At 44.2% G+C, this 123,590-nt stretch overlaps 1 protein-coding gene across 2 annotated transcripts; it reads right to left on the reverse strand.

Moving 5' to 3' along the window:
- Positions 1–3,375: 3,375 nt before the first annotated feature.
- Positions 3,376–91,091, reverse strand: BAALC (BAALC binder of MAP3K1 and KLF4; the record flags this gene model as incomplete). Of its 2 annotated transcripts, XM_082675234.1 has the most annotated exons (3): positions 3,388–3,498; positions 17,917–18,083; positions 90,932–91,091. In XM_082675234.1, 3 exons carry the CDS (start codon positions 91,089–91,091, stop codon positions 3,388–3,390), a joined length of 438 nt encoding a protein of 145 aa, XP_082531360.1. The 2 variants fall into 2 exon arrangements, with proteins under 2 accessions (XP_082531361.1, XP_082531360.1); XM_082675235.1 differs by lacking the exon at positions 17,917–18,083 and having other exon boundaries at positions 3,376–3,498.
- Between the last annotated feature and the right edge of the window lie 32,499 nt (positions 91,092–123,590).

Raw genomic sequence — 123,590 nt, forward strand, 5'->3', positions numbered from 1 at the left:
CATGATCCTGGGGACTGCTGTGACTCCAGCCATTACCTCCTCATTCCAGGAAGCAGGAGGGAAAAAAGGGAAGAAAGGGCCTGATCATTCTTTTATAAGGAGACTTCCTGGAATCTTCCAAGCATCACTCATTTCATTGGCCAGAACTTAATAATGTAGCCACTCCTAACTTTAAAGGAAGCTAGAAAGTATAATCTTTATTCTAAATGGGCAGGAGGAAGAGGAGAATGGATACTGGAGTTCTAAACCAGGCGTCTCTGCCAGAGCTGACTTTTCTGTGACATTCTCAAGCTTTAACACCATAACAGCCAAACAAAGCACGCCTGCCATCTGGTTCAGCAGAGCTGACAGTTTTGTGAACCCTATGTAGGGGAGCAAATAAGGATGGGATACATTTCTGTGGCATGTGGGGCAGCCAGTGAGCAGGGCTGGTGAGGGTCGTAAACAGCAGGGCTTAGACAGGGAGTGGAAGCAGCAGCGTGTTCAGGTGGCCTGGGAGGTGGGGGTCGGGTGGGATCACTGGGGTGGGGTGACAGCCGGGAAAGGATGAGGAGGTCCAGCCCTTCACCTGGGCACCCAGAGGGCTCGGGTGTTGGCAGAAGTGGCTGCCCTGGCTTCCATCTCTTAGCAGCTCTTCTGAGGGGGTCAATTTCAATCTCCTCTGAATCCTAATGTCTCTCCTCTTTCTGACCTTCACCGAAGATGCCTCTCACACCAGGTCAGGGTCACCCTCTCTGGAGGGAGAAGGGAGCCTGGCCAAACCCAAATGCCCCAGGAGCTCACCAGCCCTCTCTTGTCACTGTTGTCACCCTCTTAGATTTGTGCCCAGCTTAATCTCACCTCCATGGCAATTCCCCTCCAAATGAATCTCCCAGCCACGCCAGACCTTCCTGCTGGGAAAGGCCTCATATTGTACAGTAGAAAAAGCACTGGATGTGCCAGCAAACTTCCCTCACTTGAATCCCTCCTCCGCCCTTACTGGATGCGTGGACCATACATACTTTTTAAACTGTAAATGGGGGCTAATTGTGTTCCCCTTACCTATTTCACAAGGCTTTTTGGAGGATTCACAGGTATCACTTAACTTAAAAGCCCTTTATTTGAAAGAAACAAAAAATCTAACCAGCTCTACACACACATTTAACATTCCAGTAAAGATTCTCTGTAACTGTCCATGTGTTTGAAATGGATGACTTTACTGACACAAACTTTGCAATAGAAAGTGTTATGCTAATAGGACGGTAAGAATCAGTTCCTGTATCATACACACATGAAGAAGTTGCCAGATGAATTTCCAGTAACATGGTTTAACTTCTGGTCTTGGTGAAATTCAGATTGTTCTGGAGAGGGGAAGATCATGTATGCCCTTCATTCTCCTCTCCTCCAGAAGTGAGAAACTGTTTCTATGTAAGACAGAGACACCCTCTCAAGTTGATAAATTCCAAACAAGGAGCTGCAGTTAAGTGATGCAAAAACAAAGTTGCAAAGAGGAACGAGGTTAGCTAGTGACTGGTGAAGAAACACTGCACAAAAACACAGTGCAGGTGCCCTGGGACAGCAAGCCCTTGAACTTGCAGGATCAATGCCAAACTTTGGCAGTGGGTGGCTCCTGCTGAATCATACCAGAGGGGTCATGGAAGTCACAGGTTTTGCTTTATTATTATATTTAGAAGTTTCGGAACATGAAGTTCCCTAAAAGCCCTTTCTCAAAGAATCACAAAATGACAAAGGTTTGGGACAGTGTAGTTTTGTGCACAGTAAAGGCCTGGACAGTGATTAGGAGAATGCCCATATCTGGAGTTTAGGACAGAAACCTATGCTGGCTATAAAATTAAGATTACACTGCAGAGCAATTCACACCATACACTATACCCCAGCGTCTAAGCCAGGCCCCTAGTGATTAAGTTCACTGTCAAATTCAGGATATACAACCGTGACTGGCCAGACTCCAGATCTCTCAGCATCTGCACGGTGCCTGACACAGGGTTGGCATTTAATGTTTACTGAATAAATATACAATCCATGGAAGGAAGGAAGGAAGGAAGGAAGGAAGGAAGGAAGGGACGGACATTGCCCACTTGTGTTTGAGGAATAACAGAGTTGGCAGGTAAAGAGGCCAAGTATCTGAATTTTTAACCTTCTCCGGACTATGATAGATAAATACACACCATCGACTACCTATTTCTGCTAAACATGGAGTTTATTGGTATCATTCGGTACAACTTTAGTCCTACCTTTCCTAATTCCAGGCATGTTGACAGTCCTTTAAAAATCATGCTACATTACTTCGGAGGAAAATACTTCCACCTTAACATGTTTAAAGAAATGCTAGAAAATTTTATTCCTACAAATTTTGTTTTTTTTACTGCCTCAGCTACAGATTTCTAACACAGTGCATGTGGATCTAATGTCCATGTGAACGCACACCAACTAGTTACTGATTTTTTAAAGCAATTCCTTTGCAGATACCAAATGACACAGTCCTGGGCTGTGCAGAGAGGCCAAAGGGAAGCCAACATGTTCCAGATTTTCTCCCTCTTGTGAGCCTGGTCTTTGATTAACAACTGCAAATTGCCTTATTGGAGAGAAAAAACACTCAAGAACACAAGCAAAGGGAAGTGGAAAGCTGGAAAAATGCAATGTCTGCTGAACCCTGAGGGCTCCGAAGTGACCACTACCGTGATACTATGGTTCAGAGGCTGACGTGGACCCTGGCCCGGAGGGATGCTGAAAGCAGATGAGAGAGAAATGGGTGTGACTGTATCACAGAGGCCCTCCCTGGGGACATACCATGGGTGTTGGTGGGGTTAGTTTGTGTAAAATTGGATCTGAATCCACCTCATCCTGAGCTAAGGAAACAAGGGTAACAGAGAGTTTTCCTGTTTCTTGATTCCTCATACATGTGGGTTTAGAGTTGGGTGAAAGCCAACGTTTAAGTGAACACAGTAAGTTTTGAGATGGTGGTATTTCAAAAAGGAAGAATGAAAGAATAAGCTTGCCTGAAACAGTGCGCACGACCATGGCCAGGAGAGCTCAGAACCGACTGTGCCTCTTTCAGCCAGGAACCTACCCCTTCTACTTTTCTGTTTCCTAAACTGGCCCGTGCTTTTGCTCGCCACTTTTCCATCAGACCACACTGCAGCAGTTGCAAGGGGCAAACTGAACATACATTTGCAGTTTATTACCCTATGGGAGTACTCTGCCAATGCATTTACGAGATAAATAGGAGGCTGAGAACGTCCCAACAGGCTAAGACAGTCTCCCGAGGCACTCAGCAGCGTTCCCACACAGCAAGGGCTACCCACGTCTTCAAGGTTCCGTGATGGGGTCCAGGATGTGAAGGGCACCAGAGAAGTCCCTCTGCCCTTCAACTGGCTGAACACTCTGCTAGTTGACGCAGTTCTTTGTGATTCTTCGACTTCTGTCCACCTGTCGGATGCTGTCTGCGACGTTAATGGTGACTTCTTTTCCAGACGTCCGCTTAGTGTCTCTTTTAGCCTGTTAAAAAGTTTAAACACAGTGAATTGAGTTACTAGGAAATATCCAAAGGTCCTGACATTTGCATTAATCTCTTGAAGTTGTTACACACACACACACACACACACACACACACACACACACAGATGCAGGAAGAACGACCCACAAGGACACATGCACATATACTCCTTTTCATAGGCTGCTCTGTTGAATCTCTAATACCAACCTAGAGCAGAGCTTGGCATAGAAATGCTCGGTAAAGCACCGTTGAATGAATGGATGAATGAATTGGCAAAGGTCCATCAAAGGGCAATGTGATTCCATATATATGAGTCAGCATACGGTATTTGTTTTTCTCTTTCTGACGTACTTAACTCTGTATGACAGACTCTAGGTCCATCCACCTCACTACAAATAACTCAATTTCGTTTCTTTTTATGGCTGAGTAATATTCTATTGTATATATGTGCCACATCTTCTTTATCAGGAATAAAGAGGTAGACATAGAAAATGGACTTGAGGACATGGGGTGGGAGGGCGAAGCTGGGGTGAAGTGAGAGTAGCATCGACATATATACACTATGGAATGTAAAATAGATAGCTAGTGGGAAGTAGCAGCATAGCACAGGGAGATCAGCTCGGTGCTTTGTGACCACCTAGAGGAGTGGGAGAGGGAGGGTGGGAGGGAGGCTCAAGAGGGAGGGTATATGGGGACATGTGTATGCATACGGTTGGTTTGCTTTGTTGTGCAACAGAAACTAACACAGTATTGTGAAGCAATTATACTCCAATAAAAATCTATTTAAAAATAGGGCAATGTGAGAGGTTTCACAGATGGCTTTGGTAGAGCAGCTAAGGGTTTGAGCTTTGGAGTCAGACAGACTTTGGTTTGAACACTGACTATATAATTTCACTGTGGGCAAGTTTTTTCTAACCTCTCTAACCCTTAGATGAGTTTCCTCATCCGTAAGATGGAGGATAATAATAGTACCTAACGCATAATGTTATTATAAGGATTACCTAAGGTAATGAATGTAAGGTACTTAGCACAATGCCTGTCATTAAGGGGAAAAAAAGACTTGACAAGTATAATAAGTAAAAAGTAGGATATATTATCCATTTCTTTTTTCAATTTTTTTATTGAATGAAAGATTCTTTAAATTCCATGGTGCCTTGCAATTTTCAGAAGTTTCACATACATGATTTCATGTAATCCCATAATAACCCTTTTCTCCCCCGACCTTATATTGCCCCCCCCCTCCTTACCTCTCCCCACTGGTAACCGCTAGTTTGTTCTCTAAATCTGTAGATTATCCACTTATAAGTGAGGAAAGTCCAGGATCTATATTAAATACTAAAGCATTGACTAAATTGCAGGTTCTTCAAGCATTTGTGCACAATCCTCCCATTCCCCCTCAAGAGAAGACAGCTGGACCACTGGGGGGTCATTCTGTGCCCGTTCCATTCAGTGATATGTGCTCCAAGTGAGCCCGAGACTGGCCTCACGAGTTGTCTCCGTCGGGGATGGACAGAGATGTGTGCCCCCAACCCCACTCCAGGAAGGCCCTCTGCCCAGCTGCAGGGGGTGCAGCAGGCAAATAGCCTCCAGCTGTCCCTTCAGGGCAGCCTCAGCTGCAGAAAAACCCCTCACCCAGGGCCTTCCCTTCCTAGGTGGCCCAATGCAGGGGTATAAACGCCTGGCCATCTGACCCAAAGCAGGACAGCTCTGACCTGCCATTTAGCTTCAGAGCTTCCCATGGGGTGGAGTCAGCCGCGGCTGTGGGCGGGCCTGCATTGTGGCTCCACTTCTCCCTCTGCCCGCTCCTGCTTCCGGCCCTCCCTCCCGCAGTGTTGACAGGGCACTTCCCAAAGAACATCTCATATAATGACATCTCAGAGTCAGCCTCCTGGAAAGCAGTCAGTCTCAGATCTGTGGGAGCATCTCCCACAGTGTGAGCATCTCCTCATTCTGGATATGAGTCTAGTGCTGATAGATGCAGATTTTTCATACAACATGGTCCCTGCACATAAGCCGAGTATCGATACTTCATCTGCAGTGCATCCCAAGAAATGGTGGTCTATCACACCACTGGAGAAAAATAAATAAATTGCGCTGTTGTATTTATTAGCAAATGATAACAGGGCACATGTATCCTGTGTAGTAGCCGCTGCTGATGCCCCTTTCAGATTCCGTTTTCTTGGCTGGTGCATCCAACCCTCAGCTGCTTTATGTTTTGGCCGCTAATCACTCAGAGCTGCACCCTTCTTTTGAGACTTGCCCTCATCTGATCAGAGTCACCTCATCCAGAAATACCAAAGAGGTTATACCCTAATTTCCAGAGACAGCCTAAAGCCAATGCCTGACTATTGGGAATATAAAAGCTGGTCCTTTGGCCTCAAGGGGGTATAAATCTATGATGCCATTCGTGCTCTGGAGTTCCCTTTGGGATCAGGCTGAGGCTACACTACAGCTGTTCAGTTGAGCTCACATATTTGCTGAACTCTGCCCTACCCTGTTTCCCACTACCTTAAGGGTTTCTTTCACCTGAGACTATGCTTTCACTCACTTACTTGCACAAGAATCCTCATCTCAGGCTCTGCTTCCAGGGACCCTGACCTAAGATAATACTCTATGGGTCATTTGAGGGATGTTTAAGGATCATTTTGACTATATGCAACTTTAGCCTTATCCATTGATTTCATGAGATAGGATTTCATTGCTTTCCTCTTCAAGTTCCCAGTGCCTAGAACAGTCTGAGACCTAAGAGGCCCTCCATTTAACTTTGGTTGAATAAATGGGTGAATGAACGAATAAACATCATGCATTTCCTTTTTTCTTTTTTTTTTTTTTTTGCGGTACGCGGGCCTCTCACTGTTGTGGCCTCTCCCGTTGCAGAGCACAGGCTCCGGACGCGCAGGCTCGGCGGCCATGGCTCATGGGCCCAGCCGTTCCGCAGCATGCGGGATCTTCCCTGACCGGGGCATGAACCCGCGTCCCCTGCATCAGCAGGTGGACCCCCAACCGCTGCGCCACCAGGGAAGCCCTAGGGACTCTTTTTAAGAGAAGGTCAGATTTCAAATGTAAAATTAAATGGAGCTCTGAGGCTTGAGCGTCATTAGCTTCATGGTAAATCTGCCTCTACCTTCCAGTGAAAACACACAAGGCCTATTGTTTTAAACTATCCTGTTTCCCAGTCCACATACCATGTCTGGAACACCAAATCTCTCAAAAATTTTACATTCCATTGCTTCCGAAAGCCCACCTCCTCTATAAAATCTTTTCTACTGAACAGCAGAAACAGTGATATTTCTTTAATTCCAGTTTCTCTAAAATTTAATTCCATATTTTCCTCCACTTATCACCCTACAACACATGCTTACCCCATTTGTTTTAAGTCCATTTTAGAAAATGACATATAGTCCTGAGCAGCCCATGATGCACAATTAGGTATAAAGTTGGCTTTGCATATCAAAGGACATTAGTTATTATCTGTATCATTACATTTGAGGCAGAAGCCCTTTTCTAGGTGCAAAAAGATTTAGGGAAATACAGTTTCTAGTATTTGACTTAATATAGCTGATTGGCTAGAAAAAGGGACAAAATATTAAATATTAAAGATGACCAGATGGAAGGTAGTGAAGCCACTAAAAACAAAGCCAGGGCTTCCCTGGTGGCGCAGTGGTTGAGAGTCCGCCTGCCGATGCAGGGGACATGGGTTCGTGCCCTGGTCTGGGAAGACCCCACATGCCGCGGAGCGGCTGGGCCTGTAAGCCATGGCCGCTGACCCTGCGCGTCCGGAGCCTGTGCTCCGCAACGGGAGAGGCCACAACAGTGAGAGGCCCGCGTACTGAAAAAAAAAAAAAAATCAGAAGTCAATGCTGTCTAAGGACTTAGTCTTAACGCTCAGCTCCTCCAGGCCTGAACCGGCACTAGGGCCTAGCAGTGACTTTTATGGGTTTATTTCCTCCTAAAAGCAGAGAATTCACAAAGTCCCACAACCAATTTTGTTTCCGAAAGAAAACGGTGGCAATTATGAGGCTAATTCCACCTGATTTCCATTTCGGGCGTTATTGCATAAAAGCTTTGAGGACTGGGACATGGAATAGAGACACAGAGGCCTTATTTGAAATGAGCCAAGTTGAGGGCAGCATTCCCCTCAAACCAGTGGGCAGTAAGAGAGCTTTCCAGAATGGAAATGTAAACTTTCTGAACTGCATAACTGCTTTTCTTTAGAGTTATTGGCAAGATTTCACAAAAAGTTATTAAAGATTCTACACAGAAAGTGCTCTGCTCTAAGTTTCAGTCTGCCTTCATAAGCTTAAGAATTCAAGCAAACATTCAATAGTTGGATGATTCTTAATTTTTCAGCCTGTTTAAGAATCAGAGGCTACAAAATAGCCATTCCCAGAAGAGCCACAGAATATGTATGGTTTGCATCTCAAGTATAGTGGGGCAATCTCTTAAATCTGTGTAGCAAAAGCCTGACAATGGAGATGTTCAGAGGACAAGCTTCGGGGCCAGGCAGACCCGGATTTGGCACGAGGCTTTGCCATTAGTTAGCTGCACGAGACATTGCTTTAACCTCTGAATCTCAGTTTCCTTATCCAAAAGCGGGGATAATGCCTACTTCTTAGTGGGTTTTTTTGTTTGTTTGTTTTTGCGGGGGGGGGGGGAGAAAATTAAGCATGTCACTTAGCATTAATAGGGTGATCAACTTCTTCTGGCTTGCCCAAGACTGTCCCGTTTTCAAACGGGAAGTCCCACATTCCAGGAACCACCTCAGGCCCCTGCAAACCAGGACAGTTAGTTGCCCCAATTATATAGCTTTTGACATTAATTCTGTTCGCAAAATAAGGTCAGTCAAACATACCAAATTTAAATCAAAAACTTGCTTGTTCTACTGAAACCATGACTATTGCTACGACTACTTCTAAATCCCAATAATAGTAATAACTCTACAAGATCCACATTTGGATAAAGAACAAACTGGAGTTCTGTATTCTAATGATGGGCACAGAAGGTTCCAAGCCATAAACAAATCCACTTTCAAATAATTACACTGTACTTATTTGGCAAATTAAACAATCAGAACAACAATGCACTGACTTGAAAGTGTTTTATAAAAGAGAAACTTCCGAGTCTGAGACCTCAGAGAGGCGCCCACCCTTTTTAAAGCAGCATGATCATCTAGGAGGTTGGTAGTTGCTGAAATCTAGTCACAGCTTGGAAACCTCAGATTTGAAGCCCAAATGAGAGGGACAAAGATGAATGAGAAAGAGAACCACAATGCCAGAGAGTTTCTCTAGAAGTTCCAAGAGAGAAGTTGCTTTGCCCTCCTCTGAGAAAAGAGGTATATAGATACGCGGAACAATTACACCATTTGTACCTCTGGGACTATGACATTTTGTATGACATAGATATTTTCCCCTCTGATGTGGTTTTTAGCCAGCCAAACCTTTTAATTTAACAGCCAACCCTCTTTATTCAATGACAGGAAAAGAAAACGTGTCCCTATTGCAATTACTGGCTTAAAAAAAAATCTTATACTTCCCAACTCAATGCTGAGAGAAGCCTATTTGGTACCTTTTCTTTTTGCAGCTGTCTGCTAATGTCACTTCTAAAATTCTTGTTTTATCACCATTGATTTTTGTTAATGCGCCACACTCTTGTTTCTCACCTGGTTTTACAGTTTTCTATTCTTCCCTTGCCTCATTTTAACTTCCGCAGGTTTAGAATCATAGATTTTAGTCCTCTTGATACTGCCTCTTTAATTAAAAGTCATTTATTAGCTGCCATTTCTCAAAGGTAACCAGATTGACTGTGATAACTTCCTGGCAGATGGACGTGTTTCTCTTGGGGTTTAGAAGTCAACGACCCAGCTCATTCTTGTGGAAGGAGGGCCGGACCCAAGAGGGCAGCTAAGTCAGCTCACCTTTTCTCATTTTCTCCCAAATGGAAAGAGCGATGTTCTCTGCTGTAATTTGACTGCACAAATATACCTAACACAGGGCTGCACCAACCTTTTCACAGTTCCTTTTAGACAATGAAGAAAGAAGGCTTACTGAGTTCATGATTTATCAGACACCAATTTTCTGCATAACTAGTATTTTTTAATTATAGAAATGATACATAATTATGGTAAAAGAAATCCAAAGAGTAGAGAAAAAGCACAGTGAGAAGTAACACTTGTTCCCATGCTCTGGCCACGCTGTGTTTTCACCAGAGGTAATCACGGCCAGTCATTTCCTAGGGAGTGTTGCAGGGATTTTCTAAGCAGACACAGTACGGGGCCGCCTTATTCTCTGTCCCAGTATTCTGTACTTTCTTCTTGGCCTTTAACCAGACTTTGGATTATATATTTATTTGCTTGTTTACTTGCTTATTTCTATATCTTCATCAGATTAAAACTTCAAGGAGGGAGGGACCCAGTCTGTTGCGTTCACCACAGTGTTCTCAGCATCTAACTTAGTGCTCATCACATAATAGATCGCTGACAAATAATTTGATGAAAAACATGTGTGTGAAGATTCATCTTCAGAAAGAAAGAGAAAAAAATCCTGGGGAACAGAACCTGTCTGCATTGCCCTGCCTAAACATTCTAGAACTTTCCTAGGATTTCAATCATGCTCGTGATTGATTGTTCCTTGCACCATCCCTGAGACACGGCCAGGAATGTAGTTGTGTTCACTTTTCCCGAGGAGGCAACTGAAGTCACTCAGACTAAAGCAATTTGCTTGAGGCCAATGTCAACAGAGGTGGTGAGTTGAACTAAAGATGGTGGGAGGCTGGACGTGGGCTGTGGGCCTCACACCCAGCCTCCCACAACTGCCAGTGCTCACACTACATTCTCCACCATTTTGCTTCAGGAAATGAGAAGGAAGATCATGAGGTTTAGAGGCAGACAGACCTGGGTTTGAACTCCAGCACAGCCAAGTCACTACTCCCTCTGCCACGCTGGCCAAATACTTAACCTTCCTGAGCCGGCTGTCCCAGCTGGGGAATGATGCTACTTACCACTCAGAGCTGTGAGGGTTAAAGAGGATGCCATCTATATAGGGTGTCTGGCTCACAGCAGACACTCTGACAATGTGAGTTCCTTCCTCTCTGCCTTCCTAAAAGATTAAAGCCTGAGCCTTGTCAGCTGCAACTCAAGACATTTTTCTTCTTTTCAGTCAAGTCCCATTAAAAGGAGACACACAATAACAGACTTCGAGCTGTTCCCAAATTCCATGAATTTATTTGCTGCTGCTTTATTGGCATTAATGAGAGGTCATTCAGGAAACATTTGATCTTAGCAACTCCACCAAGGGCCAGGATGCTAGCCTCCAGAGGCAGGGATCAGACTATGTCTCAGGCAAAACTCTCAAGAACTCCCCATACCTCAAGCAAATCCTGTGCAGACCGCAGCCACTTGTACTAATTCAGGCTAACTCAGTCTAGGGGTTTTTATTTATCAGGTATCGGATGCCAAAGGGAGTTGTTGCTTTCCAACTTAAACCTCAGATAGATCAAACACTAGGAGGGCAGTAGAACCTGCTTTAGAAGAGCAGTTGGGCTCCAACAGAACAGTCATCAATCTGCATTGCCCTGCCTAAACATTCTAGAACTTTCCTAGGATTTCAATCATGCTCGTGATTGATTGTTCCTTGCACCATCCCTGAGACATGGCCAGGAATGTAGCTGTGTTCACTTTTCCCGAGGAGGCAACTGAAGTCACTCAGGCTAAAGCAATTTGCTTGAGGCCAATGTCAACAGAGGTACTGAGTTGAACTAAAGATGGTGGGAGGCTGGACGTGGGAAGGGGGTGAGTGGGGAGTGGAGCCGTGGGAAATTTTTCTAATCCTTTTTTTTTGGCTGCGTCCAGTCTTAGTTGTGGCACGCAGGAATCTTCGTTGAGGCCTGTAGGATCTTTCGCTGCGACACATGGACTCTTCGCTGCAGCGCGCGGGCTTCTCTCTAGTTGTGGCGCCCGGGCTCCAGGGTGCGTGGGCTCCATAGTTTGTGGCACTCAGGCACTCTAGTTGAGGTGCGAGCTCAGTAGTTGTGGCGTGCGGGCTTAGTTGCCCCGGGGCATGTGGGATCTTAGTTCCCTGACCAGGGATCGAACCCGCAGGTGGATTCTTAACCACTGGACCACCAGGGAAGTCCCAATTTTTCTAATCTTAATGAAGTCCTAGGCCGACCTCATTCAAGCAACAATCAGTGAGTACATACTAGGTACATACCCCTAAAGCAGGCTCAGGGGGCAAGGGAAGAATACAAAGGAGAAGGTCTCTGCCCTGAGAGTCTTCTAATCGAATCGGTTTTTCTGCAGACCCTCAGGTGAACCCTGAGTTTTGCAATTCTTTGTCTACATAAGGTAACAGCTGATATACAGATGCATTGTGGAAATCACCCCCCCACACACACACGCACACACACATCCCTATGCTGCTACATTGCTTCCTTTTCCCAGGCTTAAACTAGAATATGCACCAAAGTGTCCTTCTAAGAGGTTTCCCTCTCTGGTTGTCCTCAATGGTTTCTTTTTTTCGCTCTCCTTTTAATGTCATGTTTTTGTTTCTCTAGGAGAGACTCATATTTACTTTCCAAACTCCCCTCACGGATCTCGTATTACCACCAACCAGGAGAAATTCTGGGCTGGTCCCATCCTCCTTTCTGGATTAGGCCTCCCTCTTTGGTCACATCCACGTCTCTGAGGCTTCACCTACCTTTCCTGGACCGCACCAAGCCTTGCTGACAGTCAGACACTGGAGGGGGGGCGGAGGAGGGGTGGGCAGGAAGCGCAGAAGGATGAGGCTACTTAGCTGAGAATCAGTCCAGGCATCAGCTAATTTCTTTGGCAAGGTCCGGCCACTTTGCCAAGAATAATAAAGCAACTAAAAGAGATGCAACTTCTGAAGACGTGAAGGCTCACTGGGAGGCCAGCCACAGACTCAGAGCTTCGTCTGCCCCGAGCTACATCCACCAGCCACTTTTCTACCTTAGCTGAACACTTGAGGCTATACCTCTGGAGGAGAAATACAAGAGTCCTAAGCCTGAAGAAACGGCACATTCACGTTGGAGAGTAAATGTCTGGAGGCAGCCCAGAGTTCCTGAGTAATTAATTAGCAGCAGAGAACAAGCAGCTACAGAGCTTCCCCTTGCTTGTTTGTTGAGCTCAGGGAAGGCCTGGGGAGGAGACAGTCGATGATTTATCAGATGCTGCACAGTCAGAAAGGTCCCAAGTGACTGGAGCAAATCAAGGTTTACTAGAGAAAGAGCGCCCCACTGAGACAGTTCCAATTTGTGGGACATCATTTTTGCCACAATCTTTCTGCCAGTTAGCACCTATTAACGCTGGGCATGAGACAGGGGCCAGAGGGAATTGAAAGAAGATGTGGTTTGTTTGATGAGACAGAGAGTGGAGAAGGGCTCCGAACGCTGCTGCTCCCAGCTGCTCCCAGGCATCAGCAAAGCCAGCCGCCCCTCGTGGCCCTTTGGAAAGTGCTCTGAACTGTGGACCACATCTATGTTAAATCGAGTAGTTGCTCTCCCCTTCCAGGGGCCTTCTCTTTCCTTCGCAGCACCATTTCAAATCTGTCTTCATTTATTCTGTATTATCTGCCTCCCCAGGCTCAGCGCCATTAAAATGGGCAGCTGCTGGCTTTGCAGGAGCAAAGGGTGTGTACTGAGAAGACTGCAGAAAACAGGGAGACTAAGCACTAAGCAGATGACAGACAGCATCAAAAAGGACAGACAGAGACATCTGGATTCCGAGGAAGTAGCACCACATTGCTCAACTCCAAAGGCAGCACCTGCATTGCAGGCTGTGACTGCCCTGTGCACACAGTGCAAGGGAGTGGTAGAAGCTGCTTCCTGAAGTTGCACAACAGAGGCCTGAATAGAAGACCCTACAGGGTCCCCGTGGTTTCACTGAGCACCTACTGTGCACAATATCCTGAGCTGGGCACATGTTCCAGAACCTGGGAGAGTTCAAGGCACATTCCGCTGCTATATCACGTGCCCCTTCGTCCCAACCCTAGTCCACCACTTTCACCTGGCTAGCCCTCCCCCTTCCTTCTCCTGCTCTCAGATATGGCTTCTCTTCCCCCAGAAAGCTTTCTCTGACATCCAGGTTGGGTTTATTCATTCAATCCCTTGACAGGCTTTTGTTGCTCCCCTGCTAAGTGCCAGGCGCTGTACTGAGCACACAAGAGGTGCCCCTCCTGGGGGCTCCCTCAGCATCACATGACCCCCTGTATAATAGCACTTACCACACTGTGTTATAATAGTGTATTCACTGCTATGTCTCTTCTACTAGACTGTGAACTCCTTGAGACCAAGGACTCTATTTTATTAAATCGTGCCTTTCTAGAACATCAAAAAAGAAAAAAGAAATTGGCAACTGCTTCAGAGCAAAGGGCATGTGTGCCTGTTCCCCTCTTGGATCCTTGGCGTCAGAACAGTGCCTGGCACCCAGATGGCACTCAGTGGACGAACATTAGATGAAGGAATCCGAAGAGTGCTTATAGGACCTGATGAGGAAATCTTCCATGCCCAGTGACTGGACAAACTTGGTCTATAAATCTGAACGGGGGCTTCCCTGGTGGCGCAGTGGTTGAGAGTCCGCCTGCCGATGCAGGGGACACGGGTTTGTGACCCGGTCCGGGAGGATCCCACATGCCGCGGAGCGGCTGGGCCCGTGAGCCATGGCCGCTGAGCCTGCGCGTCCGGAGCCTGTGCTCCGCAACAGGAGAGGCCACAACGGTGAGAGGCCCGCATACAGCAAAAAAAAAAAAAAAAAAAAAAAAAAAAAAAAACCGGAACGGGAACACTGTGTAGACACGTGCATGAGGATGCATGCTTTATGAACGGGTTCTTCTGGAGAAGGAAAGCTTTTAAAAAAGTGCCCAAGAACCATCAGCCGGTGGCCCGATAACGTCCAGGGGAACGCGGTGAGGTGCTAATAGTTCATCCTGGGGGGAGCAAAGGCGGACCAGAAGAGGTGAGCCAGACACTGCCTGAGCCAGGCACAGAAAACGCAGGAACCTCTAGCCTGGAGTATGAAACAAGCTAGGAAGAGACAGTATGTCAAAGGCCCTGGACGGAATAGGAAGAAAATTATTTTCCTTAGGCAGATTCTAGGCAGCTGAGATCTGTGTTGGTACGAGATAGCTCTGCTGACAGAAGCTTCAATCAGAGGTTGGCTTGTCTTGTAAGCTGACACCTTAAATAGAAACCTTTGCCTTTGAGGAAGTCAGGATGCCTGGTGGCTGGTGAGGTCTCAGGACAGGAAGACCCCTGATGCATTTCAGCAATTGTCTGAATGCTTAAAACTGAAGCTATCTGCTCCCTGATCTTATTTTGGAAATACTTACAACACAGCATTGTTCACTGAATCGTGACAACAAAATCTCACATTTGGTTTTGTGACCAGCTTATCAGTGTGTGGCATCTGCCCCCTGGTGCTGTGTTGGTGAGGTGCGTGGTCCTCACTCCCCTGCGACACAGTTTTCACTGTGGCTGGAGTCCGAGGCGGGCTGGCTCCACACGGCCCCATTTTAACTACCACGCAAGCTCCCAGAGTGCACGCCTGTGTGGTGTGCGGAGAGCTTTCCTGAGCCGCCTGAGTCTCCATTCTTGTCTGTGAACTGGAGACAACAATATCACACTGTAGAGTCACTGTGAGGATCAAGTGAGATAACACAAGGAAGTGCTCAGCACCCCAGGCGGCACCTAGAAGGCTGCTCTCACGGGCCTAAGAAAGACAGGACTAAGCACGACTTACTGGCCTTAAGTTCTTATGGTCCGTAACTGGAACTTATCTGCTGCCGGTCAGCATGTAAAGTGGTATAACCACTTTGGAAAACTGTGTCAGTATCTATTAAAGTCAAATATATCCCCATCCTATGAGCCAGGAATTCTACTCCTGGGTATATCTATATACCCCAGAGAAGTGAATGTCCACCTAAGGGTACAAGAAAGTTAACAGCTATATTGTTCACAATAGCCCCAAACTGGAAACAACCCAAATGTCCTTCAAGTAGAAGGGTTAAATTGTGGTATATTCATTTAATGAAATATACATAGCAATGAAAATGAGGAAATTTTTGCAACTCACAACAACATAGATGATTCTCACTAGCATAATGTTGAACAAAAGAAGCCAGACACAAAAGAGCAAATACTGTATGATGCCATCTATAAAAGTCAAAAATAAACAAAAGTGGTCTATGATGCTAGATGTCAGAACAGTGGTTATATTGTTGGGGTGTGGACAGTGACTGGCATATCCCAGTCACCGTGGTGAGGGGCACACAGGGGATTTTTGGAGTAGTGATACTGTTCTGTGTCTCCACATGGAAGATGGTTACACGGGTGTGTCACCTTATTAAAATTCATTGCACTTATGACAGACTTGTACATTTTTCTATATATATGTTATATGTGGTAGATTGCACTATTGCCCCTAATCCTTTGCTGTCTCTCTACGGGGGACAGAGTACACTGCCTTGTCCTACTGATGTTGGGTTTGGCCAATAGGAGGTTAGATGGTATGGTGTGAGCAGAGACATGAAATGCGTTTGCCCTCTTGGGTTTCTGCCATAGCCATGATAATATACCTCAGAGAGCTGCTGCTCTTTTAGCCTGATTCACAGAATAAAATACACAGAACAGACTGAGCTAGACCTGGAGCCTGGAGCCTGAAGTCAGGCCTAGCCATTCAAATTGTGGCTGATTGTGAGGAGAAAAAGATGGTTGTTTTAAGCCACTGAATGTTGATTTGCTTTGTCATGCAGCATTATTGTGGCATTAGCTGACTGATACATTATTCTTTGACAAAAAAGTACTTTAAGATCTCTACGCTCCACTTTTCTAATAGTCACCTGTTTCAATTTAAAGTTACCAACACCCATCTCTAGCACTTATATGACCTATTCATGTCATCAATCAAGTGCATCTCAGTTTCCTTGTCTCTGAAGTGGGATGACGCTTACTTTACATGCTCTTGGGAGGATTCAATGAGCCAGTAGAACTAAAAGCACTTTGTAAATTGCAGAACACAACTTGAAAGTGATGGATGACGGAAGTGAGGTTGGAAAGCAAGCATGTGACAGGCAAAGCCACTTCCTCCCATTCATGGAACATCTTGGCTCAAAAGGTGAGGGCACAGTGTGGGGAGGAGGTTAGGGTACAAAAGTCAGGGCCTGCCCTAGAGCAATGACCAAGCTTCTGAGCATAGTTCTGTGGGGCCCAGACTGCCTTGGGAGATGGTGATGTTGCTGGGGCCTCTAGAAGGCCAGCTTATACACAGACAAAGCAGGCAATACAGGACACCAGGAAGGCCACTGCTGCCCTCAGATCTACCCCCCACCCATGACCTTCTACATGTCTGAAGAGCCACCATCAGTGTTTCCTTTAATTGGCCTGTGGTGCTGGGTGCCTTACTGCCTTTCTCACAGCACCTCTCAGTTCACAAAGAACAGGCCCATCTGTTCTCTCATCTTGGTACTATTTCCATTGTGTGGATAAAGAACCTGAGACTGTGGGAGACTGAGTGATTCCTGCAAAGCTACTTACTTAATTGGATTTGCAACAGGTTTTCTGACCAAAGATTAGAAAGGGAACTCACTGATGTGGGCAAGAATTCCATCGTTAGATAACCCAGTTGGATCCTCAGAAAACAGACGGCGCTGGCCTGAGGGACAGGACCAGTAAGTTTTGACAGGGGAGAGGGGAAAAATGGATTTGGAGTATTGGGTAAGTAGTGGACTTTGAAGGTGGGAGCTAGAGGGGATGGGGAAGATGAGGGAGGAATGGCAGACGGCTGCGCTGGTCTGCTAAGGAGCGGTCAGGGCAGCAGGAGAGAAAAGAATCAGACAGGATGCCAGGTAGGTCCAGGGACTCCGCAGCCCTGCCTCATCTCCAACAGCAACAGTGTGGGGTGATGCTGTCACCACATTCTGCAACAAGAACCCCCCTTGCAGACTCTCCCACTGCCCACCTGGTTGGAGGGTGTGAGGTAGAACACCAGGCTTGTCTCCCACCACGCTGGTCTTCTTCCCTGCCAGCCCCTGCGATGGCCGACTGCCTGGCCTGAGACTAGTTCCCGTAGCCAGTACAGACCTCACTATCAAGATGCTGAGAGCTGCGACAGCAAAGGAGGTCCTTGAACAAAGCTGTATTTAAACAAACACACACTTCCTTTAGAGCGCTAATATCAAGGACCCATTTCCGCTGATTCAACAAAACACAGCAACCCTCAAGGCAGGGGGTGGGAGGGGGAGCCTTGCTATTTTCTTTGCAACAGTTTTCACACGGGTGGGTGGAGAATTTCCTTTGGCAAGGTGAGCTGTCACTGCTCTTCCCTGGGTGCTGTCTCAGCTTGGCTCTGCCCTGAAGCAACCTTCTCCCCCTGTCTCCGGTCCCAAGTCTGTTCTGTGGCTGCGACCTACCTCTGTGGTCCGGAGGCCATTCTGTTTCTGGGTCAGGGGGCCTGAGCTGAGGCCCTGGGGATTTGGGCACTGGGTCCCACAGCTCATCTTCTTCTCTGGGTTGGATATTCCACTTGGGGCTGTCGATCGGGGCACACTGTTGGAGGACATGCCATCTTCCAGCCCACCTGGGGGAGGGAAGCAGAGGATGCGACTAGAGTCTTGCACATAGCAGTTACTGAAAACAATCTCCAAGAGTGTGGAAAAAAAGACAGCCAAAAACAAGAAAAAAAAGTCAAGCCGAAATCCCACCATGCAGAGCTACCATTTTCTATAAGAACATGTGTCGTTTTTTTTTTTTTTACAAAAATGAGACTTTAAAATAATTTTGTAACCTGAAATTTCTACTTAATAATACATCAATGACATTTTTCTATACCCTTAAATGTTCTGCCATATTATTTTTCACATACTTCCTCTGTCATTGTATGGATGTGTCACATTTAACTAAACCCCTCTAATTGGATATCTGTTTTCACTTTTTCATATCAAATGTTACTATGATGAAACTCCTTGGGGTTAAAGCTTTATTCTTAATTACTTCCTTAGGATAAATTCCTAGAAGTGGGTTACTGGTTTGAAGTTTATATATCGTTTTTTACATAATTCCACCTCAAGGTATTGGACTGAGCATGTGTTCCTTCCATGAAATGCCAAGAAATGATAGAATGAAGTTTAAATATAGCCTAATTGAAAAGCAAGAGGAGGGAATTCCCTGGCAGTCCAGTGGTTAGGACTCTGCATTTACAATGCCAAGGGCATGGGTTCAACCCCTGGTCTGATCAAGGAACTGAGATCCCACAAGCCACGTGGCATGGCCAAAAAAAAAAAAAACAAGCAAGAGGAGGACTACAGAGAGAAATTCATGGATAAAGAGTATCTGATTGAAAAGATAAAATGCAGTCCAGGGAGCGTGAGGGCGAGTGCCAAGTGGGAGACGAGAAGCCAGCAGAGGCTCTGTCATGGCCACAGGGAGGCCAAGGGCAGCCAGGTAGGTCAGTCATTCTATTCCTCCACCAGCTGAGGCCAGATGGCAATGACGGAGCAGTCTGTGAGGGTAAGACATTGTGATATAAAAAGAAATATATATTTGGTCTTTGTCCCCAGTTCCTGGCATAGAGTTCCTAAAACTCTTGCCATTTCCTGAGTTAACAGGGGTGATAGCAGCATCTTTTGTTACAACATTTGGTATTTGCTCGCACTTCATGACACAGAGCTCCCAAATTCCTTGGAATTCCATGAGTGATAGGACACAGAGGAGCCCTATTTGTTATAACAAGGCAGCTCCTGGTGGCCCCTAGATAGCTTCAGATGGGGGCTGGTTGCCAGGAAGACCTAACCTTGATTAGGAGCTTGGAACTTTCAGCCCCACCTTCTAACCTCTGGGGAGGGGAGAGGGGCTGGAGATTGAGTTAGTAATTGATGATGCCTCATGATGAAACCTCCATAAAAATCCCTAAGTGACAACGTTTGGGGGAGCTTCCAGGTTAGTGAAAGCATATATGTGCTGGGAGGGTGGCACACGCCAACTCCACAAAGTCAGAAGCTTGTCAGAAGCTCCTGCACTTGGAACTCTTTTGGAGTTCTTGTACCTCTTTATCTGGCTGTTCATTTGTTTCATTTATAATATCTTTTACAATAATCTGGTATACATAAGTAAAGTGTTCCTGAGTTCTGTGAGTCATTCTAGCATATTACTGAACCTGAGGAGGGGGTATGAGAACCCTGATTTATAGCCAGCTAGTCAGAAGTACAGGTGGCAGCCTGGGACTTGCAACTGGTGTCTGAAGTGGGGGAGAGACAGTCTTGGGGGACTGGGCCCTTAACCTGTGGGTCTGTGCTAACCCCAGACAGTTAGTGTCAGAATTGAATTGAGTAGTAGGACACCCAGTTGGTGTCTGGAGAGTTGGAGAATTGGTTGATTTAGGGGATAAAAACCCACACATTTAGTGTCAGAAGTATAGTTGAGTAGAAACAGCACAGAGAGGGCCTTGGCTCAGAGAGAAGGGCAGTGCTCTCAGGGGCTAGTGACACCTGAGAGAAAGAGAAAAGTCATGCCAAGAAGTCTTGCTATCTGAAAACAGTACCAGTAGAGTAAGCCAATAGTTGTTTCCATCCTTGCCTTCCAAGCTGGCTTCTTAAAGAGATGTAGCTGATGTTGTAACAGGAAATTTCAGTGACAGAAATTAGTACAAAAATAAGAATATACAAACAGTTGGAGAAGGTTAACACCAAAAAAGAGAGACAACAGACTCTATAATGGAGACCTCAAAGGAAATGGAATTAATACAGGATGTAGCACAGAATTTTAAATAAGTGTATTTAATCTGCTCAGAAAAGTAAGGGAAGATAATATGAGGACAAGAGTGACCAAAAAGGTTCAATTAGAAATATTTGGAATAATAGTTTCAGCTTTTTAAAAATTTATTTATTTTTGGCTGTGTTGGGTCTTCATTGCTGCGCGTGGGCTTTCTCTAGCTGCGGGGAGTGGGGGCTACTCTTCATTGCGGTGTGTGGGCTTCATTGCGGTGGCTTCTCTTGTTGCAGAGCACGGGCTCTAGGTGCGCAGGCTTCAGTAGTTGTGGCTCGCGGGCTCTAGAGCACAGGCTCAGTAGTTGTGGTGCACGGGCTTAGTTGCTCCGCAGCATGTGGGATCTTCCTGGACCAGGGATTGAACCCGTGTCCCCTGCATCGGCAGGCGGATTCTTAACCACTGCGCCACCAGGGAAGCCCCTGAAATAATAGTTTTAACTGTTGAAATGAAGTTTAAAAACTCAATAGAGAAGCTGAATAGCAGGACAGGCACAGTTAAAGAGCAATTTGGTGAACTGGAAGAGCAAGCCAAGGAACTCTCCTGGAAGGGGTAAGTGAACGTATGAAAAACACATTAAGAAACACAGAATAGGGCTTCCCTGGTGGCACAGTGGTTGAGAGTCTGCCTGCCGATGCAGGGGACACGGGTTCGTGCCCCGGTCTGGGAGGATCCCACATGCCGCAGAGTGGCTGGGCTCGTGAGCCATGGCCTCTGAGCCTGCACGTCCAGAGCCTGTGCTCCGCGACAGGAAAGGCCACAACAGTGAGAGGCCTGCGTACCTCAAAAAAAAAAAAAAAAAGAAAAGAAAGAGACACAGAATAGAAATCCAGAAATTACAACCTTAATCTAAGAGGAGTTCCAGAAAGAAGGAACAGAAAAAAATTGAGCAGAAGCAATACTCACAGAAATAATACTAAGTATTTCTCAGAACTGACAAAAGACATGAAAGCCCAAATTGAAATAGCCTACCAAGGGAATGTAAATTGGTGCGGCCATTATGAAAAATCGTATGGCGGTTCCTCAAAAAACTAAAAATAGAGTTGCCATGTGATCCAGCAATCCCAATCTTGGGCATATACCCAGACAAAACTATAATTCAAAAAGATACATGCACTCTTATGTTCACAGTGGCACTATTTATAATAGCCAAGACATGGAAACAACCTAAACGTCCATCGACAGATGAATAAAGAAGATGTGACATATATATAGACAGTGGGATGTCACTCAGCCATAAAAAAAGAATGAAATAATGGCAACATGGATGGACCTAGAGATTATCATACTTAGTGAAGTCAGAAAGAGAAAGACAAATATCGTACGATATCACTTATATGTGGAATCTAAAATACCCCACAAGTGAACATATCTATGAAACAGAAACCGACTCACAGACATAGAGAACAGTCGTGTGGTTGCCAAAGGGGAGGAGAGGTGGGGGAGGGAAGGATTGGGAGTTTGGGATTAGCAGATGCAAACTAGTATATATAGAATGGATAAACAACAAGGTCCTACTCTATAGCACAGGGAACTATATTAAACATCCTGTGATAAGCCATAATGGAAAAGAATATGAAAAAGAATATATATGTATAACTGAGTCATTTTGCTGTACAGCAGAAATTAACACAACATTGTAAATCAACTATACCTCAATAAAATTTTTAAAATGTATATGAAATAGCCTACCACGCACTTGGCAGGACAAATAAAAAGAAAAATGCAACCCAGAGAGATCTTAGTGAAATTTCAGAATGTCATTGATAACAAAAGTTTCAGAAGAGGGAAAAAAGTCAAGAATGAGATTGACATCAGGCTTTTCATCAGCAACTAACAGATGTAAGGAAACTATGCAATGTCTTCAAGATTTCAAAAGATATACACATTTTAAAGTCTTTTGCAATTCATTGCCAGATTTATCTCTATAAGTCTTTCTCCAATCACCCTATTGCCCTTCTGCTAACAGTATATGAAATGGCAATGTTCCCAAAACCCTCACAAACACTGAACGTTTTCTTGCTTCTTATCTTCGCCAATTTAAGAGGCAAAATAAATTATCTCATCGCTTTGGTTTATATTTCTTTATTTACTAGAGATATTATTTATGTTCCTGTTGGCTAATTGAATGTATGTGTTTTTTAATTGTCAAGTCATTTGCCTATCTTACTTTTGGGGTGATAGCCTAGGTTTGCTTTCAATGAAACTTGAGGAAAACAAACAAAATCCTTTCCCAGAGTGTTGAGAAATTATTTGCCATGAGGCAGGCACAGTGTATCTGATATACTAAGGGAGGAAGGAGCAGAACTGATGAGGCTGCAGTCCCAATGCAGCTGAGGGGGTAATGATCCAAAGGACACACATGTCCACGTGTCACCCACCTGCTCTGCAAAGTGCAGGCTCTCGACCATGGCCATGGGAATGAAATCAGAATTCAGAGCATTGTAAGTCACAATAGAAGATGCCTGGTCCAAAGTTTCCTGACTGGCATGCACTGTGATTAAGTTCCAGACGTGCAGAGAAATGGATGCCTTCAGCTGGGCTCACCCCAAATCTTTGTGTCCCTCTTCCTCCACCAGCTGGCAGGCTGCCCCCCTTCTCTTCCCATCCTCCCACCATCCTGTATCAACAGTGCCTCAGATGCATGTGTATAGACGCCCCAGTACACATACTCAATCTCCATCCCCACTGCTCCTGCAAGCAGCTGTCCCTTGGCCTAGGGGAGTGCAAACCCAGAGAACGAATCAGGTGAAGAGGCCCATGAAGACCTTGGAAGCAGGTTTGGTGTGATTTGGGCTGGTAATTCCAGGGTCCTGGCACCCACAGAAGAGTCTAAAACAGAGCTTTGGGACTTCCCTAGTGGTCCAGTGGTTAGGACTCAGCGCTTTCACTGCTGTGGGCCCCGGTTCAGTCGCTGCTCTGGGAACTAAGACCCCGCAAGCCATGCAGCATGGCATGCATAGATAGATAGATAGATAGATAGATAGATAGATAGATAGATAGATAGATAGATAGATAAATATAAATAAAATAGAGCTTCTCATTTTGGTCCAGGCAAACTGTTGTTACTGGTCTGCTGTGGGATAAGTATAAAAACTGAACACAAGCATTTGGAAATATCTATGGCAATCTGACATTGCTGGAACACCCAAGATTGAACTTGTCTGATCGAAGAGGGTATAAGACCAGTACCAGTGCTGTCAAACTCACAAGGTGAGTCACGAGTGCTGTGAGCTGTGTATTAATCACGCACATAGGATCACATATTTGTCTGCGATGGACTGGGGGAAAAAAGGCAACTGGTCCTGAAGGAGGGATGGAGGCTTTTGTAGGTATGATCTCTTGGCCCCTGGATAACCTGCCCTGTATGGAAGGGGGTGGTGGGCAGAAAGGGGGGTCTCTAAAGCACAAGACCAAGGCAGATACCTTGCTTACCTAAGTGTAGGGTGCTTCCTGCCCTTGGGGCTGCTGAGTGGGATTCAACATTGGTCAGTATTGCCTTGACTGTTTACCACAAGGGGCCATATGGATGTTACCATTTTCTCTGTGGGTCATAACTTGGTACCTGGGTTGAGGGCAGGTAAGAGGCCCTCCTGAGCCATCCACTGAATGCACCATGGTGCTTCCAGTTTGCGTCCAGATGACCCCCACTTTGTCCCACCCTAAGACACTTCAAGATGCAAACCTGACCCCGGTCCTCCCCTTGCCCATGGCCAGGCCCCTAAGGGGGTTACAGGACATGGAACACAGATCCCTTCCCCCTTCCCCCACAAGGTAACCCAGTTGTTGACCCAGGAGGAAGGTGGCAAGGCAGGAAGGGGAGGCTGAGGGCACCAGGGGCCAAGAGCAGACAGTGGAGAACACATCGAGGGAAGCAGAGAGGCGAAAGGAAGTGGGACCAGGCATGATTTAGAGCTCCAAGCCCCTGGCACACGTGCCATCGTTCCATAGTATTTCACATACAAAACACAAATTCAAAGACAAAATTATTAAGAATTTCAAGATGGCGACTGCAGAGCATTAAACCCTAAGCACAGGCCCCTTCTGAGCCCGGCAGGCCCTGTGGGGCTGCACTGGTTGCACACCCACGAAGCCAGTCCTGACAACACTTAAAAGAGATCAAGGCAGAGCTGCTGCGGCTGAAGTACAAATAGGCAGTCCTTCCCTCTAAGCAGCCCAGTTATTCCCTGGGCATCTCTACTGAGCCCCAGGGTTTCTAGAAACACCGCTGGAAAGTCACTCATTTGGTCTAGTGTTTTCAGTTTTCATTGGTAACTGAACAAAAGTTAGAACTCTGTTTCATTTTGTTTTTAATATTAATTTTTATTGGAGTATAGCTGTTTAACAATGTTGTGTTAGTTTCTGCTGTACAGCAAAGTGAATCAACCACACGTATACATATATCCCCTTTTTTGGACTTCCTTCCCATTTAGGTCACCACAGAGCACTGAGTAGAGTTCCCTGTGCTGTGCAGTAGGTTCTCATTAGTTACCTGTTTTATACATAGTAGTGTATATATGTCAATCCCCATCTCCCAATTCATCCCACCCTCCCTCCCCACCTTGGTATCCATACATTTGTCCTTTACGCCTGTGTCTCTATTTCTGCTTGGCAAATAAAGAACTCTGGTTTCTTAATCCCCAATCTAGGGACTTTCCTCATTGATTAAATGGGAAGAACAATGCCTACTTCACGGGCTGTTTTAAGGATTAAACAAGACAATATATATTAAGGTTCTAACGTGTTTGGCACATACATTGTACTTATTATTACTTATGGTCCAACACCAGCTGCCTTGTCTCCTCATGGCATCTCGCTCCATTAGCCATATTAGTTCCATTCTTGATTTATGAGTCACACAATCAGGCCCTGTGAAGTGCTAAAAGACTGGCCCACTGAGGCTGCTACACAAGCAGGAAAGCTCTGACCATAAGCAGGGAGACAGGGCCAGGCTTGGGGCTGGCATTGCCAGCGAGCAGGCTCATCTGCTCAGTGTGGTCAAGGGTTTGCTGCAGGGGGTCAGGAATATGGGGTCATTTACTGTTACTTCTGCCTGCAATAAATCAGGTGGTTTTGCTGCATGGATTTAATTTGACTTGTATTTTCTAGTTCCAAAAATAATAAACTCAATATTAGAAAACCTGTAAACTACAAAAGCGCACAAAGGAAAAATAATTTTTACCTCACCATGCAGAGATAACAAGGAGGCGATGTCCTTCTGACAGATGCTACTGGCGCCCCCGCCAAGGTTCACTCACCCGACCCCTGCACGCATCCCCCGGCTGTGGTGGATGCTGGTGGCTGATAGCTCATGCCTGCCCTCTTCTCCTAAGGCTTGTCCTTGGCCAAAGGAGGCCCCCTCACGGGCAGAGGCTTGGCTGACTATGTCAGGTACAGCCCATGGCCGATAAGTGTCTAAAAGTGTGTAGGTGGGATAGGTGGGGGAGAGGTGTGTGTACAACAGCCCAGCCCCCTTGCCCCTGAGCAGGACAATTTCTACAAAGCAACTTTTCTCCAGAGAAACTCAGGGGATCAGGCCAGGGCTAGACTGATCCTGAAACTGCATCTTTGCCCAGCTCCCGCCCCTGGCCCATCCTGCTTCCCTTGTTCCCTCCCTCACACAGTTCTCCTCCAAGGAGCATCTCTAGGAGTCACTCACATAAAATCCCCATGTCGGGCTCTGCTTCTAGAGAACCAAACCTAAGACAGCATGTATACCCTGCGTGCTGGATACGTTCTGTCTGCCCCTCCACACTCACCCTCCCCTCCTCTTCACCCTGCTCCAGGTCCCAGAACACTGACTTGAAAGCACCATATTAACAGGCTCCCTTGCCCACTGGCTTCTAGTTGGGTTTGCCAATGGGCATCGCTAGCTACTGAGGTGGAGGCTCTTCAGCAGCATTCTGAGGTCGGGCCTTTATTTTTGTAGCTCCCTCCCGGCAGGGTTTCCACCGGTGCACCGTGTCCTCTATACACTCCTCCACCAGAAAAGGGCAGAGAACCAAGAAAATCCAGGGAGGTTGTGCCATTAGGAGGTTCCTGAAGACTTCAAGGAGAGCTCAGAGGAGTGGTGGGAAGAGAGAACAGATGGTAAGTTGCTGAGTAGGGGGGTACAGATGCTGTATCAGTCAGAGTGCGTAGCTGCAAGCAACAAAAGTTGACACCGGTGAAGTAAAGTAGAAAAGTGACTCATTTGAATGATCTGAGGTGCTCAGAGAACATCTGGAAGGGCTAGAGGTTGAGACACAGAGGCTATCAATCAAGGAAAAATGTCCCAAATCCTTCTGTGGACCTCGTCCCACCAACCCCTGGACCCTGGCAACTCACCTCAGCATTGCTGCCACACTTAATACTGAAACACTGTTGTTGCTTTTCTGAAATTCAAGTTTAATTGGGTGTCCTGAATTTTATCTGGCAACTCTACTGGGTGCCAAGTGCCCCAGACTGGGGGGACATTGTTGTGAAAGTTGCATTGTACTAGACACCGATCTCCATCTACATCTCTACTCCACGCCACCCCTCTCATGCCTAGTGCCTGGAGGAGCGACCCTTTTTTTATAGGAGAGAAAAACCGAAGTTTAACTCAGGTTACGTATATTTCCAAAGTTTGTGGTCTTAGTAAGTATTCACATTTCCTTTGAGGAGATACTCCCAAGCAGGCAGTTCTCAAATTTTAGTGTGCCTGAGAGCCACCTGAAGTGTCTTTTAAAATACAGATCCTTACATCTAATCCCCAGAACTCCTGATTCAGTAGGGGCCCAGGAACATGCATTTTAACAAGTTCTTCCCATTCTTCCTCACCTCCAGTGATTCTGAAGCAGGGAATTCTAAAGACTACACTTTTAGGCTCCTGACATAGAGATCAACCCTCCTACTGGTTTTGAAGGTTGCCTGAAAAATGTCCATCTCTATTTCTCTCCACAGTGGTAGTAAATTGAGGGACATTTGTGTGCCCCTAGGGTATGTCTTTTTTGGACACCCTTCACAAAATGTTCATTCCACCCAGAAGACAAGCCAAATCACTGACTTTGCCAAAAGATGGCAAACAGCTGTGTCCAAAGCTTGATGACAAATTGCAGCTAAGGACTTCTTGCCAGTTTCTTGCTATTTTGGAAATGGAGCTGGGAGAGGGGCAGAGCATAGAAGTTAAAGATGATAGCCAGAAGCCATGTGGGGAGCAGGACAAGGGGCAATTCCTCCTTAGCCCTCAGTGAAGGCGATCACAGATTTCAAAGTCACTGAAACCACCTGCAGGTCATTCCCTCAATGATCAAAATCCAAAGTATAAGTCATTAGCAGTCTGTTCGGGAAGAATCTCCTACTGTCACATCAGATAAAATTCTGGCTCATCAAACACTATCTGGGCTCAGGCTCAGAACACATAGGTGATGGTAATGCTGTGTGAACCGAGTTATAAATTAAATAAACTGCACCTACCCAGCCACTTACCGAGAATCCGTTTCCTCATTTTTCAAAATGAACTAGAATAGGAAGGTGCCTGTCATTTCTTCAATCTGATGGGTAATTTTTGAACATACATAATGTGTAAGAGGTTTATACGAAACTTTTTGTATGGCTAGTGTAAGAAAATCCTTAAAAATGGTGAGCAACCCTTACATTTACTGTCAATTGATTTGGGGCATGGGTGCCAAAGCAATTCAATGGAGAAAGAACTGTTTTTTTCAAGTGTGTAGGATAACTGAATATCTACACGCAAAAGATTGAAATTGGAACCCCACCTCGCAATATATACAAAAGTTAACCCAAAGTGGATCAAAGAATTGCCAAATGTAATTGCTTAAAAGAAAACATAGGCATAAATTTTCACGGCCTTGGATTAGACAATGGTTGCTTAAAAATGACCCCAAAAGCGCAAGCAACAAGAACAAAAAGTAGATAAATTGCAGATCTTCAAAATGTTAAACTTTTGTACTCCAGGGGACACCATGAGTAAAGTGAGGCGACAGTTCACAGAACAGAACAATTTTTGAAATTATGTATCTGGTAAGGGATTCTTACTCCCCAAAACCCATACAACTCAACAATAAAAAGACAAATAACCCAATTAAAACATAGGCAAAGGAGGTGAAGAGACATTTCTCCAAAAAAGATATGCAAATAGTTAATAAGCACATGAAAATATGTTCAACAGCACTAGCTATCAGGAAGATACAAATCAAAATCACAATGAGGTATCACTTCACAACCACTGGAATGGCTACAAAAAAGACAGACAATAAGTGTTCACGACGACGTGGAGAAGTTGGAACCCTCATCCACTGCTGGTGGGAATGTAAAATGGTGCAGTCCCTTTAGAAATCAGCCTGGCAGATCCTTCAAGGATTAGACATAGATACCATACGACCCTGAAATTCCACTCCTAAGTATATGCCCAATAGAAATGAAAACCTATGTCCACACAAAGACGTGCACATGAATGTTCATAGCAGCATTATTCATAATAGACAAAAAGTTGAAATACCCTAAATATCCACCAATTGATGGATGGATAAATAAAATAGGTATATACCTACAGTCGACTATTATCTGGCAGCAGACAAAATGAAATACTGATACATGCTGCAACATTGGTAAACCTTGAAAACATTATGCTAAGTGAAAGAAGCCAGTTACAGAAGGCCACATATGGTATGATTCCATTTACATGAAACGTTCAGAAAGAGGCAAATCTATAGACAGAAACGTAAATTAGTGGTTGCCTGGAGCTGGGGTGGTTGGGTGGGGGGGATGAGGAGTGACTGTTAATAGACACAGGATTTCTTTTTAAGGTGATGAAAATGTCCTAAAATTGTGGGGATGGTTTCAGAGCTCCGAGACTATAGGAAAAACCACATAATTGTACACTTGAAATAGGTCAATTGTATGGTATATGAATTACAGCTCAGTGAAGCTGTAATTTAAAAAATGGTGAGCAACACATCTTGGAATGTTATACTGTCTAGAGAGAATGAAGCACATTTGGATTTGAACAGCAATAGTCAGGGAGAGGGCTTCCCTGGTGGCGCAGTGGTTGAGAGTCCGCCTGCCGATGCAGGGGACACGGGTTCGTGCCCCGGTCCGGGAAGATCCCACATGCCGCGGAGCGGCTGGGTCCGTGGGCCATGGCCGCTGAGCCTGCGCGTCCGGAGCCTGTGCTCCGCAACGGGAGAGGCCACAACAGTGAGAGGCCCACATACCGCAAAAAAAAAAAGTCAGGGAGAGGGATTGACCAGTGATTTCAAGTCTATACTGACACCTGCAGCACTAGCCTCACAGTCCCCAAAGGTCATGGGGTCCTGACTAGGAGGGCACTGGAGATGAATCACCAGCCTGTCACATCTGCCCCTGGCCGTGGGGCTTGGTGGTGGAAATGGTTCCGCCACCGTGGTACCCAGCAGCGTGCAAGAAAGACACCTGCTGACAGCAACAGCTGGAACGGAAAGGACCACGAGAAGGAAGGAAAGTCCCATCTGTCCTTGGTGAAATCAGGCCTGAATTCTTCTCTCCCCAAAGAGACACCCAGGAGACAGCAAACAAGCTAGAGAACTGGGAGGCAGCCCAAAAGGAAAACTCAAAACCTCACTTTTCTTCTTCCTACTGATGCCCTTACAACCTGTCAGTCTTACCCTTCCCTCTCTCTTTGATCCCTCAGTGGCACCTCCCTTCCTTGCGGCTTCCACCTCTGCTCTGAGATCATTACAGAGCAGATTCTCCAGGGTGGGTGAGGGCCATATCTCTGCGTTAATTACCGTGCAGCTGTCTCAACTATGTAATGAAAATTCAGCTCTCCCGCCCATCAAAGATATTACTTTTCTCTTCTGACTTACTTCACTCTGTATGACAGACTCTAGGTCCGTGTATGTATAGCTGATTCACTTTGTTATAAAGCAGAAACTAACACACCATTGTAAAGCAATTATACTCCAATAAAGATGTTAAAAAAAAAAAGATCTTGTTTCTAAGGTAGGCAATACTGCTATGTCCATAACAATACCTTATGCTTTTCTGAAGCCTTCCTCCCAAATTGCTCAAAACATGTCTCTTATGTCCTTCCCTGTCCTCTTTGTCTTTCCTTGAATAATTCTTTTTTTTTTTTTTGGTGGCTATAAGTTTACAGGTTATTTTTGTTTGTATTAAAGAAATATTTTTTAATTGAAGTATAGTTGAGGTACAATATTATAAAAGTTACAGGTATATTGAATAATTATCTTAGACTTTAAAAATGTCTACCTTGTGTTTCAGTTTGCTAGGGCTGCCACAACAAAGTACCACAGGCTGGGTGGTTTAAACAACAGAAATTTATTTTCTCACAGCTCTGGAGGCTAGAAGTCCTAGATCAAGGTGTCAACAAGGCTGGTTTCTTCTTTTTTTTTTAACATCTTTATTGGAGTATATGCTTCTCAATGTTGTGTCAGTTTCTGCTTTATAACAAAGTGAATCAGCTATACATATACATATATACCCATATCCCCTCCCTCTTGTGTCTGCCTCCCACCCTTCCTATCCCACCCCTCTAGGTGGTCACAAAGCACTGAGCTGATCTCCCTGTGCTATGCGGCTGCTTCCCACTAGCTATCTATTTTACATTTGGTAGTGTATATATGTCCGTGCCACTCTCTCACTTTGTCCCAGCTTCCCCTTCCCCCCCTCACGTCCTCAATTCCATTTTCTACGTCTGCGTCTTTATTCCTATCCTGCCCCTAGGTTCTTCAGAACCTTTTTTTTTCTTTTTTTCAGATTCCATATATATGTGTTAGCATACGGTATTTGTTTTTCTTTTTCTGACTTACTCCGTATGACAGACGCTAGGTCCATCCACCTCACTACAAATAACTCAATTTCGTTCCTTTTTAAGGGCTGGCTTCTTCTTAGCTCTCTCTCCTCGGCTTGTAGATGGCTGTCTTCTCCCTGTGTCACCCCTTTGTCTATCTGTATCCTAATCACCTATTCTTAGAAGGACACCAGTCATACTGGATTAGGACCCATCCAAATGACCTAATTTTAACTTAATTACTTCTTTAAAGGGTCTATCTCCAAATCTAATCACATTCTGAGGGTACTGGTTGTTACATCAATATCCCAATTTTGAGGGGACACAGTTCAGCCTGTAACACCTTGCTTTTCCTTTTATAAAATAATGTTTCTATTTTGCTGATATAAGAAATAGATGTTTCATGTAGAAAACTTAACTATATTGGTAAGAAAAATATAAGAAAATGAAAATTATTCATAATCCCACCAACCAGGGATAGCTGTTAGTTGACGTTTTCCCTACTATGTCCTCAAACATTTTTCACTGCATTGACACACATCGTTTTTAAGAAATGAGATTATACCCTAAGCCTGTTCCATTTTCCCCCTTATCTATCACACCATTTCTACTCAGGCTCATTCCTCCTTCATCGGCTTCTTCCTCTTCACAGATCACTTATTCTTCTATCATCCATCTTTCAATTATCCCAACATTTGAAAAATATTTATTCAGTGCCTACTATGTGCCAGGTGCTATGCTGGGTGCTGGGCTTATACCTGCGACTGATAGTCCAGTAGGGCTGCAGTCTCTCCGCTCAATCCTCCCCCCACCCGCCTTCCTTTTCCTCCTGCCTCTCCCGGTCTCTTCTAAGTCCCCGAGTTCCACACCAGAAAGGATCCCGAGGATGGAGGGAAAGACTGAATTCTCATTGATGGGAGAAGGAAGACAAGAATTTGAACTGGTGTTGACACAATTCTCTGTGAGAGATGGAGGGCGAGGCAAGGCAGAGGACACTTAGAAGACAATAAATCAGATTCATCACGTATCTGACTCTGCCTTCCTCATCCACGTGGCCCAGTCTGGAGCCCACCTTCTTACTCAGGCTGAAACTGCCTCTCCAAGGAACTGATCACCTGAGCAACCGCAGGCACCTTGACAAGCGGTGTCCTTCCCATGGAACACTCTCTCAGGGAGATGCACCGATGCCTCAGGATAAGGTCCCACGACTCGGGTGGGAGGAGGACACTCCTCCAGTGGCTGGGGCAGTCCTTGGCCCCGGCCCTGCCCCTCCTGATCCCATTTCTTGGTAAGTAAGCTTGAATGGGGAGGCTTACTTTGATCTTTTTTTCTTAGCTCATTTCCTTATGTGTCCAGACAGGCATCCTGCTTGTGGCCTGGCTTCTTTCCACAAAGTCTGCAGATCTAATCAGTGAGGGATTTAAAAACACCTGGGGGGCTTACACCTCACACTGCTCCAAAAGTGGCTGGCTCCAGGCGAGTCTTCATGGCCTGCCCTAGACTCTTGCTTAGTCAGTGGAACTTGTCCTCAGGGAAAAAGTCTTCCAGTGCAATTCTCTTTTTGCCTTGGTTCAATCACTTTTGGGGTGGTTAGCCCTTTAAGGAAGTGGCAGCTGGTTTCCTGTTTTTTGTTTTAAACTCCTTGACATTTTCTAAGTTTAGTACAACCAGCTTCTTCAGCAGGCTCTTTCCAGGCCAGCTGTAGCTGGTACTAAATTGTTCTCTGAGGTGGACATTAGAAATTTCGTGGTAAAGCCTTATTAGATGTAAGAAGTATATTTGGGTCAATCAGAATTAGGAGATTTAGGTCAATTGAATTGAAATTTTAATCTTGAACATTTAAAATCATCCAAAGAAATCTATCAGTCCTCTAGCATCTCTGAGTGCCTCCCCTGTGCCTACTAGCACTGGGCTGTCCTTAGGGGATATAAAAGACTTGCCTGCCTGGATCCTTGCTGCTTCTGTAATTTAATTGGAAATTTAATAGCTTATTTAAGAATTACTGGAAAATAGAGCCATGCAAACTTTAAATAACAAGGTATCATTTCTTACCCATCAGAGTGGCAAAAGTTAAGAAGTCTGATAATATTAAATGTTGAAAGGGTGTCAGTGAATGAGTTCTCTCATATATTTATTACTGGTGGGAGGGCAAACAGAACTATATATGTTGGAGGACAACTGGTAGAATCTACGCAAGTGTAAAATGTGTGCACATCATGACTCAGCAATTTCAGTCGTCAGTACCTACTGTAGAAAACCACTTACCAGAGGCCTGTCAAGGATGTTCTTTACACCCCCATAACAGTGAAAAATGGAATCAACGTAGCCATTCATCAGTTGGATAATTACTAAATTAACTGTGTTTTATCTATACTGTGGAATTCTATACAATAATTTAAAAGTATACAGATTTATATAGATAGAAGTCCAGTATATAATGATGAATGGAATAAAGCAAGTAGAGGATAAATATGTACAAATGACAGCTTTTGCATAGGAAAGAAAAAACTATATTACATACTATGTTATTATTATTTTTTTGCATGATACATACACACATATAGATGTGTATAAATATATCTATCTATATGTGTGTATATATATATGTGTGTGTGTGTGTGCATGTGCATGTGTGTGTGTGGTGTGTATACACCCAACAAACTGATAACAATATTTGTCTCTAGGGAAAAGACAGGGGACCAAGATCAGAGGGTGGTTATGGGGACTTATCTATTACAGTTCTACTTTTTAAATATATTACTTGTGAAATAAAAATGATTTTTAAAAAAATAGAGCTAGGTCATATTCTGTCTTTTCTCCTTGGTAACGGCTTTGGACCCACCCAGAATATTTGGCTATTTGGCTATCTGTTTATTTATTGGCTGTGCTGCTCAGCTTGCAGGATCTCAGTTCCCCCACCAGGGCCTGAACCTGGGCCACGGCAGTGAAAGCACCGAATCCTAACCACTAGACCACCAGGGAGCTCCCAGAATATTTGGCTATTTAATTTTTAGTTGTTAGATTACATTTAATCATCAAATATGCTATCAAAAATGGTAATCAAATATAACGACGCCCAAGAACAAGGACAATACACAAGAATTACTGCATTGCTATTAGCCTATTCTATAAAGGCAGTTCAACCACTTTAAAATCAAGGGGTGAGGGACTTCCCTGGCGGTCCAGTGTTTAAGAATCCACCTTCCAATGCAGGGGATGCGGGTTCAGTCCCTGGTTGGGGAACTAAGATCCCACATGCTGCGGGGCAATTAAGCCCGCGCTCTAAAGCCGGCAAGCGGCAACAAAGTTCCCACGTGCCGCAACTAAGACCTGACGCAGCCAAATAAATAAGTTTTTAAAAATATTAAATAAATAAATAAATAAAATAAAATCAAGGGATGAGATGTCTGACTCTCTGTGGGGCAGTCAGACAGTTCACTGAGGCACCCTAACAGTAAATGTGGATAGAGCAAATTATAGTTGTTGGTAAGAACCTGGCGATTACTCATGTGACTGAGTTCAGATGTGGTTAGTCCTCACAGGAGAGAGGATTCTTGAGCAGTGTTTAAAAGGAAAGACTGGGCGGTTTGGGCATTAAGGGTAATAGAAGAAATGAAACGAAATTCACATTTGTGGGCTCCCGATAAGTGCCAGCCCCATGCTCAGAGCTAAAGATATAAAGAAGGGCTTCCCTGGTGGCACAGTGGTTGGGAGTCCGCCTGCCGATGCAGGGGACGCGGGTTCGTGCCCCGGTCCGGGAAGATCCCACATGCCACGGAGCGGCTGGGCCCATGAGCCATGGCCGCTGAGCCTGCGCGCCCGGAGCCTGTGCTCCACAACGGGAGAGGCCACAACAACAGTGACAGGCCCGCGTACCGCAAAACAAACAAAAAAAAGATATAAAGATGGAAAGACTCCTGAAATAATTGATAGCTAAGAGCATAGGTCTGGAATTTGATTCCCAACTCTACTATCACACCAAGCTTCAGAGGAGGTGTTATGATCCTCCCCCCATCCTTTTTTTTTCCCAGAAGAGGAAACCGAAGTTCAAGGAGGTTAAGTAACCTGCTTGAGGTCAATACCAGGCTTCTACCCAATGTCAGTCAGACTCTAGAACATTTGCTTTCACATGCATTTGTGTTTACTCACATCATTTAAAAAAATCTACAACGAATCATATTCTCCCTTTTCAGGGCTAGGCAATAACAAGGAGATGTATGGTGCCATCGAAATAAATGAAAGGCTTTTGGTTTGTTGTTTTATAGATAATCCACAGCTCAGAGAGGTCTTACTCCTCCAGGGTGGAGCAGGTCTTTGGAATACTTCAGAATCCAAGTAACTTGCCAGCAGCATCAAGGTCACACTGAAGCACAGACAGCCGAGAGATGAGTACATTTAATTAAACTACCTTTGTGCATTTTCTACCCGTCAGACCCCTGATACTGTCCTCCCGCCAGGTGCTCAGCCCGCCGGTCCCCCCTGGAAAATTCAGCGTCTATCCCCTAACACTCATTTTCTACACTCAGCACCTCCCGTTTCAGGGATGCAGCCAGTTGGCCTTGGACAATATCTATTCCAGGTGGGAACATGACTACTTGCTTGGGGATGGAAAATAATTCCAGGGACGCTCACAAAGCCAGGGGGTTTCCGGCATCTGGTGATCCAAGCAAGAGGACAGAGAGAAGCAGCCAAACGAGGAGGAGAAGGGCTGGTGGCCTGTGGGCTCCATTCCTCCCAGGCAGCCAGAACAATCTCTTAGAACCACGAAGCTAATCCTGGCCGACCCCTCCACTGACTTCTCACCGCCTTCAGGCGAAAGACCCCAATCCCGACACGCCCACAAGCCTCTTGGTGGGTTCTCCCGCCTCCTTGGGCTTCACGGGTTCATGTCTGCTACGCTCCTGCCCTGTTGTGTGCAGAAGGTGCCTCACCCCCTATACATGCTCTCCCTTCTACTCACAATGCTCTTCCCTCGGTCTGGCTGATTCTGTCTCAACCTGAGCATCACCTCCTCGGGGGGCCTTCCCAGACTCCTCCCTCACACTGACTTGGGTTCCCCCGTTTCCCTCCCAAAGCACCCTGTACGTCTTTGAAGCATTCATCACTGTTGGGACTTTTTGCTCCAGACCTGCCTGCCCCACTAGTGTGGGTGTTCCACCAAGCCAAGGACCATGCCTGCCTTGCTCATGGCCAGGTCTGGCATGCATTAGGCATTCGAGAAACGTCTGCTGGAAGAGTGGTGAACCACTGAGCAGGTTGCCAGAGCTCGTATCGTCACTCAGGAAGAGGCTGCCATAGAGACCTCTGTGTATTCAGTGTTTTCTCCCTTGATGTATCGAATAGCCAGAATTCCAAAGGAAGCAAGTGCAAACGTGCAACATGCCAGCAGTTCCAATGACTGTGGAGGTGTCAGGGAGTAGAGGAGAGAGCTCACATAAACAGTATCATCAGCCCCCAGGAGAGACGTGTCAGATGCTGCCAGCCACTCCCCCCACACTCCTCTTCAGGTTACTGTGACTCCCAGGGGCTCCCAAGGCTGCCATCTTTCCAGGATTTGGGGCTGCGTGCAAACCTGAAGGCAGTACTGTAGGTCTCCTCAGATTCCATTTGCCTTTGGGGGCTCGTGCTGCAGGAAGGAGGGATGGCTTCCCCTTATCATGAATGTCACAGCCCTCTGGCAAAAGCAGTTCTCCCACAACGTCAGCCCAGTAAGGTCACCCTGCACCCACCTACAGGAAGGGCTGGTGACCAGACTGGGCAATGCTGCCTGAGGGCTGGTGACGGTACAGGCGAGAGGTGAGTCACACGGGCCCTTCCTTTCCCCTCTCTACAGATGGCTGCCTCACTGCTGGGAAGGGGAGTTTTGATGGTGGGGCCTGGGAAAGGTGCCAAGGGCCTGACCCCTGGGCCTTTTGAATCCAGGCAGGAAGGTCTACAGGACCAGCTTTGTACAGAAGAACCCCCCAGCCTCCAAACTGCTCCCTCTTTTCCACCAATGCTTGAAATTTCTTACCCAGGGGACAGTATCTTTTATACTATGATTAGTGCTAAGGTTTAAATTTTAGTTCCAGGAGAGACAGCATGGTAACTTAAATTCACCTCTCTCTACCTCTCCCAATCATTTAAAAGCAGAGAGGACTCTTGCATGCTAGAATGATCTCATGGCTTGCTTCTGAGTTGAAGAATCCAGGTAATTAACAGGTAGAAAGGAAATCAAAGAACAAGGAGACATTAAGTTGTACTTATTAGGGTCTAGGTGGAGAAGGAGCAAGAAACAGAAAAGCCATGTCAGGGACAGAAAGAGGAAGGAGAGAGATTTACGGAGAAGGGAGCCACTGCCTGGTTTGTAAAAAATGTCTGAGTCAGAGGATTTCAAAGAGGTTTTGTTGGGCTTCCCTGGTGGCGTAGTGGTTGAGAGTCCGCCTGCCGATGCAGGGGACACGGGTTCATGCCCCAGTCTGAGAAGATTCCACATGCGGCAGAGCGGCTGGGCCCGTGAGCCATGGCTGCTGAGCCTGCGCGTCCGGAGCCTGTGCTTCGCAACGGGAGAGGCCACAACAGTAAGAGGCCCGCATACCCCCCCCACCAAAAAAAAGAGGTTTTGTTGTGCATCAAAAGTAAATTCCTTCCAAAATCCTGCCATTTGTGACAACATGGATGAACCTGGAGGGCATTTTGCTTAGTGAAATAAGCCAGACAGAGAAAGACAAATACTGCATGGTATCACTTATATGTGGAATCTTAACAGTAATAACGAAAAGTTAAACTCATGGAAATAGAGAGTAGAAAAGTGGTTACCAGGGGCTGAAGATGGGGGAAATAGGGAGAGGTTGGTAAAAGGGTACAAACTTTCAGCTATAAGATGAATAAGGTCTGAGGATCTAATGTATAACATGGTGACTGTTATAATCACCATATAATACTATATGGGTGGGTGATAGCATTATAGTGGGTGATAATACCATATTGTATAATTGAAATTTGCTGAGAGTAGAACTTAAGTGATAAGTATGTGTTAATTAATTCGATGGGGGAAAATTCTTTCCCAATGTACGCATGTATCAAGTCATGTTGTACACTTTTAATATCTTACAGAGTTATTTGTCAATTAAACCTCGGCAAAGCTGAAAAAAATTTTAAAAACTCCTTCTTTTGGGATACTTTTCTTGTAAGATAGAGCAGGACTTGAATTGCTTTTTTCCCCTTCATTCCATATCTCTGAATCTGCCTCCATTTTGAGACTGAACTTCTTGGGGCCCTAAGTGCCTGTGAGCTGAATGACTTAAGTTCATAGTCATTCAGCAAACGTCACTGGTGGCCTGCTGGCTGTACGTCCAGGACACGCGTGCTACAGTGGGGCAGCACTGGAGCCAGGCAGGCCTGGGTTCAAATCCCAGCTCTGCCCCTTACAAGCTGTGTGACCTTTCCAAAGTGACTTAATAATAACATTCACCTCTTTTTCCTTTTTTGGCCTACCAAGTATCAAACTCTCTGCTATAACTATTTCCATTTTACAGACTAGGACACTGCCTCGGAGAAGCCACGAAACTTGCTCAAAGACAAACAGCCTGCCAATGGCGGAACCAAGACTCAATACTCAGATCTGTGTGACTCCAAAGACATCTTGTTCCCATCTTCTGTCTCTGTCATTGTCCCACTACTTAGCATCACTAAGCCTCAATTTCCTTGGGTAAAGGATGAGAATTATGATATCTGCATCAAAGATTGGTGATCAAAGGGGAAAAGGGTAGGCGAGCCTGGCTCTGGGCCTGGCACACAATCAGGGTTGATTTCTCAACATCCCACCCCCAGGCACAACAAGAGCTGATATCAGATCTTTTCTTAAGAATAAAGGGATGCGGGGGTACTACGTGGGTGAAAGAAAATGGAGAAAAGAGATGGGGAAAAAGAGTATTATCAAAGATCAACTGTGGCAATTCTACAACTTTGTCCCAGAACCAGTCAGGGTACAGCAACTCCTAAAGGGTGTAGGACCCAGAGACTACAGGGCCCCAGGGAGCCCATCAAGAGGTCAGAAGGTTGAGCTAATGCAGGAGCCCCAGATTACAGAGCTGGCTGGTACATTAGGGTCTCTTTACTATATGTTATCAGAGGGCTGATATGTGACACATGTGACAGGGATAAAAGATAAAACACACACACAAAAAAAAAAAAAAAAAAAGATAAAACACAGTATCCACAAGCCCTCACTGGGCCTCACCTTCTTTAGAAGGACAGATCATTTGGTGCGTGGCCAGCTATGGGCCTTTGTTGTGCTGAAGAGAAATGCACAGAGCCAGAGAAAACAGGCCATGGACCAGCGGTTCATGAATATTTAGTGCACTTTTCCGACATGCCAGGCTCTGCTCTAGGGCTGGGACGCAGCAGTGAAGGAGGGAGAGATTCAGTCCTTGCCCTTTGGTGGAGATAGTCAGGATGCAGGCAAGAAAGATGTCCAAGAGGTACTGTTGGTGGCAAAGTACAAAAATAGGCCAAAGGGAGGCAGAGGCCAAATCATGGGTGGTCATAGGTACCTTGTCAAGGAGTTTGGACAGTGTCCTGTGGGCAATGGCAGCCTGAGAACAGTGTGGTGGATCCACTTGAAGGGCTTGAGCCTGGAGGCAGGGAGTCCAACAAGGAGAGCCTTGCCTTTGGGGCTCTGCCCCCTTCTGGAGGCTCCCTTAGCCCTCTGAATGCATTTTTAAGGTGATTCTCTGCCCCGCTGGAGTCACCAAATTGGAAACCACTCTCAGAAGGCCGCGACTGGTAATTATGCCACTTCAGAAAGATGCCTTTTGCCGAAATGCACACCTGACAAGTGCAACTGAACATTTAGAAAGAAAGGGGCAGGAAAGGAAAACAATAGTAAATTAATTAGGATAATCAACTGTAACCACAGTCTAGATGAAAAGGTTTTCAGTAACAATTTCAAAAGGACACAGCCAGAATGGACAGGATTAAGCGTCACAAGCCATTTTCTACAGCTCACTGTGAATGTTGAAAAACAATGGAAAAACAATGGAAAGAACTGAGGACAGTCCCAGAGACCTCTGGGACAACATTAAACGCACCAACATTCGAATTATAGGGGTTCCAGAAGAAGAAGAGAAAAAGAAAGGGACTGAGAAAATATTTGAAGAGATTATAGTTGAAAACTTCCCTAATATGGGAAAGGAAATAGTTAAGTCCAGGAAGCACAGAGAGTCCCATACAGGATAAATACAAGGAGAAATACGCCAAGACACATATTAATCAAACTGTCAAAAATTAAATACAAAGAAAGCATATTAAAAGCAGCAAGGGAAAAACAACAAATAACACACAAGGGAATCCCCATAAGGTTAACAGCTGATCTCTCAGCAGAAACCCTACAAGCCAGAAGGGAGTGGCAGGACATACTGAAAGTGATGAAGGAGAAAAACCTGCAACCAAGATTACTCTACCCAGCAAGGATCTCATTCAGATTTGATGGAGAAATTAAAACCTTTACAGACAAGCAAAAGCTGAGAGAGTTCAGCACCACCAAACCAGCTTTACAACAAATGCTAAAGGAACTTCTCTAGACAAGAAACACAAGAGAAGGAAAAGACCTATAATAACGAACCCAAAACAATTTAGAAAATGGGAATAGGAACATACATATCGATAATTACCTTAAATGTAAATGGACTAAATGCTCCCACCAAAAGACACAGATTGGCTGAATGGATACAAAAACAAGACCCTTATATATGCTGTCTACAAGAGACCCACTTCAGACCTAGAGACACATACAGACTGAAAGTAAAGGGATGGAAAAAGATATTCCATGCAAATGGAAACCAAAAGAAAGCTGGAGTAGCAATTCTCATATCAGACAAAATAGACTTTAAAATAAGGACTTTTAAAAGAGACAAAGAAGGACACTACATAATGATCAAGGGATCGATCCAAGAAGAAGATATGACAATTGTAAATATTTATGCACCCAACATAGGAGCACCTCAATATATAAGGCAAATACTAACAGCCATAAAAGGGGAAATCGACAGTAACACATTCATAGTAGGGGACTTTAACAGCCCACTTTCACCCATGGACAGATCATCCAAAATGAAAATCAATAAGGAAACACAAGCTTTAAATGATACATTAAAGAAGATGGACTTAATTGATGTTTACAGGACACTCCATCCAAAAACAACAGAATACACATTTTTCTCAAGTGCTCATGGAACATTCTCCAGGATAGATCATATCTTGGGTCACAAATCAAGCCTTGGTAAATTTAAGAAAATTGAAATTGTATCAATTATCTTTTCTGACCACACCACCATGAAACTAGATATCAATTACAGGAAAAGATCTGTAAAAAGTACAAACACATGGAGGCTAAACAATACAATACTTAATAATGAAGTGATCACTGAAGAAATCAAAGAGGAAATAAAAAAATACCTAGAAACAAATGACAATGGAGACACAACGACCCAAAACCTATGGGATGCAGCAAAAGCAGTTCTAAGGGGGAAGTTTATAGCAATACAAGCCCACCTTAAGAAGCAGGAAACATCTCGAATAAACAACCTAACCTTGCACCTCAAGCAATTAGAGACAGAAGAACAAAAAAACCCCAAAGCTAGCAGAAGGAAAGAAATCATAAAAATCAGATCAGAAATAAATGAAAAAGAAATGAAGGAAACAACAGCAAAGATCAATAAAACTAAAAGCTGGTTCTTTGAGAAGATAAACAAAATAGATAAACCACTAGCCAGACTCATCAAGAAAAAGAGGGAGAAGACTCAAATCAATAGAATTAGAAATGAAAAAGGAGAGGTAACAACTGACACTGCAGAAATACAAAAGATCATGAGCGATTACTACAAGCAACTATATGCCAAAAAAATGGACAACCTGGAAGAAATGGACAAATTCTTAGAAATGCACAACCTGCCAAGACTGAATCAGGAAGAAATAGAAAATATGAACAGACCAATCACAAGCAGTGAAATTGAAACTGTGATTCAAAATCTTCCAACAAACAAAAGCTCAGGACCAGATGGGTTCACAGGCGAATTCTATCAAACATTTAGAGAAGAGCTAACACCTATCCTTCTCAAACTCTTCCAAAATATAGCAGAGGGAGGAACACTCCCAAATTCCTTCTACGAGGTCACCATCACCTTGATACCAAAACCAGACAAGGATGTCACAAAGAAAGAAAACTACAGGCCAATATCACTGATGAACATAGATGCAAAAATCCTCAACAAAATACTAGCAAACAGAATCCAACAGCACATTAAAAGGATCATACACCATGATCAAGTGGGGTTTATTCCAGGAATGCAAGGATTCTTCAATATACGCAAATCTATCAATGTGATAAACCATATTAACAAACTGAAGGAGAAAAACCATATGATCATCTCAAAAGATGAAGAAAAAGCTTGACTAAATTCAACACCCATTTATGATAAAAACTATCCAGAAAGTAGGCATAGAGGGAACTTTCCTCAACAAAATAAAGGCTATATATGACAAGCCCACAGCAAACATCATCCTCAATCGTGAAAAACTGAAAGCATTTCCACTAAGATCAGGAAAAAGACAAGGTTGCCCACTCTCACCACTCTTATTCAACATAGTTTTGGAAGTTTTAGCCACAGCAGTCAGAGAAGAAAAGGAAATAAAAGGAATCCAAATTGGAAAAGAAGAAGTAAAGCTGTCACTATTTGCAGATGACATGATACTATACATAGAGAATCCTAAAGATGCTACCAGAAAACTACTAGAGCTAATCAATGAATTTGGTAAAGTAGCAGGATACAAAATTAATGCACAGAAATCTCTGGCATTCCTATATACTAATGATGAAAAATCTGAAAATGAAATTAAGAAAACACTCCCATTTACCACTGCAACAAAAAGCATAAAATATCTAGGAATAAACCTACCTAAGGAGACAAAAGACCTGTATGCAGAAAATTATAAGACACTGATGAAAGAAATTACAGATGATACAAATAGATGGAGAGATATACCATGTTCTTGGATTGGAAGAATCAACATTGTGAAAATGACTCTACTACCCAAAGCAATCTATAGATTCAATGCAATCCCTATCAAACTACCACTGGTATTTTTCACAGAACTAGAACAAAAAATTTCACAATTTGTATGGAAACACAAAAGACCCCAAATAGCCAAAGCAATCTTGAGAATGAAAAAAGGAGCTGGAGGAATCAGGCTCCCTGACTTCAGACTATACTACAAAGCTACAGTAATCAAGACCGTATGGTATTGGCACAAAAACAGAAAGATAGCTCAATAGAACAGGATAGAAAGCCCAGAGATAAACCCACGCACATATGGACACCTTATCTTTGATAAAGGTGGCAGGAATGTACAGCGGAGAAAGGACAGCCTCTTCAGTAAGTGGTGCTGGGAAAACTGGACAGGTACATGTAAAAGTATGGGATTAGATCACTCCCTAACACCATACACAAAAATAAACTCAAAATGGATTAAAGACGTAAATGTAAGGCCAGAAACTATCAAACTCTTAGAGGAAAACATAGGCAGAACACTCTATGACATAAATCACAGCAAGATCCTTTCTGACCCACCTCCTAGAGTAATGGAAATAAAAACAAAAATAAACAAATGGGACCTAATGAAACTTCAAAGCTTTTGCACAGCAAAGGAAACCATAAACAAGACCAAAATACAACCCTCAGAATGGGAGAAAATATTTGCAAATGAAGCAACTGACAAAGGATTAATCTCCAAAATTTACAAGCAGCTCAATAACAAAAAAACAAACAACCCAATCCAAAAATGGGCAGAAGACCTAAATAGACATTTCTCCAAAGAAGATATACAGACTGCCAACAAACACATGAAAGAATGCTCAACATCATTAATCATTAGAGAAATGCAAATCAAAACTACAATGAGATATCATCTCACACCAGTCAGAATGGCCATCATCAAAAAATCTAGAAACAATGAATGCTGGAGAGGGTGTGGAGAAAAGGGAACACTCTTGCACTGCTGGTGGGAATGTGAATTGGTTCAGCCACTATGGAGAACAGTATGGAGGTTCCTTAAAAAACTACAAATAGAACTACCATATGACCCAGCAATCCCACTACTGGGCATATACCCTGAGAAAACCAAAATTCAAAAAGAGTCATGTACCAAAATGTTCATTGCAGCTCTATTTACAATAGCCCGGAGATGGAAACAACCTAAGTGCCCATCATCGGATGAATGGATAAAGAAGATGTGGCACATATATACAATGGAATATTACCCAGCCATAAAAAGAAACGAAATTGAGCTATTTGTAATGAGGTGGATAGACCTAGAGTCTGTCATACAGAGTGAAGTAAGTCAGAAAGAAAAAGACAAACATCGTATGCTAACACATATATATGGAATTTAAGAAAAAAAATGTCATGAAGAACCTAGGGGTAAGACAGGAATAAAGACGCAGACCTACTGGAGAATGGACTTGAGGATATGGGGAGGGGGAAGGGTGAGCTGTGACAGGGCGAGAGAGAGTCATGGACATATACACACTAACAAACGTAGTAAGGTAGATAGCTAGTGGGAAGCAGCCGCATGGCACAGGGATATTGGCTCGGTGCTTTGTGACAGCCTGGAGGGGTGGGATAGGGTGGGAGGGAGGGAGACGCAAGAGGGAAGACATATGGGAACATATGTATATGTATAACTGATTCACTTTGTTATAAAGCAGAAACTAACGCACCATTGTAAAGCAATTATACCCCAATAAAGATGTTTAAAAAAATTAAAAAAAACATTCTTTGACATAAATCATACCAATGTTTTCTTAGGTCAGTCTCCCAAAGCAATAGAAATAAAAGCAAAAAAAAAAAACAAATGGGACCTAATCAAACTTATAAGCTTTTGCACATCAAAGGAAACCAAAAACAAAAGGAAAAGACAACCTATGGACTGGGAGAAAATATTTGCAAACAATGCGACCAACAAGGGCTTAATTTCCAAAACATACAAACAATTCATACAACTCAATAACAAAAGAACCCAAATAACCCAATCAAAAAATGGGCAGAGGGGCTTCCCTCATGGTGCAGTGGTTAAGAATCCGCCTGCCAATGCAGGGGACACGGGTTTGACCCTTGGTCCGGGAAGATCCCACATGCCCCGGAGCAACTAAGCCCAGGTGCCAAACTACTGAGCCTGCACTCTAGAGCCCGCGAGCCACAACTACTGAGCCCATGCGCCTAGAGGCTGTGCTCCACAACAAGAGAAGCCACCACAATGAGAAGCCTGCGCACTGCAACAAAGAGTAGCCCCCGCTCACTGCAACTAGAGAAAGCCCACGGGCAGCAACAAAGACCCAATGCAGCCAAAAATAAATAAATTAATAACGGGGAAAAAAAAGAAAAGAAAAATGGGAAGAAGACCTAAATAGACATTTCTCCAAAGAAGACATAAAGATGGCCAATTGGCACATGAAAATATGCTCATCATTGGTAATTATTAGAGAAATGCAAATCAAAACTACAATGAGGTACCACCTCACGTAGGTCAGAATGGCCATCATTAAAAAGTCTACAAATAACAAATGTTGGAGAGGGTATGGAGAAAAGGGAAGCCTCTTACACTTTGGTGGGAATGTAAATTAGTGCATCTATGATGGAAAACAGTATGGAGGTTCCTCAAAAAATTAAAAATAGAGTTGCCAGATGATCCAGCAATCCTGGTCCTGGGCATATACCCAGACAAAACTATAATTTGAAAAGATACATTCACCCCTATGTTCATAGCAGCACTATTTACAATAGCCAAGACATGGAAACAACCTAAATGTTCACTGACAGATGAATGGCTAAAAAAGATGCAGTATGGTAATCCCCTGGAGGTCCAGTGGTTAGGGCTCCACGCTTCCACTGCAGGGGACACAGGTTCGATCCCTGGTTAGGGACCTAAGATCCCACAAGCCACATAGTGCAGCCAGAAAAAAAAAAAGAAGAAGATGGGGCATGCATATATATATATATATATATATATATATATATATATATATACACACACACACACACACACACACACAATGGAACATTCGCCATAAAAAATGAAATAATGCCATTTGCAGTAATATGGATGGACATAGAGATTATCATACTTAGTGAAGTAAGTCAGAAAGAGAAAGGCAAATACCGTATGATATCACCTATATGTGGAATCTAAAATACAACACAAATGAACATATCTATGAAACAGAAACAGACTCAAAGACATAGAGGACAAACTTGTGCTTGCCAAGGGGGAGGGGTGGTGGGGAAGGGAAGAACTGGGAGTTTGGGACTAGCAGATAGATGCAAACTAATATGTATAGGATGGATAAACAACAAGGTCCTACTGTATAGCACAGGGAACTATATTCAATATCCTGTGACAAAAAATAATGGAAAAGACTATGAAAAAGAATATATATATATATATATATATATATATATATAAAACTGAATCACTTTGCTGTACAGCAGAAATTAACACAACATTGTAAATCAACTATACTCCAATAAAAATTTTTTTAAGAAGTATGGTACTGGCACAAAAACAGTCACACAGATCAATGGAACAGGATAGAGAGCCCAGAAATAAACCCACACACTTACAGTCAATTAATCTCTGACAAAGGAGGCAAGAATATACAATGGAGAAAAGACAGTCTCTTCAATAAGTGGTGCTGGGAAAACTGGACAGCTACATGTAAAAGAATGAAATTATTATAGAACATTCCCTAACACCATATACAAAAACAGTCTCAAAATGGATTAAAGACCTAAATATAAGACCAGAAACCATAAAACTCCTAGAGAAAAACATAGGCAGAACACTGACATAAATCATAGCAATATTTTTCTGGATCTGTCTCCTAAAGCAAAGGAAATAAAAGCAAAATAAACAAATGGGACCTAGTTAACCTTAAAAGCTTTTGCAAAGCAAAGGAAATCATCGACAGAATGGAAAGACAACCTATTGAATGGGAGAAAATATTTGCAAATGATATGACCCATAGGGGTTAATATCCAAAATATATAAACAGCTTATACAATTCAACATCAAAAAACTAACGTCCTCAACTGAAAAATGGACAGAAGACCTGAACAGACATTTTTCCAAAGAGGAAATGCAGATGGTCAACAGGCATATGAAAAGATGGTCAACATCACTAATCGACAGGGAAATGCAAATCCAAACCACAAAGAGGTATCACTTCACACTTGTCAGAATGGCTATCACCAAAAAGAACACAAATAACAAATGTTGGCAAGGAGGTGGAGAAAAGGAAACCATCGTACACTGCTAGTGGGAATGTAAATTGGTGTAGCCACTGTAGAAAACAGTATGGAGGTTTCTCAAAAAACTAAAAATAGGACTTCCCTGGTGGCGCAGTGGTTAAGAATCCGCCTGCCAATGCAGGGAACACGAGTTCAAGCCCTGGTCTGGGAATATCCCACGTGCCACGGAGGAACGAACCCCGTGAGCCACAACTACTGAGCCCGCACGCCTAGAGCCCATGCTCTGCAACAAGAGAAGCCACCGCAATGAGAAGCCTGCGCACCACAACGAAGAGCAGCCCCCGCTCACGGCAACTAGAGAAAAGCCCACGTGCAGCAACAACGACCCAATGCAGCCAAAAATAAAATAAATAATTTTTTTAAACCACCAAAAAAAAATTAAAAATAGAACTACAATATGACCCAGCAATTCCACTCCTGGGTATATATCTGAGAAAAACAAAAACACTAATTTGAAAAAATACATGCACCCCAATGTTCATAGCTGCATTTACAACTGCCAAGATATGAAAGCAACCTAAGTGTCCATCAACAGATGAATGGATAAAGATGTGGTATATATATACAATGCAATACTACTCAGCGACAAAAAAGAATGAAATCTTGCCATTTGCAGCAACATGAATGGACTTGGAGGGCATCATGCTAAGTGAAATAAATCAGAGGAGAGAGAAAGACAAATACCATATGATATCACTTATATGTGGAATCTAAAGAATACAACAAGCTAGTAAATATAACAAAAAAGAAACAGACACAGAGATATAGAAAACAAACTAGCGGTTACCAGTGGGGAGAAGAAAGTGGGGAGAGGTAATAAATATAGGGTATTAAGAGGTACTGTTATATATAAAATAAGCTACAAAGACATATTGTTCAATACAGGGAATATAGCCAATATTTTATAATAACTATAAATGGAGTGTAACCTTTAAAAGTTGTGAATCACTACGTTGTATACCTGGAACATATAATATTGTACATCAACTATACTTCAATTAAAACCAAAAGGAAATAGTGTACATCTTGAATTCCAAACAGCACATTTTTGTTTCTGATATTAGAGTATATTTTTAAATTGATGCCATATTTTATCCTCTCAGTGTTTTCCCCTCTTAAAAGCTGTTAAGCTGATCTCACAACCTGCAGAGTTCTTAGAATTGCAGAAAGGTGTTTCCTAGCTAACTGAACAATGCAAGCAGGGAGCAGTAAACTGCTCCAATCTCCTCTCCTCCCTTCAGAGGTGAGGGATGGGTTTCCATTCCAGTTCTAGTGCCCCGCAAAATTCAGCGATTCATATGCTCCACCATTCAACCATTTCTAAGAAAGACATTGTTTCCCACAGGTGTATTTGGGAAGGAGAAACAAACACACACAAATTTAAGCCAGGTGCACCTAATAAAATAGACCTCTAGGTAAGCACATATGGTACCTTTGGAATTGGAATACCAAGCTATTGCTTGGAGGTTAAGATGTGCTCCATGGAAACGCAGCTGACCTTCAAGAACAGAGTCCCGGCACTGGAAGGATGCACACCTGGCTCTTGGTAAAAGGCACACTGGTTTCTGTTTTCCCAGACCATGTATGAGGCAATAATGCAGGCCAGCTGGGTCGAGAAGCCCTGGCATAAACTAAAGTATAATGCTTTATTGGGGGAAAAGATAGTCTCTTAAGTAAATGATGCTGGGAAAACTGGATATCCACATGCAAAAGAATGAAACTGGACCCCTGTCTTATACCACTCACAAAAATTCGAAATGGATTAAAGCCTTCAGTGTAAGACCTAAAATTGTAAAACTCCTAGAAGAAAATACAGAAGGAAAGCTCCCTGACACGCATCTTAGTGAGGATTTTTTGCATTTGACAGCAAAAGCACAAGCGGTCAAAGCAAAAATAAAGAAGTGAGACTACATCAAGCTAAAATTCTTCTGCACAGTGAAGGAAACCATCAGCAAAGTGAAAAGGCAACCTACAGAATGAGAGAAGATATTTGCAAATCATGTATCTGACAAGGGGTTAATATCTAAAATATGTAAGGAATTCACATAACTCAATAGAAAAAACAAACAACCCAATTTGAAAATGGGCAGAAGATCTAAATAGACATTTTTCCAAAAAAGATATACAAGTGGCCAACAGGTAAATGAAAAGGTGCTCAACGTCACTAATTATCAGGGAAATGCAAATCAAAACCACAATGAGATATCACCTCATACCTGTTAGAACGGCCATTATTTAAGAAAAAGAGAGAAATAAGTGTTGGCGAGGATGGAGAAAAAGGGAACACATGTGCACTGTTGGTGGGAATATAAATTGGTACAGCCATTATGGAAAACAGTATGGAGGTTCCTCAAAAAAATTAAAACTAGAACTTCCATATTATCTAACAATTCCACTTATGGGTATATTTGAAGGAAATTATATCACTATCTTGAAGAGATATCTGCACCCCCTGTTCATTGAAGCATTATTCACAATAGCCAAGATATGGAAACAGCCTAAATGTCCATTGGTGGATGAACGGATAAAGAAAATATAGTACGTACATATACATCCATAATGGAATATTATCCAGCCATAGAAAGAAAATATTCCTACCATTTGTGACAACATGTATGAGTCTTGAGGGCATTATGCTAAAGGAAATAAGTCAGACAGAGAAAGACAAATACTGTATGATCTCATTTACATGTGGAATCTTAAAAAAACTGAACTCATAGAAACAGAGAGTAGATGGGTGGTTGTCATGGGTGGGCGGGAGTGAATGTGGTCAAACTTCCAGTTTTAAGATGAGCAAGTTCTGGGGATTTAATGTATTGACACATCTTAATGACTATAGTTAACAATACTGGATTATATACTAGAGATTGCTAACAGAGCAGACAATAAACGTTCTCACCACAAAAAAAAAAAGGCAACTATATGAGGTGATGGATGTGTTAACTTACCTTATTGTGGTAATCACTTTGCAATATTCATATATAAAATCATCATGTTGTACACCTTAAACTTACACGCTATATGTAAAGTTTATGTTATATGTCACTTATATCTCAATAAAGCTGGAAAAAAATAAAGTATGCTTCATTAGTACCATGGAGGTTAAACCCCTATGTTCAAAAGTACCCTTCGGATATGGATTTTTTCACAAATGCATTAGAAAGGATTAGTATACTTATTATAGTTAAACTTATTACATTTATTAGTATACTTACTCTATTAGTACAATGAGTTGAATTGTGTTCCCCCCCAAAATTCATATATTCAAGTCCTAATCCCCAGGACCTCAGTATGTGACCTTATTTGGAGGTTGTTGTAGATGTAATTAGTTAACTTAGTTAGTTAAGATGAGGTAATTGTCCTAATCCATGATAACTGATGTCCTTATAAAAAGGAGAAATTTGGACACAAACACACATAGGGAGAAACCATATAAAGGTAGAAGTGAAGCTGATGCTTCTACAAGCCAAGGGACCCTAAAGATTGCCAGCAAACTACCAGGAGCTGAGAGAGGCATGGAACAGGTTCCCCCTCGCAGCCCATAGAAGGAACCACCCTGCCGACACCGTGATCTTGGACTCCTAGCCCCCAGAATAGGGAGAGAATACATTCCTGTTGTTTTAAGCCATCCCACCTGTGGTACGTGGTTGCAGCAGCCCTAGAAAACTAACACACTTAGTATCAAAGAGACAGGACTAGCAGAAATCAGAGCTGGTGACAGGTGACTGAATCCTTTCTCGAATGGCCCTGCTTGGGGGAGGAAAGATACACGGTATCAACAGACTCCAGTTTACAAACTCCCCAGATCACTCACTGAGGTGTCTTTGGTCACAAGTTTCATCATTTAACTTTGAGGCCCAGGATAGAGCCCCACGTGTTACTCTCAAGCACCAGTGTCTTTTTTTTTTTTTTTCCCCCTAGGAAGGAATTAAGCTCACACAGGAACAAGGAAAGGTATTTATAAACTTCAGATTTTGATAAATTAAGTGTACATGTTACAATTTTAGGATAACCACTAGAATAGAAAAGAGCTTGAGAAAATCCCAAACCAGAATGGGGGAAAACATCAGAAAGGAGAAAAACAACAACAATCCAGAAGCTGAAAACAGAGGGAAAAAAATAGAAAAGTTGGGAGAAGAAAATCTGAAGAATTTCCTTGGTCCATTTCTCAGCAGAAGTAGGAGGCACTATGCTCCCCTGAGAGGAAGGGGCCAGTGATGGGAACGGGGGTCTGCAGGGCGGTGAAGGTTTGGAGGGTCAATGAAAGGAATGAGAGACGAGGCCAATCTAGATTGAGTCAAATGGTTGACTTGCAGTAATCAGGGCCTGGCTGAGGATTAAAATCACGGTTTTGCAGGACAGCCAATTAGCTATAAAAGACCAAATCAGGCAGAAAGTTGCTTGGTGAGTACAGAACAGAGCACAAAGAATGAGAAGCTTTTGAGGCTATTCCAGCCAGGCTTTGGAGTGGTGAAGCCCAGGACAGGAAGACTGCTCTACTCTCTGTCATGACACTTGTGCCCTCCCTTTACAGAGGGCTGGATAAAAAACTGAGACATTCTTATGACACAGATCCTGCTCTGATCAGACTCCAAAGGTAGCCCTACGTCAGGCAAGTTATAAATCAGCAAAGTAAACGACAGCCCTCTGTGCTCTAGTCCAGATAGGTCTCCCGAGCCTGCCCCCCCCATGGCCTTCTGTTGTCTGCAGTCGAATAGTCACCAATTCTCTTTGGATGAGTCACCGCTTCTGGTTGCCCCTCTCATCTACGTTAAGTTGATTCTCCTTGGCTTCAAGTTCAGAGGTGACTTCTTACTGTGTTTCTGTCCATCAATCCCACATATACTTACATTTTGAAGTCTCTGGGCCTGTTTGGGAGGAGCAAAGGGTAGCAGAAGGCAGCATGGACTGGAGGACATACAGACTGAATTCCACAGTCACCAGCTGCGTGACTAAACCTCTGTGAGCCAGCATTTTCTCACTTGTAAATTAGGGCTTGAATGTTGACAGGTTAAATGAGATACTTTATAAAGCACCTACTTTACTGTCTGACACACAAAAGACACTCAATGAATGGCAGATCTCAAGGTTTCGAGCACAACTCTGACTGGGGACATGGTGTGGAGGCAGAAATAATGCCCCTCCACACACAGCACAAATGTCTGCTCCTAACCCCCAGAACCTGTGACTGTATTAGGTTACATGGCAAAGGGGAATTAAGGTTGCAGATGTAATTAAGGTTGCTAATTCCAATTAAGGTTGCTATTTTAAGCTGACTTTAAAATAGATTATCCTGGATTATCCAGTGTAATCACAAGAGTCCTTAAAAGTAGAAGAGGGAGGCAGAAGAATAAGACTCAAAGGGTGACCTGGCTACAAAAGGAAGGCATAGAGAGATGCAATTTCACTCGTTGGCTTTGTGGAGGAAGACGCCATAAACCAAGAAGTGTGAGCAGCCTCTAGAAGCCAGACAGAGCAAGGAAATGAATTCTCCCCTAGAGCATCCAGAAAGGAAAGCAGCCCTGCTGACACCTTAGCCCAGTGAGACCGCATCAGGCTTCTAGCCTACAGACTGGAAGGTAATAAATTGTGTTGGTTAAGCCACTACATTTGTGGTAATTTGTTACAACAGCAACAGGAAACTAATATACCTGGCATCATGGAAGTTTTCCCCTCCTGCTTTCAGGGACCACACATTGGAATTCGGTTAGTACCTAACAGTGCTCTGCAAACTTAGGTATTCCAACGACACAACCATGACTTCTATGCCTGGGACCAACTTGAGTAATTATACACCTAGGTTAGTGGGGCAGTATGCAGCAGGGGTGATGGGGCTTGGTAGGTGCAATACTCACCCCAAGCTCTGTGTTGGAAAAGTACTGACCACTGCTAGTGATTCTGTGGCAGCTGTACTGAAGCCTAAATGGTCCACCTACTGCAGGGACCTCCTGACACCTGGGGCAGGGTGGCTCTCCCACTGGTCCCTATTTTCTAGTTTACTTCTCTCTGGACCCTGTAGTGAGTCACGAGGAAGGACAGAAGATCTTGAAGGATGCTGACGTTGGTAGCCTCTTCCTTGAACTGCTACTGTGGTGAGGTTGACGCCCTGCATCTAAAATATCTTGGAAGCAGACCCTGTGCCAGCCAGGCCTGGATTCTGCCAAGATTTTTTGGAGGTTAGCATTCAAACCCCCATTCCAGAGGCCGTATCTTCCCCGTGGCCAAGCACATGAGCCCTGGTGCAGGCAGCCTGGAAGACCCGGATTCAGGTTCCCATGCAATCAGCTCCCTAAGGACCAATGACGACTAGTAACAACGAGCCACTGGCACTTCTGGGTTCTGAACACGGTGCGGTTGCTTCCTCTGCCTTGGGCTCCACTGTCCTCCATTCTCCATCTTGGAACTGTGTTCCTCCCACTAGCCCACTCTGTCCTACCTTTGCCTTATCTCTTAGCTATAAATCTGCTCCTTTCTCTCCCTTGTTCTTCACAGCTCCCCAATTCCACATCCCCCTCTCTTATCATTCTCTCCTGGGCTGCCAGGAATCCCAGGACCTGGCCTGGGCCTCGCGTTCTCTCTGGCCAGGAGCAACAACTCAGGGCTCCAGCAGTGGGTACAGCCACCCCTCCTTGATCAGGAACTGTGAATTCTAGTCCTCATTACACATCCCTAAGCCCTGAGACCCTAAGGCCACCAGGACCCTCGACTACCCCCACCCACCTCAGTACCACTTCCAGCACATCAGCCCATAACTGATGCTCACAGAGTTGTAATGACTCCACAGTGACTGGCTCAAATCCATTCTGGAACAAGAGAAAGCTTAACTGAATGCACTCTGCCAGGAACTAGCTGTCTGCCTTTAGAGAAGCCATCTCCACTCACAGCTGGAAAATGAGGAGGTTGGACCAGACCTAGGGAATGTCTGAGGTGCCTGTTCTGCTAAAAGTCTGTGACTCTTGGTAGAGCTCATTGTGCTTCTGTCCAGCACAGTGACCCTGTAATTGGTAGTTTTATTTGTGAAGAACAATTACCCAAAAGCTGGAAGAGATGATAAATGTCATCTCTGCTAGGAACACTTCCTAACAAGCTCACCTAAAGGTCTTCAGGCTCCATGGACCCTGGGAGTCTAATACCGTGGTTCTTAGCCAAGATGACGTTACCCGCTAAAGACATCTGGAGACGTTTTGGTTGTCAACTGGGGGGCAGCTACTGGCATCTAGTGGGTAGAGGTCAGGGATGCTGCTAAACATCCTACAATGCACCGGACAGCCTCCCACGAGAAAGAACTTTCCAGGCCCAAGATGTCAATATTGTTGAGGTTGAGAAACCCTGTTCTAGAGTATGCAACTTTGTTCGCACATTTGGTCATGACCCAAATATTTTATAATTCTGGGAACTGATAATGTGTGTCTTTTCACTTGCTAGAGAGGATAACCCCAAAGACTATGTTTTTCTTTTCTTTTTTGCCCTATAGGATATAACAAGTTTTATATTTAATTTAGTAACTTTACTTCAGCGTCCTTCTTTCCACCGCCTATTAAAAAGAAAAAAAGTGGGCTTCCCTGGTGGCGCAGTGGTTGAGAATCCGCCTGCCGATGCAGGGGACATGGGTTTGTGCCCCAGTCTGGGGAGGATCCCACGTGCCGCAGAGCGGCTGGGCCCGTGAGCCATGGCCGCTGAGCCTGCGTGTCTGGAGCCTGTGCTCCACAACGGGAGAGGCCACAACAGTGGGAGGCCCACGTACCATAAAGAAGACAAAAAAAAAAAGTGTCTCATATTTTTTTCTGAGCTATATTTTTTTTTTAATTAAACTTTTTATTTGTGTAAATTCACATACAGTTGTAAGAAATAATGCAGAGAGCTCTGTGTGTCCTTTACCAGTTTCACACAGAACTATACACAAGATCCCATCCAGGGTGCTGACATGGGTACAATCCATCCATCTTACTCAGATCTCCCCAGCTGTGCTTGTATTCATTTGTGCATCTGTATTTAGTCCCATCCAGTTTCACACATATGTAGGTTCATGTAGCCATCACCACAGTCAAGATACAGAACAGTTTCATCACCACAAGGATCCCTGTTGCCCTTTTAATAACCACACCTGCATATTCTCTTTTGACCTGGCTTTATCATCCTGCTGTGACCCTTATTAGAGAGTTAAAGAGTGACACCTGCTCACTATTTGTATGAGAACTAAGGTTTTAACATTTTGAGAAATACACTTTGACATATTCCTTTGCCATTGCAAAATTACCCTACTAAGTAGCAGCTCCAGGCTGAGCTCTGATGACAGTGGTAGACCAGATGGTTCCTAATTTCTCCACCATTGAGTATACTAATGAAAACCATCACTCTATGTGCCAGAAACACAGAATGACCATAAGAAAGCTACTTCTCTTCTCTGTGATTCAGTTTCTTCTTCTGAAAAATGGGAACAATAATAGCTCCTATTTCAAAAAGTTCATGGAGAATTCAACAAGTTAATACATACAAAGCACTTGGAATATTGTGTGGCACATAATAAATTCCCAATAAATTTCAGTTACGGTATGTTCTCTCATTTAATACCCACAACTACCCTACTAGGTAAGTGCTCTTATTATCCCAGGACAACAGATAAGAAAACCAGGGCTCAGAAAGTTCAAGTAACTTTCCCAGAGTCTTAATCTAGTAAGAGACAAAGTCAGGATTAGAACTCTGGACTCCATGACTCCAAGTGTCACCTTTGCCCTACTCACTTTGTGGGGATATTAGGCAGCTGTACGCAGAGTAAAAACCAGAAACTCAAGTTCCAGAGGAACACAGGTTGTTGAGGAGGTGGGGAATTTTGCATGGGATAGGTGGCTATCAAAAGAAACTGAAATTCTCAGATCCAAATATCCCCACCATCTTATTTCTAGAGTTTGAGGACTATCCATCTGAACAACAGAAACCCAAAGGAAAACCTTTGTAAAATGAGTAAAAGAATATTTTGTCTAAACTTTCTTCCCACACAAGGCTTGGAAACACATGGGGAAAAGAAACCAGTACTCATCAGCTCAAACTCATTCAAGCCTAGCAAAGGGTCAGTAGTCAGTAGAAAGGGAGGACAGGGTCCCAGAGCCTCCACCCTCAAACACAAAAGTTTTTGATCCACAATTCTTCCTTTGAAATACTGATTTACACTGAGGCATAATGAAAAACTTCCTGGATCATGACTTAAGCAAGATAAAACCCCAGCCAATTCATAGCCTAGGAATTGAAAGTCCACAGTTGGAAAAGACTGGAAGGAAACCAATCACAAGCAGAGATTGAACCATCCTCACCAGTCCCTCCCATCTCAACTCCTTTGGAGCTGAGACAACACAGGGCAGAGGTTCCCAATGCTGGGTCACAGGGATGAGAACCCCCAGTGTGCTGCACGATGAGAAAAATGAGTAACTGAAGAGGGTAAAACAGTCTGCCACATTCTGACTGGCTCTGTCCTGTATAATTGCATGCATGGAGATGGAAGTGGGGAAGCCTCCTTCAGCAGTGGTTCCCATATTTTTAAAATGATCTGAAAAAACTGGGGGAATCATGGCCAGACCGCTAGCTGCCATCTAATGTTAATCCTTTGCTTTTGCCGTAGTAACAGAATCTTGGTTTTTAGCTTGGCATGTTGCCACTCAGCTAAAAGACTTTTCCCAGCTTCCCTTGCAGCTAGATGTGGTCATGTGACTAAGTTCTGGCCAATAAGATATAAGTGATATAGGATACTACCAGGAAGTTTCCTTAAAGGAAGGAGGCAGTTCCTTCTCCTTTCTCTTCCCTTATCTTGATATCTGGAATGTGAATGTTATGCCTGGACCGTAAGTTTAAAGGCCACCTGAGCATGGCAAGGCAGTAAGCTCATGGCAGAGCAGTGAGCTAGAGGAAGCCTGGGTTCCTGAGGACTTAAGAGCTGCCATACAGGCCCTGGAGGGAAATAAACATTCATCTTGTTTTAAATCACTACTTTTCAGGTTTCTTCTTCACAATTAAACCTAAGCCTAATTGATACAGGAAACAAAACAGGGTTTTATTTTGCTAAATAAAGCTTGAAAAAATCAAACTACTATATACCATCACACTAAGAAATATCAGGATAAAGAACTGTCTTTTCAATTGACTAATTTTCTCATTCGCTCAATAAACAGTAAACATTTACTCTGTGGCAGACACTGTACTAGGGGCTAAGGATACAGCAGTGACCATATGAAGAAGACATGGCCCCTACCCTTGTAGGGCTAACACTTCAGTGACACTGTGAAGATCTCACTAAACTGGCTCTGTTTCTCGTTTTGCTGCAAGCCAATGATAACTTGGTCAGGACTGATACTGGTCCATACGCCATATTTGGGAACCACTGCCCAGGTGGGTTATGGTAAAGTCTGCAAATTCAAGTACATATTAAGCATTGCCTATAGCCTGAAAAAATGCTATGTCTCACATGTTAACTACTGTTTTCCAAATGTAGGTGAACTCAAAAAAGGAAATTCATTTAAAAGCATTACTGAATTCATAATAGCTTTTTGTCAATTGGGGGGGCAATTTTTCTCAATTTTTAAAAAATTAATTAATTAATTTTATTTATTTATTTTTATTATTTTTGGCCGCATTGGGTCTTCGTTGCTGCACGCAGGCTTTCTCTAGTTGTGGTGAGCAGGGGCTACTCTTCGTTGCGGTGCACGGGCTTCTCATTGTGGTGGCTTCTCTTGTTGCAGAGCATGGGCTCTAGGTGTGCGGGCTTCAGTAGTTGTGGCACACAGGCTCAACAGTTGTGGCTCGTGGGCTCCAGAGCACAGGCTCAGTGGTTGTGCCACATGGGCTTAGTTGCTCCGTGGCATGTGGGATCTTCCCAGACCAGGGCTCGAACCTGTGTCCCCTGCATTGGCTGGCGGATTCTTAACCACAGCGCCCCCAGGGAAGTCCCCAGACAATTATTTTAAAGGCAGTCTAGAAAAGTCTGCTGGAGCTATACACTGTCCCATGCAGATGCAGAAGCAGACAACGACAGGGGCAGGGGTTAGAACAGGGGCAGAAGCAGAGCAGAAGTCCAAAGAGAGAGTAAGGACAGCAAAAATGGATTTAAAGGAAAGCCTAGTCGTTCACACTTAAACGAATCCTGGAGTGACAATTCCAAGATAAAGCAGCTGCAGCAAAGTTGAGGCAGAGCCCAAACTGGGGCGCTACATAATGACAATTTTACAGCGTTCAAGAAAAGTTAAGACATGTACTAAATGAAACTTCCAGATAACAAATGGTGTAGAGAACAAATTCCTGTTTCAGGGAAAATCACCTTCCGTTTCTCAAAGCACATTTCATTTCTAAGAACACTAAGTTACATAACAGTATTCATCTGTGTTAGTTTCTGGGGGCTGCCGTTAACAAAGTACCACAAACTGGGTGGCTTAAAATAACAGAAATTTATTTTCTCACAGTTCTGGAGGCTGGAAGTCTGAAATGAAGATGTTGGCAGAGTTGGTTCTTTCTGGAGGCGCTGAGAGAGAGTCTGTTCTATGCCCTTCTCCGGCTTCTGGTGGCTGCTGGCAATCCTTGGTGTTCCTTTGTTGATAAATGCACCACTCCAACCTCTGCTTCTGTCTTCACATGGTGTTCTCTTTGTGTCTGTGTCCAAATATCCTTCTTATAAAGACATTAGTCATTGGATTAGGGTTTACCTTAATCCAGTATAACATCATCTTAACTTGACGACACCTGCAAAGACTCTATTACCACATAAGATCAAATTCAGAGGTTAGGGTCACTGGGCGGGGAGGGGGGCGGGCAGCGGTTAGGACTTGAACATATCTTTCCGGGAGACACAATTCTATCCACTACCTCATCCGATACAAAACCGCCAGAACCATCAAATCCCTTTTCTCTATTGTAACCAAGGTTTTCTTTTTTTTTTTAAGCAGGCTCATTGAACTCCAATTTTTAAATGGAAAATTTTATAATTGCAATTGCAGTTAGCTCTATTCTACTCCCAAGTCCCACTAAAACAAATGTAAGGGATTTTTTTAATGGAATAAACCCACAAGGCCGAAGAGAAGAGGAGAGAACGACATAATACAAAATTTTGGAAGCTGGAAAGGACATGAGCATGTGGTTACTGGCTTAGCCGTCTAAGAAAGATGAATCCTAAGCAGAAGATGGGAAAGCTGAGAAGCATGAACATGGTTCATATCCTTCAATTAGAGACAGGAATTAGAGACAATGGAGACTTTTGGAAGTGGGAGAGAAGGAATTTGTGGGAAATCAGGTTAAGAAGCAGTTAGAATCCCAGGTGCTCTCCCCAACATAGTAGATCTGAATGACTGACCCTCCTCCACCCTGAAGGAGGTTGTAGTGTTATTTTCTGGTGAAAATTTCTGGACTGAGGATCACTTAGAACAATGGTGGTCAGGGCCATTAAACTGAAAATAGGGCACATGAGACACCAGACTTCTTCCCCAACTCAAACAGGCAGATACCCTCCATGCAGGAAAATGGGAGAATCTGCCCAGTGGAATCTGATCATCCCCTCCTTTCAAAAAGGCCTAAAAATACAAACATCAAGAGTTCCTCAGTGGAATGACCCAGCCAGATACTCCACAGTGAAAAGGACAGACTTCAAGCCCCAACTTCGTGCATGGAGCTTCCAAAATCTTAGTGGTCTCTCCTTATATATGAGCAAACAGCCAAGGGCTGAAAACTTCCAAATGAACAACAGGCAGAGAAACAAGCAAGGGAAAAATAAACAGGAAGAAACGAAGACTGTAGGGGAAACAACCTAATTAAAATCATCACCAAAAAGCTACTGCATGTAAAAAATGAGAATGGATGCGACAAAACAGGAACATTCAGAAAACCGAGAGGTTTTAGAAATTAAAAGTAAGGTAGGAAAAATGAAAATTCCACAGAAAAGTAGGAAAATAACGTTGAGGAAGTCTCCCAAAAAGTAGAGAAAAAACCAAAGAGAATCTTCTAATTTTTCAGTTGAGGATTTTGGTTTTTTGATGTTGAATTGTGTAAACTGTTTATATATTTTGGATATTAACCCCTTATGGGTCATATCATTTGCAAATATTTTCTCCCATTCAATAGGTTGTCTTTTCATTCTGTCGATGATTTCCTTTGCTTTGCAAAAGCTTTTAAGGTTAACTAGGTCCCATTTGTTTATTTTGCTTTTATTTCCTTTGCTTTAGGAGACAGATCCAGAAAAATATTGCTATGATTTATGTCAGTGTTCTGCCTATGTTTTTCTCTAGGAGTTTTATGGTTTCTGGTCTTATATTTAGGTCTTTAATCCATTTTGAGACTGTTTTTGTATATGGTGTTAGGGAATGTTCTATAATAATTTCATTCTTTTACATGTAGCTGTCCAGTTTTCCCAGCATCACTTATTGAAGAGACTGTCTTTTCTCCACTGTATATTCTTGCCTCCTTTGTCATAAATTAATTGACCATAAGTGCGTGGGTTTATTTCTGGGCTTCCTATCCTGGTTCCATTGATCTATGCATCTGTTTTTGTCCTCTAACACCATAAACAAAATAGACTCAAAATGGATTAAAGACCTAAATGTAAGACCGGATATTATAAAACTCCTAGAGAAAAACATAGGCAGAACATTCTTTGACATAAATCGCAGCAATATTTTTTGGGGTCCGTCTCCTAAAGTAAAGGAAATAAAAGCAAAAGTAAACAAACGGGACCTAATTAAACTTAAACGCTTTTGCACAGCAAAGGAAACCACTGACAAAAAGAAAAGACAGCCTACTAAAGGGGAGAAAATTTTTGCATATGATATGACTGAGAGGGATTACTTTCCAAAATATACAAACAGCTCATACAGCTCAATATAAAAAACACCCAGTTAAAAATGGGCAGAAGACCTGAATGGACATTTTTCCAAAGAGGAAATGTGATGGCAAACAGGCATATGAAAAGATTCTCAGCATCATTAATCATCAGGGAAATATAAATTAAAACCACAATGAGATATCTCTTCTACACCTGTCAGAATGCCTATTATCAAAAATAACACAAATGACAAATGTTGGCAACGATCTGGGGAAAAGGAAACCACCGTACACTGTTGGTGGGAATGTCAGTTGGTGCGGCCACTGTGGAAAACTGTATGGAGGTTTCTCAAAAAACTAAAAATAGAACTACCATATGACCCAGCAATTCCACTCCTGGGTATATATCTGAAAAAAACAAAAACACTAATTCAAAAAGATACATACACCCCAACTTTCATAGCAGCACTATTTACAATAGCTAAGACATGGAAGCAACCTAAGTGTCCATCGACGGATGAATGGATAAAGAAGCTGTGGTATATATATATATATACAATGGAATGCTACTCAGCCATAAAAAATAATGAAATTTTGCCATTTGCAGCAACAGGAATAGACTTGGAGGGCATCATGCTGAGTGAAATAAGTCAGACAGAGAAAGACAAATATTGTATGATATCACTTATATGTGGAATCTAAAAATTACAACTAGCTAGTAAATATAACAAAAAAGAAACAGACTCACAGATATAGAGAACAAACTAGTGGTTACCACTGGGGGTGGAATATCAGGTTGGGGGAATGGGAGGTACAAACTATTGGATGTAAGATAGGCTGCAAGGATGTATTGTGCAACATGGGTAATTTAGTCAATATTTTGTAATGACTATAAATGACTGTATCCTTTAAAAATTGTATAAGAAATTTTAAAAACCCAATGGAAAAATAAAACAAAACAGAAAAACCCCAAAGAGATGTAAACTAGGAATGAAAAGATAAGAAAAATAGAGGACCAGTCTACGAGAAAAAAATAACTTGAGAAAATGTTTCCATAATTGAAAGCTCTTAGGTTCCAGATTTTTTTTAAAGTCTTGCAGGAGGGAGGAAAGAGTATGCAGGGGGATGTGGGCAGGGTGGGGAGCGTAGGGATGGGGGAGGACGCCAAATTTCATACAAATGATCACAAATCAGAATGACATCAGATTTCTCAACAGCAACTTCGGAACCTAAGGAATGTGATTTCCATCCTAGACTTTTATATCCAGCCAAGCTATCAATTAAATAGAGAAGGCATAAAGAGATGTTTGAAATGCAAGGTCTCAAAAAACATTACCTCCCTGTAAATCAACTATACTTCAATAAAAATAAATCAATTAATTAAAAAACAAAAAGTTACCTCTCACATAGGAAGGTACTTGAAGATGTTTTGGGCCAAAATAAAAGAACCAACCAAGAAAGAAGACACAGGATCCAGGAATTCAACACAAAAGAGAGGCCAAGGGGATCCTCAGATTAATGGTGAAGGCAGATTCTGAACCAAGAGCTGTGCCACTCACCTGGAGAGCAGCTAGCCCAGGACTGCAGCAGGTCAGAAAGCTCCAAGGGCAATTTCTTCAAAAAGAAAAAAACTGAAAGAATTCTTAATGTGCTTGAACATGTTGAAAGGAGATTTGCACAACCGGAGGACAGTTTAATGTGAATTAGTGATGAGTTCAAATTAAAAAAAAAAAAAATTCTTAGTGCAGCAAAAAAAAAAAAATTCTGTGAAAGGAAAAGTAATCACAGTATATTACATGGTTCAGCTGTAAACAGTGTTAACAAAATGTACCAGTAGAAACAGTGAACACTGATCTAACCAAACTATGTACAACTATATTGGGAGTGGTGCAGGTGGGGGTGAAAGAGAGAAATCCTCACCTTCCATGTGGATAATTAACAGATCAGGCCTTAAACTGAAACATCAAGACAAGATCTGCATATTATTTAGAGACAAGTAAATACCAAGAGAATCAGTTGAAAGAGGTGAAAATAATGTTCCCTTGGGAATTGAAAAACTAGGAAGTTGTAACAGGGGGTTGTTGATTTTCATAACAAGCCTTACAGAAATGATTGACTCTAAAGTATGCGCATGGATAACTGAAAAATATTTTTAAAATTTTAAAACGTAATTGGATCAAGTTACTCTCCTGGTCATAACAATTCCAAGGCTTCTCACTGCTATTCGGGTGACATCTCAGATCCTTATTACAGCAGACAGGGTTCTGTGTGATCCAGCCCTGCCTACTCCTCTCACTCACTGCTCTGAAGATGCTCCAACTGCGCTGCACTGGCTGGAGGCCTGCCCCAGGCCTTTGCACGTGCTGTTCCTTTCGCTAAAAATGTTCCCATGTCAACCCAAACCTGGTGAATCCCAAGCCCTCTTCAGTTTTTGTTTTTGTTTTTTTTTAAAGGGCGTATGTGTTTTTGTTTTTAAAGAAGATGTTGGGGGTAGGAGTTTATTAATTAATTTATTTATTTTTGCTGTGTTGGGTCTTCGTTTCTGTGCGAGGGCTTTCTCCAGTTGTGGCAAGCGGGGGCCACTCTTCATCGCGGTGCGCGGGCCCCTCACTATCGAGGCCTCTCTTGTTGCAGAGCACAGGCTCCAGACGCGCAGGCTCAGTAGTTGTGGCCCACGGGCCCAGTTGCTCCGCGGCATGTGGCATTCTCCCAGACCAGGGCTCGAACCCGTGTCCCCTGCACTAGCAGGCAGACTCTCAACCACTGCCCCACCAGGGAAGCCCCCTCTTCAGTTTTTAACACAAACATCGATATCTCAGAGGAGTCTTAGCCGACCCTTAGATTAGGTTACATTTCTGAGTTTTATTTTCCCATAGTACCTGGCTTCTCCTGTAGCACTTACAATGATTGTAATTCATTAGCTGTGTGAATCAGTTAATCTACCTCTTCTTCTACCTGTGTTTTCCAATACAACAGCCACTAGCTACAATGAGCTATGTAAATTTAAATTGACATTAAAGAATATAAAAAATTCAGCTGCACTAGCCCCATTCCAAAAGACCCATAGCTGTCGCTAATGTATTGGACAATGCAGACATAGAACCTTCCATCATCACAGGAAGTTCTATTGGACAGAGTTGCTCTGACTGTAAACTCCACAAGGGCTCTTCATAGATCTATCCTGAGTGCTTAGGACCATGTCTTGCACTTTGTCAGGGCTGCCTAAATAACTGCTGAATAAATTAATTCATTCATTTTTTAGGGTAAAAAGTAGGGACACTTCGATGACTAGGAGGATGTCAATATTTGGTTCGCCTTAGTCTCAAGCCCTTCAGTAATGTCTATTTCTATATCATCCCAATAGCAAAACCTGCACCAAAGAAAATTAAAACTTAGGTAACAAAATAAATAAATATTCATGACATCATTTGAGGCATAACTGTGGAGTCAAGGGATTCATAAGGGCAAAAGGATTACATTTCATCCAGAACTAGATTCTCAATTTGTCTTATGAACCAATCATTCGAATTAACCTGTAAGACATGTATTTTCAGAGTCCATTTGGAGGTAAGCATCCTAATGTATCTGTGACTGGAGTAAGCTAAGTCACTTTGGGCATTGTGGAGTATAAATCCACTTTAGATGCTGTATTCAGCATTACACACAGAGAAAGAGATTAAATAGATATGATTTTCTCTTAAGAGGATTATTACCAGGCTTTCAAAGATGCCCAAGCACCTCATTAATGGTTAATGTGTTCATTGGGTTTGAACAAATTCAACAAACCAGAGACACATTCAAATATATTTATCTGAATAAACCACTCTGGAGATTTAAAAACTAAAATTGGATCTTTCTGGATAACAATAAATCACTAGCTCCCTCTCCCCAACCTGCTGGCTATGGGAGAACCTGCTTGCCAGTGTCCTGCCCATATTCCAAAACATGGAATCTGTTTTCAGGTGCTCCCCTGCGACAACATCTTCATTTCAAGCCCTGATTCAAGGAGGTCCCTGGCAACAAAGAAAGTATTCCTGAGGCCTGAAAAAAGCAGTCTGGGAAAGCAGGGCTCTCTCTTCAGTGATGAATATGTAGTTTCTACCTCCTTTTTTATCTGCCTCCCTCGCCTCTTGTTCTCTCACTCTCTGAACAAAAACAACCACGGGGTAGCCCTGAGCGTTTCAGGAGCAGAGACTGGTGGAAACAAGTGCTTCTGTAATTACAGAAGCAAGTGGATTCTAAGAACCAAGCATGACACGGAGCGGCAGAAGTTTAAATTCTGGGTCCCTAAAGGCACTTGTGAAAAGATGACCTCCTCTCCCAAGATATATCTGTGTCCTGTACCCACAATGTGTGTTGTTTCAGGGAAAAAACAATGGCGGCCCTACTCGGACAACAGTTAGATCTAGCACCTCCGAAGTTGAAATTGTATAACCTAGAGGAGGCAAGGGCACGGGGAGGAGCACAGGGGGACAAAGTCACAGCCGTCATGAACGATGGCTGGCGTTTACTGAGCACTACTGAGGGCTGAGTCTTTGACATATATTACACCACTCGATCCTCCCCATGACATTCTGGGGGTGCGTTGTATTATTTTTTTAAAGTGACATAAAGAAAGTAAGTGCTGTGTGGCCTCATCTGCAAAGTGGGTGTAATCTGACCTCATAGCGTTGCTACAAATATTCAGTGAGTTTTGTTATGTGGTTAGAACAGTATCTGGCCCAAAGTAAGTAAAATACACAAGTATTTGTTATATAAAAACAAGTAGGGACTTCCCTGGCAGACCAGCGGTTAGGACTCTGTGCGTCCACTGATGGGAGCCCGAGTTCGATCCCTGGTTGGGGAACTAAGATCCCGCAAGCCGCACAGCACGGCCAAAACAAAAAAAAGTAAATCCCTATTTTACAGATCACAGATTTTAAAAATGCTTTCTAGTTTGGGTCCTGTGGCTGACAAGCTGTGGGACTTCAGGCAAGGCCCTTAAGCTCGCAGGTCTTGATTATCTCATAAAGACTTCAGGACTTGTGCTTAACGATCATGTGGATCCTTTCAGCTCTAAGCTTTTTCTGATGAGTACAATTTCTTTGTAACTTTTCCTTCACCTTACTCCCCTGTCCTCATGATCTAGCGGTCCTAACAGGTGCGGAGATGGGGAGTATGGAAAGGCATGGGGACGTTTTGGGTTGTCTTGATGATGAGAACCATACTGCAATTTGGTGGCAGGGTCAAGGGATGCTTAATGGTTATGACTGCATGCAGCAGCCCCACCCCAAATGCCGATGGCTTCCCTATGGAAAACCCAACCAACCTCAGAATGTTGGTAGAAATCTTGATGCAATTCATAGAAAAGCAAAGGGAAGTTTTTCTGTCAAAGCAATGGAAACACATGGCCATGCAGCCACACAGCCATATGGCAAAGTGGCTGGCCAGCCATGCAGCTGTCCAAATTGTGGCCGGCTAGCTATGCTTCCATATACTCATGCAGCTAAACAACTGCACAGCCATGTGATCATGCAGTTATGTGGTCATGTAGCAAAGCAGTCATGAGGTCACTGCAGCACACAGTTATGTGACCGTGCAACCACACAGCTAAATGCCCGTAGAGCTGTGCCCGAAACCCCACTGTGTTACAGCCAAGCAACAGCCCAACATCTTCTTCAAATGCAAGAGAGAATAACAAACTGGTGTTTGCCTATCTTGTCAATCTCAGAAAACATTAATGGAGCTCCTATATCTCAGACAATGAGCAGGACAAAATTTCTGTCCCCAGGAAGCCCTCATTCCTGCAGAAGGATGGACCTGTGTACATGCACCCAAGGCTGACCAGAGAGCAGTGGAAATAATGATTAGAAGAAAAATAGGGAAGTAGGGAAACAGAGATTGGTTCTACCTGGGGAGAACCTAGGGCGGTTAGGAGGTTTTGCAGAGAGTGTAGCTTTGGAGTTGGATTTGTGTGATGAGCAAATGTGACGGTAAAATGTTCCATCTGAGCAAGCTAGACTAAAGACATAAAGAAGAAAGGAAAGGGCAGGTCTAGGAAGCAGTGAGGGTCAGGAGTGTGGAGCTGGTAGGGATAGAAGGTTCAAGCCAGAGGCCCAAGGGCCTAGAAGGCCATGCTGAAAACTTTCATCATTTGTCCAGTGGGAAACAGGGTTCATGAAACATTTGGGGGTCTGAGTGACAGGATCACATCCATGCTCCAGAAAGATCCTGGCAGGAGTGTGAGGAATGACTGAAGAAAGGCAAGGTCAGAAGTAAACAAGAGGCTCAGACGCTCCATGGGGGTAATCCCAGCCCTGCTTCCCACTGCCCCGGGAACGAAGTCCACACTCCTGCCCGTCACCCACAAGGTGCTACTACATATTCCATCCCTACACATATCCTCTCCTACTATCCCCCTCTCTCAGTTCCCTCCAGTCACTGTGGCCTCATTCTGTGCCTCCATCACATCAAGCTCATTCCAGCCTCAGGGCCTTTGCACTTGCTGGTGGCTGTCCAGGAGCACGCTGGCCCCTAATGTTCACAAGGCCAGCCCTGCTTTTCACTCACAGTTTAACTCACATACCACTTCCTCAGAGAGGCCTACCCCGACCACACAATCTGTTAGCCTTCACCCCATCCCAAGCTCCATCTATTTCATTACCTTGGTTTTTTTCATGGTGCTTACAAATATCTGAAATTACTTTGGTGATTTACTTCTCTGCCCATCACCATTACACCCAACCTGAATGTAAGCTCCAAAAGCAGAGCCTTGTCTGCCTCGTTCACTGCTACAATATCTAAAACAGTGCCTCCTACCGCCCACAGTGGGTGCTGAAGAATATTCGTGGAAAGGAAGGAAGGAAGGGAGAAAAGAAGGCTGTTCACTGGCTGAGAAATCTAAAAACTTCAGCTGAGCCTGTGGTTAAGGGAGAGACGAGTATGGGGCAACGAGAGAGGAGGGGGATGCCTGCCTCACCATCAGGATGCCCCACATGCAGGAAGGTCGATGGGAGGCTGTTCAAAGGTGAGCATTAAGGAGGCCCTGAGCTAAGGCACTCGAGCAGTTGGAAATGTGATGATTCCCCAGCAGTGAGCATGCTGAATGAGGAAAGGGAGCCAGGACAGGGCATGAAGAGCCACATACCTATGGGAGGGGGGTGAGGGGAAACCAGGAAAGAGGAGCCCAAAAAGGAGAATGAGGCAGAGAAGATGCAATCAGAGGTAGAAGGGAAACTCACCAGTGGCGGGGGTGGAAAACTCAGGGAGAAGGTTGATTTCCAAAGTGGGGAGGAGGGTGTGGGCAGAGGAGATTAGCCAGACCAAGACAGTGCTGAAAGCTGCAGAGAGGCCAAGGGCAATGAGCGCTGACTCTGCATTTACAATATCGCCTTTGGGAGAAGAGCTTCAGTGGATTCGTAGGCACAGAAATCTCCTGTAACGCCATCTACTGTGGGTGCAGGAACCTGGACCCATCTGCGTCACCCCTGTGAGACTTGGGGAAAAAGGGAACTGATGAAAATGCTAACTCACACGAGGCTTGCTGCGCCATAGTGATCAAGTCCTTTGTTTCTGATCCAGGAGTCTCATGTCTTACCAGCTTCCAAGACACTGTCACAGGCCAACTTGTCAGGTAAAATCTCAGACCCTTAGCAGTTCTTAACACTGCCATGCTCTTCTAGAACCCTGCTGTTCTTTCATCAAGGGATGGTGTCTAATTCCCTCCCTTTGAGTCTGGGCAGGTTTGTGACTCACCTGTAAGCAACTGAAGGCAGGAGAAATGACACCGCGTGACTTCCAAGGCTAGGTCACGAGAGGTAATACAGCTTCTGCCTTTTCAGCTGGGACATGTGCTGGAGCTCGGAGTAGTTATGTAAACAGTCTGACTGCTCCGAGGTCACCATGCTGTGAGGAAGCCTAAACTAGCTCATGCAGAAAGACCATATGGAGAAGCCCTGGGACTGTACTCATAAGGAAAGATGCCCAGCCAGCCCCAGCTGCTCCGCCTGAGAGCAAAAACCCAACAATTTCATTCACCAAATAACTTTAGGGACTTTTTGCTCTTCAAAATATCTCAGTCATCCTCAAAGGATGAAGATTCCCAACTACTGAATATGGTCAAAAGAAAAGGCCTAGAGATGTAAACAGACTGTATACACCTAGGAAAAAGGCAATTTGCCCATAATCATATGAAAAGACAGTGACCTCACTCACAGTGATGCACATTAAAACTAAGTGACAATTTCTTACCCATTAAAGTGACAAAAACCCCCTAAATTGGACAGTATACTCTGTTGGCAAGGCTATGGGACAACAGGCACTCTCAGACACTGCTGATGGGAATGCAACATAGTACAAGTGCTGTGGAGGGGAATTTGGCAGTACCTGTCTGCATTCAGCCTTTGGCCTAGTCATCCCGCTTTTAAGAATCTACCTAAAGATACACTGGCAAAAGTGAGAAAACACATGGACAAAAGTCTAGAAACAACCCCGATGAACTATGACATATCCACACAATTGAGCAATATGTAGTTATGAAAAGAAATGAGAAATTTATCTATATACTGCTCTGAAGTGATCTCTGGAATATACTAAGTGAAAAGGCCAACATACAGAAAAAACAGAGGGTATAGTATGCTATTTTTTATCTTTAAAAGGGAGCATGTGAATGTATGTGTATGTGTGTTGTGTGTGTGTGTGTGCGTGTGTATGTATATATTGTATAAATATATGAAAAGATAACCAAAACTAGAGGAGGACAAAGGGAACAGAGTAGATGGGGCAGAAATAAAAGTTAGACTTCTTAAATGTAGCTTGTTTTGTAGATTTGTCATTGGATCCATGTAAATTTTTTACCTAAATATAAAACAAAATTAAACTGAAGTTTTAAAAAGCAACAATTTGGCCACAAAATGAAACAAATAACCTATCTCTATGGCAAGTTGATAGCGTAACGATACAGCAAGAAATTATTTCAAGTAACTGTAAAACATAGCAATCTAACTGTATATTTCTATTGTACTACACCTTAAGGACAAAATCCCATAAAAATCTAAAAATATTTTCAGTAACATATTGTTAGATATATAAAAAGTAAATAAGTACTTCTAATGTTGTTAGGAACCAAGATTTTCAGCACCTAAAAAAAAAGGACAAATACAAAAATAAAAAAAATAAGAAAAGGGCTTCCCTGGTGGTGCAGTGGTTGAGAATCCGCCTGCCGATGCAGGGGACATGGGTTCGTGCCCCGGTCCGGGAAGATCCCACATGCTGCAGAGCAGCTGGGCCCGTGAGCCATGGCTGCTGATCCTGCACGTCCGGGGCCTGTGCTCCGCGGCAGGAGGGGGCACAGCAGTGAGAGGCCCGCATACCGCAAAAAATAATAATTAAATAAGAAAAGCCCTACAATTGAACATTTTGAATTGATTATATCAATACAAATATATCATCTCTTTAAAAAAGAAAATAACTCCTAGCTCTGTCCTCTGAAAAGGTCTATAAATAACAACTAACCCAATAGCAATGAGCACCCCAGGTGCCCAGGCTGTAGTCTCTAAATATGATATTTCAATTAAAGGAACCAGGACTCCTTAGAGAAATGGTTAATTCCAAGTCTAGCACAGGAAAAATACAATATAAGTCTAGAAAAAACATCATACCAGAAAGCAAGGACTATCAAAGACTACTGGAGTTGTGTAAAAAGGAATCAAACCAAGGGGCTCCCATTAGTCAAAAATGGAACAGTTTAGGCACACACAAATAATAATAAGTGCAACTAATTGAAACTCATCAAATAGAGGGGAGACCTTCAAGATGGCAGAGGAGTAAGACGTGGAGATCACCTTCCTCCCCACAAATACATCAAAAATACATCTACATGTGGAACAACTCCTACAGAACACCTACTGAACACTGGCAGAAGACCTCAGACTATCCAAAAGGAAAGAAAATCCCCACGTACCTGGGTAGGGCAAAAGAAAAAGAAAAAACAGAGACAAAGGAATAGGGACGGGACCTGCACCTCTGAGAGGGAGCTGTAAAGGAGGAAAAGTTTCCACACACTAGGAAGCTCCTTTACTGGCGGAGATTGGCGGGGGGGGAGTGGGGAAGCTTTGGAGCCACAGAGGAGAGCACAACAACAGGGGTGCAGAGGGCAAAGTGGAGAGATTCCCGCACGGAGGATCGGTGCCAACCAGCACTCACCAGTCTGAGAGGCTTGTCTGCTCACCTGCCAGGGCAGGTGGGGGCTGGGAGCTGAGGCTCAGGTTTCAGAGGTCAGATCCCAGGGAGAGGAGTGGGGTTGGCTGCGTGAACACAGCCTGAAGGGGACTAGTGCGCCACAGCTAGCCAGGAGGGAGTACGGGAAAAGCTCTGGACCTGCCTAAGAGGCAAGAGACCATTACTTCGGGGTGCTCGAGGAGAGGGGATTCCTTCCCTGTCTGCCCACAGAAGGCAGAGCACCGCCTAAACGAGCTCCAGAGATGGGCGCGAGCCATGGCTATCAGCTCGGACACCAGAGACGGGCATGAAACGCTAACACTGCTGCTGCAGCCACCAAGAATCCTGTGTGCAAGCACAGGTCACTTATCCACACACTGCCCCCCCTGCCCCCATCCTGGGAGCCTGTGAAGCCCGCCACTGCCAGGGTCCCATGATCCAGGGACAACTCCCCCAACAGAACACACGGCACACCTAAGGTTGTTGCACCATCACACTGGTCTCTGCCACCGCAGGCTCCCCCCACATTCCATACCCCTCCCTCCCCCCAGCCTAAATAAGCCACAGCCCCCTAGTCAGCCGCTGCTTTCACCCTGTCCTGTCTGGGCGAGAACAGAAGCCTGAGGGCAACCTACACGCAGAGGCGGGGCCAAAACCAAAACTGAGCCCCAGGAGCTGTGTGAACAAAGAAGAGGAAGGGAAATCTCTCTGTGCAGCATTAGGAACAGTGGATTAAATGCCCACAATCAACTTGATGTACGCTGCATCTGTGGAATACCTGAATAGACAACGAATCATCCCAAAATTGAGGCGGTGGACTTTGGGAGCAACTGTGAACTTGGGGTTTGTTGTCTGCGACTGACTTGTTTCTGATTTTTATGTTTATCTTAGTATAGTTTTTAGTGCTTGTTATCATTGGTGGATTCGTTTATTGGTTTAGTTGCTCTCTTTTTCTTTTACATTTTTTATTTTAATAATTTTTTAATTTTAATTATTTTATTTTATAAATTTTTTTTCTCCCTTTTCTTCTGAGCCATGTGACTGACAGGGTCTTGGTGCTCTGGTTGGTGTCAGGCCTGAGCCTCTGAGGTGGGAGAGCTGAGTTCAGGACACTGGCCCACCAGAGACCTCCCGGCCCCAGGCAACATCAATCAGCGAGAGCTCTTCCAGAGATCTCCGTCTCAACACTAAGACCCAGCTTCACCCAACAGCCACCAAGCTTCAGTGCTGGAAGCTCCATGCCAAACAACTAGCAAGACATGAACATAACCTCACCTGTTAGCAGAGAGGCTGCCTAAAATCATAATAAGTTCACAGACACCCCAAAACACACCACCGGACACAGCCCTGTCCACTAGAAGGACAAGATCCAGCCCCACCCACCAGAACACAGGCACAAGTCCCCTCCACCAGGAAGCCTACACAAGCAGACACCAAAAACAAAGGGAACTACAAACCTGCAGCCTGTGAAAAGGAGACCCCAAACACAGTAAATTAAGAAAAATGGGAAGACAGAGAGATATGCAGCAGATGAAGGAGCAAGGTAAAAACCCACCAGACCAAACAAATGAAGAGGAAACAGGCAGTCCACCTGAAAGAATTCAGAGTAATGATAGCAAAGATGATCCAAAATCTTGGAAACAGAATGGAGAAAAATACAAGAAACGTTTAACAAGGACCTAGAAGAACTAAAGAGCAAACAATGATGAACAACACGATAAATGAAATTAAAAATTCTCTAGTGGGAATCAATAGCAGAATAACTGAGGCAGAAGAATGGGTAAGTGACCTGGAAGGTAAAACAGTGGAAATAACTACTGCAGAGCAGAATAAAGAAAAAAGAATGAAAAGAACAGTCTCTGAGGACAGTCTCAGAGACCTCTGGGACAACACTAAACGCACCAACATTCGAATTATAGGGGTCCTAGAAGAAGAAGAGAAAAAGAAAGGGACTGAGAAAATATTTGAAGAGATTATAGTTGAAAACTTCCCTAACACGGGAAAGGAAATAGTCAATCAAGACCAGGAAGCGCACAGAGTCCCATACAGGATAAATCCAAGGAGAAACAAATTAAGACACATATTAATCAAACTATCAAAAATTAAAAACAAAGAAAAAATATCAAAAGCAGCAAGGGAAAAGCAACAAATAACATACAAAGGAATCCCCAAAGGGTCAACAGCTGATCTTTCACCAGAAACTCTACAAGCCAGAAGGGAGTGGCGCGACATATTTAAAGTGATGAAAGGGAAGAACCTACAACCAAGATTACTTTACCCAGTAAGGATCTCATTCAGATTCAATAGAGAAATTAAAACCTTTACAGACAAGCAAAAGTTAAGAGAATTCAGCACCAGCAAACCAGCTTTACAACAAATGCTAAAGGAATTTCTCTAAGTGGGAAACACAAGAGAAGGAAAGGACCTACAAAAACAAACCCAAAACAATTAAGAAAATGGTAATAGGAAGATATATACAGATAATTACCTTAAATGTAAATGGATTAAATGCTCCAACCAAAAGACATAGACTGGCTGAATGGATACAAAAAGAAGACCCATATATATGCTGTCTACAAGAGACCCACTTCAGACCTAGGGACACATACAGACTGAAAGTGAGGGGATGGAAAAAGATATTCCATGCAAATGGAAACCAAAAGAAAGCTGGAGAAGCGATACTCATATCAGACAAAATAGGCTTTAAAATAAAGACTGTTACAAGAGACAAAGAAGGACACTGCATAATGTTCAAGGGATCAATCCAAGAAGAAGATGTAACACTTGTAAATATTTATGCACCCAACACAGGAGCACCTCAAAACATAAGGCAAATGCTAACAGCCATGAAAGGGGAAATCGACAGTAACACAATAATAGTAGGGGACTTTAACACCCCACTTTCACCAATGGACAGATCAACCAGAATGAAAATGAATAAGGAAACACAAGCTTTAAATGATACATTAAACAAGATGGACTAATTGATATTTATAGGCCATCCCATCCAAACACAACAGAATACACTTTCTTCTCAAGTGCTCATGGAACATTCTCCAGGACAGATCATATCTTGGGTCACAAATCAAGCCCTGGTAAATTTAAGAAACTTTAAATCATATCAGGTATCTTTTCCGACCACAATGCTATGAGACTAGGTATCAATTACAGGAAAAAATCTCTAAAAAATACAAACACATGGAGGCTAAACAATACACTATTAAATAACCAAGAGATCACTGAAGAAATCAAAGAGGAAATCAAAATATACCTAGAGACAAATGACAATGAAAACACAATGGCCCAAAACCTATGGGACACAGCAAAAGCAGTTCTAAGAGGGAAGTTTATAGCAATACAATCCTACCTCAAGAAACATCTCAAATAAACAACCTAACTTTACACCTAAAGCAATTAGAGAAGGAAGAACAAAAAAAAATACACCAAAGTTAGCAGAAGGAAAGAAATCATAAAGATCAGATCAGAAATAACTGAAAAAGAAATGAAGAAGACAATAGCAAAGATCAATAAAACTAAAAGCTGGTTCTTTGAGAAGGTAAAAAACTGATAAACCACTAGCCAGACTCATCAAGAAAGAAAGGGAGAAGACTCAAATCAACAGAATTAGAAATGAAAAAGGAGAAGTAACAAGTGACACTGCAGAAATACAAAGAATCATGAGGGATTACTACAAGCAACTATATGCCAATAAAATGGGCGACCTGGAAGAAATGGACAAATTCTTAGAAAAGCACAACCTTCCAAGACTGAACCCGGAAGAAATAGAAAATATAAACAGACCAATTACAAGCACTGAAATTGAAACTGTGATTAAAAATCTTCCAACAGGGCTTCCCTGGTGGCACAGTGGTTGAGAGTCCACCTGCCAATGCAGGGGACATGGGTTTGTGCCCCAGTCCGGGAAGATCCCACGTGCCGCAGAGTGGCTGGGCCCGTGAGCCATGGCCACTGAGCCTGCGCATCCAGAGCCTCTGCTCCGCAACGGGAGAGGCCACAGCAGTGAGAGGCCTGCGTACTGCAAAAAAAAAAAAAAAAATCTTCCAACAAACAAAAGCCCAGGACCAGATGGCTTCACAGGCAAATTCTATGAAACATTTAGAGAAGAGCTAACACCTAGCCTTCTCAAACTCTTCCAAAATATAGCAGAGGGAGGAACACTCCCAAACTCATTCTACGAGACCACCATCACTCTGATACCAAAACCAGACAAAGATGTCACAAAGAGAGAAAACTACAGGCCAATATCACTGATGAACATAGATGCAAAAATCCTCAACAAAATACTAGCAAACAGAATCCAACAGCACATTAAAAGCATCATATACTATGATCAAGTAGGGTTTATCCCAGGAATGCAAGGATTCTTCAATATATGCAAATCAATCAACGTGATACACCATATTAACAAATTGAAGGAGAAAAACCATATGATCACCTCAATAGATGCAGAGAAAGCTTTTGACAAAATTCAACACCGATTTTTGATAAAAACCCTGCAGAAAGTAGGCATAGAGGGAACTTCCCTCAACATAATAAAGGCCATATATGACAAACCCACAGCCAACATTGTCCTCAATGGTGAAAAACTGAAAGCATTTCCACTAAGATCAGGAAGAAGACAAGGGTGCCCACTCTCACCACTCTTATTCAACATAGTTTTGGAAGTTTTAGCCACAGCAATCAGAGAAGAATAGAAATAAAAGGAATCCAAATTGGAAAAGAAGACGTAAAGCTGTCACTGTTTGCAGATGACATGATACTATACATAGAGAATCCTAAAGATGCTACCAGAAAACTACTAGAGCTAATCAATGAATTTGGTAAAGTAGCAGGATACAAAATTAATGCACAGAAATCTCTTGTATTCGTATACACTAATGATGAAAATTCTGGAAGTGAAATTAAGAAAACACTCCCATTTACCACTGCAACAAAAAGCATAAAATATCTAGGAATAAACCTACCTAAGGAGACAAAAGACCTGTATGCAGAAAATTATAAGACACTGATGAAAGAAATTACAGATGATACAAATAGATGGAGAGATATACCATGTTCTTGGATTGGAAGAATCTACATTGTGAAAATGACTCTACTACCCAAAGCAATCTACAGATTCAATGCAATCCCTATCAAACTACCAATGGCATTTTTCACAGAACTAGAACAAAAAATTTCACAATTTGTATGGTAACATAAAAGACCCTGAAGAGCCAAAGCAATCTTGAGAACAAAAAACGGAGCTGGAGGAATCAGGCTCCCTGACTTCAGACTATACTACAAAGCTACAGTAATCAAGACAGTATGGTATTGGCACAAAAACAGAAATATAGATCAATGGAACAGGATAGAAAGCCCAGGGATAAACCCACGCACATATGGTCACCTTATCTCTGATAAAGGAGGCAAGAACATACAGTGGAGAAAAGACAGCCTATTCAATAAGTGGTGCTGGGAAAACTGGACAGCTACATGTAAAAGAATGAAATTAGAACACTCCCTAACACCATACACAAAAATAAACTCAAAATGGATTAAAGACCTAAACGTAAGGCCAGACACCATCAAACTCTTAGAGGAAAACATAGGCAGAACACTCTATGACATAAATCACAGCAAGATCCTTTTTGACCCACCTCCTAGAGAAATGGAAATCAAAACAAAAATAAACAAATAGGACCTAATGAAACTTAAAAGCTTTTGCACAGCAAAGGAAACCATAAACAAGACGAAAAGACAACCCTCAGAATGGGAGAAAGTATTTGCAAATGAAGCAACTGACAAAGGATTAATCTCCAAAACATACAAGCAACTCACGAAGCTCAATATCAAAAAAACAAACAGCCACTCATTTATGTATCTCTTCCTATGGCTGCTTTGGTGCTAAAAACAGCAAAGTTGAGTAGTTGCAACAGAGGTCAGTGGCCCACGTAGCCTGAAATATTTACCATCCAGGTCTTTACAGAAAAGGTTTGCCAGGCTCTGATCTAGGACCTCCCTTCTCTAAGAGAGGTCCAAGCATCACTTGAGAGCTTGTTAGAAATGCAGAATCTTGCTCCACCACAGACAGAGGGAATGCCTCTCTGTGTTGACCTAAAGAAGCTGTTAAAGATGCAGGAGTTCCGGCCCCACCCCTCTACCATATTTGAAGTCCCAGGTTTGGAATGCAGGCTTTATTTTAGATTCCCCAAGAGAACCTGATGTGCAGCCCATGGGCAAGGTACCTCACCTCCCTGACTTCCCCCAATCTGTAAAATGGGGGTAACAGAATTAGATACTGAATACGCAAGTCCTGGCACGTGCTGGGCACTCAGTTAACAGAAGCCACGCTCACGAAGCAGTGGCTATGTTCCTTAGCGTTGGCACACACATCACTTATCTCCCCAGCAAGCAAATCTGAACCTGACTGCTATGAAGACAGTCCTTGAAAAGTGACTCTTGGACGTAATAATTTGTGGACGCCTCGTTGTCAAACACAACTGTTGTTTATGGAGGTGTTTAAACCTGAATCGACCCTCCTGTGAAGGGCGCTGGCCATCGCCACCTCCCTTGTAACTGCTGCTGTGCTGTGCCCTGTTGTTATGGCGACCAGTTTCCCAAACAGCTTTGCTATTTTCTACAAATCCTTTTGGTTTCCCTGTGCCCTAAAGTCCACCAGACCTAGAGACAATAGCAGGGTGATTTTTTTAAAACTTTCACAGGAAATACTGTAACTCTTTAAATTAGACAATTGGCTGTCTGCTGCTTCTCCAGCAGAAGCCCCCAGCCCGGGCATCAGAGCGACCCTGCACAGTGAACCTGCACAAATGTTCCCACTAATTGGAAATAGGTACCACAGAGGATCAGCTGGCACATCAGTTTCTGGCTGGCATTAACTTTGCAAGAAAATGAAGCGGAAAACAAGGAAATGTCCACCACGCGTCGCGTGTACACAGCACAGAGTCTGATGTCAAAAGACCATTTTAAAAGATTTCAGTTTGGGCTATTACTGCAGTATTTCTGAGATTAGTTCAATATTGGCACATGTAACTTTTTCAGCAAATATTCACCTTTATGAATTCGCTTGACACATGGGAAAGCTAAAAACACACAATTATTATTATTATATATTATTATTACAGCAAAATCTTAATACTAGTAATTATGTTGTCTTGGTTTCTGGCAGACCTACGCCTCTCCCCTCTCTACTTCCTTTTCTCCTTTCCCCTGACTCCTGCTACTCTTCTCTCCTCTGACATGGTCTTCGGATAAAAGGTACATGCACCTGCCTGCAGCCTACGCAATATCTGTTCTCCCCGTTTTTTCTTTGCAAAAGGACCCATTACTTTTACGGGGTCATGAGCGCAGCTAAAAGTCTTGATTTCCTAGGCTCTTGAGGCCTGTGATAGCCATGTAACACGGTTCTGGCCAGTGTGACATGCAAGCAAAGTTTACTGGATTCTGGGAAAGCTATTGTTTTACAGATTAAAAAGAAAACTTAGGTGGAATGCTTCTTTCTACCCTTCCCCCTTCTTCCTATCTAAAATAAGATGCCACAGCAACTTGCAACTATGAGGATGAAATCCACACAACAAGGATGGCAAAACAATAAGCTCAAAGAGCCTGGGTCCTTGATAGCGGCCTTGAGCAGCGTGGCTACCAATCTCCAGACCTTTGGTAAGTGCAGAAAAAATATGGAACCACCTGTGATGGCCTCATCTATTGTTACAACAAGGAACAACCTCATCAGTGGGCCTAGAATCCAAACAGGCAGATCTGAGGAGAGAGGATGGCTAACGATGTTTAAAAATGCTGAGGTGGCAAGAAGGATATACAATAGGCGATTGGAGGAAGAGATGGGAGAATTCACAGAAAGTCTTCCATTTTTTTGGCATTCAGAGGGCAAGAACAGAATAATATCATTGGGAGTATTACATGGGGACTAAAACAGCACATTAATAAGGAACTAACAGAACTGCCAAGAACTGGTAAGGACACTGAGGTTCTAGGCATGAATCACTACTGGATGCAATGGCCAACACTCATGACTTTCAACAGCAATGCCAAGCAACTCAGAAACAGAGGAGGGGTGACCCCGGGTTTGCGACTGGCGAGATGAGTCCAGGGCGAGATTGAAGAGGCGGGGGATCCTAGGTGCCAGGATGGGCAGCACTGAAACTCTATGCCCTTATTCTGCTTTATTACCTTTAAGGAAGAGGAACGAGTGAAGAAGATAATGGAAAAGAAATACCGCAATGCTGGTCTTAGTAAATGTGAGATATAAGTAGCTATGTCGAAGGAACATCATCAGCGCCAGCAACAGTGGGGATCCAGAGGAGGATTTGCAGGAAGAGCTCGCGCAAGAGGTGGGGACCAGCACAGTGGTTATGGGAAAGTATCCAGGTGAGGTGGTCATCAAAACAGCTGCAAACCATACTAAATTATTCCATTTGCAACTTAGCCCCAACAGGTAGAGAAGCAGTATTTTCCAAATTGAAGATTCACTTAAAGGTGGCCCCTGCCACCTGCTGATAGCAGTTCAAACTAAATTTTTTGTATCAAGTCCCCGAACTGGAAGTATGATGTTGGGTCCCTCTGGAGTTTAACTCTGAGTTCTCATGGAAAGAAATTTGCTTTCATTGCTGTATTTCTTAATTGCGATGCTTCAGAATCAATTTGTGTTTTATGCCCCGCCCTCCCCAGTATTGTAGAGCAAGTCTTGTGTTAAAAGCCCAGCGTGACAGTGTCATGATGTGGTAGGGTCTCACTGTTTTTTTAATAAATCCTTCTGTATAAAAAGAAGAAAGAAACACTATGCCCTTCATATTTGTGAGTACATGAATTCTGCAATGACTCCCATCTTACAGTGTGGAAACTGAAACCCAGAGAAGCTAAGAAACTTGCTCAAGGTCACACAGCTGGTAAATGTCTGTTGTTAAAGTCTAATTCCTTAACCACTGAACTATACTATCTCCAAGCAAAATAACAAGGAAGTTGATGATGATGATGATGATGATGAAGAGAAAAGTTAGGACATGGTCACATGAGAAGGAGATTGTAAACAGAGAGATCAGATCTGGCTGAGTGGTCCCTCCCGTAGGTGTGGCTGTTTGACAGCTGTGGGTGCAGTGGCTTGGAGGAAAAGGTCTAGCAGCTCTGGGTTGGACTTCCAGGCTGAAGGGCATCTAGCTAGGAGCCTCTGACTCAGCCTTGCCCAAATGCCCATTAAAATGCCTATGAAGACAGAAAAAGACCAAGACTCACAACATTACCCAAAGTAAGGACTAATGGACAACCTAATCCTGGAATCTGGGGAAAATTGGCACTATTCGTAAAGCAGATAGAGCTAGATTAAGGAAAATCTACTCAGGCTTCTGGCTTTGCTTCATTACACAGAAGCCACATGGCAAGATGTAGGCAGACACTCCATATCTATTCTGTCTGACACAGAGACCCAGAGCTGCAGTGTATGGGGCTGTAGCAACCCCAACGCTGGGCAGCCAACCTGCACGACCTCATGGGTATTTGTGACTCAGACAGAGAGCTGGTACACGTACACACACACACACACACAGCATGTTTCTACACCCATAAAGCAACTCTAAACCCCAGCAAACAGCTAGGCAGAATATAAAACAGCATCCTCAGCCCGAGCCAACTGTGGGGGACGGAAGGGAGGTGAAAGGGGGAGGTGGAGGGGTTACACACAGTGGACTCACACTACGCATTAGCCTGGTATATAACTTACCTGAATTCAACTACGTTTGCTTAGTACTGAAAGAAAACAGGGAGAAAAATCCCTTCGCTGATCCACGGTCTTTGGCCCCTGCTCTTCCCCCATTCAAACTAGACTTTGGCTGCCACGACCTCTAAATATTTTCCTCAACACAAAGAAACAAAAAAGTTATTTTTCTTGGCCTTTGAGCTTCCAAGCAATTTGAGGGATATTTTTCCCATGCCCCCTCAAACTCTAAACATAAACCCTACAGAAGATACAACGTGCACCATATACACCTAGATGCAGGACCTTAAGGACAAAACCTAAACGTTACAGAGGCGTTATTTCCTTCTGTGTGCTTCTCTGCACTTTCTAGATTTTCTTGAGGAGCACCCATTTCATTGAAACCAGAAAATAATCTTATTCTGCCCAAAGACTATTCCATCTTTAACGAGCCCATCAGGTGAGTGGGATGCAGGTGATTTTCTGAGCAGCCCCGGCAGCCCTGCTTGGGGACACTCAGCACAGGCAGGGGGTGGCATTAGTGTCACAGAGCTGCACGTGTCTCTTCAAAGACTCCTGTCCTCATCCTTGAGAACGCTGGCAGGAGGCTCCCACTCCAAGTGGCTCATATTTTCAAAAAAGCCAAACCAGATGGGGTGGAGGAGGGCCCTAAATTTGTGCTTAGTCGTTAGTACTGCCCTGCATTTGGAAACTAGAGAACTGGATTCTGAGCTGGGTGCTTCCACTTCCTGGATGGGTGACCCCCGCTCAATCTCTTTTATTATTAGTACTGTTATTTTTTAAATTTTTTCGTCGTTGATTTACAGTGTTGTGTTTAAACCGCTCAATCTCTTAATCTCACTGAACCTCGTTTCCTCATCTGGTAGATGGTGATAGCAATGATTTCTGAGGTTATTTTAGAGAGTTATGTAAGGTAACATCCCAAGAGAAAAATTCTCACCTATAGTAGATGCTCAATAAATGCTATTTGAATATAAATGACAAGGAAAGAGACCCAGTCTCTGAAGGAAGTGTGAGGTAGTGACCACAGAAATCCTCTCTCTTATTATTTCCAAATGTTCAGTGTCTGTGCTCATAAATAAATGTTTATTAGTCTTCTGTAGCTGCTGTAACAAAGTACCACAAACCAGTTGGCTTAACAGAAATGTATCGTCTCACAGTTCCGGAGGCTAGAAGTCTGAGATCAAGGTGCTGGTGGGGTTGGTTCCTTCTGAGGGCTGTGAGGGAGAATCTGTTTCATGCCTCTCCTGTAGCTTCTGCTGCTTGGCTGGCCATCTTTGGCCTTCCTTGGCCGTTCAATCTCTGTGTTCACCTTCACATGGCATTGTCCCTGAGTGTCTGTCTGTGTGTTCACATTTCCCTTTTCATATGGACACCAGTCACACTAGATTAGAGCCCACTGTAATGACCTCATTTTAACTTGATTACCTCTGTAAGTACCCTATCTCCAAAAAACGTCACATTCTAGAAAAGAACATAGGCAAAATGTTCTCTGACATAAATCATACCAGTGCTTTCTTAGGTCAGTCTCCCAAGGCAATAGAAATAAAAACAAAAATAAACAAATGGTCCTTATCAAACTTATAAGCTTTTGCTTATATAAAATGAAACGTTTTGCATAAACAAAATGAAAAAACAACCTATGGACTGGGAAAAAATATTTGCAAACAATGAGACCGACAAGGGCGTAATTTCCAAAATATACAAAGAGCTCATACAACTCAATAACAAAAAAGCAAACAACCCAATAAAAAAAATGGGCAAAAGACCTAAATAGACATTTCTCCAACGAAGACATACAGATGGCCAACAGACACGTGAAAAGGTGCTCATCATCGCTAATTATTAGAGAAATGCAAATCAAAACCACAGGGAGGTACCACCACACACCCGTCAGAACGGCCATCATTAAAAAGTCTACAAATAACAAACGCTGGAGGGGTTATGGAGAAAAGGGAACCCTCTTGCACTGTTGGTGGGAATGTAAATTGGTGCAGCCACTATGGAGAACAGTATGGAGGTTCCTTAAAAAACTAAAAATAGAGTCGCCATATGATCCAGCAATCTCACTCCTGGGCATATATTCAAAGAAAACTCTAATTTGAAAAGATACATGCACCCCCATGTTCATAGCAGCACTATTTACAATAGCCAAGACATGGAAACAACCTAAATGTCCATCAACAGATGAATAAAGAGAGAAAATGTGGCACATATATACAGTGGAATACTACTCAGCCGTAAAAAAGAATGAAATAATGCCACTTGCAGCAACATGGATGAACCTAGAGATTATCATACCAAGTGAAGTAAGTTAGAAGGAGAAAGGAGAATACCATATGATATCACTTATATGTGGAATCTAAAATGTGACACAAATGAACTTATTTACAAAACTGAAACAGACTCATAGACATAGAAAAGAAACTTATGGTTACCAAAGGGGAAAGAGGGTAGGAGAAGGATAAATTAGGAGTTTGAAATTAGCAGATACAAACTACTATATATAAAATAAACAACAAGGTCCTACTGTATAGCACAGGGAACTATATTCAATATCCTGTAATAAACCACAATGGAAAAGAATATGAAAAATAATATGCATATATATGTATAACTGAATCACTTTGCTATATACCAGAAACTAATACAACATTGTAAATTGAATTCAATAAAAATAAAATAAAAACAAAACCCAAAAAATATCACATTCTGGAGGTTAGGACTTCGACATATACACTTGGTGGGACACAGTTCAGCCCACAGCAACAATGTGAAAGAGCTTTATCTCCAGAGAGAAGGAGGCAGTTGGGCGGGGGGCAGAGTGGGAGGGGAGCACGTGAGGACGTGAACTCTGCTGGTGGCTGAGCTGGAAGGGGCTGGACCACAATGTGGCTCAGGGTTCACCCACCAAGTCTCCTCTACAGATGGAAGCAAAGGTGGCATTGGGACCAGCCAGAGAGCCTCTGTAAGAGTCCTGGCAGGGTCAAATAGTCTTCTGAGAGGGGCTAGAGGCCATGGGCCTGACACAGAAGGGCTCCTGGGATGAAAGCCCAGACACCATGGGTAAGGAACAACAGGCTCAGACTCCCAGCTTCACTCAAGGACAGAATGGTCTTATCTGCGGGAAGGGGCTGAGGGTCACAGGTGCACAGATCCCAGGGTGAAGGCAGGACCTCCAGGGGTTGGGGGATTGCTGAGTGCACGAAAAGACTCCCTGCTGATTGAGAGGGGACTCTCTTCCTCGCATTGGGGCCCAAGCCTGGAGCCTTAAATTCATTTCTGATCAGAGCCAGAATAGCTTTATCTAGTGTCCAATGAAGACACGGTTCACTGGACTAATGTCCAAGACAAAATCATCTAAGATAGGACTCAGGAAAGAGGGTACAAGACAGACAGACAAAACTCACTTGCCTAGCTGGATCATTCATCCACCTAGGTACTTTTACAGTAATTCAACACAGATGTGGTAGATGTCAGGCATGCAAATGCCAATCATGCAGTCTGCAACCTGGCAGAGCTCACAGGCTACCCCGAGACACAGACGGGAACAAGCCCGGCAGTGCAGTGTGACCGCTGCTCTCACTGGGCTGGACAAAGCACCTGGAGAGCCTGGGGCAGGACGGGTGACTGCTCAAGAGACCAGGGCCATGAGAGGTGAGACTTCCTAGATGTTGATGAACTGCCCGGGTTTGCTGCCACCTGTTTCTTGAAGTGATTTTTGCAAAACCACCCTTATAATAAAGGGGCTTGTGTTTGGCAAAGGGGGTGTAGAGAGGTGGGGATGTTTTCTTACTATACAACCCATCAGGTAGACAAGAACCTGAAAAGGACGAGCAGATGGAACTTTTGAGGAAAGAAAACATTATCTCTGGGCACTGCAGGAAGAACGAAATGGACACAGAGAAGTTTTAGGAGATGTATTCATTGAAGAGAGATTGCTTGAGGTCCTACTATAGCCAGGCCCAGCGTTAGGCACAGGACTACAATGGCCAGTGGAAAGACACCTTACCTAACTAACGGAGCAAGTCATTCCCACGGGGGAAGACCTTAGTCAGTAATTGTTTGAATATCTTGTCATAACCTATAATGGAAAAGAATCTGAAAAATTATATATATATATATACATATAATCACTTTGCTGTACACGTAAAACTAACACAACATTGTAAATTAATAAATTAACTATACTTCAATTTAAAAAATTGTTTGAAAATATAACCAAGTGGTAACAGGTATATAGAGAGAGCTGGGGGAAGCAGGGAGGCTTATCCACCAGGAAGCCCCTGGAGGGTTCTGCACAGGTGCCCTCACTCAAGGAGGGAATCAGGGTAACCTGCTGTGCACGTCTGCAGGAGCAGTCCTGCTTCCTTCTGCAGGGAAGCCTCCTGCAGGGGTCTGTACACACCGGCCCCTCCCCAGGCAAAATGAACTACTCAGTCCTCTGCACTCCCCCAGCACCCTTCCTTCATGCTGTTCCAGTGTGCACCATGCTGACCTGAAGTGTGTCCACCTGTGTCCCCTGTACTATTAAGTTCTTCAGGTCGAGGAACATATCTCACTCATCTTTGTGCCAGCGGTATATTGAATAAACAAACGAGCAAATAAATGTCCTTTATCTTTAGACTTCCAACATAGGGCAACAAAGACCTAGACTACTGTCTTCATGGCACTACCCAAATGAGTCAAGGTCAGTAAGTTTAAACATGAAACTGAAACCAACAAGATTAGTTTTAACAAGAAGAAATGTAAAAATCCCAAATTTGGGATATGGAAATCAATAGTACAAATGTAGGATTCATTAGGGAAAAAAATTCACTCATTCCACAAACATTTATTGAGTGTCACCTATATTCTAGACACTGTTCCAGGTGCTGGGTATGTAGAGTGAAATCCAGACAATGTCACTGATGTCACAGAACTTAAATGTGACTAGAAAGAAAGATCTAAGGGTTTTAACTAATTGCAAGCTTCATGTGAGTCATCAAGGTAATATGGCAACAACAACAGCAGGAAAACAAACAAATCCTAACCTGGTTTTACCTGCATCGGGAAAGGGTCAGTGTCCACATCATAACAGACCTCATATTTCCTTGGGCTCTTCAGCTGACGTCAGCAGCATAGGTCCCTTGTATCAAGAGGGACTTTGACAAACCAAACGGTGCATTTGTAGGAATATGGTCAGTCCCACAGAAGTCTGAGAAATGACTGAAGGAATTGCATGTGTTTGGCCTGGCGGACCAACAGTGAGAGAAAATACAACAGCAATCTTCAAATGTTGAAGGAACGATCTATGTGAGACCAGGTGGAAATTACAAGGCAGCAGGAAGAGTTTCTTGCAAGGGAAACTGCTCCACAAAGGTATGGGTAGACCTCCATCCCTAGGGAAGAGATATCACTTCCTCAGAGATGCTGCGGAAGAAAACTGTGCTGAGACCAGACTAGACTGCCAAGAGACCACACTAGACTTTGAGTTCCATCCACTGTCAAATCAAGAATTCTATAGTTGATCCCCCCATTCATCAGGAGGGCAGGATTTAGGAGTGCAGGCTTTGGATTCAGAAAAAGCTGGATTCGAGTCTTGGATCGGGAAAAGCTACTGCACACTCTAAGCCTCATTCCCTCACTTGCAAAAGGAGGATAGCAATAGTTCTACCTCATCCCCCCTCGTGAGGATTAAGAGAGATGATTTACATAAAGTGCCACTAAGCATAGCGCCTGGCCCTTGGTAAGATATCAATAAATGTTAGCTAATGGTAATATTAAGTGCCCTTCATTTCACCTGACATATTTCAATTGATTTAGATAAATCATTTTGCTGTGAGTCTAATTCTGCAATCTTCCATCTTGCATTCACTAAAGCACTTATTATAACAATTTAAAACTATAAAGTAGAAGCATTTTAGAGAAATTTGAAATGTTTTATTCTCTAGAGACATTAGAAAAATACTAACAGTAGAAAAGGGGAGGGACCTGCCAATGCAGGGGACACAGGTTTGATCCCTGGTCCAGGAAGATCCCACATGCCGTGGAGCAACTAAGCCTGTACGCCACAACTACTGAGCCCACGTGCCACAACTACTGAAGCCCACGCACCTAGAGCCCGTGCTCCACAACAAGAGAAGCCACCGCAAGGAGAAGCCCACGCACCACAACGAAGAGTAGCCCCCGCTTGCAACTAGAGAAAGCCCGCGCGCATCAACGAAGACCCAACCCAATGAAGCCAAAAAGAAAAAATCTATAGACTATCTAAAATAGTCTATGTCCTATACTAGGTTTAAAAAAAAAAAGAAAGAAAAGGGGATCTTTAAGGATGTAATTTAAGGGACTCGTGATTAAATTGAGGTGAAGCTAGGAAGTTATTCATGTATGGAATGGCTGAGCTAGGCTGGGGCAGAGCAACCTCAGAGACCCCCTTTCTCCATAGGAGACCTCCATCAGACCACAGAGGTAAAAATCAATCCAGTAAACTGATTTTATGAGAACTAAATCACACCAGACCAATTTAATTTCCTCCTGTGACAGAGAGGCAGGCTTCAATGACACAGAGGAGCAATGGATATCAGATACTGCGGCTTCAGTTAGGTCTTTAATTCCAGCCTACATAATAGCTAAATCTAAAAATCGAATTCTGCTGGCAAGTGGAGGTGATCCCCAAACACAGAGATCAAAGGCTCAGGATCATGTAAGGATCCTGTAAGTAAGGAGAAGAAGGAAAGAAACTCTCTCCTTTGTGGAACTGGCAGAAAAACATGCCTCCTTCCTGCGGTGAAATGCAGAATTCATTCAACAAATACTGAACACCTGTCACGTGATGTGACCTCAATCTGGACTGGATTAAGAGAAATAGAAATGAGGTTTACAAGCAGATGTGCTTAAATAGGGCCTTTTGGTAGATATGGGTGTGGAGTTGAGGTTGAGGGGTGGTGGCGCTACAGAAGAAATGGCATCTTTGAGCTGGGCCAGGGGTTTCAATGGGGTAGGGCAAAGCTGGGGGCACTTGTTAAAGAAAAGCTGTGGGCTCAGAAAGACACTTGGAGGAATCTAGGTTAAACTCATTCAAGTGGGAAAACATCGGCAGCAAGGGATGCAAGGCAGAGCAAAGGGGGAGGGAATCTAGGAAGAGCTGACAGGGGAGGGGAGGGTTAAACGGAGAGCCTACGCATTCAAGAAAATCCCAGCTGGGGGCTCCACAGTGTAACTGGCTAAGCACAAGATAGAAAGATGCATTAGTCCACTCCCTGCCCTCAGAGCTCCTGAGGTTGGGAGGGCTAGAAGAAAAGGGGCTTCAATTTGCTACTAAAGGAGAGTGACCAGGGGCCCAGAAAGAAAGGACTCTTGAGGACTGAGGGAGCTGGGGGTAAGAACTGCGAAAGGACTGGGAGGCTGTGCAGTGGAGACTGGGGCAACTTAACTGAATCCCATCTGCCTTCAACAGATGACCTTCAGAGAGCCTCTCCAGCTCTAGAGCTCTAGTCATGAAGGCCTTAGTGATGACCTTACAACCTGAATTCCCCTAAATCCAGCTTTTCCTTTTGTCCCCCCAGCAGAAAAGAGTTGATGGAAACAGGAAAAAGTGGCATTCTGGCTTCTCATCACCACACAGTCACTGCGGGCCAGTGGGTGCCCCCCTGAAGGCTGGAACTGAATTCACAGGTGGTGCACTGGCAGCAGGTGGGTGAGGCTGGGGGAGCAGGAGGGAAGAATAAAATAAAGGATGCTGGCTAATCTCGCAGGGTGGCTGAAAGCCAGGAGAACTGTCGCTTTCTCCAATGACCCACTCTGACCAAAGATGACAAGTTGCTAGTCTGGAAAATCCACAAGAATCAAGAAGGCATTTTTTCTAAAGGTTCTAAAGGGAATGCCAGTGGATTTCCAGGGACAGCTTGAGTCCATCTTGATCTTCAGAAACGTTCCTCTCCTCTGAGGCTGATGGAAATTTCTAGGGAATTGAAATGATCCTGCCCATCTAAGTGTCTTGCCAATTTCAGGGCGCTGTTCTGAGACTGGAGCCGAGCCCTTCCTGTGAATGATTCAGGTCTTCAGCACCACTTGCCTGTCAGGGCTGTCCCATGTTTGGTAGGGTACCACGAATGAGCATGCTTGTCCCGGACCCCACCTGTTGCGGGAACCAGATCTCATGATGCACGATGGGACATGACTCAGGATGGCAGAGTAATAAATGAATAAGCATTGGAAACAAATAAATATGTACATATTTAGTCATCCCATAATAACTCTCTCACACTCATACACATGTACACACACACACTATATAGTTCCAGTCACCAAGGCAACCATTCCCTGAAGCTGTACTTTGTTCTTTTCCACGTTAGATGTTTTTAACCTTATTTCCTTGGAGTGCAGCTCTGGTCTTTTTGAGTGTCTCCTGAGAGGTACCTTACCTCCTCAGGAAATGTTGTTACATCTAACATTTACCAGGTCTATTTTGAAGGCGCGTGTCTTATCCTCATTCTGACACTGAATTCAGCCAACACCATCTGAAAGCCCACTGAAAGCGTCAGCAATACGAAATAACCATTATGATTGCTACTGTGAGTCAGAAAAATTAGAGACAAATGAAGTATTACGCCTTGCACAATTTTCACTGACGGTTCTCGCTTAAAAAAAAAAAATCACAAAGTTCATGTGAAAAAGGACCCAGCTTGGTCCTAAAAGATGGAGACAGAGTCTCAGGATTAAAGTGACAGCTCTTATTTAGGAGGCAGGAATTTAGGGCTACTGATGTGTTCGGAGTAGTTGACATTTCTCTCCTCCTCCTTATAATATATGCTATTCTTCAAATTAACCTCATTTTCTATCTTAGATTTCAATATTAAAAAATGCCAGCAACATAAAGGGAAATAGTTAAAACATCCTTATACAAATATTGATCTGGCTTCTGACAACATCCATGTAATAAGCAGTGAGGTTTTTTCCGTTTAACGTCACTAACAAGTTTATGATTAAAGGTCAGTCTGTGGCAACAGTCTGTTTTCATCTCTACGTTACAATTATTACTGTCTGCTTTAAAAGAAAAAACAAAATGTGATTTGCGACAGGTCCAGAAAGTTCTTTGCATATCCTTCTATCAGATTTCTGCCAGAATGGTAAGAGTATTTAATTTATAGTCGTAATCCGCTTTCATGCCCTGCCTCGTATAAAGCACCGAGGCACCGTGGGGTAGAGAGGAAGTCCTTGCTATGAAACAACTGCCTGAAAAGTAAGCTGAAGTGCAGAACTAGTGATGGGGCGGCCGTTGTTTATTTTGCCCTGAACTAGGATTCTGGTTTTCAAAACCCGAGACACGGGAGAAAAGGCGGAAGCCACGAGGAAGAAACCACCCAGGTAATCTGGACCAGTCTATAAATCAAGGGAGAGAGTGTCCAGGCGGCCAGAGGAGGAAACGGGCCAAAATCCAGCGGAGGCGAGTCCAAGCGGGCGAGAAGCCTGGGTGGGCGGCGGGACAGGTGTGCGAGCCGCGCGGGCTGTCCTCCCACCCGACCCGGCCCCGGCCAATGAGCAGGCACGGGCGGAGGCCAAGAGGTGCGGGGTTTCCGCGAGGCCCAGGGGATTAGCTCAGCCTTTTGTAGGGGTCTCTGGTTGGCCCTGCTCCCTGGGCCTGGGTCGGTCAGTCTGTCAGCAGACAGGTGCTGTCTGTTTCCCGCCTCCCCGCTCCTCCCCCGGCCCCAACACCACCAACACCATTCCGCACAGAATTCTCTGGGGGACTGGGCTGCCCCGGCGCCCCGCGTCCCTCCCGCTTCCCCCTCCCGTGCCCAGCCTCCCAGCGCTGGGCGTCTGCGGGAGCCAGGCGCACTCACCTGCGTGCAGGCCGCCCGCCTCGGGGCCGCTGTCCGGGGTGGCGTTGCTGGGCGACGCGTCCGAGTCGGTGTAGGTGAGCCATGTGGACTCCGTCTCGCGAGTCCAGCTCTCGTAGTAGCGGGGCTCGATGGCATCCGCCCGGCTCCCGCCGCAGCCCATCCTCCTGCGCTGCTGGCGCGCCCAGCGGCCGCTCGGTTCGCGGTTCTAGGGCGGCTCAGCCCCGGCGGCGCAGCCCGGGCCGGCGAGGAGGCGGCGGCGGCGGCGGCGGCATCGCGTCCCTCGACCCGCCTGCCCGCCCGCGCCGCAGCCAGGCGCCCAGCTCCCGCGGCGCCAGCCGCCCCCTCCGCCGCGCCGGCTCCCAGCGCGCCCCTCCTCTCCTCCTCCTCCCAGGCCCTCCCCTTCCCCACCTCTCCTCCCCCACCTCCCCTCGCCCTTGCTGCCCTACCCCCAACCCCGTGCCAAGTCAAACGCTTCCCCGCATGCTCCCTCGGTGCGCCCCAGCCGGACGTGGGACGCAAGAGCGGCGGCCTGAGAATAGGAGGAGGGCGGTATGGGAGTGGGTGGATTCCGCGAGGGGTTCAGCCTCGCCGGCTAGGGTTACCCCTTTATTTATCCGTCTCTCCCAACCTCCCTCCCTCCCTCCCTCCCTTCCTTCCTTTCTTCCTTCCACCTTCGTTCCATTCATCCATCCTGGGGGCTTTGGAAGGTACCCCAAGCTTTCTGGCCACTTGTTCAAAACCAGTGGAGCTGATGACAGCCCAGAAACAGGGGAGAAACTATTGCTACGAAGAATTAAGGAGCAGTCAGACCCCCTGCCTGTCCTAGTTGGTCTGAGGAGCAGAGAGTAGGGCCTATAATTTCTGAGAGAGCTGGGCTGGACTCTCTGTCACTAACACCCTTTCCAGTTCTGTGACTTCGAACTTTGTTCTCAGGAATCGCAGGGCAGCCGGAACACTCTCTCTGGATGGGGCTGGGAGGTGTGGCAGGCTTCCCTCCAAACCCACTGAGGGCCTTGATATTCCAGGTGCACACTCAGCTCTGCGTGCTCCATGTGCGCACACTTAGAGCTCAGACTTGGGTAAGCCAAAGAATTTGCCTGTCCCAAAGGAGCCAGGACATGTGGTAAAAGAAGGAAACTGCCTTAAAGAGACAGCTAAGAAAGAAGGGTTGAAAGAATAAATCCTCAATGACGAGGCTCTGTCAGAATGCCATAGTGTTGAGTAAGTATTGTTTTCATTCATTCAAGACTATATATACACTTTTAATTGAAATATATTTGATGTACAATACTGTGTTAGTTTCAGGTGTACTACATAGTATTTGACATTAGTATCCATTATGAAATGATCACCATGATAATTCTAGTAACATCTGTCCCTGTAAAGTTATTACAATATTATTGAACATATTCCTTATTCTGTATATTACATCCTCGTGGCTTATTTATTATATAACTGAAAGTTTGTACCTCTTAATCCCCTTCACCTATCTCACCCACCTTCCCACCTTCCTCCCCTCTGGCAACCATTCTTTTGTTCTCTGTACCTATGAGTCTGTTTTCAGCTTGTTTTGTTTGTTTGGTTTGGTTTTTAGATTCCACATGTAAGTGATATCATACAGTATTTGTCTTTCTCTGTCTGACTTATTTCACTTACCACAATACTCTCTAGATCCATCCAGGTTGTTGCAAATGGCAAGGTTTCATTTCTTTTATAATGGCTGAGTAATATTCCATTGTCTATATACCACATCTTCTTTATCCATTTATCTGTTGATGGACACTTATGTTGCTTCCATATCTTGGGTATTGTAAATAATGCTGCAACGAACACTGGGGTGCATACATCTTTTCAAATGAGTAGTTTTGTTTTCTTCTGGTAAATACCCAGAAGTAAAATTGCTGGATTATATAGTAGTTCTACTTTTAATTTTTTGAGGAAACTCCATACTGTTTTCCATCGTGGCTATACCAACTTACATTCCCACCAACAGTTCCTGAGGGTTCCCTTTTCTCCACATCCTCACCAACACTTGTTATTTGTTGTCTTTCTGATGATAGGTATTCTGGCAGATATGAGGTGGTATCATTGTGGGTTTGATTTGCATTTCCCTGATGATTAGTGACATTGCGCATCTTTTCATATGCCTGTTGGCCATCTATTTGTCTTCTTTGGAAAAATGTCTATTCAGATCCTCTGCCCATTTTTAAATTTTTCAATTTTTTTTGATGTTAAGTTGTATGAGTCCTCTGCATATCTTGGATATTGGAATTGTTTGCAAATATCTTCTCCTGTTCAGTAGATTGCCTTTGTATTTTGTTGGTAGTTTCCTTTGCTGTGCAAAAGCTTTTTAATTTTATGTAGTCCCATTTGTTTATTTTTGCTTTTTTTTCCCTTGCTGAGGAGACAGATCCAAAAAAATATTGCTAAGGCCAATGTCAAAGAGCATACTGCCTATGTTTTCTTCTAGGAGTTTTATGGTTTCAGGTCTTACATTTAAGTCTTTAATTCATTTCGAGTTTAGTTTTGTATATGGTTTGAGAAAGTAGTCCAGTTTCATTCTTTTGCATCCAGCTGTCCAGTTTTCCCAACACTATTTATTGAAGAAACTGTCTTTTCCCCATTTTCTGTTCCTGGCTTCTTTGTCATAGATTAATTGACCATATAAGCATGGGTTTATTTCTGGGCTCTCTAGTCTGTTCCACTGATCTATGGGTCTGCTTTGTGTCAGTACCATACGGTTTTGATTACTGTAGCTTTGTAGTATAGTTTGAAATCAGGGAGCATGATACTTCCAGCTTTGTTCTTTCTCAAGATTGTTTTGGCTATTGGGGTCTTTTGTGTTTCCATACAAATTTTAGAATTATTTGTTCTAGCTCTGTGAAAAATGCCATTGGTATTTTGATAGGGATTGCATTGAATCTGTAGATTGCCTTGCAGAGTACGGTCATTTTAACAATATTAATTCTTCCAAACCATGAGTGCAGTATATCTTTCCATTTATTTGTGTCATCTTCAATTTCTTTCATCAATGTCTAGTTTTCCAAGTCTTTTACCTCTTTGATTAGAATCATTCCTAAGTATTTTGTTCTTTTTGATACAATTGTAAATGGGATTATTTTCCTTATTTCTCTTTCTGAAAGTTCATTTTTAGTGAATAGAAGTACAACAGATTTCTGTATATTAATTTTGTATCCTGCAACTTTACTGAATTCATTTATTAGTTCTAATAGTTTTTTGGTGGGGTCTTTAGGATTTTCTATATATATTATCATACCATCTGCAAACAGTGACAATTTTACTTCTTCCTTTCCAATTTGGATTCCTTTTATTTCTTTTTCTTATCTGATTGCTGTGGCTAGGACTTCCACTGCTGTGTTGAATAAAAGTGGTGAGAATGGGCATCCTTGTCTTGTTCCTGATCTTAGAGGAAACGCTTTCAACTTTTCACCACTGAGTATGATACTAGCTGTGGGTTTGTCATATATGGCCTTTATTATGTTGAGGTATGTTCCCTCATTCAACATATATTTACTAAATACCTATTATGGCAAAACACTGCTAGTACATATAATACCCATCTAATACATTTTGTTTATTACCAATTGTATATATACTGTAATGTGTACTGTTATTATATCTTATAAAGTATACAGAATATAGGTATAGTATTCATTATATCCTATATAATGGATAGAATGTAGACTAGGTTACAGGGTCTATAGCACTCAGTATGTAGCATCTAGTAGGTAGGCTAAGTCCAGGGCATTCCTGGCACATAGTAGGAATGAGTAATGTGGACTAAAGAAGATCTAGTTTAGCACAGAGCTGCTAGACGTCCCTCCGGCAGGTACTAATCAGGATCCATAATGCAGAAGTGAGCAAAGACTCACTGAGCCAAGATCAGGGGCTCCTCCTCCTCACGCTGAGCCCAGAGCCTGCCAAACCCCAGGGCCCAGGCTGGCCATTCCTCTGCAGGCTTTGCTTCTCCTTTTAAGACGCCCCAGCAGGTCTTCTCCACCTTGTTTCAGCTGCCAGAGCATTGTGAGCAACGGAAATGAGATGAGCATGAGAGGAGTTGCAGGAGTAGTCTGGGCCAGCCCAGGCATGGAAAGGAGTATAGGAAGGGATTTAGACTTCATCCTAAAAGCAATGGGAAACACTGGTAAGCTTGAAGCCACGCACTGCCAGCATCAGATCTGCTTTAGTGAACTGCCACTCTGGAGGTGGGTGGAGAATGGGCGGCAGAGAGGCCAGACTGGGTCCTGGGAGAGCATTAGGAGGCTCGCAGGGAGAGACGATGATGTGGGAGGATGCGAGGAGTTGGGTGGATAGGATTGCCAGTTACTGAGAAGAGGAATCCTAGAGGCAAACTAGTATTGTTATCTGCATGGAGAGGTCTGGAAATGGCAGGTAGATGAGGAATACTGTTTTGGTTGAATTTGCAATGCCTCTGAGACATGAGTTCACATAGGTAAAGCACTTAGCTCAGTTGCCAGAATAGTACAAGTGGCTTTATAAGCGCTAGTTCTCCTTATCACATGGCTCTAAGTCTAGAACTCAGGAGAGAGGTCTCAGCTAGAAAATTAATTTAGGAGGCATCAGCATATGAAATCTACCTGAAGAAATGTCTCTCGCCCCAAATAGCTTGGCCTTCCCTGCTCTTGTTTTCTAGTGTTCAACCTCCCCAGCCCCTGCCTCCCGCCCCCAACCCCTTGCAGCTCAATCTCTCCTGTCCCCCGTCTTGCTCCCTTTCTTATGAGAAGCAACTTACCTCTGTCCCAGCATCTGACTCCTCGTTTGATATTTCAACCACAGCTTAACGCTTTCTTCAGGCGTATCAAAGACTTGAAGGACGAAGATGTTGTCCACACTCAGCTTTGAAAGATCCTCCATTACCAGGCAGTGGAGGATCATAAATAACAATCATTTTTTCTTGTCACATATTCAGCTTCTAAATAAGGTATCTAACATAGGTACCAATTGGGAATAGGGCCAATTGACATTTTGCCAGTGACCGGAGACAGGAATGGAAAACTGCGTGAACCGGCATCATGTTTCTGATCGATTCCAGCAATGTTTCAGTGCCCATGTGGATTAACACCTCAGGAAGGTACTCTGCCAACCCAGCTTTCTGAGGCTCTGGGAGGAGGCTAAGCTGGAGTGGTGAGTGTGAAAAGAGGCAGGAATGGGGATCATCAGAGTCAGATTAGGGAGCAGGTGCAGTGAAATTGTGATCTCGTTGACTTTGAGCTGCCCAGGTGACATGTGTAGGAAGATGTCAAGTTGGCAGTTAGATAAATACAAAGCTGGAGTCCAGAAGAGAGGTCCAGGCTGGGACCATAGGAGTCAGTGAGATCCTAGGGAGGTAGCATGGGGAGAGAAGTCTGGTAGTGAGCACGGAGGATGTTCAACGTTTGGAGGGTGAGTGGAGGGAAAGAGCCAGCAAAGGCCATAGAGGGGAAATCGTAGAGGAGCGTGGCACGTCAACGATCTTGAGAGAGGAGAGAGTTCTGACTGTGCATCTACAAAAGGCAGATTGCATCACACGGAGACCGAGAAGCGGACCGTGGGATCTAACATCAGGGAGGTCAAGTTCAGTGGAATGTTGGCAGTGGAGGCCAAATTGAAGTGGGTTCAAGAGTAAAGGAGTGGCGAGGGACGAGACAGCAATGTAGCAGCTGGAGGGAAAGTCCGCATTAGAATTCTTTTTTTAATTGAAGAAACTAGAGCGTGTTTAGGGCTAGAGGAGGAGGTGAGGATACTGAAACCTGGGGGTAGGAGGGGGAGAGCCACAGAAGTGCGATGGGATTGCCCCCGTGGGAGGAGGGCACCCCTATCTGCACTATTGTAACAGGAGTGCAGGAGGAGGGCTGGGAGGATTTCAAATTTGGAACTAGGATGTTGAGCGTTCTCCAAAGGGATGGGGTTTATCTTCTCTGTGAAGTAAGAAGCAAGGTTAGCCACTGAGAGTGGGTGGAGGAGGATTTCAGAGACTGAGAAAAATAGAGAAGGATTTCATCATTATTACAGAGACTGGAAGACTGAGCTGTAAGTTTTGGGGGTCAGTCCTCAGCCCAGTTGAGGCTGCTGATTGTGGAGATTCCTCAGCAGAGTTCAGCTACCCGGGGGCAAGTTCCAGATGAGTGAGGGTTCAGCCAAGCCTGGGAAGAGGTAATGTGCAAGGACAGAGGGACCAGGAAGTGACTGAAATAGTGGCACGTGGAACCCACTGTGTGGGAGGGAGCTGATGGGGGAGGAGGACGAGGTGAGGCTCCACGGCGGCCAAGAAGCTTCTACTGTAGGGCCCTTAGGTAGCCGGTTGGGAGAAGAGGGGGTTGACGGTAGACACAGCAGCAGCAGGACTTTGAAACCCCATGTAGAAGGACCCCTAAAAAGTGCTGAGATCAGACAACTGCCCATTCAAAACCTGTGGACAGGCTAAGGGGCCCAAGTAAAAGTATAAATGGAAACCCTCATACCACATACCTACTTTTTAAAGGTTTATAAACCAAGTTAGCACACTTAGGAAAAATATGTTGTATCCTCTTATCTCGACAAGTTATCTTCATAACGACCTGAAAGGCCAGGTTCTAAAGTAGAATTTTCGGAGTCTTTGAAGTTCTGCGCTGAACATGGCAGAGCAGGCCAAGGTGACCCAGTCTGTGACTCCTCTCCCTGCCCCCAAGTCAGTCCTGCTCTGCAAGAGTCCTTGTGGACACACGTCGCTGTAAACCCACAAGTCCACGTTCCATCTACGCTCTCCTCCTACAAGTCGCTGCCTTTGGCCACCCCGCTGGCTGAGGAGCCTGTGGCTGGGGGATGCAATGTGCCCTCAAGGGGCTTGCTTCCAATGCAGGCTCTGGAAGTAGGGTCAGGGCCTTTGGGGCAGGGAATTGCAAGGTCCCGGATACCCAGAAGGGAGGTTAGAAGGAGCTGAGGCCCAGACTCCAGGTGGATGCAGCCCATGGCCCCTGGATTCCTGGCCCCTAGAGAAAACCAGAGTAGGGCCTCTAGAACAGGGGCCTGGAGCAGGGCTCCCTCTTGCCAGGTACTGTCCACTGATGTGAATGGAATTGCAAACACTTCCAGAAAACAGGGGATAGTTGTAAAGTTCTCGGATTAAGTGTGGTCACTGATTGCACACACATTTCTGAACATCTACCATGTATATTTTAAGCTTCTCAAGGACAAGGATATTGTCTCATTTAGCTTGGAATCCTTAAGAAAGATTAATTCAATGCCTTCATGTAGTCAATGCTCATCAAATATTTGCTTAATGAATGAATGACAAGAGGCAGTATGGGGATGTGGTTAAGAATATAGATTCTAGAGCCCAACTGTCTGAGTGTGGAGCTTGACGCTGCCACTTACCAACTGGATAGCCTTGGACAAGTTACTATCACCTATGCCTCAGTTTTCTCATCTGTAAATGGGGATAATGAATTGTGTGAGTAGGTGTAAAGGCTTGGAAGAGTGCCTGGCACATAGAAAGCACTCATCATTGTTACCTATCACTGCACTTTGGGGGAAAGGAGAAACAATGGCATCTCTCTCCCTTACAGAGGAAATCTCCGAAATTATGTGTTTTCACATGAGATAATGTCTGTGAATTCGCTTAGCACACAGCAAAAGTTTGGTAAATGGTAGCCTTTTTTTCTTTTCCTTCCTTCCCTTTATGATGTTACTACTATCAACCTTCCTGAAAACAAAATTTCTTACCACCATCCCTACCAAATCATTATCGCAGAGGAACAGTCTATTTTTTTCATGGAATCTCTTCTGGCTATTATGTAGTGCCATAAATTCAGAGAAATTTTGAACCCAGAAAAACCTAGAGATCAGCTGATCCAGTCCTTCGATTTTACCAACTAGGAAATCATAGCTCAGAGAGGTTTGTGGAATCACCCAGAGTCACAGAAGAAGGTGCTGTCTCTGGTAGAGCTGAAGTTTCAATAGGGGCTTGGAGCCTCTGCTTGGCTCTGTGCTCCTTTAATTACGACTCTCTAGCTGGTACTGAATTTTCTCCCAAAACTTTCAGAATAAGTGTAATAAATTAAATGTAATATATAAAGTGTAATAAATTGTGTTAAACCGTCTGTTCAGAATCTAGAACTCGACTGGCATGGATTAGGCATCTTTTTCCATCAAGCTGAAAAACAAACAAAAGAATGAATTATTTTAAAGTGGGGATGGTTGCAACTTTGGAAAGCCTTAGCCAAAGTCATCCAGAGCAATGAAGTCGATTATGCCTTTCAAAACTATGGCTGAATGCAGTATCTCACATCTGTCAGAATGGCCATCATCAAAAAATCTACAAACAATAAATGCTGGAGAGGGTGTGGAGAAAAGGGAACCCTCATACACTGTTGGTGAGAATGTAAATTGATACAGCCACTATGGAGAAGAGTATGGAGGTTCCTTAAAAAACTAAAAATAGAACTACCATACGACCCAGCAATCCCACTACTGGGCATATACCTTGAGAAAACCATAATTCAAAGAGTCATGTACCATAATGTTCATTGCAGCTCTATTTACAATAGCCAGGACTTGGAAGCAACCTAAGTGTCCATTGACAGATGAATGGATAAAGAAGATGTGGCACATATATACAATGGAATATTACTCAGCCATAAAAAGAAACGAAATTGAGTTATTTGTAGTGAGGTAGATGGACCTAGAGTCTGTCATACAGAGTGAAGTAAGTCAGAAAGAGAAAAACAAATACCGTACGCTAACACATATATATGGAATCTAAAATAATTGTCATGAAGAACCTAGGGGCAGGACAGGAATAAAGACGCAGACCTACTAGAGAATGGACTTGAGGACACAGGGACGGGGAAGGGGAAGCTGGGACGAAGTGAGAGAGTGGCGTGGACATATATACACTACCAAATGTAAAATAGATGGCTAGTGGGAAGCTGTCGCATAGCACAGGGAGATCAGCTCGGTGCTTTGTGACCAGTTAGAAGGGTGGGATAGGGAGGGTGGGAGGGAGGGAGACGCAAGAGGGAAGAGATATGGGGATATATGTATATGTATAACTGATTCACTTTGTTATAAAGCAGAAACTAACACACCATTGTAAAGCAATTATACTCCAATAAAGATGTTAAAAAAAAATAAAACAGGGATACAAGCTAATATTAAAAATATAAATGTAGACTTAGATTATAGTAGGAAGATGGGAAAAATATATAATAATAATTAATAATGTATTTAAGTCCTTCATTTAAAGAGAAGGCTTTTCAGATTGGATTAACAAACAAATAATATTGGACTACATACTTTTATGAAATACTCACTAATGCCAGGTGATACAGAAAGTTTTTTTAAAAATAAGTATTAGCCACGATATGCCAGATAGATAATGGTCAATATATTAAAATTTTAAAAATACCTGAATATGTGGCAAAAAACATTGTATGGCGTACAGGCTTTTTTTTTTTTTTTTTTTTTTTTTTAAGGAGGAGACAGTACAAAATAAAACTTACACACCTTAAAAAAAAAAAAAACTATTGCTGAGTAGTATTTGTTACGTGATGGGATTCTCAAAATAACATATCTGAGACTTTAACACCCCTTGTGGTGGGCACCACCACTGACTCATTTCTATGGAAACTGGAGTACTGGGCTTGGCTCTGCCCAAACTTTGGTGAGCCAGGGAAAGGAGACCTTGGGTGAGGCGGTCAGGGTTCAGAACAGAAGCTCCACAGGACCCCAAACCTGCCATCAGGATCAGTCATCTGAAAATGAGTAAAGATAGATTCACTGCCTTATAAGTTTCAATTTTCCAAGTGAAAAAAAGTAATACAGAGGAAGAGCAATAGCAGCAATAGTTCTGGCCTCCAGGGCAGACCCCAGGTAAGTCTCTTTAGGCCAGAATGCCAGCCCTCAGCAAGGACTCCACTGCTCCAGATTCAGCAGAGCAAACCAGAACTGTAGCCCCTACCCTCCCTCTGGAGGATATTAAAGCAGCTTCCACTGAGCACCCCTCCCAGTCCCCAGTCTTGGCTAGCTGACAGGTCCTCATTATTCTACAAACTGTAATTTTTGTCGTGAAGGAAGAGCTTGAGGTTAGCGCCCCAAACGACAAAATCTGATACCATTCTCTGCATCTGGGTAAAAAAAGTCAGCCAGTGCCAGTTGACGTGGGCCCATTCATGCATCTCTCGCCTTTGAAGAATGACTCCATGCCCTGGGGGAAATGTACGATGCACCTGGACTTCAGGTGATGCAGACAGATGGGGTAAACGTGACAACCACGGTGGAAACAAGAAAGGGAAACTGAAATATCATTATTAAAATGGCAAAAGGGGAAATGGGTTTTTGACTTGGTTGAGGAGGTTAGAAAATGTGAAAAAGGGAATTTTGGAAAATAAAAGTAATTAAATATGATACCACAAAACATTTATATAGGAAATGAAATTTAAATGTGAAATGAAACACTAAATTCTCCCTCCACTAATCTTTAAACCAAATAATTCTCATGAGAAGAGAGGTCTGCTCCGTTGGGTTAATTCTAAAGAAATTCAGCAAGTTCTTTCAATAACTTCAAAATCTGTCTCAGTGCCTGAATCAATGTCCCGTGGCACTTTATCATACCCCGAATAAAAACCCGGGACAAAGCAGTTGTGGGTATTTCCGAGTTTCTGATTTCATTATGCTTCCTTCCTGTGTAGCACTGCTCATTAGTAAGATGTAAGGAATAACCAATTTGTTCTCTCACAAAGGAATATGAGCCACAGTCTACTGGAAATGGCCTGGAGAGGAAAATCTGGTGATGATGAGGTGGACGGGTGAGTTTTTTAATTGTCAGAACAACTTCAAATTGTAGATTGTGATAGTTGGAAAAGAGGGGTACTGAATTAGAGGTGAGAATAGATCCAGAAAGGCATACTCACACAGTACTACTTCCAAAGAGAATTCTGAAAACCCAGAGAAGGTCTTGATAAAATATCCACATAGCATTACATATTCTTAAGAGCCTTTAGAGTCATCATGATCTATGTCTTCTAACATTGTACTGGCTGAATTAATAATATCATCCTCTGCACTTCCGGGGCTTGCGTTTCTGAGGCAAAGCTCAAAGATGTGGAACAGAAAGTTCTCCTCACCTCTGACCGTGGCCTGGAAAATGGAGGCAACTTGTTTCATGGGGCTCTTGAAGGTTCTCAGAAATGTTCACGTAGCACAGAGTAGGCTAGATAATTGAGATTCTTTCTCTGAAAGAAAAGAAAGCACTTTCAGACCATTTTTGTTTGCTGTTTGCTTAATCATATCACAGTTAACCTGGACTTCTGATCACTAAAGAGAGGCGGTGTGTCTTGTTCATTTCCCTTTGCAAAGAGTTGCTTGCCTCTGCAGGCAGAGCAAATAAAAATGAGTCCCAGGCAAGTGAAAAAATACAAATTGATTTTCATATTTATTACACTTCTCCTTCAGGCGAGGCAGACCGTTAACTAGACCTAAGTATAAAGTTAGATCACACCCCAGCAGAGCTCAGGGCAGCAGATGGCAACTTTTATTCATCATTTCCCAGGTGAGGGGAAAAGGACCACAGTCATTTACACTGTCAATGCCATTTCGGTGGTGGCTGTTGTGGTTGATGCCTTCATCAGATAAGGAATAGACCTAGAAGAGAGGGGGTGAGACCCTGGAAAGTCAGGCCATCTCTCAATCCTGTCCCCATAAAATTAATGTAGAAAGGAGGCTCAGTTTGCTTTCTGCTAGTCTTCAGTCAGCAGAAAAGTAATTGCCTTACCCTAAATGAAAAACATGACTTCCTGATTATAGTAAATAGGGGAAGGAAAAAAAAGAGCAGGACAGACAATCAGGTCTTTCATTTGTAATAATCCAGTGAAAGCGCTGCCTCGGCAGAGAGCTGGCAGCTCAGGAGCTGATGAAAAGAAGCCGAGAGAGCCCATGGGGCATTTTGAAGGCGGAATTTGTCCAGATGCTTGAAGCTCCCGGTGCACTGTCCATTAGGGAGGTTCACCCGACTCTGCCTGTGCTGGGGGGTAGGTAAACCAAGGATTTAGAATGTTCTGTGCATTTTCCCCTTCAAACAAACCTGTGTTCAAATTTTGGCTCTGACACTTACTAACTGTGAGACCACAAGCATGTTTCTGTGCCTTGGTCTCATTTATGACATGGAAATAAGCATGGTACCGGCCTTACAGTGTTGTTGGAAAGAGGGCACGGTGCTTGGAAAGTTCTGAACACAAGTCCTAACACAGCAAGTCTTCAAGAGATGGCAGCTATGATTTTAATCCTTAAAAATGTTTTATTCTTGTCACTGTTGTTCCTTGACTGACTGGGACAGCCGGGTCTTCTTTCTGTCCAGTTTTTGACATTGCTGGGCTGCCTGGACCTGCTCTCTCACAGTGTCCTTAAAGCCCTGGCATCCTCAGAGCAAGACAAAGAATGGGGACAAGCTAAGTTAACCCCCAATGGGACTCCAAAAGTACAGAGGCCCCTCTCCCTTTCTTGGTGTCTCCACTTCTGGCCAGACAGGCAGAGAGCTCATAGACAGGTACAAGTTTCTGCCCCGAGGCAGCTGCCTTTTGCACCCAGAGGTGACCATGGAAACTGACCGGGCCTACTGGCTGGTGTGCATCCCCGCAAGAACACCTTTCTGATAGACGGTGGATCAGATGGCCCTTGGCTGCACACGGACGGCTTCCAGGCTGGAACGGGTATACTTGGGGGAACAGCTCCTGTGACTAATGATAGCCAACACTTACAGAGAACTTATATGTCCCAGTCTCTGTATAATAAGCACTTTGAACATGGATTAGCTCATTTACTCTTCACAGCAACGTTAAGAGGTAGGTGCCATTAAAAGCCCCATTGTCATGATGAGAACACTGAGACCTAGGGGGGCTAAGTGTCTTATCCAATGTCAACCATAACACCAAAGCCAAGAGTTAAACCCAGGTCTTTATGACCAAAGTCCATGCACTCACTGATCACAATGCTGATCTCCCACTTGAGAGCTGTTCACCTGGGCTGGCGACCTGCAAACATCTAAGTAGCTGCGTATGTCATGGCTCCAGGGTGGAGAGCCTGCAAGGTCTTCTCCAAGGGCAACCCCACTGCGGGAAAGCTATGTGTGTTCTCCTACTGTTCACAGGAGAAAAATGAAGATTAAAAAGGCCGTGGGAGAAATTTACCAGTTCCAAGCAGCGTCTATGCTGTGAGTAATCCTATCTAGGATTGAGAAAAATAGAACAGTTACTGGAAATAGGGTGAAAAATACTCCTTCCACAGTTTAGAACTCCCTCATAAACAACCATGAGACCAAATCCAGGAACAAGCCACAAATATGAGAGCGATGATTTGATTTTGTTTATTATCTGTGTTGCATAGGGTGTGATCCTGGCAGCGCTGGGGAGAAATGAGCTAGCAAAACATTACGTGTGGGCTGGTAGAATGTTTGAATTATCTGCATTAATTGATTTTACCTCCTGTTAGATTCTTTCATAAGGCTGAATGAATTGATGTGAATTTCAGGTTCTCAGCTAACCAGCAAGCAACTCACTTCCGAATCTCAGAGAATTGCTGCTATCACACAGGCCAGAGAGCAGGTGTTTTCACTCTTAACAAAGCATCTCAAATAAGAATAGAACTTCAGGATTTTTTTAGGTGCATTTACTAAGAAGCCCCATACAGAAAGAACAGTGTATTTCTTTTGGTCCCTCGAGCATGTATGCAGATATTTTAGGGGGGAAAGGCAGGGCCTGGAGTGATTACAGAGTTTTTGAAAAGCAGGTGATTGTGGTGGGGAACAGTGTAAAGCTAAATTGTTCAAATATATCTAAATCTATCTAGACATAGGCTTGGGTGGCTCTATTTGCTTGAGAGGCTGAGAAGCCTCTTGGGAGGATGATTTGGGGAAAGCAAGCTAGCTCAAAGAGCAAGGTCTTTGCTATCAGAAAGAGGGATGGTTCCTAGTGCGTCCCAGCCCTGTTATTAAAAGTCACCTCTTGCCCTCCTCATGCCCCTGGTCTCCCAAACTCCCCTCCTCTGTGAACTTGTGTCCAAATCCTATAGAAAGGAGGAGGATGTAAGCAAAACTAGACAACAGTTTCACTCAAAAGATGTTTGCTGTTAGGGCATAGAGTTCCCTCCCTTGCACTCAACCAACCAGATGAAACATACACAAAAATAAGAGAGATATGTGCTTTGGCACCTCTAGGGCTCCAATGTCCTGGCAGGAGACTTGGTACCCAGAAGAAGTATATGCACCCAGAGAAATAACAGGTGCCCAGTAGAAAAACCATGGTGTCTGCTGTAGACCATGGTAAGAAGTTTGGATTTTGTTTTAAGAGCAATGCAAAGTATTTTTATCAGAAGAGAGAATAACCTTTGGTTTTTAAAAGATCACCTGTGTGGAGGACAGATTTTAGAGAGCCAAGAGAAAAAGTAGGGAGACCAGTTTGGACATTTTTGCAAGAGTCAAGGCAAGAGATGACAGTCGCTTATAGACTAACGTGGTAGCAATGAGGATGGAGAAAATGGATCAACTTGAGACACATTACGGAGGAAGAGTCAAGAAAGCTGGCTGATGCTTTGGATGTTGGGGTAAGGAAGAGGGAGAAAACAAGAACGACTCTGATTTCTGCTTGCATATTTGGGTAGATGTGGGAGACTATAACAGGAAAGAAACTTTGTATTCTATTACAAGTTAATCGCTAAAGGGATGTTGCCTATGAACTTAAATTATACTTAATAGCCCATCTCTAGGAACCCTGCCTCCCAGATAATGAGCATTAAGCTAAAATACCTTTGTTTAGCTCACAGGAAACACTCTGGCCAGTCCTACCAGGAATGGCTGCATGAAGGAAGAAATGAATACATCCCCTCCGGAGTCTGGCTGGAACCAGGACTTTACTCCCTCCCCTTTTAGTGTGAAAGAAGCCTGAATTCTAACTCGGGGAAGATGGTTCTTTGGGATATTAGTCTACCATTTTCTTGGTCTGCTGGCTTTCCAAATAAAGTCGCTATTCCTTGCCCCACCAGCTCATCTCTTAATTTATTGGCCTGTCGTGCAATGAGCAGTATGAGCTTGAACTTGGTAACAAGACTTGATGAGGAATAAATTTAGAGAAAAATATCAGGAATTCTGCTTTGCAAATCAACAAAATTATCAATGTAAAAGGAGACATTAGGGACTTCCCTGGTGGTCCAGTGGTTAGGGCTCCATGCTCCCAATGCAGGGGACCTGGGTTCGATCCCTGGTCAGGGAACTAGATCCTACATGCTGCAACTAAAATATCCCACATGCTGCAACTAAAGATCCCGCATGCCGCAACTAAGACCCGAGCAGCCAAATAAATAAATATTTAAAAATAAATAAATAAAAATAAAAGGAGACATGACAACTGACATCACAGAAAAACAAAGGATCATATGAATAACTATATATCAACAAACTGGATGACCTAGAAGAATTGGAAAAATTCTTAGAACTATACAACCTACCAAGACTGAGTCAGGAAGAAATAGAAAATCTGAATAGACCAATTACTAGTAAATAGATTGAATCAGTAATCAAAAATCTCCCAGTGAAAGAGTTCCGTTTTGGCTCCTTTGAACTTAAACATGCTTGGGAGATAAATAGGCAACTGGATAGAGAAGATGGCAAGTCAAAGGAAGGTGGGTGTCGGAGCCAAGAACAAAAGTGAGAGATTCCCTGAGTGTAGAGGGGAGAAGAGAGGATGCCCTGGGATCAAACCTTGAAGAAACCACTCTGTAGAGGATGGGTAGGGGAAAAGGAACTTGAGAAGAAAGTTGAGAAGAGGAGAGCAGAGAGTGGGAGGGAAACCAAACAGGTGTGGTGTCCCAGAAGCCGAGAGAAGAGAACCTGCAGCACACGGCAAGTGATACTCAAATATTTCTTCTCTGGATATCTCCATGTGGCAATGACCAGCTTGGGGTTGCTGAAGTGAAAGTTCATGTCTGAGGACCTTCAGTTTCTGGACTAAATCTCTCTCATCTCTCTGGGCGGGAAGCGCCTCATCTTCCATGGAGCCCTCACTGGGCAGTGGCGGCAGCTGGCTGGGCTCCTTTAGTTGGCAGTGGTGGTTCATGATGCGGTGTAACCGTGGCTCTGTAAACTGAGTTGTTTGGTTATCATGATCTACAAGATATATTCTCCCGGAAACTGTACTCTGGACTTCCCAACCGGGTGGCAGTGGTCCAAGTTCATCACAGTTCACACTGTTGAGGTCTCTGGGTATCCTGGGGTCGTGCCGTGTGCTAACTCCAGTCTGCGTGTGCAGGAAGTAAGAGAGTATTCAGGTTTTTTTGTTGTTTTTTGTTTGTTTGTTTTTTGCGGTACGCGGGCCTCTCACTGCTGAGGCCTCTCCCGTTGTGGAGCACAGGCTCCGGACGCGCAGGCTCAGTGGCCATGGCTCACGGGCCCAGCCGCTCCGCAGCATGTGGGATCTTCCCAGACCGGGTCACAAACCCGTGTCCCCTGCATTAGCAGGCGGACTCTCAACCACTGCACCACCAGGGAAGCCCGAAAGTATTCAGTTTTGACTAAGGCTGCTGAGAGGCTAGGTCGAGGGTGAAAGACAGCCCACCACATTTGAGGTAGGTTCCCTCTATGCCCACTTTCTGGAGAGTTTTTGTCATAAATGGATGTTGAATTTTGTCAAAAGCTTTTTCTGCATCTATTGAGATTATCATATGGTTTTTATCCTTCATTTTCTTAATATGGTGTATCACATTGATTGATTTGCATATATTGAAGAATCCTTGCATTCCTGGGATAAACCCCACTTGATCATGGTGTATGATACTTTAAATGTGCTGTTGGATTCTGTTTGCTAGTATTTTGTTAAGGATTTTTGCATCTATGTTCATCAGAAATATTGACCTGTAGTTTTCTTTTTTTGTAGTATCTTTGTCTGGTTTTGGTATCAGGGTGATGGTGGCCATGTTCTTGGATTGGAAGAATCAATATTGTGAAAATGACTGTACTACCCAAAGCAATCTACAGATTCAATCAGAACTAGAACAAAAAATCTTAAAATTTGTATGGAGACACAAAAGACCCCAAATAGCCAAAGCAGTCTTGAGGGCAAAAAATGGAGCTGGAGGAATCAGACTCCCTGACTTCAGACTACACTACAAATCTACAGTAATCAAGACAATATGGTACTGGCACAAAAACAGAAATATAGATCAATGGAACAGGATAGAAAGCCGAGAGATAAACCCACGCACATACGGTCAACTAATCTATGACAAAGGAGGCAAGGATATACAGTGGAGAAAAGACAGTCTCTTCAGTAAGTGGTGCTGGGAAAACTGGACAGCTACATGTAAAAGAATGAAATTAGAACATTCCCTAACACCATACACAAAAGTAAACTCAAAATGGATTAGAGACCTAAATGTGAGACTGGACACTATAAAACTCTTAGTGGAAACACAGGAAGAACACTCTTTGACATAAATCACAGCAAGATCTTTTTTGATCCACCTCCTAGAGTAATGGAAATAAAAACAAAAATAAACAAATGGGACCTAGTGACACTTAAAAGCTTTTACAAAGCAAAGGAAACTACAAGCAAGATGAAAAGACAACCCTCAGAATGGGAGAAAATATTTGCAAATGAATCATTGGACAAAGGATTAATCTCCAAAATATATAAACAGCTCATGCAAGTCAATATTAAAAAAAACAAACAACTCAATCCAAAAATGGGCAGAAGACCTAAATAGAGATTTCTCCAAAGAAAACATACAGAAAGCCAAGGAGCACATGAAAAGCTGCTCAATATCACCAATTATTAGAGAAATGAAAATCAAAACTACAATAAGGTATCACCTCACACCAGTTAGAATGGGCATCATCAGAAAATCTACAAACAGCAAATGCTGGAGAGGGTGTGGAGAAAAGGGAACCCTCTTGCACTGTTGGTGGGAATGTAAATTGATACAGCCACTATGGAGAACAGGATGGAGATTCTTTAAAAAACTAAAAGTAGGGGCTTCCCTGATGGCACAGTGGTTGAGAGGCCGCCTGCCAATGCAGGGGACACAGGTTCGTGCCCCAGTCCGGGAAGATCCCACATGCCGCGGAGCGGCTAGGCCCGTGAGCCATGGCCGCTGAGCCTGCGCATCTGGAGTCTGTGCTCCGCAACGGGAGAGGCCACAACAGTGAGAGGCCGTGTACTGCTAAAAATAAAATAAAATAAAAATAAAACACTAAAAGTAGAATTACCATATGACCCAGCAATCCCACTACTGGGCATATACCCAGAGAAAACCATAATTCAAAAAGACACATGCACCCCAATGTTCATTGCAGCACTATTTACAATACACAGGTCATGGAAGCAACCTAAATGCCCATCAACAGATGAATGGATAAAGAAGATGTGGTACATATATACAATGGAATATTACTCAGCCATAAAAAGGAACGAAATTGGGTCATTTGTAGCGACGTGGATGAATCTAGAGATTGTCATACAGAGTGAAGTTAGTCAGAAAGAGAAAAACAAATATCGTATGGGGCTTCCCTCGTGGCGCAGTGGTTGAGAGTCCGCCTGCCACTGCAGGAGACACGGGTTCATGCCCCGGTCCAGGAAGATCCCACATGCCGCAGAGCGGCTAGGCCCGTGAGCCATGGCTGCTGAGCCTGCACGTCCCGAGCCTGTGCTCCACAACGGGAGAGGCCACAACAGTGAGAGGCCCGCGTACCGCAAAAACAAAACAAAACAAATATTGTATATTAACGCATATATGTGGAACCTAGAAAAATGGTACAGATGAACCGGTTTGCAGGGCAGAAATTGAGACACAGATGTAGAGAACAAACGTATGGAAACCAAGGGGGGGAAAGTGGCGGGGGGGGGGGTGTGGGGTGTGATGAATTGGGAGATTGGGATTGGCATATATACACTAATATGTATAAAATGTATAACTAATAAGAACCTGCTGTATAAAATAATAAATTAAAATTTTTAAAAATTAGAAAAATAAAAGATTCATTAGGAAAAATAAAAATATAAAAGAATCAACAACAGTGAATCAACGAGGTTAAACAGAATCCCAATCTAAAAGAGGTTAAAAAAAAAAAAAAAAGCCTTGGCTATGGGGGTGGAGTTTAGGTGGGGGTGTGGAACTTTGGCAGGTGGGGGGGGTGGTTTGGGGGGTGTGACCTAGGCGGGTGGGGAGTGATGTTTGAGTGTGGGGCGGGGCCTAGGCGGGCAACGGTCAAGCGTGGGCGGGGCCTCTGCTTAGGACCTGCGCAGAAGGGGGCAGGCAGCACATGGAAAGGAGGGCCTCTGGAGTGTGGGGTTCCCGAGTTTCGAGGTAGGGCCCTGAGTGAGGGTGTTTGTGTGGGGTTTAGGCCCATCTCGTTGGAGGGGGTCTCCGAGTGTAGAGGTGGGGCCCTGGGTGGGGTTTAGGGGCGGGGCTCGGGCTCTGCACGGCAAGAGGGAGGTTCCGAGGGCAGAGGATTAGGCCCAGGAGCCCAACAGGCTTCCCCGTGCCTAAGTGGACAGGGAAGGCACTGGCCTCGTTCCCTTCTGTTTCTTCGTACTCCTCCCCCACCGTCTCCGCCAGGGTCTCCCCCGTCGCCACTGGACCCCTAACCGTGGGTGGGTCCCGCTGGGTACAGGAACTCCTCCCCTCCCCCAGCCGCCCCTCAGGGGTACCGGTCCCAGAGGTCCAGCCTTTACTTTTGCTCCCCCTCCCCTCCCTCCCACTCCCTCAGGACCCGCGCGGCTGGACCTCCTCGGTGGGCTGAGGATCACGCCCGGGATCTCAGCAGGTTCCTGGGGGCCCAAGTGGGCAGGGGAAACCTGGCCACACTCCCTTTTGATCCTCTGTCCTCCCAGTGGTTCCCCAATTTCCCCCTTCGGGCGAGGGATCCCTTCCCCTCCCCCAGCCGCCCTTCAGGGGCGCCAGTCCCGTCCCGCCTCCACTTCTCCCCCTTCACTCCCCCCATGCCCCATGTCCTACCCGGTCGCTGGGGGTTCCTCCTGTCCCCTTAGGTGTCCGTGGTCCCCCACCGGTGCCTGGTAGGTGCCCTAGTTTTGAGGAGACGCGAATTCCGCGTCCTCCTAGTACGCCATCTTGACTCCGCCCCTCCAGAAGTTTTTGAGAGAGTAAATCCTGAGTTCTCATCACAAGGAAAAATGTTTTTTTCTATTTCTTAAATGTTGTATCTATATGAGATGATGGATGTTCACTAAACTTATTGTGATAATCGTTTCATGATGTATGTAAGTCAAATCATTATGCTGTACACCTTAAACGTATACAGTGCTGTGTGTCAATTACATCTCAAAATTGGAAGAAAAAAATTCTGAAGAAGTTATTTTTGTCTAGATTTTTAAAATTCCCAACAATCGATTAAATGTTAGAATAAAGGCAGTTTCACTTGCAAGCTCTCGAAATTTTACCTTTCATACACTCTTCTCAAAAAGGAGAAAACAAAAACAGGAAAGATGAAGAGTTTGAATTCAGGCCCCAAGAAAAAGATGAAGAGAATCCGTAGGATGAAGGGAAGGGACCTCCCAGGAGACAGTGCTCCACCAGGTCTGAAGGGTGGACTGGAAAAGATCTAAACTGGCAAAGGTCTGAAGGCTCTGGAAGAGATTTCTTCAAGAGGATAGAATTGATAGCAAAATCTAAACATTTTGAGGAGAGAGTTAAAGAACGACAGTTTGAAGTGAAACTGCTGATAAGTACATAGAAAACTAAACGAAGAAAGTTATTCCTAAGGAAAATGAAAAGTTGTATAAGAAAAAGTAATCTAGACTTACTACATGGCTCCGTTTTCAATATCACCATGTAATCGATAAACACTGATTATCAAACTAAACAAAATTATGATGTAACTATATGGGCAGGGTCCACGTGTGTGCTGTGGGAAGAGAAAAGAATGGAGTTAAAGTCTCATCTTCTCTAAGGGAAGGTCAGTAGATACTGCTTAAAACTGAGGGATCAAGAAGTAGCAAAATACTAGCATTTTTTGAAAAACCCATTTTTTTGCTGTGCTGGACTCCTGGTCACACTTCAGTGACTGCAGTGCACAAGATAATGTGGTTGAAGATGATGGGAAGCGGGGGGCCATAATAATTACTAATGTTATAATAGTTTAATGTAGACCATGTTCATTGGGAATTTAGAATTTAGTGCTTGAAGAATCCCTGAGGTGGGCTGTCGGGAGACTCTTTGCAGGCGGGACCAAGGAGGGGTGGGAGAAGAACTCACTCTTAAGGAAGAGAGTCAGGCATAAGCTGGGTCCAAAGACAATGAGCCCATTTCACATAGAAGAGTTGATCTGGGTACAGCTGAGGCTGATTCTAATTTACCAGGGCCAGTCTCCAATGGCCCTTATTCTAGAGAGTACCGGAAAAACAAAAGAGCAAAAATGCAAACAAAAGTGCCGCTTTGAAGTTTTGTAGCTTAAGAAGCATGGGACAGGCTAAGAGGAAAATGGAAAATCCCTGTGAGGAAATTGGCAATGACACCAATAGCCAGCCAAAGTTGAATGGCTACTATGTGCCCAGCAGGGTGGAGTGTTACAACAGTCCTATCTGGCAGGCATTACTGTTACTATTCTACAGATGAGAAAACCGAGTTCAGAGAGGTTGAATAATTTGTTCGGTATCACACAGCAATAAATTATGGAGCCAAACTCAAACCCAGGACGGCTCGACTTCATAGGCCATATTCTTACATTTCTTTTCTGATATGATTGTAGGTGATTTAATTTCATGCGTTAAAGATTTAGAAGAGTTACTAGAATTATTACGCTGAGAATTCCTTCTCTCACCACTACCACCAGTCACCCAGCTCCCCTCCTCATAGACAACCAATGTCATTAGATGATGTGTGATATTCCCAAGATAGTTTATGGATTTCACTTTGCTATATAAGCAATAGATTATACATACTGTTCTGAACCTCACACTTTTCCCTTGGGAACATGTCCTGTGGACCCGTCCATGGCGGTACGTAAAGAACTTCCTTGCTCTGTTTCCAGCTGCAGGGTTGACTGCTGTGTGGAGGCACCATGGCTCTGTTTACAGTCTGCAGCAATAGACTTAACCACCTTTCCATTCGTGGAGTAGCCAACCAGCCAATGCACTTTATTCTGAGCAAATTCCACTCCCTCAGGACGGATCTTGAGGCTCTCCCGTGACAGTTAGGCTCCTTTAGCTGCAAGACACATCAGTACTCTCAGGTCGCCTTGACCCGTGGGGATTTATTGTACAGACACTAGCAAGAAAGGAAACGGAAACAGCTGGAGAAGCAGGAGGCAGAGCAGCCCCGCCCAGCACCCTTGCCCCCTCCGCTGGGAGGTGCTCCAGGAGCTACCCTTCCTCTGCCGCTAAGGCTCCCAGCCCTCGGCATCACTGGGCTCCTGGTGCACCTGGGTCCAGACCTCCACACGGGAGAGGTCAGGGTCTCCAGCGCCTGGCCCCCGGACAGGCTCGGGGAGCTGCTGGCCAGTCAGCTGCCCCGGGAGCACAGCGCACCCCCTATCCCCCCCAGGTGTAGCCAGGCTGACGGGGTCAAGTGGGAGGGCATGAGTAGCCAGTGCATAAGGATCCATTTCCTCAGGATGAGCTTGGGACCCCTTGCTCAGAGCAAAAGAGACTCCTTGGTGGTACCCCCTGCCTGGGAATCCCAGAAGTGCTCAGGAGGAATTTGCATGGGCTGCAAGTCCTGTTGAGCAAGTGAGGCCAGAGTCACAGAGTCCCTCTTGAAGTTACCTCGTTTTGAGACCCAGGCTGATTCAGTCTACGGGGGAAAAACTGCTCACATGGAACCACTTATCAGCCTTTCTAGCTTAAAAAACAGTTTGACGAACCTTAACTCACCAAAGTCTCCTGAGGTAGGCATTATCGGTAGCGTTCCCATTTTACAAATAAGAAAACTGAGGCTTAGAGAGGTTGCCCGAGATTGCACAGCCAGTAAACGAGACAGAGCTGAGACTCCAACCCAGGTCTTCTGACTCCAGTTTCCCTCCTTCTGATTCCTCATCAAGACAAGCCTTTTTGTCAGCTCCCCTTCCCTCCTGCTCACCTGCTGAATGTTGACACTCCCACGGTTCTCTCTCAGGCCTTCCATTTCTCCCCTTTCGCCATATGCTTTCAGGTTATTCTCATTTACTTCCTTCCCTTGGTCTAATTCCAAAAACTTGATGGCCCCCGGTTTCTCTCTCCAGCCCAGACCTTTCTCCTGAGTTCCATACCTTTATATCTACTATCCTACCAGACACCCACACGTGGCTGCCCAAGTTACCTCCAGTGCAGTGTTTCTAAAATGAAACTCACTGTCTTTCTCTTTCAATGGCTCCTCCTTCTGTGTTCGCTATCTCAGGAGCAGTAGCTTCTACTTCTGAAGCATCGACCATGTGCCAGTCACTTTATACTGCCAAGATAGTATCATCCCACTTCACAGGTGAAGAAACCAAGGCTGAAAGGTATGAGCTTACTTGCACAAACTATAATACGAAGTAGTTGACAGAGCCAGGATGCAAACTGAGCTCTATTCTGCATTGCACCCACTGGGCTAGGCTGTCAGGTAACTGTAGGGCCACAGCTGTTCACTCTGTTAAACAAGCCAGAAGTCATGGGTCATCTTCCCACCTGCCCCAACGCCAGCTTCTCACCCTCACAGCTGCTCCAGAGCCAAGTCCATCCCCAGTTCTACGTCCTAAATATTTCTCAGGTTGTCATGCCTTCCCTCCATTCCTCCATGACCAATCCACTCCCGTAAGTCAACCCTTAAATGACTTCTCCCCCATTATTGAAATAGCTTGCTAGTTTGTCTAGCTAGTAACTAGTTTGTTTAGCTAGTAACTAGTTTGTCTCTACCAACACCCCCCACTTCAAATCCCGTCTCCCTGAGAATGGGTTTCCTAAAATACACCTGATTATTGCCCCTAAGAGCCTCCAAAGGCTTCCTATTACCTTGAGGATGAAACCCCAACTCCCTGTTCCTGCCACGGCCTGTCCATTCAGGGTCTCTGCAACTGCCCATGGCATCATTAATAGAAATGGTTTTATCTTTTGGAGGTTTCCACTAAGCCAATATGCATACACCCTCATCACACATTGCACTGAACCCAGCCATCTATACTGTATTCCAATGAACTACAGAATAATGCTGCGTGAGAGCCATTTGTATACAAAACAGAGAAAGGCTGAAATGTGCAGGAACTATTGACAAGTCTACAATAATCTATCATGCTATTATTTGCAATAGTGTGTTTATGTTGTCTTGGGTACCATGTAATTTGGTTTTATGACAGTGTAGCCAATTAGGCCCAGGATGGCAGGATGTGAGTGTTGCTGAATGATTTATCCACACGTCAGGGAGAAGTGCACTTCATAAACTATCCAAAACTGTTCAAGAGAGAGCATGATTTGTGCTCTGCAGGCAAAGCATTCTGTTGTATGCACACTAACATATTAAAGGCTCAGAAAAACCCAGCAATGGAGAAAGTAGAGCAATATTGTTCTCAGGAATTTTGTTCACAGTTTTCTCTCTGCACATCTATCTAGTAATATCTCCTGAAAGCATTTTCCCTCCACAGATGTTTGGGGGAAGCACTGGAATGGAATGCAGACACCCTCAAGGCTTCTGGAATTTCACCTATTCTGATGTCAGGATGCAAGTGCAACAGCTCTGGTTAACTCCTGCTGGTCCTTCAAGGTTTGGTTCGGTGTCACCTCCTCCTAGAAGCCATCAGACACACACACACACACACACACATTTGTGACATGTAATCATACGTGATCCCGTAACACCCCTCCCTCATAACGCTTCTCTGTATTTTCTATTGGTTGATAGAAAATTCAGCTCAGACTAGAACCTGAGGAGAACGTACAGGCTCAGGCATCCTGACTGCAGCAGCCTCTACCTCAACCTCTTGGGTTCAAGTTCAGCAGGAAAGCAGGCTCCCTCAGCGGGCCCACCTCTTCAGTCACGTGTCCACTCACTGTGTGTGTGGGTAAATTAGTTCAGGATTGTTAATACCTGTGGCCTGGACCACAGGTGCCACCTCTGAAGTTGAGAGGAAGCAGCCTCTCAGGTATGGGATGGTTTCCAAGAGAAAAGGTGGAGAAGGGAGGATATGAGATGGCCCTGGACTACCAGTGCACAGCCCAGAGCAAACACAGCCAGAGTTCTGTTTACTTACCGATCTCCCCTGGCTGACTGAACTCTGGGAAGGTGGTCCAGGTCTCAACTCCATATCCAGCCCCAGCACCTTACCTGGCATATGTTGTTTGGAAAGAATGATAAAATGGGGACACAAAATGTTCAAAGCAAGACTCCTACCTTGAAGGAGTTTATGGTCTAGTCCAAGAGTTAGTATTCGTACAGTAAAAATCAATGAACCGTGACAGGATGACAGGATATTAAGTGCCAAATGAGTGACTGGGGTATTGTCAGACAGAGGACAGAGGAAGGGGACCACAGAAACCTGCCGCCAAAGCCCTACTCTCACTAGCCCCCAGGCCTCAGGAGGAGATTCAGGCAAGCTACCCCCGCAGGGGCCTGCATCCAGGTGGCTGGCTTGCCCCTGCAGAACTCCTGGGAACGGGGTTTTCCAACCTCAGTCTTTGAAATTCTTGGCTTTGAAATCTGAAACCCTAGGCCTCTCCTATTGCTAACTCAAGATTCAACCTAAATAAAATTAATGAAAGAGAACAATGGTTTCTAGCACCCCGTATTTAATAATTGTTTAAAACATGTCCCTATGTGAATATGTGTTTAGACACAATAAAGAGAGTGGGCTCTGTTGATCCTTTTATTCCCAGGAAAGGAGGTTCTAAGGTTAATTTATCTAACTAGAAGCTCTTTGTTAAGAGGAAAATTCAGTATGGTATGAATAGAAAATCATCTTGATTCTCACCACTGCTTCTTTAAGCAACTGCTGTCAAGTTGTTCTTCCCTCTCCCTGGATAAATTCCAAGAAAAGTCCCATAGGTTTTCCAGTCATTCTATTTATTAATGAATAGTCTCCTTTTTCGAGTATTGGAAAGTCCAGTTCAGTCTGCCTCAAAGCAATAACCCCACATCCAGTTTACAATTCAGGCCTGACTCAGGCTAAGAAACTCAAAATAAAGGAGGAGGAACATGGAGGACTTCTCCCCAGTTCCTCACCTTGCTCAAATCCTCTTCTGATCCCTCCAGACTTGGAGCAGAGAAGGGGGACAGGGAATGCCAGGAGAGTGCTTGATCAGCGCGGGTGTCTGGAACCAGTGCCTGGGTATGTCCTGCCCAGACGCTTACTCGTTCCCATGGGGAGCTTCTGCAGATCCCCCGGAGATCCCGCTGTGAGGACGCACTGCACCCAGGTGCTGCTCCTCAAGCTGCCCACGTACAATGGCTCCCAGCCCTGGCTTCTGCCACCCACCCCACCCTGAGTCGCTCTGCTGGGGTCACCTTGCCTTGCAGATGGTCCTTTGGGGCAGAGTCCCTTTCAAGGCAACTCAGCGCAGCTCTCTTCTGAGGGTCCCCCCGCCGCCATGGAAACTCCCTCCTGAGCCCTGCGGTCCTGTGTGTAGCTCACTGCAACTCACCCCTTTCCTCGGCCCGCCACCCTAGGCCACTCCAACCAGTCTCTGTATCAGTGGCTCAAGTATCAGTCCCTTTGTCCCTCCAACTCTGGAGGGTACCTGTCGAGCTCTCCGTGGGCGTTTTGAAGCCTCTGAGTTTCACTAGGCTTCTTGTGGGGACCGGGGGGTGTGAGGGGAGAAGCACCTGCCCCCCCATTCCTGCACAGCTCTCACTCTGGAGAACTCCTCCCTGCCTGTCTCTTGCTGGGTCCCCCAGCCTCATCTTACTTAGTCTCCAGGCAGGTGATGGGCTAGCGGTCTCCACACTGATCTCATAATCTCTTAGTGAGGCCTAGATATGCAGCATCCTATTTTCTTTTCCTTTGGGGGGTCTCTGCTGAAACTCTGAACCAGCAGGACTAGTTAGTTGCATCTGACGCCCTGGTGCAGGATTCACAGCAGGCTTTCAAACACTTCTGCTGCTCCTTGCTAGCACCCCAAGAGACGGACAGGCCAAGCTCGTCATGAACATCCTCGCGTGTTACAGATGAGGAAAGTGGAAATGTGAGTTACACAGCTACAAGCAGAGGGAGTGGGAGGCTGAACCCAGCTCCTGTGACTCAATCTGCATGCTCTTTCCATGGCAAGAGGCCAGCGTGTGGGGCTGGAAGGATCCCCCAGTGGCCACCTGGGGGCAGCCCACAGCCCAGGCAGGGGGGGACTATGGAGGCCCTCTCCTCACTCATCACCTCCGGCCACGTCGGCCTTCTGACCTTCCTCCAGACACACCAAGCTCTTTCTCCTGCTAGGGCTCCTGTATTAGCTTCCTAGGGCTACCGGAGCAAAGTACCACAAACTGGATGCTAAAACAACCGAAATGTATTCTCATGGCTCTGGAGGCTAGAAGTCAGAAATTAGGTGCTGGCAGGATTGGTGTGTTCTGATGCTCTGAGGCTGAACCTGTCGCGTGCCTCCCTCCTCTCCAGTGATGGCCAGAAATCCTTGGTGTTCCTTGGTCTGTAGATGCATCACTCAAATCTCTGCTCCGTTACTTGCTTCCCCCACACCCTCATGCAAGCCCACACTTAGGACAGATGGAAATCTGATGAATGTACAAAGGCCTCTAAAAATCTCTCTAGGCTCCCAATCTGATAATCTGCCAGCTCCATGATGTCTGTTTTGAAACACTGAATTACAATTGCCCATCTTCCTCTGCCTGACCCGTAATTGAGGGTGGTAACCCGGTCAGAGAAGGGCAACGTCCCTGCCTTCGCCTAGCTGGAGCGATGGCTCACGTGATGGAGAGAGAGGCGTGTTTTCTCTCTACATTAAGTAAACACCAACAAGAGTTAGGTGATCTTCCTACCCCCTGCACTGCCTTGTTCAGAGGAAGGATTTGACTTAACCAAATACAAAACCTGACAGGTGTTTCTCCCAAATGAATCAGTGGGGAGGAGCTGAAGTGACTTTTCTTTTTATTTAAAGAAATGTAATATTTAAAGAGAGAGTTCTATTGCCCCTCCTTGGGGAAGGGAGCCCTTAATTTTCCCATCAACTCTGACACGTGTGAATCACAGCCCTTTCCTTCCTATAAAAGCATCATGATTCCTCACCAGCCCTGCTAGCTGTGGGCTGCGCTTTATTCTTCTGACAGGGCAGGCTTTCCCCCAGAGAAGAACGCTGGGAACACACCACTCCCAGCTGCGTGTTATTACAAGCCAGGCCCGTTTACTTCTTCTCAGAGATCGCGGATGGACCAGGATACCCTTAACGCCCGTTTGAGCTTGTGACGTATTCAGAGGGCTCTGCAGAAGGGCTATGCTCCCATCTTCATACGAACCAGGTCACCTGGGATGAGAAAGCAAACTGCATTTTTTTATTTCAAATTTTGTGCGTGAAGAAGAACAGGATTAGTTCTTGAATTAACTTTACTGAAGTATACATTATATACAATTAACTACACCCATTTTATGTATACAGGTTGTTTTGATAAATGGATACACCTGTGCAACCTCCAGCCTAATCAAGACGTAGAACATCTCCACCATCCCCCAAAGTTCCCACGTGCCCATCTGCAGCCTCAGCCACTTCCACCCCAGAAAACCACGGAGCTGCCTTCTATCACCACAGATTAGTCGGCTTCTTATAGAATTGCATCTAAGTGGAATCACGTAGTATATACTCTTTTGTGTCTGGCTTCTCTAGCTCAGTATAATGTTTTTGAGACTCACTAAGGTTTTTGCATGTATCAACCATCTATTTATTCTAATGGCTGAGTAGTGTTCCGCAGTATGGACAGATCACAATTGTCTTATCTACACACCTGTTGACAGGTGTTTGGGTTCTTTCCAGGTTTGGCTATCGTGAATAAAACTGCTATGAACATGAATGTACAAGTCATTCTGTGGAAATATGCACTCATTTCTCTCACACACCTACTTAGAAGTGGATCAAACTGCTTTTCTAAAATTCATCAAATGTGATGAAGCAGACCATGATGAGGAATTTGGGGGAAATCTGAACATTGTAAGTGATTTATAAAAGAAATTATAATAGTGTAATACAGTGAAAATCCAAATAATGTGGGCTCCTGTAGGATGCGGGATACGGCAGCAGGTACGGAGAGTCCTGGAATCCAGGAATTTAACAATCCCTTGTTTTTCTCCAGGCTGCATGAGCTTGGACAAGTCCCTTACTCTCAGGAACCATCACAAAATGAATATCTGATCCTTCAGTGAGCTGTAAGATCATCTATTGGAAAATGCTGGATCCTTTGAGAGAACTTTAGCTATAAAAAGCCAAGGTGGTGTACACTGTACTTACAAATATGGACTTAATGCAGGAAGTCAGGCACAGAACAGATATATGGTGGGTACTATTGCGAAAATATAACTAAAAACAAAATCTTCTCCCAACCCAGAAATTCTCTCCACAAAGGTAGTGGAGAACAAAATCCGTTTTGTTATTGAATAAGCATTAAACCAGAAGCTGATGCACGGCACAGGCAATCCACCACGGATTACAGAGGCAGACAGAAATCTCACCCTTTTAGAGAGCCACACAGATACAACCCATGACATACATGTTCTCAGGATAAACCATCACTGGTCCTCAAGTCAGAGGACTTGACAGCACCATTGGTCATACTCAGTTCATCCTAACTTTACGTGGTAATTGGGGTGACCAGTTAGTTAGCTAACTGACTTTATCCAGAGGAAAAACAAACTTCTCCTCCTTCCTGACAGGAGGTTGTTTTGCAATTTAGAGGGAGGGGGGCACCTGGCCTCCCACCTAAGCTGGAAGACAGGGGCCATCTCCCTTGGTGTTTGCATTTCAAAGAGGTGCCCGAGGAAGCCATCCCTGGGTCATAAAAGGGACAAAATGCCAATCTAGTCTTTAAAAGGATTTATATATCTCTCAAAGAAGGAAGAAAGTACTTACAATGACAAGTTTTCTGAAGTCAGTACTCAAAGAAAAAGGAGGAAAGGGAAATCTCTTCCTTTATTTTCAACAGGGAAGATGGAACCTCTTGTTTTTCATTTGCTTTTGTCCTGACAGTACACAGTGAATGTTCCTTAGTCATGCATCTCCCAATCTGGGGCCTCAGGGTTTGGGGTGAGCCACCCCAAGGCTCCTACCCCTGCAAGCCGACTCACACAATAGCCTCTGTGCTTAGTGTTCTCTTCCGATCTCATCTTTTCCATCTCTAACTCATTTTTATTCATGAGCTCTCTTCTCCTAAGAAACCACCCTCCTTTTTCCTCCCACTGCTAGCCCAAGGGTCCCTGCAATCCTTCTGAAGCCCCAGAAAAATCCCTGATCGGCCCCTCACCTCCGGAGGCCCCCGGGGGTCAAGGGGGACATAAGCGTCGCAGGGACCCAGGGGCCAGGCACTGTTTCGGTTCCATGAGTCAATCTCTGTGCTGGTCGCAGAGAAACTCACTAGCTCCAAACCCGGCCATGACCTGCACACCCTCTTTCCTGAGCTGATTCCCCTGTTGTTCTGTCTGAAAAGAGACATCTGTGAGCTGCCTGATCCAATTATGGCAGTTGCTTTCTCTCTAAAATGCCACCAATTTCTAAATGGTTTTAACTGAAATTGGGTGGCTTCCCTTTCTAATTAACTCAAGTGGCCTCTTCGCTGACGGTGACGGCTAAAATTACACCCCACTTCACTCTGAAAGGACTGTCCAAATCTGGGGAATGTGCAAGGTGACCTTTTTATCACCCCTTGTTTATCTGGGCTTGGTTGTGGGGAAGAGAAGGAAGGACACTGCTGGGCAGATGTGTAGTTTTACCCCCTTGGCTGCGAGGGCTGCACTGTGACCTACATGCGTAGTTCCATGCATTTCCGACCCACAGAGACTAGCCGACTCGGTGGGTGCAGAGCCAGAGAGTTTGTGTTTGATGGTGTGTGACACTGCGGGAAGAGGAAGACGGTTGATACTGTCATTATTTAAAATCACTTCCACCCACTGGGCTGAGTCACTAGAACGTCACTGCCTGGGATTTTGCATCAGTCTCAAAAATATACCTCTGCAGAGCTTTCCACGCTCAGAAGCATGCCCGTTCCCTCATTCAGGCCCCCTCAAAAGGAAGCCGCGTGCATCTCGCACACAGCTACTCCCTGTCAAGTGCCTCAACTCTCCCTCTGCATCTTCCTGACGACGGTGATGCTGCATGTCTGTGCACACTTGACGTGCCAACCTGAGCTCTGAGGGAGGTGGTGCTATCCCCCTACTTCCACACGCAAGAAAACGAAGATTCCAGGAGCCAGAGAGCAGCCGGGGCTGGAATCCGGGTTCCCTGCCTCCTGGTCTGATCCTGAACCAATAAGAGAGGTAAAGGGAACTTTGGGTCTGAAAACATGGACCCTCCCCGCAACACACACACACACACACACACACACACACAACAGGCCTGCAATGGCCAAATGAAAAGAAACAAAAATCCACTTCGCTGAAATGATTTGAACACTTGACATTTAGTTTCAGATTTGAAAACAAATGAGACCATTTCCTGTTTTTCTTTCTGCCCCACGGTATGATAAATATTCTCTCCCTCCAAGCCCAGAACAAGAGCCTTCCTATAAAGGCTTGGCTGGTTTCCAGGATACTTGTGACTATTCACAAGGAAAAGAAGGATTTCCCAGCAGTAAGTTCTAGTGGTTCAAAGAAAGCAAGCCTGGGGAGAGCCCTGTGTGACTTTGGGCAGTTGACCATGACTCTCTGTCTCTGGTTACCTACAGTTATTATTATCCCAGGGTTGTTATGAGGATTAAATGAGATAATGAATGTAAAGCACTTAGTACAGACACTTATTAAACCTTCTATAAGTGTTGATGATAATGATACTATAAATTTTCAATAACTATCTCATGCTACTGATACTGATATATCTGATACTAGATACTGTGAATAACGGCCCTGGTCTTACTTTTTCTGAGCACCTTCTATAATGACAGCCCTTTAAGATATCCTTTGTAAAAGATATTTAAGCATGTATCTTAAACTCTACTTCCAATAACGCTACCAAAACAAATCTCCTACAATGCACACATTTATGTTTGTCCTATGGGTAACTGGAGCCCCCTACTGTCAGGGGAGCCCTAACTACCTGGTTTTGGGGGTTTTTCCCATTCAATTCTCAGTCAAACTCCTAGGAACCTTCTAGGAGTCCTGGAAAGGCTCAGGAGGATTGGTTAACCATGACAACACGTCCCACACTGCTAAGACCATGAGAAAACCAGCCCTCTCCATAGTAACAGGGCATGCTCTCCAAGAGTGCGGTAAGTTGGGATTTCTTCATGCTTCTTGAGTACTCTAGAGCTTCCCCCCAAGATAGAAGCCTCCATCCTCCTCATCTCCTCCCAAAGAGCTGAGCCCCCTCTTGCTGCCCTTCTGTACCTGAGGTGTCTTGGGGGCTCTTCACTGCATGGATACCAACCAGAACTACCCGTGGCAGACACCTCATTGTCCCCACTCTGCCCTGCTCTGAGGAAGGGATGGAGCCTGGGAGCCTCCCTCCACCTCCTACCCTTTAGAACAGCCATCCCCAACCTTTTTGGCACCAGGGACCAGTTTCGTGGAAGACAATTTTTC

This window comes from Grampus griseus (assembly GCF_964374135.1).
Source record: "Grampus griseus genome assembly, chromosome: 17".
Classification (NCBI taxonomy): Eukaryota; Metazoa; Chordata; class Mammalia; order Artiodactyla; family Delphinidae; genus Grampus; species Grampus griseus.